Source organism: Manihot esculenta, chromosome 8, assembly GCF_001659605.2.
Source record: "Manihot esculenta cultivar AM560-2 chromosome 8, M.esculenta_v8, whole genome shotgun sequence".
Classification (NCBI taxonomy): Eukaryota; Viridiplantae; Streptophyta; class Magnoliopsida; order Malpighiales; family Euphorbiaceae; genus Manihot; species Manihot esculenta.
This window is the reverse complement of record NC_035168.2, coordinates 39,097,679-39,205,046: the sequence shown is the minus strand read 5'-3', so window position 1 is coordinate 39,205,046 and position 107,368 is coordinate 39,097,679. Positions and strand designations below refer to the sequence as shown.

Sequence of the window (107,368 nt, the reverse complement as noted above, 5' to 3'; positions counted from 1 at the left end):
GTGGCAATGGAAAATGGCTTAGGCAGCGGAACCACATACCCAGAAAGGTGCGAGTGTTGCAAGCGATTCCAAGCCAAATGCGGGGACTCTTCCTGCACCATGAAGACAACAACACGGATTGATTGTGATGGTCTAACACAAATTTACCATTTGAAGGGTGCTACAACTTCCCTTTGAGCCAATTGGCACTGCATCTCTAGCAGCACCAGGGGTTGTAGAGGCACAAAGAGCGGGGAAATGCTGGAACATCAACATTTGGAGAATTATACTAGGATTTCAATCTTTAACGAGGATAGCATTCAACCCAACTTAATGGTATTGATCAATAGATCTTTATGAACCAAGCTCAAGAAAGCATGTAATTTGGAATAGATTCACTCTTTTTATTTATTTTTCAGTCAATTTAATTAATATATTTGATAAATAATTCCTAAGAAATCTATATATTGAAATGGGTATCGCCCACATATTTCCCATACTAATTATTATTGTGTTTTCCTCAATCTTAATTAATTTATTAATTAAGAAAAGGAAGGACAGAATTGGGTGCAACTTAATTACGGTATTTCCTATAATAAGCTGGAAAATGCTTTATTAATTAAGGTAGAAAGGCAAATACATGTGAAAATTAATTATAAAATTTTGTCCTAATGTGGGTGATAATTATTTTATTATTTTAGGAAGAAAATTCATATGCAATTAATTCTATAATAATTCGGTAGGAAAAAGGTTTCATATATATATAGGATATAAAATTTAATTTATTGATCACTTGCAATTTTTTTTTTGAAATTTTAGTTTCAAATGATAAACCGATTTTATTAGGAGGGATAAACGACAAAGCGTATAAAGCGAAACAGAGAGCCGGCCAATAGAAGAAAGGGGCAGATCAAGTTACAGAAGAAAGCATCCTCATCTCTGCAACTCCAAGCCTCCATCCCCAAGTCTCCCAAATGCCTTAAACACCCCAATCCACCCTGAAACACCTGCCATTTGCTCGACGAAGTTCCTCAAGCAAAGCAAACTAACCATGGAGTCGAGCATCTTGGAGTCTATCGGGGTCGAGTTAATTGGGGTGATGTCCCCAGTGTCAATTTGTATGCTTTTGGTGGTTCTCATTGTCTATTCTCTCTCCCCATCAAACCCTTTTTCTGATGCTGCCTCGGGTCCCCCGATCCGCACTGCTGCCAACCTCGTCTACGTCGAGAACCCCTCCGACTCCGCTGCCCAGAAACTGGAAGGTGCGCTCCTTAATGCGCTTGTGTTTGTGATTGTCATTGCCGTCTTCACTTTTATTCTGGTTCTCTTGTACTACTACAAGTTCAACAACTTCTTGAAGAATTACGTGCGTTTCTCGACCTTTTTCGTGCTAGGTACATTTCCTAAATCAGCCTCTTTTGTTTTTTTTTTTTGTAATTTACCATATATTGCTTTTGGAATTTACTGTTCTATATTTTGGGATGCCCATTGAGCAGTTGACTTCATTGCATAGCTTTCTAAATTGATGTAGCACCTCTCTGTGTGTGATTGATTCACCTGCTCTCATTGTACCGTTTTTGTGGTTGCTGGTGCCTTTTGAATTTCCTAATGTGGTTTGTGGTTTTTCGGGTTGGGTACGTGGTCTGATGATTTGCTTTAATGATTCAGGTTTTCTGGAACAAAAATTTATATGGCCATTGAATTTCATTTCTTTGGTTTTGTTATGATGCTGAACTGCATCCCATCATTTTAAGTCCGGTGTAGTAGTAATTTTCCTGAAAGAAATTAGCTCCTAGTCCAACTTTCCGACACTTTATGACTTGCGTTACTAGGCTGTAGCTGTTCTTGGACTAGTGACGGGCATTTTGATCTTATTAAATTTATGGAGCAGAGTTCTTATGATAATTGAATGATATGTTTTCTGCTTTTTTCTCCAATTTATGTTTGTGAGATACATTTTTCATGTTAGCATGATACTCCTGTTTGATTGTTTTATGATAATTCTATCTTTCAATGCTCATTGACTGGATTGCATGTCATTTTTTAATATATTGCAATTGTGCATGTGTGCTTGCGCAAATTTCACCGTGCATGGACTTCATTACAATTTTCTGTTACTTTTGGATGCATTTTTGTAGCTTTTTTCTTTTAGTTAACTATTGGTGGTTACTTTTTAAGTATGCTCTTTTAACTTAAGCGTCTTTGTTATTTCCTAGGTTCAATGGGGGGCTCAATTTTTTTGTCACTGATTCAGCATTTCTCAGTTCCTGTTGATTCCATTACTTGTTTCATTATGTTATTTAATTTTACAATTGTGGGTGTATTATCGGTGTTTTCTGGTGGGATACCGATTTTTCTGAGGCAAGGATATATGGTAGCTCTGGGGATATTTGTGGCAGCTTGGTTTACCAAGTTACCAGAGTGGACTACATGGGTTCTACTGGTGGCATTGGCATTATATGATTTGGTGGCAGTTTTGGCACCTGGTGGGCCACTTAAGCTGCTAGTGGAATTGGCCCAGACTCGAGATGAAGAACTTCCAGCACTGGTTTATGAGGCTCGGCCTGCAGTTTCACAAAACATGAATAACCATGGTCGGAGTTTGGACCTTTTGATTGGAGGAGTTTCAAATTCAGGGTTGGTGGAGATGCAAACAATGTCAAATCACAGTATGAATCTGAATGAGAATGATGATCGTGTTAACGCTGAATATGCTGTCACTCCAGTTCAGAATTTTGGGAATATGGAAGGTGTAGGAAATAGAGAGAATTCAGAGAGGTCGCTGTTGGTCAGGAGCTCATCCACCAGCGAATCATCAGAGTATTCAACTGTGGTTGGTAACCAGGAGTCTGAAATTGTTGTGGATGAGGAAAGGTCTCCTCTGGTTGATATCCTGGGATTTGGGAATGAGGGGGAGCAGGCAGGGAGGGATGCTTCTGAAAACCCTGTGGTTGCCAGTAGAGGTATAAAACTCGGTCTTGGAGATTTTATTTTCTACAGTGTTCTTGTGGGTAGGGCTGCAATGTATGATCTCATGACAGTATATGCATGCTACCTTGCAATTATGTCAGGACTTGGGTGCACACTTATTTTGTTGTCAGTGTGCCGCCAGGCTTTACCGGCTCTCCCTATTTCTATAGCATTGGGTGTCTTCTTTTACTTCTTGACTCGATTATTGATGGAACCTTTTGTTGTTGGGACAGCGACAAATCTGATAATGTTTTGATCCTCTCTTATAAGGGAGAGAAGTGCCTTTTTTTGCACTGTACAAAGAAATACTGATGTCAGTTGTAAATTTTGTATACAGCATGGATAGTATTAGTTTCTCAAAGTTATCTTTTTCATGTGCTCATGTAGTTTCTCACAATTGAAGTCCGTAATTGGCTGATGCAACAACCTGAAGATTTAGTGTAACTTGACTGCCCTTTTGGGTTTTAGCTTCATAGAATTTGGAATATATCATGCTGAAGCTTGTTTACAATGTTTTGTTCATATACCTTCAGTCTTAGTTGAGATGTTCATTATGGAATTACAAACACATATGCAGTTGTGTTAGCTTATATTAGTGCTTTAAATTGCAGTCATTCTTATATATTTGATTTTGAGATATGTTTGGATAGATGGGAGTTTGAAACGAAGGGGAGTTTGGATTTGATTTTAGCTTTGGTGCTCATGATTTATGCATAGTATTTAAGATTCATATGATGACAATTAGGTTCATGAACATGGCTGCAGATTTATTTGATGATGATTTGAACTGATTACCAACAGGGTATCTCAGACACTAAAATACGCATCCAATTTTTTCAAATGCAATTCCTAGTTGAATTAGAATGATACGCCAATGCCAGAATTTTTTTTAATACAAACATTATGACTATCAAATTAAATTAATTATTTTAAACTAATATTCTTTTTTATTTAAAATTACTGTAAAAGTAAACGCGGTCACGTGCGAGTAGTTTAGACCGGGGGGCCGGGGGGTGGGGGTGGGAACGCTAGAAAACGCACCCAAGCATGTCCTACAACTTACTAGAAAAGAAAAGGTTTTCTAAACGACTTGTCGTGTGCCTTACAAAAAATCAAGTCCGAAAATTTGCACACGCAAAGAAGCAGGGCAGAGGAAATGTCGGGCTTACCAGACGAGCTATGGAGGCAAATCCTGGAAATCGGAATCCGAAACTCCAAATTCAGCTATAAAGATCTCTGTTGCATCTCTATCTCCTGCAGACGTCTCCACCGGTTATCCAGTGAGGACTCTCTCTGGTCTCAGTTCCTCTTCTCAGATTTCCCTTCAACATCCCAGCAACAAAACCCTAGCAGCAACTACTGTCGTTCCACTTCAACATCGGCCAAATCTACCTACAGAATCAAGTATCAAAAATTCACTATCACAATCGAAAAAGTTCTGCTTTTGTTGTATTCGATTTGATGTTTATTGTTGAAGATGAGTTTGGTGGTGATTGTGGTTATTTGTTTAGGTTTGAAAAGGAAAAGGAGAGGAAGTTAGCGGCGCATAGGAGGGCGGTGCTTAGAAAAGAAAGTGAAATTGTGGAGCGCGAGAGGAAGATAAAGGAAATAGAGACCCAATGGCGTCTAGAGACAGAGAAAATGAGAGCCACCTCTACCGAATTGTCCAATTTACACAAGGTCAGGTAATCTGTTCTAAGTGATTTCTGCATATATATTTTATAGTTATATACGCTCTGAGTATGTATATATATGTGGATTGTAGCTGATATTAAGTAAATGCTATGGTTATGGATGAACGTAGAGTTGCTTTTGTCTTGTCTTTTGACTGTATGGTAGCCTAAATTATCAATTAGGATTGGTTTAATCAGATTCCTTGTTTTCTGGAGAGTTATATCTTAAGATCCTTTATTGAATTGAATATGGTGTAATAATTCATTGAACGCTTTATTGTAAGAATTCAATTCAAATGATTCATTTTGAATTGATATGATATAAGAGTCCCACTTGAATTCTTTTCTTGCAAATGATTTATTCTAAAAGAAGCCTTAGAGAAGATAAAGGGTTCACTGAATTCAAAAGTTCTTTTTTTGCATTTATAAATAAATAAAAGTTTGTAGTACAGGAAAAATCTAAATTATACATTATAGAAGTAGTTATAATGAGGTGATATGTTTGTGTTGTTTCTTGCCATATTAAATTCTGTTTCTTGTGGAAAGAAATTTCCTTGTTTTAGATGCCCTTTTGGATTTTGCATTCTCATGAATGGGATCTTGTGATTGTTTTTCAGGCAAGCTTCTGTGGCTTTGAATGTGTGGCAACCAGAGGTAGTTAGGGGTAGGCAAAAGCAAATAGTGGAGCAATGTGTAGTTTCTGTTGTATCTCGAGTTCATTCACTTGAGATGGAGCTTAGGCTTTGTAAGCAACAAATAGCAGGTTTCAACAAGGCCCATGTATGTGTTGACAGTTCTCTTGTCAAACAAATTACTTGTGTACACAACATCTATAATTCCTTGTATAACTTCATGGCAGAAAGATGAGATGCAAAGGCTTGAGACTGCAAAGGAAGAGTTAGCATACATGAAGTATCATCCTTTACAAGACTATAGGTTGACCCGTAAGGGGGATAATGAAGGTGACAAAAAGAGGAAGAAGTTGAAAAGAAGTGTTAAACTGTAAGGTTCTAATTCTGTTCTTTTCATATTTAGTGAAATATTTGCCACATATTAATTATTAAAGATAATAAATCTTGGGCATATGACTTTTTTCCTTCTCTTGTTAACTCTTCCTAGTGAAGTCCATATATTGCCTTCACTCTGTACTGATCTTCCCACCTGTGTCAATGAATTTAACTTTTTTGCAACACTGAATGCACCATCTACCCCAATTCACGTTGTCGAGCTTTGTTGTGTATGTGTGTATAATTACTTGGAAATTTGAATTGACAAATATTTGTATACAGGACAATATTATGGTTGGATCCGTATTGTGTGAGCCAGCTATAATGAGAAGATATTGAGTGACTCTGCAATTTACAATAGTATTCTTGCAAATATTATATATTTCTGACCATTGGAAATGCTAACATTTTATGCATATTCAATATTTTGAAACTTCTTGTGGTAAGCTTGTTTGTGAAACATGTATGAATGACACTTTAATCATCGATGCAGTTCCTGAAGATCATGAGCAGGCATCAAAGTAGTAGAATAGCAGCATTGCTATTGCTCATTTCTAGTTACATCCAACTAGACTTGGTCTCTGGAAAGTTGCTGGACTTGTCTCTACATGCCATTCACATGCTTTGCAACAGCTACTTCTCAATAGGAAGGTTAGTCCAGAATTCATGTGTGAGAAATTATGGATGGTCAAGTAGTCGAAACCCAATTTGGGCTGCCGATGTTAAGATTGCCTATTGTTATCATCAGCATGTATGGAAATGGTAATATTGTAGACTTTATTTATAATCAATAAGAAGAAACCGCTGGGGTTCCCTGAACTCCAAGAATTTCAGGGATTTAAATTCTTAATGAATGTTGATTTTTGTGGATTAAAGAAGTTGATGTTGATTTATACATTGATTTTTGTATAGATCTCTATTCATTTTTAACCCTCTGGATTGAAGAAGTTAATGACTAGAATTGATAAGTTGATGAATGATCACAAGTGGTTGATTTTTGTGGCCCTCTCGTTGTCCCGTGTCTCGTGTGAACGTGGTTGGGTGGGCCACTGTTGTCTGAGTGGTGACTCTATCTTTTGACAAGTCTGCTTCAGTTCGGCATTAAAATTTTGAAAGAAGTGTGTTTAATGCTTTAGCATTAGGTTTATAGTAAAAAAAATGTTAAAACAAATAATAATAATACAATTTAACTGCTGCTAAAAAAATTGTTTTAAATTTAATTTTGAATCGATTTTTAATTTCTTCCAACTTATTGAAGAAAGTTTCTTTGCCCCTTGATGAGTAGCTTAAGTTCTCTGTTATGCGGCCCTTTTACCACTTAATAGATCTCCATTCCATTCTACTTCCCCTTAGATGTTGCTGATCAGGAATTATAGTAAATGAACATATTTGTCAACTTAGGAATTTGAGACTTGTTTAAAAAAAAAAAAAAGAAAATCAAAAGAAAGACATGGGAGTTTTACATGAACCTGCAAGTCAAGTTTGGATGCATCAAACAAAGAATTCTTTTTTTTTTTTTTTTCTTTTTACACCAATGTAAATATTGCCGTTGAAATGCCAACCAGGCTACATAAGAGGCAAATCAAAAACCAAGCCCAAACCTCAACACAAAGGATTAATCCATAAGCCCAGCCCAAGGAAAAACAAACCAACTCGAAGGTACCCAGAAAGGCAAACAAAAAGTCGACCATCGACCCATGAACCGCCTAGCCATTGTTCGGCGACAGCAAAGCAAACAGACCAGCCGATCCTTCTGCCACCCTATCACCCACAATGAAGCCACCAGGTCAAAAACGACACAACATCCAATCACATATGCAAACTAGAAAACAACTCTCATGGCTACCGTGTTCATCACCATCAATCTTCGATCAAACGGCCAGCATATGGCGTTTCCAATCTAACATACCTAGGACCCACCTTATGGAGTTAGACACCAAGTTTTGATGCCGGTCGTCACTGGTTCACATTATCGCTCGAGAAAAAACCGCAGAGTCGAGGGAGAAAACAAACCACCAGAATACAGTACCAAATAAGCACACCACATACAAACACACAAAACTAAAACAAAACCAAAACATAGCGAAAACCATTTACAGATCTAGGCACCCTCTGCTAGAAGGCAGAGAAAAGGGCAACTTCCTGTTCACGCTTTCTTGCGTTTTCAATTACAAGTTGAAGGTGGGTAGCTTCAACAATTGGCTATAATTTACGAGCAATATTTTCGGTTTCTCATTACACTCTTCTCCGCCTGAGTGGCCATGATTGCAAATCCTTTTAGTGAATCAGTTTCTTTATTTTTAAAATTAAATATTTAAACTCTTATATTTTTTATTAATTTGAAAGTTTAAAAAAAAAAAAAAAATTAAATTTCATAAACACCTTTCCTGAACTCTCCTTCTCTTCCTCTTGTCTTCTCAAAATTCACAAACCCTCTTTTGATAACTTATTCAGCAGGATCCAAACTAAAACCTCAACTTCACTGCTATTTCACATTTCCTCTCAAAAGCAAAACGCGCAGCCCTTGGCCTCCCCAACCTCACCTTTACATGCCGCTGCAATTTCTCCTCCGTCACTCGGTAGGCCAATTTCTCTGCAGCTCTTCCACCGCAGCTGCTTCTTTCTCGGTCACGCCGCTGGCCTGCTTTTCCTCCATTGCCGGTGGTCAAAGTTTGCTTTGAATAGTTTGTGGATGGGTTTAATTTATATAGCTATTGTGAATGGATTTGTTGAAATTTTATTTTAGAAATGTTAAAATTTATTAAAGGTTATATGCGTATGGATTTGTTGAAATATTATTTCAATAACGGATTATTGAAAATTTTATAAATTATGTGTATAGATTTATTGAAATTTATGTAGTTTCTTTCTTTTATAGTTTTTGAAAATGAAAGGTTTGTAAGATGATGTTTTGATTAAATAGAAATAGATTTAGAATTATGGGATTTGAGAAGATAAAATAAGTTAAAAAAAAAAGAATTTAATAAAGAGTGTTTATAAAATTCATTGAATAAAAGTAAACATTTAAATATTTGATTTTAAAAATAAAAAGATGGTAGTAAAATTTAAAAATAAAAATATAATTTACAGTAAACTTCCCGTCATTAATTCTTGGAGCATACAAACAAATACCATTAACATTTTGGAAGAATCCCTTGAATCTTAGAAGGTGAGCCTAATGTTTTTATTTATTTATTTGCTGTAGAAAATATTTTTTAAATAATATGTAAACAGATATAAATTTATGTCGACAACTCTCAACAATGATGTCAAAGGGCAATCAATGTGGTCACTATACTATAAATAAAGCCTTTTGGAGAGTTGGTCCCACTTTTTATTTTTAGATTTCTTAAAATCACACATTGAAACCAATTTATTTCTTTTTTATTTTAAAAGATTATATCTTAATTTTTGTCTTTTAGTTTTAGTTTTGGTCATTATATAAAGGATGTGTTTACTTAAAAAAATTACCAATCTTCATATATAATTAATGAAAAATATTTATCTAAATATAATTTAATTTAATATATTTTGATTTACGATGAATCAGAATATCTAAAAATTTTCTAGGAAAATCTAATTTTTGGATAGATACATACTTTTTCTTAATTTCAGCTGTTGAGTCAGCATGTAAAAAGGATTAATTTTGGTTTGTACAAAGAAAGAAAAAAGTTGCTTTCCCTCTTTAAAAGTACCATACTTATACATGTAGTATATACAGTCACATGGTCATGCCACTATGTGAAAGGTCCATTATCCATATATAGCTATATCAAGAAGTCTGTTCAAGAAGAAAGAGAGAGAAACCATCCATGGGAAGGCCTCCTTGCTGTGATAAAATTGGCATCAAGAAGGGTCCATGGACTCCTGAGGAAGACATCATTCTTGTTTCTTACATCCAAGAAAATGGCCCTGGAAACTGGAGATCAGTTCCTACCAATACTGGTAAGAAAAAAAAAATCATCTGCTTCACATCCAACTTTTTCATAATATTATTATAATCTATCTTCTTTCTTTTCTGCTATCATCTCTTTTCACAATTTTCCTTTTTGGGTAATTGAATTATGGGAATTTGGCAAAAGGGTTGTTAAGATGCAGCAAAAGTTGCAGACTTAGATGGACAAATTATCTCAGACCAGGAATTAAAAGAGGAAATTTCACACCTCATGAGGAAGGGATGATAATTCACTTGCAAGCTCTATTGGGTAACAAGTAATACTCAATTCTCTCGCTGAACTTTTTTTTTTTTTTTTTAAAAAAAATTGTGATGAAATCTGAATTGGGAAGTTCATTCCTTTGGATTTTGTACAGATGGGCAGCAATAGCTTCATATCTTCCACAAAGAACAGATAATGATATAAAGAACTATTGGAATACTCACCTGAAGAAGAAGCTAAAGAAGTCTCAATCTGCTTTGGATCATAATCCAATGGCTTCGCAGGATTCAACAACATCAACTACCCATCGGTTTGTGTCAAAGGGCTTGTTCAGTGAGAGATCAAGAAGCTTAAATTTGAGCCCAAATTCATCATCTGATCTCAGGCTCAACCAACTAACCTCCTCCACCTATGCATCAAGCACTGAGAACATTTCAAGGCTTCTTGAAGGTTGGATGAGATCATCTCCAAGGCCTGATAATCATGGCATTAATGATCCATGGAACAAAGCAGAAGGAAGCATTGAAAATTCAGTGGCTGCCACTTCTCTTCAGTGTTACAGGCCAAAAGATGAGCTAGAAACTGGTGGCGGTGGTGGGCTGATTTCTCATGAAGAGTTTGAATCTATTTTATCTTTTGATCAGAACTTGAACAATGTTGCATGGGACAAATCCACCTGTGATTCTAACACCGTTTCTACAGTAAAAGTTTGTCGTAAAAATTCTGAAAATGAAGAGAAAGAGCATGAGATTATTACAGTAGCAGAGAAGAAACAGAAATCTGAGAGTAATCCACCATTTTCATTTCTTGAGAACTGGCTCTGGGATGAAACTGCAACTGCTCAAGTTGAAGAACTATCTCCAATATTCTGATCAACATCTGCTCCTTCCTTCTATTATTATTATCATTATTACTTTTTTTTGGGAAGTTTTAGGATCTAAAGATTAATCTATTTCTGAGAAGTTGGAATCTTTTAGCAAATGTAATTAACTTTGGCTTATTTAAACCAATTCTAATTGAAATAACTAAACTAATTAAGCATTTCTTCTCTTTATTCTTTTTTTATAATTTTTATTTATCATTATCTTTATGATCTTCTCACCTCTCTCTCTCAAATGAAAATTACCCATAAAAAATATTATTAAAAATAATATGTCAGCATTATTATAATTATCTCACTTGTCCTTTATTCATATCCACACAATCTAGTTACTGACTATATATATAAATTTGTATTCAATTAATAAATATAAAAATAGAAGTTAGCATTCAATATGTTATAATAAAAACTTGGAAGACATTAAACTTCTTATGATTTAACCCATTATATTATTAGCACTCAACTCATTGCTTCTATGCATAGACAAAAAAGTGGGAAAAAAAAAGGCAAAAATCTTTTTTTTTTTTTTATTTATAAAAAAGATGGTGATTACATTAAGAAAGAGATCAAGAAAGGAAGAAGAGTGGAGAAATTAAGTCACGAAAGTCTTGCATAGAAATGAAGGAAAAGAAATAAGAGAGAGAGAGACATGTGATCTTAAATGAGCTTTCGGTGAGTTGAATGCTCAAACTCATGTGTAGCTAACCATGCAATAACTTTCACAGGATATGCCCAAAACAATATGCCATTCTTTTTCTTTTGATCAGATATATATACAACTTTATCGTTTTTACGATCACAGAATACTAATTTATTGGTGTTTCATAACTACAATTTTTAGTAATTTTCTGTATAAAAATAAAATAAAGTTATTTTATTAAGAATAGGATGAGTCTTTATCACTATACTCAATATTTATCGGTATAATTATTTATTTATTGATTTAATTAATATATATATATCTTTTTTAAATTAATGCGTACAAGTAGTGGCGGAGCCGGGAGCTTTTCTTTGGTAGGTCACCGGCTGCGCCGCTGCGGCACCTTCATTCCCCTTCAAAGCATTTTTCGGTCGTCGGTACGGCACGTGCCCCTTACCGTATCTTCCCTCCGCCCCTGCGTACAAGTGAGCCACACTATCAAATTTTTATCATTATTTTAGCTAATAAGTAGCAGAAGTCATGATCCAATTGGGACAATTTTGAGAGTTTTTAATGAAAGTGAAAAATTTATGAAATAGTACAAGTTTTAGTTGCATATAGATCTACCCATAACTCGGTTATAAAAAAAAAAAAATGAATTCGTGCATTAGTTGATTGTGATGAGTTACAAAATGTAAGATTTTGAGTTTGAATTTTAATCAAAATTAATAATTATATTAAAAATAAATATTTAATAAAAATATTAGTTTTTTTTTTTGTGTATAAGATTGAAATTATAGTACAACCTCAACAAAATTGGGGAAAAAAATGTAAATTTTATTATGTGGTTTCATTATTATTGCTAATAGTTTGGTGATAAGTGATAAATTTAAATTTAAGGCTAAATAAGTACAAATGATTTTGTATCCAACAGGTAGTTAAAACAATGTTTACAAGGTTTTATATGTAATGTTATATTTAGCATAACCTATAGTGGTAAAAATATGAATTTTGAAAATATTTAAAAATTCTGTTTTTAATACATCAAATCAATGAATTTGAGAAAAACTTATTAGTATATAGTATTATCTTGTATTAAAGAATATTCCAGTAGGTTATAGTACATTTGATTAGTAGTCTATAGATGCTAGACATTCTATAAATAGGTATCTTGTATATATTTTTCATTAAACCAAGATGGTATCAAAGCCATTTACCCAGCTTCTTCTCTTCTCCCTTCCGAAATATTTCCTTACAACGAGAAATGGTAAAGAGCAGCTCTGTTAGGTTACAAAGCCGTTCGATTCCTACGATCTCCAAAATGATCGTCGACGATATCTTGGCGTTGCAAAATTCAGATAATCCGGCGATGGTTCTCGTCTCTGTTCAATTAAACGGATGAGGCTGGAATCGAGTGATGAAAATCGCTCTCGGTGTGAGGAACAAACCCGCGTTTGTAAAAGGGAAACTCGCCGTACCTGAGAACGGCTCTGAAGATTACAACAGATGGAGCCGATGCGACTATACAGTGACATCGTGGATCCCCAATTCTATTGCGAAGGACATCGTCGAAAGTTTCCTCTATGCCACCACCGCTTAAGAGCTCTGGGTTGAATTAGGAGAACGATACGATGAAAGCAACGAGCCGATGATCTATCAAATCAAACGAAGAATAAGATTGATATCCTAAGATAATCTCTCTGGGACGACGTTTTACGGAAAATTGAAGCAGCTGTGAGACGAATTTGCCAACATTGTGCCGATACCTCCATGTAATTGCGGATCAGAGAAGCTAGCAACAGAAATCCACAATGCGGATCATCTAATGCAATTTTTTATGGGGCTCAACGATAGTTTTGATCAAGTTCTCAGTCAAGTACTGCTATTGGATCCATTATCGACGTTGAACAAAGCTTTCTCGATGATTTTACGGGTAGAGTCTTAAAAGGAAGTCCAAACTAACCTCACAGAACACACTGAGATAACCACTTTAGCCATCCGATCTCAAGGCAACAAGATAAATTATAGGAAGTATGATGTGAAGAAGGGCCATTGTGAATACTGTAATTTAGATGGACACACACGAGCTAGATGCTTTAAATTGTTCGGCTATCCAAAATGGTTTAAGAACAAGAACATGTAATTGATCAATCTAGGGGCATTCAAATTGAGGTACACAATTCACATCTCACATGCTGAAGGTCACAGTATAGAATCAGTCCTAAAAACATCATCACTGGTAGGTGCTGAATCGGTTGCCACCATCGAATTAAGAAAAATAGATGAAGTTGATACAAAGTTTGAACTACTGCAGTAGGAAATGAGCAGGCTAGTCAAAAGGTAAAGCGGTTGCTACAATAAATACAGTTAACTCGCATTCGGCCTACTCTTACAATCCAACCGATTATTCTGATAATAACTTCAGCTCCTTCAATCATAAAATTTCTTCAGTTTTTGCTTGTTGTGCTATAGTAATTGGAATAGAGATATAGATCATTGATATTGGTGCATCAAATCATGTCACACCATATAAGCATCATATGATATATATATGTTCTGCACCAATAACAGTACATTTGCCAAATGGCTCTTCACACAGGTCTCACACACCGAAAATGTTTCTTTGCACATACATGAAATTAATTTATACTCCTTGTTCTTGATTTTAATATTAACCTTTAGTTGAGTCTAAATTTCTTAAACATACCAACTTGACAGTATAGTTTTATTCATCTTTCATGACCAGAAGAATAGGTCTATTATAAATATTGGCCGAATAATCAGTGGATTATACATTTTAGACTATAATAGTTTTTTTGTTTTCAATATTCAGTCTGTTTGTAATAAAGCTGCTTCAAATCTCACTATAAAAGTTGCTTAGTTTCAAAAATGCAATAAAAAAACTATATCTCTTGTAAATTTTATAATAAAATTTTCTTTCTTTATTCTTCATGCTAGATTAGGACACTCTTCTTGTCATAAAATATCCCATATACCTATGCTTAAGCAATTTATTGACACTAATCACACATGTGCCTTATGTCCTCTAACTAAAATGTCTAGATTGCCCTTTCACAACAGTAATACTATTACTGTCAATCCTTTCAACCTTGTACATATGGATATATAGGGACCATTTTCTATTCAATCTGTCACTGGTGCTAGATTTTTTTTAACCATTGATTTACTTCTTGAGCCTGATAAATATAGGCGGCTAGTTGGCAGACTGCTATACATTAATATTATTAGGCCTGACATTAGGTTTGGAGTTCATTATCTCAGTTAGTTTATGTCAAGTCCTAGAAAGCCCCATTGGGATGCCGCCGGTCATGTCTTAAGATATCTTAAGACTTATCTAGCTAAGGGATTGTATTTTTCTACCATATTCAACTTGTCTAATCTTTCAGCTTATTGTGATGTAGATTGGGTCATTTGTTTCTTCTCTAGGCATTCTGTTACTAGATTTTGTATTTTCTTAGGAAATTCTCTTATTAACTAGAAGACCAATAAACAAAAGACAATTTTTAAATTCTCTGTCGAAGCTGAATATCGAAGCATAGGGACCGTCGTGTGTGAGTTTTTATGGGTTTCATATATATTAAAAGACTTACGAGTTAATGTGCAGTTTCCTATTTTTTTGTAGTGTGATAACCAAATAGCTATTCATATAGCTAATAACCCCTTTTTATGTGGGAACCAAACATCTTGACATTGATTATTATCTAATCATAGAACAACTCCAAAAAAGTTTTATTGCTCTTGTTCACATGTTATCAGCTTCTCAACTCGTAGATATCTTCACTAAGCCATTGATCACTTCACAACACCAAATTTTTATGGGAAAATTACTTTGTAATCCCTGAGATTTAACGTAATTAACACTTCTGTCCCTCTATTTTGGCGACCCAACACTTAAGTCCCACACTTTCTTTTCTGTCCAAATTCGTAGTCCTTCCGTCCAAAATAGCTGTTTGGGACACGTGAATTGACAAAATTAACCCTCTTCTTCTTCTTCTTCTTCTTCTTCTTCTTACCCTTTCTGCAACTTCTTCTTCTTCTTCTTTCTTTTTCTTCTTCTTTCTTCTTCTTCTTCCTCCCCTTTCTGCAACTTCTTCTTCTTCTTCTTCTTTCTTCTTCTTCTTCCTACCCTTTCTGCAACTTCTTCTTCTTCTTCTTTCTTCTTCTTCGTTCTTCTTCTTCTTCTTCTTCGTTCTTCTTCTTCTTCTTCTTTCTTCTTCTTCTTTCTTCTTCTTCTGGGATTTCACATTGAGAGAAGGGTATTTTTGGAAAAAATTATCACATCTCACCTTTGACTCTTTGACCAAACGGTTTAAATGGACGGAAGGACTACGAATTTGGACGGAAGAAAAAGTGAGGGACTTAAGTGTTGGGTCGCCAAAATAGAGGGACAGAAGTGTTAATTACGTTAAATCTCAGGGACTACAAAGTAATTTTTCCAATTTTTATTTTCAAGCTACATCTTGTTGTTTTGCCCCGATCCAACTTAAGAGGATGTTAATATATAATATTCTAGTGTATTAAAGAATATTCTAGTATATTTAATTAGTAGTCTATAGGTCTTTGACACTATAAATAGATATCTTGTATACTGTAGCTTACTTCAATATAGAGTACAAAATACAAATAAGATATTTTTCACTAAACTAAGAAAACTTGCACTCCAAATATGTAAAAATATTTAAAATAAATTCATTTAAAATTTAACTTACGTTTGATTATATTTTTAACTTATTTTGTTGAATATTTTTAATGTTCAAATTTTTATTACTAAAGTTTGTGATTAACTTATAAAATATTATACTCAAAATATTTTATAATACTAATAAAAAATAACATATAAAATCAATAAAATTTAGTCACACCGATTAACATGAATTTTAGTAAATTAATTGAATCCAATGAAAAATTAAAATTTAAAAAAATTAATATATGAACCAAAATGATTTAGAAAATATAATCTAACTATTAAATTAATTTAAAATTTATTTTTTTATTGAATTTAATTTCTATTCAACTCTAAGAATATTTAATTTTTATATATGTCTAATTACCAAATGCTCAATCTCCTTGGTAAGAAGTAGAAATAAAAAAATAAAAAAAAAACAAAAAAACAAAAGAAAAAATGAAAACAAAAATAAATTGTTATGGGGTCACGTGGCAAAAGGCCCACAAAGTTTAATTAGATACCAACTTATTAAATCCAAAAGACAACGATGAGGACACGTTTCAATTTGCTATTGGACCTTTGCTCTTGGGATGTCACTGCTCCACCTTGTAATTGGCTAAGCAATTAATCAATCCAAAAAATGAACTTGATGAATAAATATTTAACCCTTCTTCTCATAATTTTTTTTACTTTACTTATACTCAATTAAATTTTATAAATATTAAAAAATATTTTAAATATTTATTTAGAAAAATAATAATTAATAAAAATTCATATTAAAAATAAAATAAAACTATAATATTCAATTTATATATCAATCATAATATTAAAAAAATAATTATTTTATTTTATAAAATATCAAAATAATAGTAACTAAATAATTTGATGTAATACAAACGGGTAATAGCAATTTATCTTTTATTTTTTTTGAAATAGAAATTTGAGAAATAAAATTTAAAAACTCATTTATTCAGATGAGTGCAATTTATCTTTTATTTTAAAATAATTTTTTTTAAAAAATATAATTACTATAATTATATTTTATATTAAAGGAAAGTGAATAAAAATAAAAAAATTGATCATATAAAATTAACATATGAACTTTTATATAGAGAGAGAGAGACATTAATTCATCTCATACGAATTTTACAGTAAATATTAAAAAATTTTAAATTTGTTTTTACATATTGTAGATGCAACCAGCTTTTTAAAAATATTTTCTGATTATATGAAAAATTAAAATTTACCCCATAGGTTTAGGTGGATAATTAACCGTTCAAAATGAAGAATATATATACGGAAATACTCATTTTAGTGTTACAATTTCCAAACTTCTCATTTTTCTTGTATTGACAAGTTCAAAATTTTTTTTTTTTCCAAAAAAGCAAAGAATCAAAAGGAATTTAACACTAAATCTCATGTGAGAAGTCATTAGTGTAATTCAAATGATCAATAAATTTTAGTTTAATAATATTAAAATTATTTGCATAACTATGAGATTTCATATCACAATTATAGTCCAAGCAAAATGATAAAAAATAAAAAAAAAATAAAAAAAAAGAGTTAAAATCAAAGTCTATCTTGCAATTGAATAAGGATGCAAAAAGTCTAATACCTTTTTTAATGGCCTTCAAATTAGGACAGTAACATGGGCCCCCAATTACCATGACATCATTACCCTGTTACACTAACCTCGATCCACACAAAAACATCATTTTCACTAATAAATCCCACCATAATTATAATAACAGCAACGCAATTCCTAATATCATAGGGAGATCTTTCCCTTCACCCCATTTGTAATTGATATTCAGGGTTTTCTTTAAATATATATATATATACTTTATAAATCTTAAAGAGGGAAGAAACTGTCAACAACTAAAATCATTACGTGAAATCACCCTATGATTTCAAGAAGTCATGAAAAACTTATTAGCTAAACAAATAAAATCTTAACACTTTCTGAAAAATTTTAGTTCTTAATTAAGTTATCCCAACCAAACAACACCATATATACATTTACGAGAGAGAAAAGGACCAAGTGATTGGTTCACACTAATAATTTTCTGAGTATTAATGAGTGGCCCATTGTTATTGAAGAGACTCATCAATCCATCACAATCATCATTGACCATTCACTTTAAATCAGTCATAGACATGAAGTAGTAGATAAGACAATACTATCATATGGTACATAATCATTTCATCTTCCAGAGGAATGATCTTGTATAACAAGAACACAAAGGAACACGCAAAGAAACTTGATATCTTAAATTTTCTTGCAAAAGAAAAATGGTTCATCTTTCCTTATTGTAATGGGATCAGAAACACTTACATGCCATGAAAGGGAGTGAGTTCTTCAAGAATTGAACAGCAGATTCTGATACATGTTAGAACATGAAATCTTTACAAGCTACAACAACTTCATTTCTGACATTGACTGTTTAATCTAGATCTTCCACATGATATTTTATAGCATGTAGTGGCATGATAAGGATCGCTACATCTTGGTTAGCTTATCCAAACTCTTGTCTCAGAAGATGAAAGAAAATAAACATCCATTTTGGACTTTTTCCTTTACACTCAAATAATTTGCTTCTCTGTATTTCTAATGAAATTTAACCAAGAATCTGACTTGAGAAGAAAGCTACACCTGCAGAGAGAGGGTGCAAGTTGAGTGATCCAGGAACATTCACAGGGAGGAAACAGAGTGAGAAAAACCAGCTAAACTATTTTACCTGCTAATGCAATACAATGGTCTGTGCTCCCAAATGTAAGAAATGCTCCAATTTCAGAGATATCTCGACTATCTCGGTTGCATATTTCGAGCCTCTTCATATAAAGATTGAAAAAGAACAGTAGGTATATACCTCTCGCCGAAGCTTGGAAATATAACCTATGCCATTGAAAACATTGAAAGCCAAGTTAGCTGTTGTATCAGCTTGAGAATAACATCCTCCTAATATTACTGTGTATTTATACTGTAAATGCCAATACATATGCTTGTCTAGAGCTTGATTTCTAGTGGAAGTGTGCACCTCAGTAGGCAGATTAGATGGAGCTTCCAAGAATAGAACATCTGGATATCCTAAACCTGAAAAGAATAACTTGTCCCGGAAATAATTTTTCTACAGTCGATTGTATTTGGCTTCTTTTTTCTGGGAGCTTAAATATGATTATATTGTTAGCTCCAGATTTGTTCCACATGGGATATCTATTGTTACCTTTAGGAATTGAGTTTAAAACATGCTCCCCGAAAAAACCATAAACTCAATCCGTGAAGACGAAGGTAAGGCTGTGACCGAGTTCAATTCAAATCAAGAAAAGACCCAACTTAACACTCAAAGTCTGTTGGTTGGGTCCTTACTGATCCTCACATAGGTTTTACTTCCAAAATCCCATTCAGGTAGTTTTGGAATTGACTACCCGGTAAACCAACCATTCATGGGTTGGTTATGGTTAAAACCAAAGTCCTTGCACTTCATGAAGTTGCAAAGGAATGAAGTAAACCAGCTTAAAATCAATTAGTGAGTGAGCATTAACTGAAACTTTCACTAATAACTTGCATTGCAGATAAACAGTCACAAATTGATAATAACCATGCATTAATCTCAAAAAAAAAAAGAAGCTAATTTTGATTTAAACTAGATTTACTTACTGTAATGAGCTTTCCAGCATTCTCAGGCCTTTTTCCTAAACTGATTGCAGCAACTGCAGCAGCTCCAGATGAAATACCAACCTAGAGAAAAAAGGAAAATTATGTTATAAAATCAAGCTTGTATTTTTCATCGTTATAAAGAAGAGGTTCTTAGCTCAGGTTGTCACATTGGGATAGCAGCGCTGGTTAAAAAAGTTTTTTTTTTGGCAAAATGAAGTTGCAAGTTCTAAGATTATTTTCATGTCAGCATCATGCTAAGCAAATTCCAGAAATGCTAAATAATTGACCAAACACTCTGAAACTTCTTAGCAAAACCTCGAAATTGAAACCATTAAAAAGGAAAAGCAGAACAAGAAATAAGGAACACTGATAAGGAGCTTTGTGCCCAAAGATCTTTGCATATTACCAGCAAACCTTCCTCCAAGGCCAGTTTCCTTGCCATTTCAACAGCTTCATCATTTGTGACCTACATTTTTGTGTCGACAAATTTACGTTAAATAACGTAGTGATAGTTTAAGTGACCTTCTCCAACCAAGAACTAATAACCAATCAAGTGCAACATGCAAAAGCTTGGATCATGTGCAATGACTTCTGAGCAGATTCCAAAAGAAAGAAAATTCATAAACAAAGTCCATGGAAGACCAAGAAATTTATAGTGGTGGCCATTTAGTGGAGAACTGATAAGAAGACACAGAAAACTATAAAATCCATTCTTTTGGATAATAACTTAAACAGATCATTGCTAGAAAATTTTTGGGCACCAGATTTGGACATCCATTGAAATAGAAAACCATTTTGAATTTCTTCTCCTTCTATGCCTCTTCTTCCTCTGATTCCTCTTTAAAATCAATATTCACAATCTCTGTTTGCTGTTTCGTTGGATTTTCTCTTTTCAAGAGTCGAAGTAAAGCCGAATTGGACAACCCTAAGCGTAATCCAGAGGCTGTTCGGTCGAGCTACCGCCGACCGTCTCCGTCAAAACGACAACGCTTTTGGAATCCGGAGCGCTAAGCTACGTTCGAGTACTTTATGAAGCCTGAAGGAGTTATAAGTTAACGTAAAGCTTAATCACCTTACCACCGTCTCACGAAGCGCTACACTACACAATAGCGGAGACAGTAAGATGGCCGCTAACAACCCCGATGCGTCCGCTGACCTCTCTCAGGAGACCCCGAAGAACACTCGCGTCCCCTCCCGAGGATCTGCAGCTGCAATTGCTCCTCAGACACCGTCTATCGGTGCTAGGAAGACAGAAGCAACAACCCCTCCTCATCTCTTTACGGCATTTGAAGTCGCCTCTGAAGAGGAAGTTGTCGTTGGGAACCCAAAACTAGTTTTCTCTTGTAAGCAAGAGGGAGTTCTTGGAGTGTTCTTTGATCGCGACGACTCCGTAGTTGACCCCACCCCGATCATCATCAATGGGAACAACATGCGCAATGCTGTCATTGCCACTCTTACTACAGTGCTGACCAGAGCTCTGAAAGACTTTGGAGTCACTTCAGTCCACACTATGGCACTGGAGACCGCTGCTACACTCGCCAATGGCGTTATGATTGCAACATTTCTGAAGCTTCGTTCTGTCGGCTACCTTAACTCATCTCTGATGAGTCGATTCTACGTAGTGCCGAGGACCCCGCAGCCTTTTGAGCTGCCTCTTCCTTATGCACTGGCTATTTCTCAGCTTGGCGCTGTCAAAACCCATGGCTCTCCTCAAGAAGGATATTACTGTCCTACCATTCCTGCTACGACAAGCAATTTCCTACTACCAGCAGGTATATCTTGGAATCCGCCCGCCTACAGCCGCGCTGTTGAATATGCTAAATCTATAGGGCTGAAGTTTACACAACCAGACCTAGACGTACAGATGGCCTCTACCTGGTGGCTTTACCGCCCCGTTTTGACCGGACTGCACTTCTGCTTGGAGTGTCCTTTACCAGAAGAGAACTTTACGCTCAATACTGCCGTATTGCGTACCTTGTTTTGCAACGACGCCTCTGGTGGATTTATGGTGAACCTCTTTGACCTGACACCTGTTGGTACTGACACGTATGGTTCCATGCTTCGCAATCCACAATACGAAGTTGATGTGACGACGTACTACGCCATCGAGGATGCTGGAGTCAATTTGTATTCCCTGGGCTAGTTAGGACCTCTGTTTTAGTAATGTTTAACAAGTTTGACTCTAGTTCACGATAATGCGTCTTTCCAGCAAAAGTTTGTAGACTCTTTTGTTATGAATGAAATTTATTTAATGTTTTGACTTGGAAACTAAAAGTGTAAAAAAAAAAAAAACTGGTTTTGGAATGAATAAGGCTGACCCAAATTTGGATGAGTTTAGTCCTAACCCAAATTTAATATGGCATCAGACAATCCCAATTGAACCTCCCATAAATATGTCACTAGCAATGAGAGGTGTGTTAAATCTCATATCGGTTGTAAAAAGAGCTAATATGCCCCTTATATGGATCATAAGCACTCCTCTCTCTTGAGCTAGTTTTTTGGTGAATCATCTGATCCAAATTTAATATTGGCTGAGTCGGATCTGATCCAAATTTAACACACAGCATCTATAATATGGGGAAAACAGGGGAAACACACAGATTAAACAGTTGGAAATGATGAGCTACTTTCACTTTATCCATATTCATTTTATTCGACAAAGAGTTTCCTCTATATTGCACCTTGTGTACCATTTTTTCATAATAGTTCCCTATTATATAGATCTTGATTTTTCTAACAAAACAGAAAAGGAAAAAAATAAAGACATTTTGAAGCCACCACCCACTTCTCACCTTGATAACCTCATCAAGCAATTTAACATCCAAGATACCGGGTATATAGCCTACACCAACACGTTGTTAGTCATGAACAGAGAAGAACACCAATCCTTAAGCAGAAAATAAATTAAAAAATTGAATGAAATTGAAGACAGATACAATGATTTCCACCTGGGTTTTCTCCTGAGATAACACTCATTTCAGCAGGCTCCACGCCAATTACCTAAGTAAACAAGTATTAACATTGTACATGATGCCATACAGAAGAAATAAACTAGGAAAAAGATGCTGCAGTAGCACAAGTTTGCCACTCTACAAGGTCATGTACAAATCACATTAGTGTGTCCTTCAAAGGAACAAGCCATATATAAATAATCACATAACTATCACAACATGATATCTTCTTTTGACTTTGAAAAACCAAAATACTTTTGTAGAAATACCAAACTTGATAATCTAACTAATTATAGGTAAAGCTATCAAGTCACCAGGGCATCAGACATGTAACAACAATATGATTATTGAAATAAGAAGCAAGAATACTTCTTATACCAATTGATGGATCTGTATCCTTTATCATATATTGCTCAGCTAGATGTAATACCAGGCGTGAATACTATACTCAAACCCGGAGTTATTCTGTTTCATTAATGCTTGTATTATTGAGTGAACAATTCCCAAAATGAAACGAATTTTGGTTTTTGGTAACTACATACATACTCTTAATGTTATGAATTTCTCTCTTTTCTTTCTTTCTTAATTGCTTTTTGTTTTTCAACCCTCTCTCCTTCTTCCTTTATTTTCCACTCTTATACAGAATTAAACTTTAAGAGGCAAAGCATTAAAAGCAAAAGAAAAAGCACACACAAAAGAAAATCCAAGTGAATGAGTGAAAAAGTCAGCAAACACACAAAAGAAAACTATCCAAATGTGATCAGAACATGTATTTACTACAAGTTAGCTGTTTTTAAGGAATGAATTATATCAACATGCTACTTGCCTTAGATGCATACATACTATGTTAAACTTATCCACAAGCTGAAGTGATAGACTTTGGAGTCGCTCATCAAAGCATGATGCGCACCTTAATTTCTTTATTCATCATTTTCAAGAAACGTCCAGTGCCTGTTACAGTACCACCAGTCCCCATTCCAGCAACAAGAACGTCAACATTTCCAAGAGTATCCTCCCATATTTCAGGCCCTGTAGTTTCAAAGTGGACCTGTAATTTATGCAAGGAAACTTTTAATGAAAGGTGTATAAGAGAAAACACTAAGGTACAAACAAGAGACTTGTAAATGGGATGAAAAGCAGCCTGAATAACCTTTGTATTCGCGACATTCTCAAACTGTTGAAACAAGTATGCATTTGGTGTCCTGAGAACGATTTCTTCAGCCTTATCAACAGCCCCTTTTAGGCCTTTCTCTGGGTCAGTCAAAACAACGTCTGCTCCAAATGCACGTAAAAGTACTCTTCTTTCAAGACCTATGGACGCAGGCATGGTGACAATAAGTTTATATCCTTTAGCTGCTGCAACAAAAGCAATACCAAGTCCAGTATTTCCACTCGTCGGTTCAACTAATATGCTCTGCACAAAGACAAGATTATATATGTGCTATATACAATCAAACAAAGCATAGATTTCACCATCTCATAGAATACATTTGGACAAAAAGCACACAACTAACCTTCCCAGGAGAAATTTCTCCACTTTCTTCAGCTTCAGATATCATACTGTAACCAATTCTGGAATACCAACCATTGACAAATTGATAACATCAGGTAGTCATAACATCTCTTATAAGGCTCAAGAAAACTACTGAAAACTTGACCAATATTTTATGCGTTTAGGTCCGTCATTCATCAATTGTAAGGCAAAAGCCTACATTATGATAACCAAAATTATCACTCACATTATATTTACTAAAAATTGGAGACCTAAAGACTGTCAATGAAGCAAAATAGATGCATAATGTCACTTTATCCAATAAAGAAGAGAAAAATTACCTATCTTTGACACTCCGGCAAGGTTCCATGGATTCAAGTTTTGCAGCAATATTAGCCACACAGCCCTCTGTAACTTTGTTGAGATATATCATCGGTGTTCTCCCAATCAACTATACCAATTTGCCACAACTGTTCAAATCAGTAAAGGTTTTGAAACATAAGCATTTAAAGGAAGCACTAAGCTACACATAATGCGCTCTCTGTCTCTCTGTCTCTCCCTCCCTCTTTTTTTTTTTCAATAAAATAAGAAAAAAAAATTAAAAACTGCTATTTCCAATGGCTACAAATGACGAGAATCCCAGTAGTTTAGAGACACGCCAAAATCAACTAGATGTCAGCTCTAGAGCAGGGACAAACAAGCAAAAGCCAATGGCAAAAACAGTAATTTCGCTGATAACCAGAGGCAAATGGAACAAAAGGTTGAGGATAGACCTGGGTAACGTCCTCTGCTATGTTGACGGTGTCAAGTTCTTCTTCCTCCTCCTCCTCTGCGGTGGTTGTGCTGTAGAGGGAAGGAGCCTTGGCCTTAGCATAGATTACAATGGAAGCATGTCGTCTTGCAGACAAAGAACCGTTAGCAGAAGCAAAGGTGGAGGGTTTGAAAGGCCCAAAACGAGACCGTTTAGGGAGTGAGACAATGGAGGGAGAAGGAGGGAGGAGGAGAAACGAAGAAGAGAGCGCCATGGAGGCCGAACAAGAGGTTTAGGAGTGGTTTATAACTTGCAAGATGAGTAGGAATGAAGCTATCCAATCCAAGCGTATATTTCTCAGTATTTGCACAATAGCCCTTCATTTTTCGCTTATTACAAAAATTCAACATTTCTTCTTCATAGGCCTTTTTAGAGCTTCCAACTTATGAGCCCACATTCTTCACCTATTTGTATTTCATTTTTGGGACCAATTTTTCAAAATTAAATTTCATTTCTACATGGAGTAATTTTCAATACTCTCTAAACTGCAGCTCCAAAGATAATGCCCAGCAAGCCCTTTGAGATATTTTTCATTACCCTCTAAAGCTGAAATAGATAATGTTTCATAATTCATGCAAATGGCAGATTGAAATACAAAAGGTGGATAAATAGATACGATGGACAATTAAATATATTAGAAGCCAAATGCGTCGAGCTCTCCTTTAAGAATTGTATGTTTCTCTTTTTACACAAAAAAAAAAAAAAAAAAAAAAAAATCCAAAATCTGCAGTGATTACAGGTTGCAATTCTTATCTAAGAGAATGCATTCAAACTCTATTTAACTTTCTAAGCAGCAAAACCCATTGTTATATCTCATGAAAAGATCTGAGGTCATTGCCAAGATACAAATGTTTAAATTCCCTTTTCACCAAAAATTGTTGGGTGTTGGTATTTTTTTTAACTCTCTATTGTTGACCATAAGAGATTGTGAGTATCTCTTGGACTTGTGTATCTTCATTCTCATGGAAGGGACCTTTCTGGCCACAGCCTGCCATATCATTTGAACAGCATCACCTTCCTTTGATGGGTATTGGAACTCAAAGAAATGTTCTACCTCTTTTAATTTCTGCCACATTTGAGTCCATTCATCTTTCCCAATGCCTCTGATCAAATTTATGAGGAACTTTTCTTTGACAGCATCCGACGTACGAACAAATATGCAGAATTGAGAGTAGTCAAGAACATCCTCGTAAGGGAGCTCAATGTCATCGCTGATGATGACTGGAACGCAGTGGCTGGCGATGGCATCAAAGAGACGGTTCGATGAGGGAGTGTCACCTGCAATATTGAGGCAAAATTTCGAGGAGTGCATTCCCTTGGAAGCTTTGGTGACTCCATCCTTTTGAATACTCCCAAATTGGAAATGCACGTCTTTTTCATCTTTTAGAAGGTAAAACAATTCTTGCCGAGCAAGGCCACCCTAATTATGAGAAACCCAGAAATAATGAATCAGGCATAAAATAAAGTGCTACCTAAGAGGCAAAGAATATTAAAAGAATGAAGGAAAAGTTTGATCCACTCCAGTGGATGGAAACTGACAGTCCAAAGTAATAAAAGTTTATCAGAGATGAAAACATTAATTGAAAATTATCTTGGGGAAATTCTTATAAGCTGATTCCCATGAGCTGTAGCTTGTAGCTTCTCTTCATCCTCAAAAGATGCCCCCAGAATACTTAACACTAACACAACAGATTCAGCATTGCTAGTAATTGCATACAAACACAGTAGAAGAGTCCCTGCAGGCTTCAGCTCTCCTTTACCATAAAAGGTTAATTACCAGCAGAGCCTTGCTCAAGGGCTAAATAAATGTTAGGTTGACATTATCATTTTGACCAATTGATCCAAAAGGCTTAACATTTATGCATATTTACATTTTAATCCAATTCTTTTAATTTTAGTTTAATTAGCTCAACCTTTGCGTTTGGTGCAATTTTAGCCAATCTGCAGATTTCTAAATTTGATAATCTACGTGGCAATTTGATAGTTTAGTTGGCATACCACATATATTATTATTATTATTACTATTATTATTTTTTAAATAAACTAATGACCAATTGACTGAAAAAGGCTCCAAGTTTATATTATTTTGCATTTTAATCCAAACATTTAAATTTTGAATGAATTGGCCCAACATTTGCATTTGGATGTAATTTTAGTCAATTTTCAAAAATCAAAATATAAGAATTCATATAGAATGCCAAATGTAATATTTTATTATTTAAATATAACCTAATTCTATATATAAAAATAATATTAACTCATACTTAACTATAGAGAAATGATATATTTAGTTCAACAATAGATCGATTTTGTTTTGTATTAATAATTATGAATATTTTATAATAGATATATTATTTTTTATTATTTTGTATATGCTGCTATTTTGGATTAAATAACATGCATGCTATAAAACATTCATAATTATTACTATAAAATACAATTCATAATTGTAGAAGATGTAAACTACATATTTAACAATTAAATTGCTCATCTTTAATTTTGATTTTGAAAATTGGCTAAAATTACACCCAAGCACAACAGTTGAGCCAATTTATTTAAAATTTAAACGTTTTAATTAAAATGCAAAATGACACAAATATTAGCTCTTCTCAGTCAATCGGCAAAAAAAATAATAATAATAATGCACATGGTATGTCAGCTAGACTACCAAATTTAGAAATTTGCAGATAAACTAAAATTGCACCAAAATACAAAAGTTGTGCTAATTAAACCAAAATTAAAAGAATTGGATTAAAATACAAATACGCGTAAACATTGAGTTTTGTGGGTCGAATGGCCCACCATTTTTTGCCTTGGTCACCAAAATAAATATCATCTAATTTAAATTTAGCCAGTAACACCTTAAAACATTTTCTTAATATAAATTATCTTCTGATTCCAAATGCAACATTCGGACAAATGTCCCACAGGTAATGATGGATCTATGATAAGACTCATTCTTCTTTCCTGTCAAGGAAGGATGATGTATTCTTAGAACACACCCATCCCCCACCTCCCACCCCCTAAAAAAAGGCACATTCCCCCACCAGGGCCTCCATTGTTTGAGATCAAGACAAAGGGGTGCATAGTGTGAATGTGCATTTTGTGAATCAACACAATAAATTCTTTAAAATCTTCTCTCATCTAACTCGTGCAATTCCAGAACTCTAAAACCCAAAATGTTATCCTCTCTAAGTTGCACAAATATATGCATAACTCAAACCTTACTGCACATGCATGTCCAATATCACACTTTACCCTTTTCCCACATCACTAAATAACCCTTGACAGAGTCCTGATCATCACATAATTTCTTTAAAATCCCATAGATTTTGGATAACCAATCTTTTAGAAGTAATCTTGGGTGTAATCTACGAGTTGTTTTGATGTTATGTGTTTCTTACTTGTGTGCTCTATCTAATGTGATTAAACATCAATTCCAGTAAATTAAAGCCTCTTTTAACTCACTTCCCAGAAAACGTGAGGTACAAGTGAAACACATGACATCAAGCAAAAACAAGACATGTAATGCAAAAGAAACAAACTAACAGAATATGTAATAAAGAGGAAGAGCACTTACATCTTTCCTGTATATGGCACCTTGAAAGTACAGTAATATTGGCCGGCTGTCAAAGGTAGACAAGTCATCAACATAACTTCTGACTACATGCTTGTAAGGTGCAATTACATCTTTGTCAACATTTGCTACATTGGGTGGGTACCTCCCAAAGTCTGCAAGTATAAACATTGCTGGCCATAGTTTCATCCTTGCATCTAACATACTATTTGGATGGTGAGCCAAGATGATATGATCTCGCCCCCCTGACCTCTTCCATTCCCTTTGTGAAGTGACAAACTTTACCAACTTCTCTTGCAACAACTTGTTCTTGCTCTTCTTTTGATGTGGATTTACCTTGGAATATCGGTTATAACTTAATGATGAAAAAAATGGTACAAATATGACATCAGCTTCGCTAGAATTTCTGACTCTTACAGCACTACCAGCTCTAGGAATACCAGGAATTTCAGAAGCAAGAATATCCAATGTAAGCCAATATTCTATACTATGTTGCAAGTTTAACCCACCAGGATATGAAGGTATTTTGGTTTTAACATCAGGCCAAACACTATCCCCTTGGGGAGTCCAGTCTAAGAGCTCAAAATGAAACTCTGCAGGCAAATCATACATGAAAACTTTAAGGGGTTCTTTGTTATTCTCGTTGTGGGTATTGCATTTCACATCTTCCCCAGCAACTTTCTCTTTAGGTGATTCTTCTCCTTCTGCCCCTCCTCCACTCACCTCTCCTCTATTTTCAAGTTGGGGTTCATCAATTTTTTGAGTCCAGGACAGGGAACTACCATCATCGATTACAGAATGAAGTGGATTAGTCAACAAACTATGATCAGTAAAGTTAGGGCGGTGCGTGGAACGCAGCACAAAGAACCAAGATAATATGAACAAGGCCAAAATGAATGAGAACAAGCAAAGCAAATATTTCCTGGAAACAAAACCGTGGGATGAGACATGCTTCTCAGCCATTGGTAATCAAAAAATAAATCAGCAATATCTCATAACAAACACCAAATCCATATGGAATGCCAAAAACATCTCCTAAGAGGCTAATAGAAAAACAAGTTGGAGAAACTAAGAGTATCAATCTCCAGAGCAGCCACCAATAAAAACACAAATGTGAATAAAATCACACATGGGTAAAGCTAGTATTCATTAATGTTACTTGCATTGGATAAAATTCCATAAATGCAATATCTCCATGACCAATGAATCGAACCCCATAAATTCTTTCATAATTTCTACAGCATTTCCCCTCTCCACATTGTCTAAAACGACAAAAATCAACTCGATGAGAAAGCAGCAATGCAATAACAAAAGTAAACCCAGCTCAAAACCAAATCCAACCCACCAGGGGAAAAACACCCCAGAAAAAAGAAAATGGGAAAGGACCCAGAAAAGACGAATGAGAGAAAATCTAAAAGGGGAAAATGGCTGTTGTTGTTCTTTGGTGAGCCAAAAAAAATGGGTATTTGTGGAATCGTACCGTTGAGGAAAAACAAAAGAAGAAGACAGCAAAATTGTCGCGGTTGGAGGATGTTGAAATTGAAACACTGCTGGTTAGTATTTGCGTTACTTAGAGGTATGTTTTCTTCCCTTCCCTCTGAAACTTCTCTTTCTCTTGAGTGCATAACACAAATAGAGTTAGCGTTGGAATAGGGTCCATCTGTGGAAGCGGGCCTTCCATAGCCATCAGCTTCCTCTCTATTTTTCTCTTCTTGTAAATTATTTTTTCAAAAAAATCCAAATTAATATCTAAATTTAAAAAATAAAATAAAATTTTAATAATACGATCATATTCGGTAATACTAAATTTTATAATAATTTTTAAATTATTTTAATAATTTATAGCTATTTAAATAATAAAAATTATAATTTTTTATAATTCACCCTTTTAATCATTAAATATTAATATTTTAACTTAATTAAAATATTAAATATTATTTTTAAAAAGTCTATATTTAAAATAATAAAAAATATATATTTGGAAAAAATAGTACAATAACGTTTCCTTCTCATATTTGTGATTTTAAACATTTTTCTTCCCCTTATCTGAAATTGGATAAAATAAAATAAAAAATAAGTTTAAAATATATTTTCTTATTAATTTTTTTATTATTTTCAATAAAATAAAATTATTTTTCTTTCTTTTCTTATCTTTTCATCTAAACATGATATAAAATGATAAACTTAAATTAGGTTTTTATTATGAATGAAGGAAACTCAATTCTTGTAATACCAATTTGATTAGAATTTGAACTCTAATTAAAAAAAAAAACTATAATATTATTAGAAATTATTAGGATTCTCCTTAAAAATAAAATAATTTATTAAGAATTCATGCAATCCTTACAAAAAAATATTACTAATGCTAAATAAATTTATTATAATATTAAATTATGATAAAATACATAGAGAAGCTAAGTTATTGGCTAAAATATTTAACTTCTATCTAATTATAAAAAAATAAAATATATTTAAAAAATATATTTTATATTTTTCATACCATTACTTAGTTTTAATAATATAATAAATTTATATATAAAAATATTAATAAAAATTTTAAATTATAATAAATAATTTTGTTTATATTTTTTATTAATTATTTTTTTAAGTTGGTCAAATATAAAAAATATAGAAAATATTATATGACAAAACTATTAAGGCTTAGTTTGTAGATCTTTAAACTCATGAGTTTATAAAAAATTAATTTAATAATTTTATTGTATAAAGACTTTAATTTTGATACTCAATTTAATTGAATTTTAGTACGAAAATTTGAATAATTATAATCGAGTTTAGAATTATTAATAAATTTTTTATATATTTTTATTTAAAATTTAAATATTTTTTAAAAATATTAAAATTTTTGAATAAATTTATTAATAAAAAATATTTTTTATATAAATTATTAATTAAAATATATAAATTTAAATAAATTTAAATTTTATTCAAATAATAATGGAAGTTAGAATATAATTATGTAGTTTACATTAAATTTAAATATTATTAAAATAAATTGAATTTAAATTGAGGTAATTTAATTTTCGTTTGTATTCTAAGAGTTGACATCCCTAATTGTTAGGGCTACAAGACTAAAATCCTCTTCCCCATGGAATAAGCTGAGCAGGATTTCAGGCGGACTATGCGTTTATGTGTAAACTGATTTCACCCAATATTTTATTTAAATTAATGCTTCTTCTTAAATATTTAACAATCGACAAACCTAATCTGATTGTATCATACTAATTTTTGGCTGGATCCCAATTTATTTAAAATCACTCATTTGATCTAATTCACCAAACCTTGAAAAATTACCTCGGGCAGGTAGGACTGACTGTATCATACCAATTTTTGGCTGGATTCCAATCTAAATCACCAACATTAAAAATTACATTGGGCTGGCATGATTTGAGTTTGGATTATTTTTGTAATGGAATGTCATTAAATTTTAATAAAAATATATTTAAATAGTTATAATTGAATTTAAAATTATTTAAATTTAAAAAATAATATTTTAACGTGAATTTTATAGAAAATCAAAGCATTGAGCTTGATAATGTTTTCCAAGATTAAGACACAACAAATAAATCAAAACGCAGCTGGATACCAGCGGGACAATACTTTTCAATCATTTCCTTTGATATGAAGCCCACACCAATTTGAATAATAAGCATGTCTAACTTTCAACGTGAAAATGTGTTTGCGTGAAACTTGATTTCCCCCATTTGAGTCAAAACTCTTAACAACTATGGTCAATATTAATAATCCAACTTGGTTTGACAAGTTCAAACTTCAATTGAGTAAGCTACATGATAAGAAAACAGAGGTACTAGTTCAAATTTCAATTGAGAGAGCTACATCAAAAGAAAACAGAAGTACAGCTCTACCTTACCTTACCTTTAGTGTTGCACTGTTAAGAGTCCCAAATGTATTCATGTACAGGTAATATTCAACATCAAGAAGGCCATATATAACAGTAACGATAAGAAGAAAAAAAACCCATAAATCAGAAAATTTCCAGCAAAAGAATCCTTCTACGAAACAATATGGAAGTTTAATCAATACCCTGAAACAAGTAACAACAGTATTAAAAAAAGGGAATAAGGAGAGTCTAGTAGTAGGTGAAGCCTTTGGGGTTTTTGGAGGAAAAGAGAGACAGAGCTCCAATACCAATAGCCAAAACAGCAACAGCTACACCCACAGGAGTTTGGAAAAATTTGAAATCTATGATAGCCAATTACCAAAAGAATTCCCCTACAATATAATAAGATTTAGAAGGGAAATTTGAATAGAAGAAACTGAATCAGTAAACTGGTAGGGGAAACACTTGGTGTTTTATGGACCCCTCCCCTATCTTTTTGTTTCGCTGGTGCTGTAGCTATGCACTTGACAACAGCAGAGAAGAAATCCAATGCTTGGAAAGTGAAGAAAATTAGAGGTAAAGAAGAAGGGGACCAATGTGGGGATCAGGTAACCTAATAAAAATGAGCAAATGGGAGTAGCTAAATTGTTTTCAAGTTTTCTGATCTCATCTCTGTTCTTCATCTTCTTTTTCTACATGAGTAGGTGCTAAATTCTTATGGGAGTAGCTGAAATTAATTGATAAAAAATCCCCATATGAGTTTGCTTTCAAATAAAACTATAAAGTGGAAGGATCTTGGAAAAATTTATATTAAATCTTTGTATTTTATTAAAATTAATTATTTAATTTTTATTTTTAAATCATTCAACAAAAGCACTTCTGTTAAACCTCTTTAATCTTTGATCTTTTATTCAATAAAACATCAAATTAAATATTTTTTAGAAATATTAAAATTTTAAATTAAAATTATTAATAAAAATATATTTTATATAAATTATTAATTAAAATACTATAAAATTAAGGGATTTAAATTTTATTCGGATAATAATAATTGAATTTGAAATGAATTCAAATAATTTATATTAATTTTTAACTAAATTTAAAATAAATTTAAATATTATTAATATAAATAAATTTAAGTTTAAATAATTTAATTTTGCTGGATACCCTTCTCCCATATGATCCATTAGTGACAGCTACAAGACTGAAATACATTCCATTAGTGATAGCTACAAGACTGAAATCCTCTGCCCCATGAAATAAGCTGCCCAGGGTTCCAGGCAGACTATGCGTGTATATGTAAACTGATTTCACCCAACATTCTATTTAAATTATTGCATCCTCATTTGAATAGTTTAAAATTGACAAACCTAATCTGACTGTATTTGACCAATTTTGGGTTGGATCCCAATTTATTTAAAATCACGTAGCGGATTTAATTGAGAAAAATTATCATATATTTTTAAATATTCAATCCAACAGAATTTTAGTAGAATAAATTTAAATAATTATATTTAAATTTAAAATTAATTCAAATTTAAAAAATAATACTAATAACGGATTTAAATTAAAATTAAATTATATTTATAAAATAGTACCGTATCCAAATTTGATTATATAAAAATATATATTTTATAGTAATATTTATAAAAAAAAATTATATGTTTTTATTTAAAAATTAAAATTCAAATATTTTTTAAAATTATTAAATTTTTTTAATAAAAATTATTAATGAAAAATAATTTATATATATTATTAATTAAAATATATTAAATTAAATGGATTTAAATTTTATTCGAATAATAATAATAAATTTTAAAAAAATTTAAATAATTTATATTAATTTTTAATTAAATTTAAAATAAATTCAAATATTATTAATATAAATAAATTGAAATGGGAGAATTTTTGCAGATATTTTATTCATTTACATTTACTTAGTTGGATATGCTCAATTCAATGTCCATTTTTTATTTACACAGAGCGCCTGATGGGATTTTTTTTTAGGTGCAACCGAAGCAGAAGCATGTGGGTGTCTGAATCCCAAAGCCTCCTTGAACGTGCTTGAACCTCGGAAATAGTTGCATCAAAATCATCACTCGTGGGATAATGTTGTGCCTTCCAAAATTTCTACAATACCAAAGCATTATTCATGCTCATAACTCATTTAGAGCAAGTTGTATCGGGTCCAAAAGAGCCGAGAGGACTATCTAAATTTTCTATCCAATCAAAACTCATATAACTTATAAAAAGCGGTGTTTCAAACAGAGTTCAGAGCTTGTCAAGGATTGGAGCTGCATCTCATCTCAGGTGAGTAGCCAAGAGATTCAAGATGAGCAGCCATGGCTTTTTTCATACTTGGTGGCCCACATTCCAGAATCGGCCAGTTGTATGAAAATAAGTATTACCACACCCATAGATATAGAAAATCAAAGCACTGACTGATAATGTTTTCCAAGATTAAGACACCACAAATAAATCAAAACGCTGATGGTACTAGCAGGACAATGCTTTTCAACCAACACCAATTTGAATAATAAGAATGTCCAACTTTCAAGATGAAAATGTGTTTGCTTGAAACTTATTTAAACAAAACCTAAATCAAATATTCAAATTGGTGTGGGTTGAAAGTTTCAAGCAAACACATTTTCAACAGAATAATAATACTAGTGTTTAGAAAACACATAAATAAATTTATTTAAGAAAAAAAAAAACAATGCTCAAAAAGAAGAAATTTAGTGTTGAACTGTTAAGGGTCCCAAACGTATTAACATGTAGAGGTAATATTCAACATCAAGAAGGCCATCTTTTTCATAGAGACAGTGACGAATATAATAGTGACAATCAGAAAATTTCCAGCAAATGAATCCTTCTACGAAACAACATGGAAGTTCAATCAAACAAATGTTTTCTAAAAATTTAAAAATTTAAATTTAAATGTTTTCTAAAAATATTAAATTTTTTAATGAAATTTCAATAGATTATTTTAATTTTGATGAATATTTCATCCCTATAAATATGTTAAATTTCTTTTTTCAACATCCATTTAATTTTGAAGAATATTCTATTCCGCTACATCCCTACACATATGTTAAATTTCTTTTTTTAATGTTTATTTAATTTTGATGAATATTCTATTATGCTATATCCTTACGAATATGTTCAATTTCTTTTGTCAACGTTTATTTTTTATTTACACCGAGCGTGATGTCACTTTTTTTTTTCAGGTGGAACAGAAGCAGAAGCAAAAGTATGTGGGTGTCTGAATTCCAAAGCCTCCTCGAACTTGCTTGAACCTTGGATATGGTTGGATCAAAATCGAGATATGCTTGTGGGTTCCAAAGTTTCTACAATACCAAAGCATTTTTCATGCTGATAACTCATTTAGAGGTCCTAAAGAGAGGAGGGGATAATCCGAGTGATGGGACTCATCACTTGTAAACAGTGATGGTTCAGATAGAGTCCAGAGCTTGTCATCTCAGGTGTGTAGCCAAGAGATTCAAGAGGAGCAGCCATGAGGTGGTGGCCCACATCTCAGAATATGCCAATTGTATGAACATAAGTATTATCACACCCATAAGATATAGAAAATCCAAGCATTGACTGATAATGTTTTCCAAGACTAAGACAACAAATAAATCAAAAGCGCATCTGGATATCAGCTGCCGGTACCAGCGGGATAATGCTTTTCAACCATTTCCCTTGATATGAAGCCCACACCAATTTGAATGATAAGAATGTCCCAACTTTTAAGGTGAAAATGTGTTTGTCAAAACTCTATGAAAAAGGATAATGGTGCATCATTTAACAATGATGGTCAATATTAATAATCCAACTTGGTTTCACAAGTTCAAACTTCAATCAGAGTAAGCATACATGATAAGAAAATAGAGGTACAAGTTCAAATTTCAATTGAGAGAGCTAAATCAAAAGAAAACAGAAGTACAGCTCTACCTTACCTTTAGAAGAATGTTTTCATATGTAACATTGGCATAGATGAGTGTACCTTTGTCTTGTCTTTTGGGTCTCCTAATATTGCTCTGGTAACTTGGCGAAAGGAAATTAAGAGGTTGATATTCAATCGCTATCATTTCTCAAAATTTTAAATTATTCACAAATAAGATAAAAATAAACTTGAAGAGATAAAATAATTTTTTTTTAGAAAAAAGGAAAATTATGTATTTAACCCCTTATAATTAAGATGTTGAATATTTGATTTAAGTGCTATTTGGTCAATAAAAAAGCTGGAAGCGTGTGTTATTTTTGTTATTCTGTTGCTATGTCTCTAAACACTAAAGAAGGCAAGTACATAAACAAGAATTTCACCTATAAATCTGGAAATGGCAGGAATTATCCACCATGTCCGAATTGCAAAAAAACAAATCATTCAAAGGGAAAGTGTTGGTGGAGGCCAGATATTAAATGCAACAAATGTTGTCAGCTGGGACATATTGAAAGGGTATGCAAAGCACAACAAGAAAAAAGAAGTTGAAGCCAAAGCTGTTGTTGATCTTATTCGTGGCATCACGCTTTGCTACAAATAACTCTGATGTTTGGCTTATAGACAACAGATGCACAAACCATGTGACATATGATTGTGAGCTGTTTAAGGAGCTTGATACAACCATCATTACCAAAGTTAGAATTGAAAATAGTGAACGTATTACAGTTAAAGGCAAAGGAACTGTGTCTATTAAAAGCTTATCAGGTAAGAAACTTATTTTTGATGTTTTGTTTGTTCCTAAATCTATTAAGTGTTGGACAGTTGCTTGAAAATGATTATGAAGTGCTCTTTAAAAATAGATGTTGCATAATTAATGATCCCGAAGGAAGAGAGGTGTTCAAGATCAAAATGATACACAAAAGCTTTATTCTTGATATGCAGGAAGAGGAACAAGTTTTTGTTGCACAAAAGGACAATAATGCTATGCTTTGGCATAAACGATTGGTGCACTTTCATCATAATGCATTGCTTTCCATGAAGAAAAATCAGGCTGTGAAAGGTTCACCCGATGTGGAGGAAGATTTGCCGGCAGCATATCAATATGGAAAGCAAACCAAATTGCCTTTTCCTATAAACACAACATGGAGAGCAACTCAAAAGCTGGAACTTATTCATACAGATGTTGGAGGACCATTGAAAACAACATCTTTGAATTACTCTATTAACAAACATAAAGTGCAATTGGTTGTCAAAAGCTATGCGCAAATGTTTGGAGTTGCTTTTGCTCCAGTAACTAGCTTGGATACAATCATAATGTTGTTAGCTATAGTAGCACAAATGGGATGGAAAGTCTATCAACTTGATGTGAAGTCGGCTTCTTAAATGGCTATTTGAAAGATGAAATTTTTATTGAATAGCTAGATGGTTTTCTGGTTGAAGGAAAAGAAGATAAAGTGTATGGTCTCAAGAAGGTCTTGTATGGCTTAAAACAAGCTCTTCGGACTTGGTACAGCAGAATTGATTCACATCTTCTAAACTTGGGGTTTGAGGAAAGTTTAAGTGAATTCTCTTTATGTGAAGAAAACAAAGACTGATATACTTATAATATCTTTTTATGTTGATGATTTGTTAATAATAAGTAGCAATGCAAGGTTGATAGATGTTGATAGATGAATTCAAGGTTGAGATGGTGGAGGTGTTTGAAATGACATACCTTAGAGAAATGTCATACGTCCTTAGGATTGAAGTGCATCAAGAGTAAAATGAAGTTTTCATCTTGCCAACAAAAATATGTCAAGGAGATTCTAAAATAGTTCAAAATGGAGGAATGTAAGCCAACAACCACTCTTGTGAATCTCAAAAGAAGATGTTGCTAAAAAGGTGGATGAAGTATTGTACCGAAATTTAATAGGCTGCCTAATTTATCTAACTACAACGCGACCTAATATTATGCATGTTATAAGTTTGTTGTGAAGATACATGCATTGTAAGTGAAATTTATTTTCAAGCAGCTAAACGTGTAGTTAGATATATTAAAGATACTATAAACTATGGCATTAAGTACATGTAGGTTTAAAATCTCAATTTTTATAGATTTTCTTATAATGATTGGATTGGTTGCTTAGATGATATGAAAAACACTTCAGATTATTGTTTTAGTTTTGGTTTTAATACATTCTCTTGATGTTCAAAGAAGCAATAAGTAAAATTAAAATTAATTACACAATCTGAATATTAAATTATAAATATAATACCTAAAATTTATGAGAAATAAAATTACAACAAATTGACTACATTGTTTTAATAAAATTAATAAAAAGTTTAATTTCACAAAACATTTAAAAGTTATTATGGAATAGTTTAAAAATAAAGATTAAATAAATAATTTTAATAAAATATGTAGATATAATAATAATTCACCTAACAATTGAAATAAGTTTAAAAAAGTTTCTTAACATGTTAACAGTGGATTTAATACTCACTACAACATGCTAATTTATAATGTACCCCATAAAAAAAAAAGTGTGAAACCTAAAACCTGAAGCTCAGTGGCCAACAAGTCAGTACAATGAATCATACAAACATCCCATAAATCATAATTCAAATACAATTCCAATAAAATAGGTGAAACACGTTATTATGACTACACTTATAACAATTATATTTGATGACCCCTGAGTTCACCTCATCCCCGTCTAGGGCTAGGCCCATGAAAATAGCCCACTGCTCAGAGATTCTCAAGCCATTCACGCCAATTGGGTCCAGTCCACTAAGCCTCACGACCAGGTTCATCCGGCCCCCTCATCAGGCCGGCCACGCCACCTCTACTCCTTAGGCCGATTCCATTTAGGCCTCACTCTTCGGCCCAGCCCAGAACCCGAAAGAGGATTCGTCCACCCATCTTGTAGACCCGCCTACCCGAGCCTGGAGAGGATCAGAAGCCGTTATGCATGGGGCAGAGATTTAATTCCTTCTTATGTCCGTATCAGCGTGGCAGGGACAGGTGGTCTACTAATATTCGTTCTATCGGCACGTCACTAGCGGACAAAATGAAACCTATAAAAGGAGAAATGTTCTCTTCTAGGTTTAAGCTTTTTCTAACTTTTACAGAACCCATTGTAAAAACCCTATTTCTCTGAATCTCAGATCATCAATATTTATACTCAACTTCTTGATACCTAAATCTATTTCCTATTTCATTATTCATATCCAACCATTTGGAGAAGCTAGTACAACATCAATTTGTTTATATGTATATAAACAAGTCAAATTCAAGCTAAATTTTTAATTTTGTTTAGTAAGCATATATTACACAAAATCAAACTTCCATTTTTTTTTTTTTTTTTTGTATAAACAATGCTTCAGAAAAGAAAAGAGTTATTCAGTATCAGCAAATGAGGCCCATATAAGCTCTAAATCCCTAGTAAAATCCTTCTCTCTACCCATTATTACATTAAGATGACCAGCATTTGAGATGATACTGATTTCTACATTAGGAACCTTACTCTTGATGTTTTTGCCACACTCCAAAGGGATAACCTTGTCGTTATCGCCTTGTATAACACAAATTTTCACTCCATCTTTCATCAAATTCTCCAACATTTTCTCCTGAAATTTTGCCCCTCCACATAGCACATTATGCATTGAATGCCAAGCTGAGTGATGGGTGTGCTTGGTCATGTCCATGATCATGAAATGCAGATCCCTGAAAGAATATCAATAAGTTTTATCAAAGCATGGTTTTCTTGTTAAACAATGAACTTTTAATTCAATGGTGTTGATAATAACTCGTGTTTGCGTGGTAATAAGTTAAAATTTGTTGTCGTGATGAAGGCATAAAGTAAAGCTGGTGTTACCTTCCCCAGGTGAGTAGCTTCAAAATCCTCTCCCATATCCTATGGTTTCGGCAGACAAATAAGCAGACACATCGGCCTAAGTGTTCATACCACGACATGAATGATGAACAAAACAACAATGGTGGCCACAATCTCTTCCCAGCAAGTTTATGAAGTGCTGTAAAGCTTGCTTCTTCCTTTGAACTTGAGATGTAAGGCTACAGTTAGAGAGCAAGAAAAAGGTCAGGACAAGCATATGCACATAAGTAAACTCTAAATAGATATCACAGCAAAAGATCAAAACATGGTAAAATTTGCAGAAAAGGGTTAAAATATTTCAATCAAGCATAGCATCCAAGTCTCTTATACTCACCGGTGCTACGAGAGTGACTGATTTCACACAGTGCCAGTATTTAGCAGCAAGAGCTATTGAAATATTGCAACCCATGGAATGTGCAACAATATGGAAAGACTTCAACTGAAATGGATTAATGACGGACTTTTCAATCATCTCCAAGTGATCTCTTAGAGTGTAATAACAATCCCTTGGCTTAGGGCTTCTTCCAAATCCCAAAAGGTCAACAGCAAATAGTCTGTAGTTACGCTTTACAGGCTCAGACAGATTTGGAAACACTGTTTCCGTCCAAAATGAAGAAGAGGAGATGAATCCATGCAAGAATATCACATTCTCTGTCACATCTCCATGGCAATTCTCAGAAGCAGCTGCAGAACAAGAAATTATAACAACATTAGCGACTGTTCTATATTTGAAGGCAACAACAGCTGTTTGCTACCTGAAAACCAGAAGAACAAGAGGAAGAGAGGGGAAAAAATTGCAAATGAATCATTGATCACCCATCAAAAGTTCAGAATTTTTTTCCAGAAATTTCATAATTCTTGATTTCAATAGTCTGATTTAGTTAAGATGAAGGAAGAGAGATTGCTGGTGCCTAGATTAACATAATTCAGCATTAGACAGTTGAATTATGAAGCCGCCCCAAAAACAAACCAAGAATAAGCAAAATATGTCCTAGCTCTCACCTTTCATTTCTCAGAAAACAAACAGAAACTAAAACGATAACTGGAAGCTTTCCAACCGCTGAATGAAATCCTTCATAGTTATAAACATAATGCTCACTTTTTGTTAAGTTTTAAATCTCAATTTATTTTGTGCATAAAGCTTTAATTCAACATTTGATTTGAGTGATATAAACAAACAAAGCCTATAAATGAAGTAGCAAATCATAGAAAATGAAAAAAGAAGAGCGAGAACAGTAAAAGAAAAATATTAATGGTTTAGAGGACCACCAGTCGAAGGCTCCTTGACAACTACATGCAGATTCTGTCCACCATCTTTCATCCAAGAAACACAAGACTCACATCCACAATCAGACCAAATCCTTATTCCACTGCCACCACCAAATGATTTCTTGCGATTCTCCGAATTTCTTCCAAAACCCAGAAATCTAATTTGCCTAAACACGTTGGTCCTTCCATATAAAGTCTCAGAAAGCTCACTGTCTTCATCATCCCCCATACTCCTCTGTATCTCTCTCCTGTCTCCACAATAACAAGGGGAGGGCTTCCCCTCAAACAACTTATCAAGATACCTATAAATAATGCAAAAGACTATGTCAAGAAAGTCAAAAATGAGGAAAACAATGAAGCTAGTTGCAGAGATGGCTGTGGAAACGGATTTTCTCGCCCATTTTCCTACAAAAGGAGCAAGAAACATGGAGAAGAAGTAATAGAAAGCGAGAGAAAAACTGAGGAAGGTGATAGGGTTTAGGGAAGCAAAGTTAAAGCGGTAAAGAAAGAAACAAGGGGTTGAGACTTGAAGCAAAGAAAGGTAAGTATGGAGCCACGTCTCATGCTTTTGTGATCGGAAAGTTTGGAATTTTATGGAAGATTGATGGGTGATTTTCTGTCTGCATGCAAGCTTCTTTGTTGGGCAGGGTAGTGACTAGTGGACTTGTATTTATGCGAAATGGATGGGTCGCCTAGCCATAGTATCGGTCTAACAGTTTTTCCATTTACCTACGATATATCGGCGTTAATATAACTGCATTGACCGCCTTCAAACTATCTCTGGTGATTGGATTGAACGTGAGGTTGATCTTGGTTCCTATATTAGAGGTTTTTATTGTCATCTTTATTCTGCAGGCTCTTTACAAGGCTGTGATCATGTCTTGAATCTTATTTCTTCCCTGGTCTCTCCAGCACTTAATGCTTCATCATTAGCTCCTAATCACGGGTAAGGAAGTGTGTAGTGCTATATCTCAGTTGGGAGGTAATAAGACATCTGGTTTGGATAGTTTCTCTCGTCTTTTCTATCAGTATCATTGGCATATCATTGACCCATCCCTTTGTCGTGCTGTGCATCGTTTTTGTGACACGGAGTTTTTACTTTTCAAGTTTAATAGAATTAATATTGTTCTTCTTTCAAAATGTCGTCATTCCATAGGTGTTCATCAATTCTTTCAAAATGTCGTCATTCTTTGGTGTTCATCAATTTAGATCTATTAGATTGTGCAATTTTGTTTATAAGATTATTTTAAGGACTATTGTTAATAGGTTGAAACCATGGATACGTTCTCTTATCCCGGAGAATCAGAATGCTTTTGTTAAAGTCATTCAGAATAATTTTGCGATGCCCATGAAGTCTTCCATTTCCTCAAGTCATTTCGGCGTCACATGCATTCTATGGTTTTAAGCTTGATGTACAATGAGTTGTTCTACATAGTGGGTGCACATGATTATGCAGCGTATATCAATCATTAGTTTTTTGGTTATGAGTAATGGTGTTCCATCTGCTTCTTTTCAACTCTCTCATGGCATCTGGTGTGGAGATCTTTTATCTCTTTTTCTTCGTTTCTCAAGCTCTATCCTAATTGTTGTCTTCAGCCCGTGATCGATCAAACCATCTCGGACTGCTCCTGCACTTACTAGTATTTTATTTGCTGATAATACTTTGTTATTTGTCCAAACTTCACGGGCAGAAGCTATGAACCTGCTTGGCTTGCCATAATCATACATTGTGGCTCAGTTAGTTAATTATTAACAGTTGTGAATTTTATTTATCAAGCAAACACCGTTGAAGTTAAGGTGAGATATATGTCCATATTTTCTATGCAAGAGGTGTCTTTTTCTGATAAATATTAGGTTTGTCAATGTTGTTGGGCCACTCGCGCCAACAAGTTTTGGGCTATGTAGAAGGTCGTGTAAGGGTCAAGATACAGTCGTAGAAGCAATGATTACTATCACATGTTGGTCGAACAATTATGATTCAATCGGTCTTGGCTATCATTCTCAATTATTCTATGTTCTTTTGTTTTTTATATCAAAATTAATTTTCTGCTGAGCTTAACAGGATGCTATCTCAATTTTGATGGGTGGTAAATTATTTAATATTTTTTAAATTAGTATTTATATATTACTTAGACCTCTCAGACAGTCTTATAATGTAATTATCTTTATAATTTAAAAAAAATTAAGAAAATGATTTTTATTTTTAATATTTTAGATTTTAATAAATAAATTTTATTATAAACGTTTTTATAATATTTATGAATAATTATTATTTATTAAATAGATTGAATTTCATTTGCTTTAATACAAACCACATTTCTACATTGATTTATTTTTTTTATAACGAAGGTATAGATTTCATTAACTCATCAAGGTGATAGAAAATGAAAGAATCAAATTTATGTATAAGAATGGATTACATTTGAAGGAAATACTCTTAAGAAACTTTTGAATTAAATTATGAGCAGTAGTATTAGACTGTCTTCAAACAACATTGTAAGATACAAAATTGAGGCTTTGAGCTAAGAAAAGAGAATCCTGTACAATGTTGTATGTGTTTATGAGAGTTGAAGAGTCCCCTTCAATGATCACATCTGAGAAGCTTCCATTTATTGCAAGAATTAAGAATTTCCGACAAGCTAAACCTTCTAAAATTAAAGAATCCTGTGTTTTAGGCCATAACATGCAACTCCAATTGAGAACCTGCCTATGTTAACATTAATTTAAGGATATCATAGTGAGGACTTTTTAATAAATATATAAGAATAAGTTTTCTATTTAAATTTCACGATTAATTAATTAGTGTTATTTCAAAATGGGCTATTGAAAAAGAAAATTAAATGTTTTACTCAATAAAATTAATCCTTTCACAATTATCTCAATTCTAGTCATATGCTTCGATTAATTTTGGTAAAAAAATGTGTAATTCACGTATCATTGTCACCTATGTTAGGCTAGCAATTTTTTACTATTCAACTTAAATATGAAAATTTTTATTTTTATTCTCACTCTACTTTAAATATATTTATTTATTTATATTATATATTATGTTGTTATTTTATTAATATTTAATTTTTCATGTCGTTTTATTTTATAGTAGTATCTTTTAATTTTATACTAGTATGCCCTTTTTTTCATTTTCTTAACTTTTAAATCTTTGAATTTATATAATTTTGATGGAATACTTTGGTGCCTATATCTATTAAATAATAAAATTTTACATTATAAAAATATATAATTATTAAAATTATCAATTCCTAATACTTGCTTTAGAAAATGTGATACTTATATTTATTATAGTTATCTTATTATAATTTTTTAATCAGTTTGATATTTTTTATTTATTTATTTTATATTTATATGGTCTAAAGAAAATTTACTGGTTCTGCCCTTCCCTGTTCCTCTTGTTAAAATCAGGAAAAAAAGACTGGACTAAGATTATTCCTGCCAATTTTTATTTTACTTAAAACATACAAATGAGTATACATAGGCTCATGAAGTTTTTTTTTTTTTTTTTTTAAGTTATCATCTCTGCGTAATACAAGGTATATCTTGTCAGTTTGCTGAGAATATAACAGAGAAAAAGAAGGAAAGAAAGAAACCTTGAGAGAATCAAGCTAAGCTAGTTTTGCTGCTTCACCCAAGAAAAAGAATTATTCAGTATCAGTAGATGAGGCCCATATATGCTCTAAATTCCTAGTAAAATCCTTCTCTCTACCTATTATTACACCAATATGATCAGCATTTGGGATGATACTAATTTCTGCATTAGGAACCTTACTCTTTATGTTTTTGCCACACTCCAAAGGGATGACCTTGTCCTCATCACCTTGGATAACACAAATTTTCGCTCCAGATTTCATCAAATTCTCCAACATTTCCTCCAGAAATTTTGCCCCTCCACATATCACATTATGCATTGAATGCCATGCTGAATGATGGGTGTGCTTGGTCATGTCCATGATCATGAAATGCAGATCCCTGGAGAAAAGATCAATAACATGGTTTTCCTTGTTAAATAATGAAGTTCTAATTCAATGGTATTGATAATATCTAGTGTCCAAATCGTGATAAGCTAAAATTTATTATCCACATGAAGGCATGGATTAAAGCTGGTGTTACCTTCTCCAGGTGAGTAGCTTCAAAATCCTCTCCCATATCCTGTGGTTTCGGCACACAAGTAAGCAGACGCATCGGCCTAAGTGTTCATACCATGACATAAATGATGAACAAAACAGCAATGGCGGCCATAATCTCTTCCCAGCAAGTTGTTGAAGTGCCGTAAGACTTGCTTCTTCCTTTGAACTTGAGATGTAAGGCTACAGTTAGAGAGCAAGAATAAGGTCAGGACAAGCATATGCATAGAAGTTAACTCTAAGCAAATACCACCTGAGCATAAGCAAAAGATCAGGACATGGCTGTTAAGAGCTGTTGGCTATAAGATTGATGGTGAAATCTGCAGAAAAGGGTTAAAATATTTCAATCAACCATAGCATCTAAGTCTTGTACACTCACCGGTGCTACGAGGGTGATTGATTTCACACAGTTTGAGTATTTTGCAGCAAGAGCTAATGAAATAGTGCAGCCCATGGAGTGTGCAACAATATGGAAAGACTTCAATACAAATGGATTAATAACGGATTTTTCAATCATTTCCAAGTGATCTCTTAGAGTGTAATAACAATCTTTTGGCTTAGGGCTTCTTCCAAATCCCAAAAGGTCAACAGCAAATAGTCTGTAGTTACGCTTTACAGGCTCAGACAGATTTGGAAACACTGTTTCTGTCCAAAATGAAGAAGAGGAGAGGAATCCATGCAAGAATATCACATTCTCTGTCAAATCTCCAGCAGCTGTAAAACAATAAATTATAACAACATTAGCGACTTCTTTATATTTGAAGGCAACAACAGCTGTTTGCTACCTGAGAACCAGAAGAACAAGTGGAGGAGAGGGGGGGAAATTGCCAATGAATCATTGATCACCCATCAAAAGTTCATAAATTTTTTCCAAAAGTTTCATAATTCTTTATCAATATTCTGATTTAGTTAAGATGAAGGAAGAGAAATTGCTGGTGCCTGGATTAAGCATAATTCAGTATTAGCAAGTTGAATTTTGAAGCTGCCCAAAAACAAACCAAGAATAAGCAGAATATGTCCTAGCTCTTATATTTCATTTCTAAGCAAACAAACAGAAACTAAAACGATCGATAACTGGAAGCTTTCCAACCACAGAATGAAATCCTCCATAGTTATAAACATAATGCTCATTTTTTGTTAAGTTTTAAGTCTCATTTTATTTTGTGCATCCAAGTTTCTCTCTGATAAAGCTTTGATTTTATTGATATACCTATAAATTAAGTAGCAAATCATAGTAAGTGAAAAAAGAAGAGGAATAACAGTAAAAGAAAACTATTAATGGTTTAGAGGATCACCAGTCGAAGGCTCCTTGACAACTACATGCAGACTGTGTCCACCATCCTTCTTCATCCAAGAAACACAAGACTCACATCCACAATCAGACCAAATCCTTCTTCCACAGCCACCACCGAATGATTTCTTGCTATTTTCCCAATTTCTTCCCAAACCCAGAAATCTCATTCCCCTAAACACGTTGTTCCTCCTATACAAAGTCTCTGAAAGCTCACTGTCTCCATCATCCCCCACACTCCCCTGTATCTCTCCCCTGTCTCCACAAAAACAACGGGAGGGCTTCCCTTCAAAAAACCCATCAAGGTACCTATAAATAATGCAAAAGATTATGTCAAGAAAATCAAAAATGAGGAAAACAATGAAGCTAGTTGCAGAGATGATTGTGGAAACGGATTTTCTCGCCCATTTTCCTACACAAGGAGAAGGAAACATGGAGAAGAAAGTAATAAGAAGCAAGAGAAAAATTGAGGAAGTTGATATGCGGTAGAGAAAGAAACATTGGGTTGAGAGTTGAAGCAAAGAAAGATGAGTATGGAGCCACGTCTCATGATTGCGATCGAAAAGTTTGGAATTTTATGGGTGATTTTTCCGTCTACATGGAAGCTTCTTTGTTGGGCAGGGTAGCAGTAGCGGGGAAAAATTTATACGAAGCGGTTTAGAATATAGAATTGTTTATATAGTAGAAGATAGTAATTATATAAAAGTAATTATTTTTTTACAAGAAATTATTAATTTTCATAATTTTTTTTTTTGAAATAGGATTGGGCATGCCTTCGAGCAAATAAAAGTTATAAATTTTAACTGAAAATTACATGCACACATAAAGATACATTACTCTCTATTTAACATTGCATTTTATAAAAAGAAAATAAATTGTTATAAAATCATAAATGATTTTATTTTATTTAAAAATTAAATTTTATAAATAAAAAAATAATTTTTTATTATAAATAAGAAATTTGATAGAAAATAAATAAATTAAATTAAATTTTTTGAAATATTTTACTATTCATTTGGAATGATTTATTTTGTAATAAAAAAATTAAATATTTTTTTGTAAAATAATATAAAATTTCAAATTTTGTTAAAATAAAATTTTTTTAAGTTGAAAAAAATTAATTTTTTTTATGTTAAACAAGGTAATTGTAAAAAAAATAATTAAATTAAATTTTTGTAAAATTTTTAGTTGAGGATTAATGAAAAGGCTAAAAGAAATGGGAAAACTAAAAATTAAAATCTGAGAAAAGAAGGAATGTATTCTGTTGTTTAATTTATAAGAATCATATTTAATATTTATAATTATATTTAAGTAGGATTTCAGTATGGTTAGAACTAATATCAGTCGATTCTGATTTTTTTACTTTAATTTTAATTTTATTTTTGCAAATAAAATTATAATATTTTTACATTTATTTTAAAATAATAAATAATTAATATCAAAATAATAATAATAATAATAATAATAATATTTGAACAATATTAATGTATATTATATACAATTATGATAAAAATATTATAATATTTTATATTTAGTTATTAATTATATAATTTTAATTAAAATATATTTATATAATTAATATAAAAATATATATTATATTTGATGCTGGCTAAAAGTTATAAGTTATTATTACGAACTAAGTTCATGTGTAATGGCCTAGTGAGTTGAAAACACAATAAGTAGAAGATTCGGAGATTTTAGCATTCGAGTTATCACTAAAAGGTTCGTTCCTCTTTTAATAAAGCGAGTCTCGATAAAAAATTATTATTTATCACTAAAAGGTTCGTTCCTCTTTCAATAAAGCGAGTCTCGATACAAAATTATTATTATCAAACACGGCTTGACATATCTCGATTATATTTATGATCACAGAATTTCCACCTAAATATGTGGAGGTGTCCTATATTAAGCGAACGGCCGTATTACCACCAAATTATCAGTGATATACCATACTCCTCCTAATCTCCTAAAGTATAAAAGGAGAAGAACTGCAGGGACAAAGTACGCTATTCTAAAACACTAAAACTCTAAGCATTTCATTACATTTTCTCTTATCCAGTTACTAACTTGAGCGTTTGAGTGGTTCTCGCAGGCACTCACCACTACCTCACATTGTCTCCCATCAGGTTCAAACCAATCGCAGTCCAAGACCCTTTCTAGCCACATCACCAGTTCAAATCTCAACTACATCATTTAGTTCTGTTGCCGGAAAATCCATTGAACTCTATCTGTTCATTGGATTGAAACCGGTCTTTTGTTCCTTTCTCTTCTTTTTTTTTTTTTAAAAAAAAAAGAGAAAGAGAAAATGATGATCTTTCTCTTCTTTGATCTCTCGAAATGGCTGGAGTGGTACATGTCTGTAATACCCGGCAGATTCAGACATCGGCATTTCTACCGTCCGGTGGAATTCAAGGATGTCAGAGGTTTCTAGAAGGGTAAGAGAAAGTATTTTAAAGGTTTAGAGTGAAAATGATTGAGTTTGGAAGAGAAAAGGCCAAGGAGGCAGAATGCAGGTTCGGCCCCCGAAAGTTAAAGTTCGGCCGCCGAAAGTCCCCTAGTTTCGGCCCCCGAAGGCAATGTTTGGCCGCCGAACGTTGCATGGTTTCGCATGCAGGTTTGGCCGCCGAACCTGAGGCGGTTGCTCAGCTATAAGGGCACCGAGTGGCAGAAAAAGGGGGAGACTTCTTCTCTCCTTCTGGCCTAGGTAAGTTCTTGATCTCCTTGAAGTGTTTTCATGGTTTTTTCTTCAACTCTTTCAAGGTTTTAATGAGTTTGCCCCTTGTTTTGAAAAGGTAGGAGCTTTAAACAAGGTTTTAGAGTTTGATGCGTTTGAAGCTTGGTTTCTCCATATCTTTGCGTTTGAATCATACTAGCCTTTGTTCTTCAAGAGGTAAGTGTTGATCCATGGTTTTTATGATGTTTTATATGAGTTTTGTAAAGGGAAAAGGGAGCTAGGCATGAGTTTGCATGAGATGGGCATATAGGGTTGATGAATCCTTTATGTTTGATGTGTGCCTTGTGAGCTTGTTTTGTTGGAGTTTAAGTTGTTTTAAGCTCCTTTATGCTTGTTAAAGTGTTTATGCATGTTTTAGAGGGGCTAAATGCATGTATTGAGGGTTGAGCAGGTGATGGAAGGACTGGCAGGCATCCTTGTGCACGAAACTGAGTTCTGGATGAACTCAGGTTCGGCCGCCAAAAGTCCAAGTTAGGCCGCCGAACATGCCTGACTTTCGTCTCTGGAGGAGACATTCGGCCGCCGAAGGTGCTGCCGAAGGTGCCCTGTCCAGCCTTCCTTTGCTTGTTTTGCATGCATGTTTTGAGGTGTTTTAGAGGGGTTTTGGGAAGGTGTATAAGAGATGTTTATCAGTTGTATAGAGTATGTTTGGTACCTCATTTAAGTCCTCCATTGTAGGATTGGACCCGAGAAAACGAGGTATTTAGCAGTAGTAGCTGCTTCAGAGTTAGAGTTGGTCCAGAGCTAGTTAGCCCAGAGTTAGCCAAGCAGAGGCTACAGGTGAGTGGAACTAAACTTGCGATTTTTAAATAGAGAAAGGTCATGATTCTAGCATGAGCCATGCATCATAAAATGTCATGTTATGTATTAGGTTGTGCTGCATTAGCATTCACGAATATGACGCATTGCATAAGATGATATTTGTGCGGATGAATGTTGGATGATCCTTAGCCCTTGATAGAGCACAGAGTACAGATATAGAGTTATGGCATGAGGTAGCCATACCAGGTCGCCCCTGGATAGTCCAGGTCGCTCCTGGTACTATGAGTTAGACAGTTTGACCTGACTCAGATAGAGAAGTCCAGGTGAGGCCTAATCGCCCCTGGCACAGTTGGCCTTGTGATAGAGCCAGGGAAGAGAAGTCCAGGTGAGGCCTAATCGCCCCTGGCAAGTTGGACATATTGTTATATGTATACACTGAAGGGCTATTGGTGACAAGTTCATCCTTTTGATGATATGTTGTGATGTGATGCATTTCATGAGAACATGTAATTAATGAACTGTTTTGCCTGTTCCTTCTCACTGGGCTGTAGTAGCTCATCCCACTCCCTTAACCCCAGTTTTGCAGGTTCTGAGATAGCTATGGGAAGTCAAAGTCAGCAAGAGTGCAGAGAACAGTGATGCATGAATGTATGTTTGTAATAGCATAGTGGACATGATGTAATTAAAAGATTAGTTGTCATGTAATGTATCGATATGTACTATCAGTTACTGGATAGACTTGTGCTTTCTCTAGTGTCGTTGCCATAGTGTGATGTATGATTAATCCCTTTGTACATGCATCCTGTTTTACGTTTCTTGATGAGAAATGTGTGAGTTGGGCTTAACGTATGGCTTTGATGAGATACCAATGGGATGTGTTATAGATTAAAAGGGTTTCAATCCCTTGACCCACAGCAGATAGTAGTCCCTGGTATAGGCCCTGAGGGCCATTTCAGATTGACATATCTGAGTAGCAGCAGTTAAGCCTACAGAGTTTTACAGGATTGTTGAGTCAGTTTGTATCATGTATGGGATTATCAGGTACACAGAGAGTATAGTTGGCTGACTACGGGTCCCGGCGGCCTTAAGCCGATCTGGATCCTAGTGCCAGTGATGGTTCGGACCGTTACTAAGGGGTACCGGTTTCCGGGTCGTTACAATGTCATTATGGGAGGACCTAATAAGAGCAATGGAAAAAATTAGCGTGAGGCAGATGACGTCTTATCTATCCATCATCCATAGGCCAAACAGGAGGTAAAATTCAGTCTTGCTGATAAGGCAGTAGGGTTCTTTCAAAACAATCCACTGGTCGTTAAGATCCTGCTGAATAGATACGAGGTAAGGCGGGTGCTTGTGGATACAGATAATTCTATTAATCTTCTCATCTTAAATGTTTTCAACAAGCTGGGCTTAGATAAAAACAATCTTGCTAAAGTTTCCTATCCTTTAGTAGGATTAGGAGACAAGACCATGATAGTATTGGACACTATCAACCTTTTCCTGGTGTTGGGTGATGAGAGATATAGGCGAGAATTAAACGCAAAGTTTGCAATGGTAGATATCCCATTTTCGTACAACGTGATACTCGGCTGTCCAGTACTAATCTGTAACAGCCCGGAAACCGAACTGCCACCGGCACTAGGATCCAGATCGACTTAAGGTCGCCGGGACCCGTAGTAAGCCTGCTATCCTGTCTGTCTACCTGTAAAATCCCATACATGATCATACATTTGCTGTAAAAACATAAAACTTTTCTTCATTCCAAGGCTTAACCTGTGCATGCACTCTCTCTGTGCTCTACCAATCCCTACTAGAGCTCCTCATGGCTCTAGGCGGATCAATCTCATAATGTTAAGCCTGGTTTGCTCATAAACATACAACAATAAAAAAACATACATAAACTGATCATGTGACTCCACAAAGGGATTACAAGTCTTATAAATCAAGCACCATTCTCTACACTATACATATACATTATCTCTATACATTTACATGTCCACACTAGCTCTTACAAGACTCTGTACTCTTCCTGTACCCTGCTGAGCTCTCTCTGACCTCTGAACCTGCACAACTGAAATTAGGGGAGAGGGATGAGCTACGATAGCCCAGTGAGTAGCTCCTTGTTTCTCAGCTTTCTGATCTGGGTGTCAAGGATCCGCACTGGCTGCTCTATATAGGTGAGATCACTTAAGATTTCCACCTCAGGTTCACTCAGAACCTTCTCTGGATCTGACACAAACTTTCTCAACATAGAAACATGGAATACCGGGTGAATTCGTTCCATAGAAGCCGGTAAATCTAGCTTATACGATACAGGCCCGATCTTCTGCAAGATCTCAAAGGGACCAATGTACCGTGGGGCCAGTTTACCCTTCTTTCCAAACCGAACCACTCCCTTCATCGGAGACACCTTAAGCAATACCATATCCCCCTCCTGGAACTCTATCTGCTTCCTACGGATGTCTGCATAGCTTTTCTGTCTGCTTACAGTTGTTCTGATCCTCTCTCTGATGATAGGCACTAACTTGCTGGTTATCTCAACTATCTCTGGCCCTGCAAGAGTTTTCTCTCCTACTTCTTCCCAGCAAACAGGTGTTCGGCACTTCCTCCCATACAAAGCTTCATAAGGGGCCATCCCTATGCTAGCATGATGGCTGTTGTTGTAGGCAAACTCCACCAGAGGTAGATGCTGCCTCCAAGAACCGCCAAAGTCTAACACACACATTCTCAGCATATCTTCAATGGTCTGGATGGTCCTCTCTGACTGACCGTCTGTCTGTGGATGGAAAGCAGTGCTGAAATCCAACCTTGTGCCCATTTCATTTTGCAGACTCCGCCAAAACCTGGAGGTGAACTGAGGTCCTCGATCTGATACTATTGACACTGGAACTCCATGCAACCTTACTATCTCGTCTACATACACCTGCACCAACTTGTCCACAGAGTAGTTACTCCTGACTGGAATGAAGTGAGCAGATTTAGTGAGTCTATCCACAATCACCCATATGGAGTCTAGTCTGTTAGACGTCGCCGGTAACCCCACTACAAAATCCATAGCTATGTTCTCCCATTTCCATTCTGGAATCGGCAGTGGGTTAAGCAGTCCAGCCGGCTTCTGGTGCTCTAGCTTCACCCTTTGACATGTCTCGCAGGCTGACACGAACTGTGCCACTTCTCTCTTCATTGCTGGCCACCAATACACCCTTCTTAGATCTTGATACATCTTGGTGGCTCCCGGGTGAATGCTATACCGCGTATTATGAGCTTCCCTCATAATGTCTGCCTTCAAACTGCTATCATCTGGTACACATAACCTCTTACCGTGCCGAAGAAGCCCCTCACTATCAAATCTGAACTCTACACTGTTGCCCGACTGAACAGTCCTGGCAATCTTCACTAACTCGGGGTCTTCGTGCTGTTTCAGAGCCACTTGCTCTAGAAACACTGGTGTCACTCTCATCTGTGCGATCAAAGCACCTGTACCAGATAACTGCAACTGTAACCCTTCTTCCACGAGCTTATAGAAATCCTTCACCACCGGTCTTCTCTCTACTGCTATGTGGGATAAACTGCCAAGTGACTTTCGGCTTAAGGCATCAGCTACAACATTAGCCTTGCCCGGATGATATTGGATCTTGCAATCGTAATCACTGAGCAATTCTACCCACCGTCTCTGCCTCAAGTTTAACTCTCTCTGACTTAAGATGTGCTGCAGGCTCTTATGATCCGTATAGATCTCACATTTTACCCCATAGAGGTAATGCCTCCACATCTTAAGTGCAAAGATAACAGCTGCCATCTCCAGATCGTGTGTCGGGTAATTTAGCTCGTGCTTCTTCAGCTGTCTAGAAGCATAAGCTATCACTTTGTCATTCTGCATCAACACACAACCTAATCCCACTCGGGATGCATCACAGAACACTGTGAAATCTTCATCACTGATCGGCAGAGCTAACACCGGTGCTGAAGTTAATCGTCTCTTCAACTCTGCAAAACTCTCCTCACATTCCTCTGACCACACAAACTTCTGATTCTTTCTGGTCAGTCTGGTCATAGGAGCAGCTATCTTCGAAAAGTCCTGAACAAACCTCCGATAGTAGCCTGCCAAACCCAGAAAACTCTTGATCTCGGTCACCGTAGTGGGTGTAGGCCAGTTGGCTACTGCCTCTACCTTTTTGGGATCTACTGCTATACCGTCCTCTGATATAACATGTCCCAAAAAGGAAATGCTCCTTAACCAGAACTCACACTTGGAGAACTTGGCATACAAGCCATGCTCTCTCAAGGTTTGCAACACTATCCGAAGATGCTGGGCATGGTCCTCTGCATTCCGGGAGTACACCAAGATATCATCAATAAAGACGATCACAAAACGATCCAAGTACTCCCTGAAAACCCTGTTTATGAGATCCATGAATGCTGCAGGGGCGTTAGTCAACCCGAACGGCATCACAAGGAACTCATAATGCCCATATCTGGTTCTAAAAGCAGTCTTGGATACATCTCCTTCCCTGATCTTCAACTGGTGGTATCCGGATCTCAGATCTATTTTAGAAAAACAACCTGCTCCTGCCAGCTGGTCGAATAGATCATCGATCCTGGGTAAAGGATACTTGTTTTTGATAGTGACTTTGTTCAACTGTCTGTAGTCGACACAAAGTCTAAGAGGTCCATCCTTCTTTCTGACAAACAATACTGGAGCACCCCAGGGTGAGGTACTCGGGCGGATGAAACCCTTAGCTACCAAATCCTGTAACTGCTCTTTCAACTCTCGCAACTCTGCTGGTGCCATCCTGTAGGGAGGAATAGAGATCGGTCTGGCATTGGGCATCAACTCAATCTCGAACTCTATTTCCCTATCTGGTGGTAATCCTGGAAGCTCTTCAGGAAACAAATCTAGGAAGTCTCTGACAACTGGTACTGAGACTGGTTCCCTAACCTGACTGTCTAGCTCTCTCACATAAGCTAGGAACCCCTGACACCCCTTCCTTAACATTCTACGAGCCTGGAGGGCTGATATCAAACCCCTAGGTGTCCCTCTCCTGTCTCCTCTGAAGACACACTCTGACCCATCCTGGTCTCTGACACTGACTACCTTGTCTCTACAGTTCAGGGTAGCATCATACGTAGAGAACCAGTCCATCCCTAGAATGACATCAAAATCTGTCAACTCTAGAACCACCAGGTCAGCTGGAAGGTATCTACTCTCTATGCACACTGGACTGAACCGACAGACTGACTCTGCCAAAGATGGATCACATTTGGGTCCACTGACCCATAGAGGACACTCTAACTCAGACACCATCAGACCCAACCTCTCTGCAGCTCTAGAAGAAATGAAAGAGTGAGAAGCACCGGGGTCCATTAAAGCATACACCTCTGAACACCCAATGATGAGATTACCTGACACCACCGTGTTCGACGTGTCTGCCTCCTGCTGAGTCAGGGTGAAAATCCGTGCTGGGGCTGACGGACCTGCACCTCGGGAACCCATCCCTGATGAAGAGGCTACCCCTCTTCCTCTTCCTCTGCCACTGCTTGGTGGTACGACTGAAGCTACGGGCTGTACTACACTGCCCGCACTCATCTGCTGGGATGGTGCAACTAAAGTCGCCTGAGGACATTCCCGTGCATAATGTCCCTCCTGCCCACATCTATAGCAGGCTGTGGATCCCAACTGACAAGCTCCTCTATGCTGTTTGCCACACCTCTTGCACACTGGAAACTCTACGCCAGAACTGGAGCCACTACTCATTCCTAGACCTGACTTAAGCCTGTTCCAGACCTTGCCTCTCTTTCCTCTGAATTTCTCCCATCTCCTCTTACTTGCACTTGCTGTACCCTGTGAGGAGGAACCTGGTTTAACACCAGAAGACTGTGCCTTAACTACACCTTGACTTATAGCACTGGCCTCCATCTTTCTAGCAGCATCCACAATAGAGTGGAAACTTTCCTTCTCCGCATGAAGAATCAAAGAGAAATACCTGGGATGAAGCCTTGTGGCATATCTCTTTGCCTTCTTCTGATCTGTATCATATGCTTGACCGACATATGGCAACAATTCCAGGAACTTATCTGTATAGTCATCAACGCTCATCTCCTCCGTCTGTCTCAACTGCTCAAACTCCACAACCTTTAGTTCCCTAGAACTGTCAGGAAAAGCCCATCCAGCAAATTCGTTGGCGAACTCTTCCCATGTCATACTCTCAAGTCTCGGGTCCACATAGTTCTTGAACCATTCTCTAGCTTTCTTACACTTTAACGTGAACCCTGCCATCTCAATGGCTCTACCATCATCTGCTCCCAACTCACTTGTTATCATTCTGACTGCACTGAGATACTCAAAGGGATCATCTCCTGTATTGAATTTAGGAGCATCCAACTTTAAGTACTCGGTCATCTTCACCTTACTTCCCCCTGACGAACTGGGTTGCTGTGCTTTTACAACAGGGGCTACTGGTTCAGGAGGTGGTGGTGGAGGAACTGGTTCCCTCACTTCAGGCTGTACTGGACTTGGATGAACAGGTGGGGGTGGATACATGTGATATGGTGGATAAAAGGAAGGATAGGGCATATATGGCATGTAGGGTGGATATGGGGCAAAACTGGAGTAATCCGACGTGCCTCCCATCGGATACTCTGGGCCCTGTGGAAAGGGTGAATAGCCAAACCCCGAGGCCTGAACGCCTCCCTGGGACTCCCCCATACCTTCTTCTGACCTTCCTACATCCATGCTTGCATCTCTACTCTGATCCTCTTCCCTCACACCTCTTTCTTCTACTGACCTTCCCCCTCTGCTTACTCCTCTCCTGCTCTCGTCAGAAGACCTTCTAGGGTCTCGTGACGTTCCTTCCCTGCTTGACCTGTGAGATCTTGCCCTTGGCAAGGCAGGTGGACGAGCAGCTGTACCCTCACTTACGGGTGGGACTCCAGTCAATCTCGCGGATCGACGAGTTCCTCGCATCTTCACTCTCTGGGAAACAACAAACACATAAAACATAAGCAACACATCAAAAAAAAATGCACATGCATAACTCATGGCATTGCACATCAGCATATAGACAGGACTGACATCCTATCCTCGTGGACATGTTTTCCTATGGTGCTTGACCTGCTAAACCTCTCTATGAGCCCAACTCTCGCTCTATAGGTCCGACCATGTGAACCTAGGGCTCTGATACCAATCTGTAACAGCCCGGAAACCGAACTGCCACCGGCACTAGGATCCAGATCGACTTAAGGTCGCCGGGACCCGTAGTAAGCCTGCTATCCTGTCTGTCTACCTGTAAAATCCCATACATGATCATACATTTGCTGTAAAAACATAAAACTTTTCTTCATTCCAAGGCTTAACCTGTGCATGCACTCTCTCTGTGCTCTACCAATCCCTACTAGAGCTCCTCATGGCTCTAGGCGGATCAATCTCATAATGTTAAGCCTGGTTTGCTCATAAACATACAACAATAAAAAAACATACATAAACTGATCATGTGACTCCACAAAGGGATTACAAGTCTTATAAATCAAGCACCATTCTCTACACTATACATATACATTATCTCTATACATTTACATGTCCACACTAGCTCTTACAAGACTCTGTACTCTTCCTGTACCCTGCTGAGCTCTCTCTGACCTCTGAACCTGCACAACTGAAATTAGGGGAGAGGGATGAGCTACGATAGCCCAGTGAGTAGAATAAGCAAATACAGGTGACAAAACATGCTCTCATGGAATGCAACACAGAATCACATCACCTCGGCCGGACGGATCAAAACTCCCTCTATCTTATCTGGGGTACCTAAGTACCATGTGCCTGGTCCCCGTAGGGCTATTCCAGGTCTTTCTGTGTGTGCCTGGTCCCCGTAGGGCTGTTCCAGGTCTTTCCTCTGAGGGCTAATGAATCCTCACGAAGTCCGTGCCGTCTCACATAAGCAATGTACAAGGAGCAGTGCCAAGTACAAGGATAAATGCAATGCATCATCTTTGTGTACACTAATGCACTCACCCTATAGCATATTCATGATGCATGAAGCATGATAAAATATTCAGTTCTCATATTAAAACATTAAGTTAAATTCCACTCACCTGTAGTTCTCTCTGAACTGACTCTGCAGGTTCTGACTCTGGACTCACTGCTGATGTCCCTGATTCCTCTGGTCCGTACCTACACAGGTGGACTCAAATGAGGGACTAAACTCACTCAAGAACATCTCTAAGAAACTCCCCAAAACCCCTCTAAACAATCCTCAAACCATCACATAAAACATGCAAAAGGAAGCTGGACAGGGCACTTTCGGCGGCAGGTTCGGCGGCCGAAACCCCACTCCAGAGACGAAACTCATGCATGTTCGGCGGCACCTTCGGCGGCCGAAGGTCTCGTCCAGAGACGAAACTCACACACTTTCGGCGGCCGAACTCCCTCTTTCGGCGGCCGAAAGTCCCTTTCTAAACCGAAAGCCTAGCTTTCGGGGGCAACCTTTGGCAGCCGAACTGCCTCCACAAAGGGTTCGGCGGCCGAACCTTCCTTCGGCGGCCGAACCTGGTTTTGCCTGAAGGGCAGAACCCTGCTCTGTTTCATGCAAACTTTGCCCAAAAACCTACCAACATGCACATCAACTACTCCCAACTAGCATATACACATATATATGCACAAAGGGGTCTAAAACTATCCTAAAACCCCAAACAAACATAACACACAACACTTAATCATGCTGGAACACCACAAATCACCAAAAACCTCACCTAAACCTAAACATGCATACTACCCATACAAACTTCATAAAACCTTTCAAAACCATCAAAGAAGCTCAGGATCTTCACTTACCTCTTAAAAACTTGAGGATGAAGGATCCCAACGTAGAGATATGAAGAAAAGCTCTTCCAAAGCTCCAAGCTTCAAAACTTGGTTCTTTTGCTCAAAACCTTCATAAATCACCAAAACTCTTAAAACTCTTGAAAGATTTGATGAAAATCATGGAAAACATGAAAGTCAACGTAGGAGAGGCTGAAACTCACCTCTGGCTGCAAGTGGAGGAGAAATAACCTCCTTCCACCGACCCTTGGCCCTTTTATAGGTGGCTGGCCAGACCACCTTCGGCAGCCGAACGTGAAGCCGCAACCATGCAATGTTCGGCGGCCGAAAGTGACCTTCGGCGGCCGAACCTTTGCATTTCTCCCTTGTTGCTTTTCTTTCAAAACTCAAGTCTTTTAACCCTTCAAAACATGAAAACCAGTGAAAATACCTTAAAAAACATATGTATTACCCTTCTCGAGGGTTCCGACACCCGAGATTCCACCGGACTATAGGAATTCCGATGCCGGACTCGAGCCGGGTATTACAAAACTGCTACAGTATTATTATTAACATGGATGTTATGTGTCTTACGCTTCCAGCTCCAAGTGGTATAGCAGTGGTCCAAAGCCATACGAGGTTAGCCAAAGAAGGTTACAAACCCCTAACAGAAAGTCTCATGAAAGCAACTATGCCAATTGGCTTGTTAAAAAAATCAAAATCTCATATAAAATCAGAAGCAGCCAATCTGGTAGAGGAGGTCCAGATAAGAAAGGAGCAGAAGGTACAATTCGACACATCATTAATTGGTAAGGCAAGTTCACGTTTAGTAGGATTATTGAAAAATTGAGTGTCGACTTTCACTTGGTCTCCAAAAGTTGTAACAGGTGTAGACCTGACCCTTATCACTCACAAGCTATCTGTCGACAAGAACGTCAAACAAGTCCAACAAAAGAAAATAAAGTTTGCACCAGAGAGGCAGCAGGTGATCAAAAAGGATGTTGATAAACTTTTGAGCGCAGGATTAATAAAGGAAGTATAGTATCCCATATGGTTGGCCAATGCAGTTATGGTAAAGAAAGCTAGCGGAAAGTGGAGAATGTGTGTGGACTTCACCGACCTAAATAAAAGATGTCCGAAAGATCATTACCCTTTATCGTCCATTGATAGATTGATAGACTCAAACTCAGGCCATCTGATGGTCTCTTTCCTCGATATCATCTTAGGATATCACCAAATCATGATAAATATCAGGAATGCAGAAAAGACCGCGTTCATAACAGACACGGGAGTTTTCTGCTACAAGATAATGCCTTTTGGATTGAAAACCGCAGGAGCTATATACCAAAGGTTGGTATTGAGAATCTTTAAAAACATACTGGGGTCTACTGTCGAAGTGCACGTCGACGATATGGTGGTTAAAAATTGATTATTAAAAGAATTTCCGGAGGATATCCAAAGAATCTTTGATGTCCTGGCAATGCGGGAATGAAGTTGAATCCGAAAAAGTATACCTTCAGGGTAAAGGCTGGAAAATTCCTAGGATATATCATCTCAGAAAGAGGCATAGAGGCGAACCCGAAAAAGACCAGCGTTATTCAAAACATAGAAGCACTCAAGACCATCAACGAGATACAAAAGCTAAATTAGCGAATCACCGCCTTGGGCCGATTCATATCCTGTTCAGTAAGAAGGTGCCTCCCGTTCTTCACGAGTAAAGGTAAGTTTGAGTAAGGAAAAGAGCGCGCAAAGGCTTTTGAAAGTTTAAAAACCTTTTTATTCTCTCCTCCATTACTAAGCTCGCCTGTTGAAGGTGAAGTTTTATTCTTATATTTGTCTGTAATATAGAAAACAGCTTGCTCAGTACTCATTCGAGAGAGTAATAGAGAACAAAGTCAGGTACTTTATGTTAGCCAAGTTCTAAAAGGGGTGGAGTTAAATTATCCTCCTTTTAAAAAATTAGCATTTGCAGTACTCATGTCAGTCACAAAATTACGGACATACTTCGAGTCATACACCATAGAAGTCAGAACCGATTATTCCTTGCGAAAGATTTTGCACAAACCAAAGCTGTCAGGATGGTTGTTCATCTAGGCAGTAATATTATCAGTCTACAATATCAAGTATGTCCCCAGAAAAGCCATAAAAGTCCAAGTCCTAGCCGATTTTGTGGCAGAGATGACCCAACCGCTTGAACCCCCAGTGTCCTCTAGAGCTACCATAAAAGAATGAAAAGTTTGGGCAGATGGAGCTTGCATAGCCGGGAGCGTAGGAATCAGGATCTTTCTGTAGTCCTAAACTGGCATAAAACTTCAGTATGCGTCGAAGCTCGCCTTCAAAGCCACCAATAACGTAGCGGAGTACGAGGCTGTAATAAAGGCCTTAAGAATCATCAAAGAGCTAAGTATCAAAAAATCTTTTATTTTTAGTGACTCACAATTGGTTATCAATCAATGTCAGTGACAATTCAAAGTCTGAGAACCAAACCTCGTCAAATATGAGAAAAAGTTTTGGATCATAATGAAGGAAATTCAGGGAGGGCAAGGCAGCTGCAAACTTCACCAAGTGGACAGAGGTAACAATGAAGAGGTGGATCTATTAGCTAAGATGGCAGTGGCAAGTGAACAACATTTAATCCAGCCCTTCTAGTTCGAGGAGTTGCACGCTCCGACTAAAGAAATACAAGAATCTTTTCCTATAGAAGAAATATAGTCATGGATGATGCTTGTGTATAAATTCTTGAAACAATATGACTGTAATACCCGGCTAGACTCCGGTATTGGAATTCCTACCGTCCGGTAGAATCTCGGGTGTCGGAGACCTCTAGAAGGGTAAAACCATGTTTTTATAAAATATTTTAATGTATTTTATGTTTTTAAGCTAGAAGGAAAATGAGTTTTTGCATGAAAATAGCCTTGGAGGAAAACTCAGGTTCGGCCGCCGAACCTCAGGTTCGGCCGCCAAACCTGCATGCACTTCGGGAGCGCTTTAGACCCCTGAAAGCATAAGTGAGGGAAGTCCAGGTTCGGCCACCGAACCTTATGTTCGGCCGCCGAACATGGCATGCATGCGGAGGCACGTTCGGCTCCCGAATGTGGCCTGGCCAGCCACCTATAAAGGGGCTCCTTAGCCGAAATGGGCGAGCTTTTCTCCCCATTGTCGGCCAAGGTGAGCTCTCCGCCATCCCTCGCCGATTTTGAGTTCCTTCCTTCAAATCTTTCACGATTTTCACAAGTTTTCACTTTGTTTTGAAGATTTTCGAGTATAAAGCAATTTTTGGAGCTTTGAGGTTCAAGAAACTCAATCTCTCCCATCTCCGAGCTAGGGTCATTTTTCCTCTCGATCTTCAAGAGGTAAGGGCCGATCTTGAGCTCACTATATGTTTTAAACAAGTTTTAAGTTGTTTCATGGGGTAGAAATGTATGTTTATGTTAGTTGAGCATTGTTAGGTTTTATGTGTTTTATGGACAATGTATGTTGGATATGCATGTTTGATGTGTTGTAGATGGGGTTTAGGATAGTTTGAAGCCCCTAGGAGCTGATGTATGTATCTATGCATGTTTTGGATGAGTTGTATGCTTGATTGAAGGTTTTGGGAGGCAATGTGCATGAGGAGCCGAGTTTCTGCCCTTTTGGCAGAAACCAGGTTCGGCAGCCGAAGGACTTTCGACCGCCGAACCTGCCTGGGAGGCAGGCCTTTCGGCTGCCGAAGCTTGCCCCCGAAAAGAGACTTTCGTCTCTGGAGGGCACTTTCGGCCGCCGAAGGTGCCGCCGAACCTGCCTGACTTTCAGCTCTGGAGGGACTTTCGGCCGCCAAGCCTGCCGCCGAAAGTGCCCTGTTCAGCCTTCCTTTGCATGTTTTGCATGATTGTTTTGAGGTGTTTTAGGGGGTTTTTGGGGGATGTTTTTAGAGTCATGTTCTAGTTGTTTGGTCCCTCATTTGAGTCCATCTGTGTAGGTTCAGACCCGCGGAACCGAAGACCCCAGCAGTGAGTCAGCTGCTTCAGTCTTTGTCAGAGCTAGCTGAGGTGAGTAGAATAAACCTTTATATATTAAAGCAAATAAATTATAAAGTTTGAGCATGTTCATGCATCATGAATGCCATGTGATATAATAGGTTGTTTGCATTAGAATTCACGAATATGCTGCATTGCATAATTCTACGATGGATGTGGATGGATGTTGGATGATCCTTAGTCCTCGATATGATGCGATGTGATATGATATGGTATGGTACGGTATGGAAGTCTGGTTGACCCATTCTACGTCCCGACACTATGTAAGAGAAAGACCGGTTGACCCATTTTACGTCCCGGCACCTTGGAAATGTTATGTTATGATATGTTTAAGAGAAAGACCGGTTGACCCATTCTACGTCCCGGCACTTTGGAATGTAGAGGACTACTGGTGACAATACCATCCGTGATGTGATTTGTCTGTGATGTGTTGCATTCCATTATGGCATATGATTTAAATGTTTTTTTTATTATTCCGCTCACTGGGCTCTAGTAGCTCACCCCTCTCCCTAATCTCCCAGGTTTGCAGGTACGGGCTAGGCAGAGAAGTCAAGATGAATGAAGTCATGTGTATGTAATAGATAGAGTGTGGACATGATAAATTGTAAAATGATGTATAGTTATAAATAGTTATGTCATGTAAATGTTAATTCTGAGATTGAGGCTTAGAAATTGTGCTTGACCGAGTTTGTATGGTAATCCCTTTGGTAAATGTAACGACCCGGAAATCCGACCCGTTACCGGCGCTAGGATCCAGATCGGCTTAAGGCCGCCGGGACCCGTAGCAAGCCTACAAACATCCTGTTTACCTGTTTAATCCCATACATGATCAACAAACATACATAAGAATTAAAACTTTTCTTTTTCTTCATACACCAAACTCAACCTGTGCATGCACTGTATTCATCATATACATAAACATTAATCCCTCTGTGGGATTTCATCAAAGCCTCAAAGGCAAGATATAATCTGTGTTGAGTTGGTTCACATATACATCATAAAATAAGATCATGTACATATCAAGGGATTAACATATACTATGGTCAAGCACAACTCTATCCTCAAATACATAGTTACATAACATAACTGTTCAAACTTTACATTACATTCTTATCATATGTCATGTCCACATACTCTAGCTATTACATACATATGACTTGACTTCACTCTAGCTGACTTCTTGATCTCTCCTGTACCTGCAACTCTGGGGATAATGGGAGTGGGGTGAGCTAAAAGCCCAGTGAGCGGAAACTAAAAATATTTGTTTTAATTCCTCCATTTTTAGGTACATTATTATTCATTTTTATTTTTATTATCAAATAACTTTTATTTTCATTCTTTTTCTTATTCATGCTTTCATGTATGCGTCATAACACAAACATTTCACAACAAGGATGAACTTGTCACCATTTAGCCCCTATCCTTCTTACTTATACATGCCGGGGGCGTAGAGCCGTAGCAGGCACACCCGGACTTTCATAATCAGTCATAGTGCCAGGGGCGTAGAGCCGTAGCAGGCACACCTGGACTCACATAGGCTATCATGACATACAAGGGCTAATGGATCATTCAACATTCATCCACATCAACAACAAAGTATGCAATGCATCATATTCGTGAATTCTAATGCAAACAACCTACTATTGCATGGCATAATGATGCATGGGCAATGCTTTATGATTCATTCATTTATTCATTTACTTTAAAGCTTAAGGGGGTTGTTCCACTCACCTGGTAACTGAAGCTTTGACAACGAACTCTGAACAACTATCTCACAACCGGGGGTCTCGGTTCCTCGGGTCCGAACCTACACAGGTGGACTCAAATGAGGCACCAAACATACATGAACGTGACTCTGAAAAGCTCCCCAAAAACCCCCTAAAACATCCTGAAAACATCACATGAAAACATGCAAGACATGGCTGAACAGGGCACTTTCGGCGGCAGGTTCGGCGGCCGAAAGTCCCTTTGCAGCCGAAAGTCATGCAGGTTCGGCGGCACTTTCGGCGGCCGAACCTCCCAGACAGAGACGAACCTTGAGTTTCGGGGGCAGGCTTCGGCAGTCGAAACTGCCTCCACAAGGGGGTTCGGCGGCCGAAAGTCACTTCGGCGGCCGAACCTGAGTTTCTGCCAAAGGGCAGAAACTTGGCTCCCTTGTGTCCACAGCCTCCAAAACGCCTCAAAACCTGCATAAACTTGTTTCTACTCATGCATACACATCATACAAGTTCCTAGGGGCCTCAAACAACATATACCCCATCTACAACACTTCAAACATGTCACATTGTTCAAAAAAATCACATAAACCTAACATATGCTCAACTAACTCAAACATGCATCTTTACCCCATAAAACTTCATAAAACTCATTTAAAACATACATTGAGCTTAAGATCGGCTCTTACCTCTTGAAGATCGAGAAAGAGACGACTCAACTCGGAGATCCAAGCACGAGAGCTCCAGAGTTTCCAAAGCTCCAAAACTTGCCTTTAAAGTTTAAAACTTGCAATGTGGGTTTAAAACTCAAGAAAGATGGAGGAGATCTAGTGAAAGAACACAAGATTTGAGGAGAGGGAGATCGGAAGCTTGTTGTGGCCGAAAATGGGAGAAAACCTCGCCCATTTCGGCTAAGGGTCCCTTTTATAGTGGCTGGCCAGGCCACGTTCGGGGGCCGAAGGTGCCTCCGCATGCATGCAAGGTTCGGCGGCCGAACTTGGAGTTCGGCGGCCGAACCTGCATTTCCCTCACTCAAAACTTTCGGGCGCCTAAAGTCCCTCCGAAAGCATGCATGTTCGGCGGCCGAACCTCAAAGTTCGGCGGCCGAACCTGGGTTTTCCTCCAAAGATTTTTCATGCAAAAACTCATTTAATTCTTACTTAAAAACATGAAATACGTGAAAACATTTCATAAAATCATGGTTTTACCCTTCTAGAGGTTTCCGACATCCGAGGTCCCACCGGACGGTAGGGATTCCGATACCGGAGTCTAGCCGGGTATTACATTCTCCCCCCCTTAAGAACATTCGTCCCCGAATGTTCCTCAACTAACATATAAAGCATGGCATCAATCATAACATATGACATATCATACATGCAACACATAGAACAACTAACACTCACCTCAAAACAGATGGGGGTACTGCTGGAGCATGGACTCCCGTGTCTCCCAGGTGCATTCCTCTAAGTTGTGGTGGTTCCAAAGGACCTTCACCATCGGGATTTCCTTGTTCCTCAGCTTTCTGATCTGAGTGTCTAGGATCCGCACTGGCTGTTCTACATAGGTGAGATCCTCATGGATCTCCATATCTGGCTCACTAAGAACCTTTCCAGGATCCGACACGTACTTCCGTAACAGAGAAACATGGAAAACCGGATGGATTCTCTCCATCGAAGCAGGCAAGTCCAGCTTGTACGACACATTACCGACCCTCTGAAGCACCTCGAAAGGACCGATGTACCGTGGAGCTAACTTACCCTTCTTCCCGAACCGAACCACTCCTTTCATAGGAGACACCTTGAGCAAAACCAAATCCCCCTCCTGAAACTCTAGCTGTCTTCTGCGAATATCTGCATAACTCTTCTGCCGACTGGCAGCAGTCTTGATCCTCTCTCTGATTATGGGTACTACCCTGCTGGTAAGCTCTACTAACTCCGGACCCGCAAGAGTCCTCTCTCCTACTTCCTCCCAGCAGATAGGTGATCTGCACTTCCTCCCATACAAAGCTTCATATGGAGCCATCCCTATGCTAGCATGATAGCTGTTGTTGTAGGCAAACTCCACCAAAGGTAGATGCTGCCTCCAAGAACCGCCAAAATCTAGCACACACATTCTGAGCATATCCTCTATTGTCTGGATGGTCCTCTCTGACTGTCCGTCCGTCTGTGGGTGGAAGGCAGTACTGAAGTCTAATCTGGTACCCATAGCGTTCTGCAGACTCCGCCAAAACCTGGAGGTGAACTGGGGCCCTCTATCTGACACTATAGATACCGGGACCCCGTGCAGTTTGACAATCTCATCCACGTACACCTGCGCCAATTTGTCCACAGAGTAACCACTCCTGACGGGGATGAAGTGAGCAGATTTGGTGAGTCTGTCCACAATCACCCATATGGAGTCCAATCTGTTGGACGTCGCCGGTAGCCCTACTACGAAGTCCATAGCTATGTTCTCCCATTTCCATTCTGGAATAGGTAGCGGGTTAAGCATTCCAGCCGGCTTCTGATGCTCTAGTTTCACCCTCTGACACACATCGCAGGCTGACACGAACAGTGCCACGTCCTTCTTCATAGCTGGCCACCAATACACTCTCTTCAGATCCTGATACATCTTGGTGGCTCCAGGGTGAACACTATACCTGGTATTATGGGCTTCCCCCATAATACCTCCCTTCAGACCAATGTCATCTGGCACACATAATCTGTTCCCGTAGCGGAGGATCCCCTTATCATCAAATCTGAACTCACTATCTTTGCCTGACTGAACCGTCCTGGCAATCTTCACTAACTCTGGGTCCTCATGCTGTTTCTGAGCCACCTGCTCCAGAAACACTGGTGTTACCTTCATCTGTGCAATCAAAGCACCTGTGCCAGACAACTCCAACTGTAATCCCTCACTCATAAGTCTGTGGAACTCCTTCACCACCGGCCTCCTCTCTGCTGAAATGTGGGATAGACTGCCGAGTGATTTCCGGCTTAGGGCGTCTGCCACAACATTCGCCTTACCCGGATGGTACTGAATCTTGCAATCATAGTCACTCAACAGCTCTACCCATCTCCTCTGCCTCATGTTCAGTTCTCTCTGACTCAAGATGTACTGCAGGCTCTTATGATCTGTGAAGATCTCACACTTTACCCCATAAAGGTAATGCCTCCACATCTTGAGTGCAAAGATCACTGCTGCCATCTCTAGGTCATGTGTGGGGTAATTCAGCTCATGCTTCTTCAGCTGCCTAGAAGCATAAGCGATCACCCTCTCATTTTGCATTAGCACACAACCCAGTCCCACACGGGACGCATCACAATATACTGAGAAGTCATCATCACTTTTTGGCAGAGCTAACACCGGTGCTGAAGTCAACCTCCTCTTAAGCTCCTCAAAGCTTTCCTCACACTGATCGGTCCATATGAACTTCTGATTCTTCTTTGTCAATTTGGTCATAGGAGCAGCAATCTTTGAGAAGTCCTGAACAAACCTTCTGTAGTAACCGGCTAAACCCAGAAAACTCTTGATCTCGGTCACTGTGGTGGGTCTAGGCCAGTTAGCTACAGCCTCTACCTTCTTGGGGTCTACTTCAATACCCTGTTCTGACACAATGTGCCCCAAGAATGAAATGCTCCTAAGCCAAAACTCACACTTGGAGAACTTGGCATACAAGCCATGCTCTCTCAAGGTCTGCAAAACTGTCCTCAGGTGATGGGCATGCTCCTCTGCATTTCTGGAATACACTAAGATATCATCTATGAAGACAATAACGAAGTGATCCAGATACTGACTGAATACTCTGTTCATGAGGTCCATGAATGCTGCAGGGGCGTTGGTCAACCCAAACGGCATCACAAGGAACTCATAGTGCCCATACCTGGTCCTGAAAGCTGTCTTCGGTACATCTTCATTCCTTATCCTCAACTGATGGTACCCTGATCTCAGATCTATTTTGGAGAAACAACCCGCTCCTGCTAGCTGGTCGAATAGATCGTCGATCCTCGGCAAAGGGTACTTGTTCTTGGTAGTGACCTTGTTCAACTGTCTGTAGTCGATACAAAGTCTAAGGGATCCATCCTTCTTCCTCACAAACAAAACCGGAGCACCCCAAGGTGAAGTGCTCGGTCGGATGAAACCCTTATCTACCAGCTCTTGCAACTGTTCCTTCAGTTCTTTCAATTCAGCTGGTGCCATCCTGTAGGGAGGGATAGAGATAGGCCTAGTTCCAGGCATCAGCTCTATTTCAAACTCTATCTCCCTTGCAGGTGGTAGTCCTGGAAGCTCGTCTGGGAAAACATCTAAGAACTCACTCACCACAGGCACTGAGGCGGGCTCTCTGACATGACTATCTAACTCCCTCACATGAGCTAGAAACCCCTGACATCCCCTCCTAAGCAACCTACGAGCCTGAAGAGCTGAGATCAGACCTCTAGGTGTACCCCTCTTGTCTCCTCTGAAGACGACCTCTGACCCATCCTGATCTCTGAATCTGACTACCTTGTCTCTACAGTCCAAGGTAGCACCATGGGTCGATAACCAATCCATCCCTAGAATGACGTCAAAATCTGTCAAATCTAGAACCACAAGGTCGGCGGAAAGGCATCTTCCCTCTATGAAAACTGGACTACATTGGCAGACTGCCTCTGCCACTGACGGGTCACATTTGGGTCCACTGACCCATAGGGGACACTCTAACCCAGAGACCATCAATCCTACCCTCTCCACGACTCTCGGAGCAACAAAAGAATGAGATGCACCCGGGTCCATTAAGGCATACACATCAGAACAACCAATGATGAGATTACCTGCCACCACGGTGTTGGATGTGCTGGCCTCCTGCTGAGTCATAGTGAAGATCCGTGCCGGAGCTGATGGACCTTCACCTCTGTATCCTGCTGATGAAGAGGCTGACCCTCTCCCTCTGCCTCTGCCACTGGCCTGTGTTGCGGGTGGAGCTACTGGTTGCACCACACTGCCGGAGGTTGTCTGCTGAGACGGTGCTGTAAAGGCTCCTCTAGGACAGTCTCGAGCCAAATGACCCGCCTGTCCGCATCTGAAACATGTATTTGTCCCTGCCAGACATACTCCCTTATGTGGTCTCCCACATCTCATACATGCTGTAACCTCTGCGCCAGAGCTTGAGCCACTGCCTAAACCCAGACCTGACTTGATCTTGTTCCAGAACTTATTCTTCTTAGATTTTCTGTGGCCTCTGTCCCACTTCTTACTGCCTGCAACTGCTGCACTTAGAGAAGAAGAGTCTACCCTTTCCCCACCTGGGGTCTTGGAACCAGAAGACTGTGCCACTGACTGTTTTACCTTCCCCTCAACGATAGCACTAGCCTCCATTCTCCTAGCCATATCCACTATGGCATGGAAACTCTCTCTCTCTGCTGACTGTACCAAAGAGGAATACCTGGAGTGCAGCCTCATAATATACCTCCTTGACTTCTTTTGATCTGTGTCCAAATTCAACCCAGCATATGGCAACAACTCCAGGAACCTGTCTGTGTACTCGTCTACACTCATGTCATCAGTTTGCCTCAACTGCTCGAATTCTATCATCTTCAATTCCCTTGAACTATCAGGGAAAGCCCATCCTGCAAACTCATTGGAAAACTCTTCCCAATTCATGCTGTCCACTCTCGGGTTCACATAATTCTTGAACCACTCCCGTGCCTTCTTGCACTTAAGCGTGAACCCGGCCATCTGAATGGCTCTACTGTCGTCAGCCCCTATCTCATCTGTAATTGCCTTGACCCGCTCCAAGTACACGAACGGATCATCACCGGTCTCAAACTGGGGAGCACCCAGCTTCATGTAATCGGTCATCTTGACCTTGCTCCCTCCAGATGAGGTAGGTTTGGGTACTTGTGTTTCCGGGACAGTAGATACTGGTGGTGGTGGAGGTACAACATCCCCTGGGGTAGGGTTTGCTGTACTAGTATAGGGAGGTGGAGGTGGGTACATAGGGTACTGAGAGTATGGTGGATAGTAAGGTGGGTATGGCATATGTGGAGGATAAGGGCTAAAACTGGGGTAATCCGATGTACCTCCCATCGAATACCCTGGATGGTGTGAATAGGGTGGGTAGTGATGTGGCTGGACATAACTCGAGGCCTGAGTGCCTCCTTCTGATTCTCCCATGCCCTCTTCCGGCATGCTCACACCGAGACTGCCATCCCTCCTCTGGTCTACTTCCATATCCTCAGACATTCCTCCCTGCACTGTTCCCCTTACTGATCTGCTTCTTCCCAGATCTAAAGACCTTCTAGGGTCTCTAGCTACTCTATCTCTGTTGGACCTACTGGACATTGCCCTTGGCAATGCTGGAGGACGGGCATCAGTGCCCTCGTCCTGAGGTGGCACTCCAGTCAATCGTGCAGATCGACGAGTTCCTCTCATTCTATCTTCTGAAAAACAGCACATAGCACAAGCAATCATTAGCATCATATGGTTCATGTGGAAACACATGAACCCTCATCACATACATAGCATCACATCATAGCATTTATGCACATGCATATCATCATGGCATATCATATCATCATATAGACAGGACTCTACATCCTATCCTAGTGGACATGATTTTCCCTAGTGTGCTTGACCTTCTAGAACATCTATGAGCCCGACACTCTAGGTCCGATCATATGAACCTAGGGCTCTGATACCACTCTGTAACGACCCGGAAATCCGACCCGTTACCGGCGCTAGGATCCAGATCGGCTTAAGGCCGCCGGGACCCGTAGCAAGCCTACAAACATCCTGTTTACCTGTTTAATCCCATACATGATCAACAAACATACATAAGAATTAAAACTTTTCTTTTTCTTCATACACCAAACTCAACCTGTGCATGCACTGTATTCATCATATACATAAACATTAATCCCTCTGTGGGATTTCATCAAAGCCTCAAAGGCAAGATATAATCTGTGTTGAGTTGGTTCACATATACATCATAAAATAAGATCATGTACATATCAAGGGATTAACATATACTATGGTCAAGCACAACTCTATCCTCAAATACATAGTTACATAACATAACTGTTCAAACTTTACATTACATTCTTATCATATGTCATGTCCACATACTCTAGCTATTACATACATATGACTTGACTTCACTCTAGCTGACTTCTTGATCTCTCCTGTACCTGCAACTCTGGGGATAATGGGAGTGGGGTGAGCTAAAAGCCCAGTGAGCGGAAACTAAAAATATTTGTTTTAATTCCTCCATTTTTAGGTACATTATTATTCATTTTTATTTTTATTATCAAATAACTTTTATTTTCATTCTTTTTCTTATTCATGCTTTCATGTATGCGTCATAACACAAACATTTCACAACAAGGATGAACTTGTCACCATTTAGCCCCTATCCTTCTTACTTATACATGCCGGGGGCGTAGAGCCGTAGCAGGCACACCCGGACTTTCATAATCAGTCATAGTGCCAGGGGCGTAGAGCCGTAGCAGGCACACCTGGACTCACATAGGCTATCATGACATACAAGGGCTAATGGATCATTCAACATTCATCCACATCAACAACAAAGTATGCAATGCATCATATTCGTGAATTCTAATGCAAACAACCTACTATTGCATGGCATAATGATGCATGGGCAATGCTTTATGATTCATTCATTTATTCATTTACTTTAAAGCTTAAGGGGGTTGTTCCACTCACCTGGTAACTGAAGCTTTGACAACGAACTCTGAACAACTATCTCACAACCGGGGGTCTCGGTTCCTCGGGTCCGAACCTACACAGGTGGACTCAAATGAGGCACCAAACATACATGAACGTGACTCTGAAAAGCTCCCCAAAAACCCCCTAAAACATCCTGAAAACATCACATGAAAACATGCAAGACATGGCTGAACAGGGCACTTTCGGCGGCAGGTTCGGCGGCCGAAAGTCCCTTTGCAGCCGAAAGTCATGCAGGTTCGGCGGCACTTTCGGCGGCCGAACCTCCCAGACAGAGACGAACCTTGAGTTTCGGGGGCAGGCTTCGGCAGCCGAAACTGCCTCCACAAGGGGGTTCGGCGGCCGAAAGTCACTTCGGCGGCCGAACCTGAGTTTCTGCCAAAGGGCAGAAACTTGGCTCCCTTGTGTCCACAGCCTCCAAAACGCCTCAAAACCTGCATAAACTTGTTTCTACTCATGCATACACATCATACAAGTTCCTAGGGGCCTCAAACAACATATACCCCATCTACAACACTTCAAACATGTCACATTGTTCAAAAAAATCACATAAACCTAACATATGCTCAACTAACTCAAACATGCATCTTTACCCCATAAAACTTCATAAAACTCATTTAAAACATACATTGAGCTTAAGATCGGCTCTTACCTCTTGAAGATCGAGAAAGAGACGACTCAACTCGGAGATCCAAGCACGAGAGCTCCAGAGTTTCCAAAGCTCCAAAACTTGCCTTTAAAGTTTAAAACTTGCAATGTGGGTTTAAAACTCAAGAAAGATGGAGGAGATCTAGTGAAAGAACACAAGATTTGAGGAGAGGGAGATCGGAAGCTTGTTGTGGCCGAAAATGGGAGAAAACCTCGCCCATTTCGGCTAAGGGTCCCTTTTATAGTGGCTGGCCAGGCCACGTTCGGGGGCCGAAGGTGCCTCCGCATGCATGCAAGGTTCGGCGGCCGAACTTGGAGTTCGGCGGCCGAACCTGCATTTCCCTCACTCAAAACTTTCGGGCGCCTAAAGTCCCTCCGAAAGCATGCATGTTCGGCGGCCGAACCTCAAAGTTCGGCGGCCGAACCTGGGTTTTCCTCCAAAGATTTTTCATGCAAAAACTCATTTAATTCTTACTTAAAAACATGAAATACGTGAAAACATTTCATAAAATCATGGTTTTACCCTTCTAGAGGTTTCCGACATCCGAGGTCCCACCGGACGGTAGGGATTCCGATACCGGAGTCTAGCCGGGTATTACAGTAAACATGATCTATGTTTTATGATGTTTATGTTCCACCAAGCTTGTGTATGATGAGCTACCCCATTGGAGCATTTGATTAGAGCTCCAGTGTGAGGTTTATGTTTATGTTTATGTATATGCTTATGTGCATGCACAGGTTGAGATTGGTAAAAGAAAAGAAAAGTTCAGATTTTTATGTATGCTATTGATCATGTATCGAATTAAACAGGTTTACAGGATGTATGTCAGGCTTGCTACGGGTCCCGGCGGCCTTATGCCGATCTGGATCCTAGCGCCGGTAGCGGTCTGATTTTCGGGTCGTTACAATGACCTTCTGGATGATGAATTAATAGTCAAACAGGTAATAAGAAAGTTTTCTAAGTACACACTAATTGATGATGGGTTATACAGGAGATCATCCACAGCCATGGTTGTGATGTGTGACAAAGGAGGAAGGCCAAAAATCCTAAAAGACATCCATGACAGTGATTGTAGGAGTCACAAAGGATCTCGAACAATCACTTAGAAAGCATTCAAACAATGATACTACTGGCAATGATAATGCAGGATATGAAGCAACTTATCCAAAAGTGTCAAAGGTGCCAGGTGAACGCAAATATCTCGAGGACACTAGGAACAATGCAAGCGGCCATTGGAAATCCTTGGCCTTTCTTTCAGTGGGGGGATAGACATCATTGACCCTTTTCGTAAGGCGTCTGGGTCAAGAAAGTTTATTATCGTGGCAGTAGACCACTTCAATAAATGGGTGGAAGCTGAGACGGTATAGTCCATCACCACCCAACAAGAAATCTCTTTTATCAACAAAAATATATTTATCCAATTCGGAATACACAAAATAATAAGCACTGATAATGAAACTCAGTTTGCAAGTATCAGGTTTAAAGACTTTTACAAAAAATAGGAGATTGATTTGAGATTCAACTCAGCCTACTACCCCTAATCCAATGGTATGGCGAAAGTCACAAACAGGACTATATTCCAGGGGCTGAAGAAAAGGCTGAATCAAGTCAAGGGTAATTGGTCCGAGGAACTGCCTCACATGATGTGCGCATATAGGACTACTCCCAAAATAGCTACTGGAGAAATACCCTTTTCCCTTATATATGGGGCGGAAGCAATCATCCCTCTGGAAATACAAGTAAGCAGCTTCAAAATACAATATCCTAAAATCTCGGGACACCCCAAGGAAATGTAATTCAATTCAGACCAAGCTGAGTTCTTACAGAAAAATGCCACAATAAAAATGGCAACTTACAGGAATAAAATGTCTAAGATATTCAACAGCAAAGTCAAGCTGAGAGCCTTCAATGTGAGAGAATTGGTCCTCAAAAGAACAAACATAACAGGCGGCAATATCGCACCCAGTAAGTTAGGAGAAAACTGAAAATGACCGTTTAAGGTCTCAAAAATTATTCACCTCGGATCCTATAAGCTGACCAAGCTAAATGATTAAGGTATTCCCCATGCATGAAATATTTGTAACTTGAGAAAATTTTATCAATAATGAGTTGATGAGGTTATTTCCATATGATGAGAACTTTGGTAATAAAGAACGATGGTTGCCTTCCCTAAAAGGGACACTAATAAACAAGACCACTTAGGCGTTGGTTTTGCCAGGCTAGATCACAAGGTGACTCCCGCTAGACCGCTCAGGCATTGGTCCTACTAATCAAGGCTATAAGGCAGTTTTCACCAAGTCAGGTCATAAGGCGGCTCCCATCAAACCACTCGGACATTGGTCCCACTAATTAAAGCCATAAGGCAGTTTTTACAGTGGCAAGTCACAAGGTGATTTTTTGCCAGACCGCTCGGGCATGGGTTCCATTAATTAAGGCCAGAAAGCAGTTTTCACCAGGCCAAATCACAAGGCGATTTTTGCCAAACCACTCAAGCGTTGGTTTCATTAATCAAGGTCACAAGACAATTTTCGTCAAGGTAGGTCACAAGGTAGTTTTTGCTAGACCACTCGGGCGTTGGTCCTATTAATTAAGGCTACAAGACAGTTTTCGTCAAACCACTCGGATGTGGGTTCCATTAATTAAGGCCATAAGACAGTTTTTGCCAGACTAGGTCCCAAGGCAATGTTCACCAGACCGCTTGGGCTTTGCTCCAAAAAAGAGGTCACCCACACTAAAGCGAGCTAAGAAAGGGGTATATTGATTCCCAAAGAACATGGAGAAAGGCATTAAAGAATAAGGTGGACCTTCGAAACAATAATAAACAAGAATTAAAGGTCATATATTATAAGCATGGTGTCATACGAGGTAGAGGCAAGTATCCACCGGCTCATATTTTTAGGTATTTATAAAAAAAAATTATTTTTTAGTTAAAATTCATAGGTAAATGTATCTTTGCTCCCAAAAAAAGGGCAAAATAAGCATTTTCATTACAAAAGATTATAAGGAAACAGAAGGGACTCGGACTCGATTCAAGTCTCTATCACCTCAGAACCCTCAAAATTTGATCCTATAGGAAGACACCAACTGCCTTTTTGGCCTTTCCTTTAGAATCAATATTGCATAATCCAACCTTTCTCATGAGGGTACCTTGCATAAGCCAACCTTTCTTATGAGGATCGTGGCATGGAAAAATATTATAGTTGGGCTTGTAGCAGTCCTCGGCGCCAAGAAGTATAATTGCATTTTACGAAAGCCTTGAGGATCACAACACCAAAGAGGCATCATAGTGGGCTGGATGCAACCCACAGCAGTATGCCTATGCCTTCGCAAAAATTCATCTTCGGTTGCTCTTCATAGACCACGATGACATCCTCCGCACAAACCTGTTTATCCTTAAAAAGAAGGGGTAAGAAGACACTCCATTCCACTTTTCCTAGAACTGGCGGTTACCAAACACAAAAGATAAAATTGGTTCTTATAAAGAGGCGTAACCAGCAAAATCTTTAAAATGGACAAAAAAATGAGGACACCATTATGATCAAGGGAAAGCAAAACAATGCAAACAGTCAAGTTACACCACAAGATCAATAAGACGAAAGGTCATTTTCGAATCTAAAAAATCAAAGACCAACGGAGGGATCTCTTATGGTACATAACAACTGCCAAAAGTGAGCCATGAGCTGTCATTACAAGATAGGTCCACGTGACAATAGTTCGAAAAATTAAAGACGCGATCCATTCTGAAATAAGGAAGATACAGACATCTTAGCACCCGAGTTATCACTAAAAGGCTTGCTCCTCCCTCAACAAGACGAGTCTCGACATGAAGTTACCATTATCAAACATAGCCTGACGTATCTTTATTCTACCTATAATTGCGGAATTTCCATCTAATAGCTGGCAATGTCCTGTATCAAGCGAACAACTGTATTATTGCCAAATATCAGAGAAATACCACTCTTAATCTCCTACAATATAAAGGGAGTAAAATTGCAGAGACAAAAGTACACTATTCTAAAACACTAAAACTCTAAGTGTTTCATTACACTTTCTCTCATCCAGTTACTGACTTGAGTATCGGAATAGTTACCATGGGCACACACCACTACCTCGTGTTATCTCCCTTGCAGATTCAGATAATTGCTGTCTAAGTCCCCTTCCGGTCATGTTATCAATTCAAATGTCAGTTACATCAATATTATTAATATAAGATTCACTTATACTAAAATTATAAAATAATTAATACATTATAGCTGAAATAATAAATATATACACACAAATACACACCTATAATCTATTTAGGTGGAATAAATGACAATTAATAAATTAGATTGTTTAAATCATTTTGTTAAATTAATAACTAATTAGAATATAAAATTAATAACTATTTAATAGTTAAGAAAGAGAGTTATATTTAAATTATATGAATAATTTCATTTATAAAAATATTTAAATATACTAAATATAAAAATAATAAAAGAAGTGCATATATACATGCACGCAATGAAGTAAATTTTTATTAAATTAAATCTCAAATAATTAAAAATAATTCTTTTATTTATATTTTAATATATTTATTGTTTTTATTATATAATATTTAACTATTTATAAAATTAAGATTTGAAATTTTTAAATAGAAGCATATATTTTTAATAATATAATTTATAAGATTATTTTGAAATTATATGAGATATAAAATTGAAATTATATAATAAAATTATAATTAGTAAAATTATTAAAAAACACACTGATATGATTCTAATTCGGTTGCATTATAGTTTTGACAAAAAAATCAAAATCAAATAATTAAATAAGTTTAATTTTTATAATATCAATTTTTTTTAATTTAATTATAATTTTTCAAATCAATTTGAAACTTTCAAAAATCATAGACAACTCTGCTGCTTGCCTACTAATTCTAACTAACTCTTCTAAAGAAAAAAATTTTGCTCAAATACAGTCCAATATAGATCCCAGATATAAATAAATGGATCTCATAGAAAATTAAATGAAATCCATCTTCCATGGATTTAGACGGCCTAGAAAGGAAAGCTAAGAAAAACTTATATCTTTTCTTCTTCCTTTCAGCCTAAAAGAATTCTAGAGGGGGTTAGCTGTAGAGTAGATTCCTTGGCTGCAATACTAATGTCGTTTTTTTCCTGCTCCAAAGAAACACCGTCAACGTGATGTGTAAATAAACCTCCCATGAAACTGAGAGGATAAATACAATAAGACTTTTTTTAATAATTATTATTTAATAAATATGACATTCAAAGTTTCAAATTTCTGCACATCTTTAAATCACGAAGAAACTGGAAGAGAAAATCAAACTTTCATTATTACTGCTTGATTAAGCATAATTTAGTCACATTTTTATTATATTTATTATTGCTTATTTACATATTTTCTAGCTTAATTTATGATTTTTATCTCGTTTTTGAAGAAAATGAAGAAAATGAAAAATTGGAGAAAAAGTGCAGAAAAAGCTGGAAAATGATTGGGGCAACGATCCGGGCAAATCACTGCCCAAATCAAACTGGAGCAGAAAACTGGGATTAACTCACAGACAGTGATTGGGGCAACGATCTGGGCAAATCACTGCCCAGATCAAGCTGAAGCAGAAACCTGGAGGCAACAGGCAGAAGTGATATGGGCAAGTGATCTGCCCAAATCACTCGCAGAGACTGGCCAAATCACTCGCAGAGACAGAAAGCTAAAAACTAGACTGACTCATAGAAAGCGATTGGGGCAGATCGAGCAAGTGATCTGCCCAAATCACCCGCCCCAATCACATTGACAGCAGAAATTGACAGCAAAGCGGAAAATTGTGCAGAAAACAGAAACTCGAATTTTGAGAAGTCCAAATCCACTTCAAACACTGCCATCATAGTTCCAAGAGCCACGAAAGAGTTTCTCACCTAAGGAATTCCAATTGCAATTAAATTCAACATCAAGAGAGGAATTAAAGACTACAAAGACCAAATCAAAATAAGGACTCCAAACCCTAATTGAACTTGGACTCTTCATCTATAAAAGGAGGTAACCCAAACCAGCATCTCATCTTCAGCAATTCTGCAAAAAATACAGCAGTTTCTTCTTCTTTTCTTTCTTCTTCCTTTTGTGATTTTGTCCACCATGAGTGGCTAAATCCATTCTTTTCTAGTTGAAGTTGGTGAATTTCAGATTTGTGATGAATTGGGAGATTTAAATCTCCATTATTAAACTCTTATTTACCTTCAATATTTATGCAACTTGATCTTTCTATAATTATTACTTTGTTTTTAGAATCAATTAAGGCCTGTTGCTTTTAAATTGCTTGAGTAATATATTGTTTGAATAATTTAGGTCCGTAATTGCTTAGATTATTTAAACACAAATATAATCGGTTGCATAATCTAAACTTGACCACGCGGTTGGCAAGGTTAGAGTTGGGTTTCTCTAAGTCCTAATGCAGTTAACAGTTGTTCGATGCTAAAAGCCCCAAGGACGTTCCTTGGCAACTTGTTAACTAGAGTTTGAGTAGCGAACGTTTCCTAATCAAACTAAAACTAAGGAGGAATTTGGATTGTGAGAAGCGTCTTCCACGTCCTAAACTAACTTATTGAAATAGATAAGAGTATTAAAAAGATCAATAATCAATTCTAAACAAACTGAAACAGATCCATGCTTCAACTAGAATCCTTCTCCCATTGAAATTCTCATCTTTTTAGATTATTGCTTTCTCTTGCTATTTAATATTAACTCATCAAATCAAACCCCCCTCTTTTAATTACTTGTTATTTACTTGTCCAAGTCATTAATAGGAAAATTCGTAGTGTCAAATCCCTGTGGTTCGACCCTATTGCCACTATCTGCAAATTTATTTTGTTGGTTGATAATAGGTTTATTTTTGACGGCTTCGACAACCCGCTATCAAAAATTGGCGCCGTTGCCGGAGATTTGATCTAACTAACGTATTTTCCTTTTATGACCAGGGTTGATCGTAAAGAAGCTATTCTTTACGATCCAGAAATTGAACGCACTGCCAAGACCTTACAAGCATGGCTACGGTAAGTATGTCTTTTCTCTCTTTTCAAATTTCTAAACTAACCTCTATTGTGAGAAATTATGGTATAGGTCAAGCCCAACAACTTCAACAAGTACATGCATTTGAAGGATTCTATGGACAGCCAAGATATAATCTCTACCTTGACACATACAATACAGGTTGGGGAGACAATCTGAGCTATGGCTATGCTAGGATAGACCACTACCATGACTACCAAAGAGATCTGCAATACAATCCATGTTGGGGGGACAATCCAAATTATGACTATGCAAGGGCTAACTACTACCAAAATTATCAAGCCCAAGCAACACCTCAAAACTCCAATATGGAACTTGAAGAGATGGTCAGGAGGTTGGAAATTTCTGGGAAAATTCTCCAACAACAAGTGGATCAAGCGGTCAACTCAGTGAACGCACACATATTAAGAAGAGAGGAAGAGCTTCAAGATCTATGGGACGATGATGAAAGTTCCCAAGAAACAGAACAAGCTGCTGAGTCTGCTGCACAAATCACCACTACTCTTGAAACTGAACCAGCTGCTAAATTTGCTTCATCTACTACTTTATTTGGTGCACAAAACACTGCAGTACTTGCTGCTATACCTACTGAAAATTCCACAATTACACCAGCAATTGCTGAACATGCTGTCCAAAAATCAGCAAGTGTTGAATCTGCCACCATTGCATCCGTTGCTGTCCAAACACCAGCAACTTTAGAAATTGACACAACTGAACCAGAAGTTGTTGCACTTGCTGAACTAGCAACATACACCACTGAAACAGCTCCTGAACAGCCAGCAAAGAAGCAACAAGTGGGACAAATGGCTTCATCCTTGAGTAAGCTTGAATCACAAGGAAAGCTACCTTCCCAAACTGAGATAAATCCAAGGCAAAATGCTAGTGCCATCAAATTGAGGAGTGAAAAAGAGCTGCAAGACAGCAAGGCTGAGAAATTGAAGAAACAGGCCATGGAGGAGAATCTGCCAGAAAGTGATCAGGGCAGTCGATCTGCCCAAATCACTGACCCAATCACTAGGCAGACTGAGCTGCCCAGCAGTGATCTGTCCAAATCAACAGATCAGGCAGAGTCCAGTCAAAGGCAGAAACAGCAACCAGCAGAAAAATTCAAGGTACCTCCCCCCTTTCCCAAAAGATTTGCAAGATCTCAAAAAGAAAAAGAGGAGAAAGAGATACTTGAGACACTCCGCAAGGTGGAAATCAATATACCTCTACTTGATGCTATCAAACAAATACCAAGGTATGCTAAATTTCTCAAAGAGCTATGCACCAATAGGAGGAAACTTGCTGAACATGAAAAGGTAAGTGTGGGGGAGTGTGTCTCAGCTGTCATTCAAAGGAAACTTCCCACCAAATGCAAGGATGGAGGAATGTTCGTTGTTTCATGCAAAATAGGCAACGTTGGGATAAAGAATGCCATGTGCGACCTTGGGGCATCAATCAATGTTATGCCACTTTTCATCTTTAACTTATTGAATGCAGGTACACTCAAAGGCACCAGCATAGTAATCCAATTGGCCGACCGATCGGTTATTTACCCCAAGGGAGTCCTAGAAGATGTGTTGGTACAAGTTGACCAACTAGTCTTCCCAGCAGATTTTTATGTGATTGACATGGAGGAGGATAAGGGCAACATCACCTCTGACATCCTACTTGGAAGACCATTCTTGAGCATGGCTAGAACAAAAATTGATGTGCATGATGACACATTAACCATGGAGTTTGAACGGGAGATTATCAAATTTAATGTTTATGATACCATGAAATTCCCCAATGATGTTTCTCCTATTTATGGCCTTGATGTTATTGATGATTTATGTCACACCCAAACCCCAAACTATAGAGACTGATATGACCCGAAAAACTGACAGAACTTCCTCTGATATTTATACTTATAAAAACATTTAACCTGCTATAATACCAAAACATTAAGCATAAAAGAGAAAAACTGATAGTTGGACCTGTCAATTCATAAAATATTTACAACAACCCAAAACCTTCTTCATTGGGGCTGTACATTCAATACATGATCTAACAAAATTACAAACAGAAATAACAAAAGACCTAGGATTGGTCCGACCTCCTCTAGACTCTGAGTGGACGATGTGGAAGGAAAGATACACTAGGAGATGAGGACTGCTGAACGGATCACCAAAAAGGAACTGAAAGATAAAAAGAAATATAAGGGGTGAGTACAACTACTCAGTGAGCGGATAAATAAATAACAAAGGGGAAAAAATAAGTTTAGGTACTTAATAGTACCAAATATTTAGCTAGAATAAGTCAGCTGAATAAATACAATTTAATTCCATCAACATAAAATAAACTGAGAAAAATAGAATCCGCATACACTCATAATATGTTCCCTGCAGATAATGCTGGCATCTCAGGTATAATAAAATAATAACAGCCTGAGAGCAATGCTGGCATCTTAGGCTCTCTAAATTTGGCCCAAGAGCAAATAAAATACTGGTCATACACATGTGCAGAGCTACCCCCAAAGGGTGACCACCTGACATACGCCCCAAAGGCTATCTGTATATCAAGCGCTGTCCCAAAGACAGTATAAACATATATTATGCTGAAAATAAATCACCTGTCATCAAGGTGTTATCTGTTCGGTGCATATACAGAGTGTAATCGGCTATTTATTCAGCTGTGCTTTAAATTAAATTTCCATTTATTTACGAAATATAAAATAACTTTATCCTTTCCCATTTTAAATAAACAAAATAACATATACACATATAAATATATTTAAGAAAAATATCAATGTTATGTATTTATCCACTCACCAGAATATGTGGGACAAAAGACCTAGGTCGCAGGAGGACCCCTATTATCTATCCGGGAAGCTGGATCCTCTCCTAGAATTTAAAGAAAATAAAATAATATATCAAATAATAAAAATGCTCTAAAACAATAATATAAAACGTAAAGTACGAAATTGTAAAATATTTTTATATATAGTTTTAAGAAAATTTGGGCAGTATCTCGACATAGCAAGACCTCCCAAAAATACCCAAACTCAACAAAAATACTCAATAAGTTGTAAATATTATTTAAATCAACCTAAGAAAATCATTAATCCAAAAATAAATATAAAATCCCATTAATTAAATCTAACTAAAACATATACCTTTTTATTCTCAAATCACAAAAATCACTATTAAAAGGTAAAGAAAATAAATTATATCGTAAAAATTGAATAAAAGGAATAAAAACTCACCTATCCAATTTTAGAGCCTCTGGAAGAAATTATTGAAGTTTTAAGCAGAATATAGGTTTAATCAGGATCTAGCTGAAGGATCTTAGAAGTTTATGGGTTGAGGGGAGGAGATTTGGATTAAAGAAAAAGGATTTTTTTTTTTTTTTTAAACCAGAGCAGAAGCTCTGTTTCGCGAGAGGGGAGGGAGAAGGAAACTGTGGTTTCGGGAATGTTTCGGGACATTCCCGAAACCACAGATTAAAAGCTCTCTCTCTCTCTCTCTCTTTTTTTTTTTTTTTTTTTTTTTTTTATGGGCTGGGCCCGATAATTCTCTCCTCCTAAAAGAAATTTCGTCCTCGAAATTTACATACCTGATGAAGGGAATAAATGTGGAAATTGAATTCGCATATTCTCTTCTTTTTCCCAGGTAGCTTCTTTTGCAGAGTGGTTACTCCATCGAACTTTAACCAGGGGTATTATTTTGCTCCTTAAAACCTTCTCTTCTCTGGCAATGATCTCTACTGGCTCTTCGTCATATGTTAAATCTTCCCTCAACTCGATAGGCTGGTTCTGGAGGATGTGGGAAGGATCACTTCTGTATCTTCTTAACATAGAGACATGAAAGACATCATGAATCTGAGATAGCTCTGGAGGTAGTGCTAAACGATAAGCAACTGGTCCAATTCGCTCTAAAATCTCATATGGTCCTATGAATCGCGGACTCAACTTTCCACGTTTGCCAAAACGTACAACCCCTTTCCAAGGAGAGATCTTTAAAAATACCTTGTCGCCAACATTATATTCAATATCCCTTCTCTTCAGATCTGCATAACTCTTCTGTCTGTCTTGTGCTGCTTTTAATCTACTTCTGATCATCTGAATTTTATCTGTAGTGTGTTGTACTAGTTCTGGACCTTCTAATTGTCTTTGCCCTACCTCATTCCAACACAATGGTGTTCTACATCTTCTCCCATACAAAGCTTCGTAAGGAGCCATGCCGATACTCGAATGATAACTATTGTTATAAGAGAACTCCATTAAATGCACATACCTATCCCAACTTCCTTTAAACTCCATCACACAAGCTCTCAGCATATCCTCCACGGTCTGAATAGTTCTTTCTGATTGACCATCAATTTGAGGGTGGAAGGAAGTGCTAAACTTCAACTTGGTGCCTAAAGCATTTTGCAAACTAGGCCAAAAACGAGAAGTGAATCTTGGATCTCTACTGCATTATGTCCACGCGAAGTACGAGGTAACCCAGAAACAAAATCCATAGTAATGTGTTCCCACTTCCATTCCGGAATAGGGAGCGGTTGCAGCTTTCCTGTTGGATGTTGATGTTCTGCTTTAATCTGTTGACAAACTAAACATGTAGACACAAAGTCAGCTATTTCTTTCTTCATACCTGGCCACCAATAGTTTTCTCTAAGATCCCTGTACATCTTTGTACTGCCTGGATGCATAGAGTAAGCAGAACAATGGGCTTCCTCCATAATCTCTCTCTTCAAGCTTTCCACTCTGGGCACACATAGTCTATCACCAAACATTAAAGTTCCATCCTCCCTTAGAGAAAAGTCGGTACGGGTGCCATCTCTTGCTTCATTACTAATCTTACTCAACTGCTCATCTTGATTTTGGGCTTCTTTGACTCTTTCTATCAAAACTGGTCTAACTTTGAGAGTTGCTAACAATGCTCCTGCATCATCCACTGCTAGTTCTACCCTTAAGGATCTGATCTCTAGTAACAAAGGAAGCCGAACTGTTTTGAGGTAAGCCAAATTACTAAAGGACTTGCGACTAAGGGCATCAGCTACCACATTAGCTTTACCTGGATGATATTCAATAGTACAGTCGTAGTCCTTAAGTAACTCAATCCACCGTCTCTGCCTTAAATTCAACTCCTTCTGTGTGAGAAGATACTTCACACTCTTGTGATCTGTAAAAATCTGGCAAGTCACGCCATAAAGATAATGCCTCCATGTCTTTAATGCAAACACAACTGCAGCTAATTCCAGATCATGGGTGGGATAATTTAATTCATGTGGTCTAAGCTGTCTAGAAGTTTACTTCAGGGTAAGGCTGATGCTTGATTTGATGGCATTCGTCGCAGACATGGAGTCAGACTGACTTGGGATCAATTTATACATGAATTTCGCCAGGAATATTTATCAGAAAGTTACCGGAAAGGAAAGCAGGATGCCTTTTTCAGGTTGTTTCAGGGAAGCCTCTCAATAAGAGAGTATGTTGACAAGTTTGAAGATCTTTATTGCTTTGTTTCAGATATATTACCTTCTGAGGAAGCAAAATGTGACAGATTTAGGCAGGGTCTACATGTTAATATCAGATCATCTATGACCTGGTTCAGAGGCAATAACTTCAGAGAGTTGGTGGAAGCAGCTTTGAATGTTGAAAAAGTTAAGCAAGAAGAGAAAGAGTATGAACAGAAGATGAGTAGAAAGCATTTGCAGGGCTCACAGGGGTTCAGAGAAAGACCAGCTAAGAGAGGGAGCAGTTCATTTCAGCCCCAAGCTGGATACAATGGTAGTGGTAGAGGTTCTTTTATTAACACAGAGCAGCAGGTTGCTCGACCACAATCCAGTCAGAGCTCAGTAGCACAACCAGCGGGTAGTTCCTTTGGGGCACAAAAACGTGGACAAGGTCAAGGATATGATTCTGGGTTTGAACAAAGGAAGAGACAATTTCCTCAATGTGCCACCTGTGGTAAACATCATACTGGGGAGTGCAGAAAGTTCGATAGGGGTTGTTTTGAATGTGGTTCTTCGGGCCATTTCAAGAGAGATTGTCCATTGCTGATAGCCAGAGACAGTGGTTCTCAGCAAGGATCAGTGGCGCCTCAAAATCTAAGGTATGGTATGACACCATCACAGGGTGTACCTACAGCACAAGTTGGGCCTGGCACAAGCAGAACCAGTGGAGCTACTTCATCTTCTCAGTCTAGACCAACGATGCAACCTGGCAGACCTCGCACTCAGGCCAGAGTTTTTGCTATGACACAGCAGGAGGCACGAGCATCTCCAGAGGTGGTGACTGGTATGTTAACTATTTTCGATAAAGATGCACACATTCTTATAGATCCTGGTTCCACCTACTCTTTCGTATCTCAATCCTTCTCTAAGCATGCTGATAGAGAATTAAAACCTTTAGACTGTGGTTTAGCTGTGAGTACTCCAGTTGGGGATTCTGTAGTATGTGAATATGTGTATAGGGATTGTGTTGTTAAGTTGGGCAAACATGAGCTGTTAGTGGATCTAATTCCTTTGTGTCTACAAGATCTGGATGTCATCCTAGGTATGGACTGGTTATCTCGTCATCATGCCACAATAGATTGCTTTGAGAAATCAGTGGTATTTAATAGTCCAGAAGGGTGTAAGTTCACTTTCTTTGGAGAGAGGCGTTTACTTCCTTCTTATGTGATTTCTGCCATGACTACTAGGAAGTTGCTTCGGAAGGGTTGTCAAGCATACTTAGCCTATGTGATGGATAGTAGTCGGGAAGGACCTAAATTGGAAGATATACCAGTAGTAAGCGAGTTCCCTGATGTATTTCCTGAAGAGCTTCCTGGGTTGCCTCCGGATAGAGAGATTGAATTCTCTATTGATTTAACTCCAGGTACAGCTCCTATTTCTATGGCACCATACAGAATGGCTCCAGCAGAATTGAAGGAGTTAAAAGCACAATTGCAGGAGCTACTTGATAAAGGTTTCATAAGACCCAGTGTTTCACCTTGGGGAGCCCCTGTGCTATTTGTGAAGAAGAAGGATGGTTCCTTAAGGTTGTGTATTGACTACAGACAATTGAATCGAGTCACAGTGCGAAATAAGTATCCTTTACCCCGCATTGATGATCTTTTTGATCAGCTTCAAGGTGCTAAAGTATTCTCTAAGATTGATTTGCGGTCTGGTTATCATCAATTGAAGATCAAGGAGTCTGATATACCCAAGACAGCCTTTAGAACTCGTTATGGGCATTATGAGTTTCTTGTTATGCCTTTCGGGTTAACTAATGCACCCGCTGCTTTTATGGATCTCATGAATAGGGTGTTCAAGCCCTACTTGGATAGCTTTGTTATTGTGTTTATTGATGACATTTTAGTATATTCCCGTAGCAAGGAAGAGCATGAGAAGTATTTACGAATAGTATTGCAGATTTTGAGAGATAAACAGCTATATGCTAAATTGAGCAAATGTGAGTTCTGGCTTGATCGGGTGGTTTTCTTCGGACATGTTATCTCAGCAGATGGAGTTTTGGTTGATCCTAAGAAGATTGAAGCAGTAGTCAATTGGGATCCTCCAACTAATGTTACAGAGGTTAGAAGTTTTCTGGGCTTAGCAGGGTATTATCGTCGCTTTGTTCAGGATTTCTCTATCATTGCAGCACCATTGACTAAACTCCTCCGAAAGAATGCAAAGTTTGAATGGACAGATGAATGTCAAGAGAGTTTTGAGAAGCTGAAAATGTGTCTTACATCAGCTCCAGTTCTTACCTTACCCTCAGGTACAGATGGATTTGTAGTGTATAGTGATGCTTCTCACAAGGGTTTAGGCTGTGTACTCATGCACCTGGATCAGTCAACTTCATTAATTCAAACACTTTTAGCACTTTCTTTAACCATTTATCTGCAATGTCAGCATCAAAGGAACCCTCAAAATCATAAGCTCCCAAACGTCTAGCTCGATCCTCTATCTCCCACGGATCTCTAGGTTTGGCTGTAACAGCAGCTGTAACTACTTGTGCCACAAAAGCACCCAAGTCTGCATTTATCTGGAAAGGATGGGCTGGTGCTACAGGGGGAACAAAAGGTGGAGCTGCAGGTGCAACAGGAGGTGCAACTGCAGGTGCCGAGGAAGGCGATGGTGTAGTCGGATATGCCCCTGATTCAACACCATGAGAAACAGAAGCTCCATGTCCTTCTCGGCTCTCAGATAACTCATGATCTGCCACCCCTTCAAGAGGCGGAGGTGCAACTGTAGAATCCCTAGGAGGTCGACCAATATCAGCTAATCTAGCTGTACGAACACCACGGCCCCGACTTCTATTACCTACTCTGGGCGGCATTGTCCTACAAACGAAAATATGAAAAGAATTATCAGAATATAATTAAGAATACTAACTCAAGGAAAGTCTACAGAATCTATAACCTAGGCTCTGATACCAAAAATTGTCACACCCAAACCCCAAACTATAGAGACTGATATGACCCGAAAAACTGACAGAACTTCCTCTGATATTTATACTTATAAAAACATTTAACCTGCTATAATACCAAAACATTAAGCATAAAAGAGAAAAACTGATAGTTGGACCTGTCAATTCATAAAATATTTTCAACAACCCAAAACCTTCTTCATTGGGGCTGTACATTCAATACATGATCTAACAAAATTACAAACAGAAATAACAAAAGACCTAGGATTGGTCCGACCTCCTCTAGACTCTGAGTGGACGATGTGGAAGGAAAGATACACTAGGAGATGAGGACTGCTGAACGGATCACCAAAAAGGAACTGAAAGATAAAAAGAAATATAAGGGGTGAGTACAACTACTCAGTGAGCGGATAAATAAATAACAAAGGGGAAAATATAAGTTTAGGTACTTAATAGTACCAAATATTTAGCTAGAATAAGTCAGCTGAATAAATACAATTTAATTCCATCAACATAAAATAAACTGAGAAAAATAGAATCCGCATACACTCATAATATGTTCCCTGCAGATAATGCTGGCATCTCAGGTATAATAAAATAATAACAGCCTGAGAGCAATGCTGCATCTTAGGCTCTATAATGACAAATTTGGCCCAAGAGCAAATAAAATACTGGTCATACACATGTGCAGAGCTACCCCCAAAGGGTGACCACCTGACATACGCCCCAAAGGCTATCTGTATATCAAGCGCTGTCCCAAAGACAGTATAAACATATATTATGCTGAAAATAAATCACCTGTCATCAAGGTGTTATCTGTTCGGTGCATATACAGAGTGTAATCGGCTATTTATTCAGCTGTGCTTTAAATTAAATTTCCATTTATTTACGAAATATAAAATAACTTTATCCTTTCCCATTTTAAATAAACAAAATAACATATACACATATAAATATATTTAAGAAAAATATCAATGTTATGTATTTATCCACTCACCAGAATATGTGGGACAAAAGACCTAGGTCGCAGGAGGACCCCTATTATCTATCCGGGAAGCTGGATCCTCTCCTAGAATTTAAAGAAAATAAAATAATATATCAAATAATAAAAATGCTCTAAAACAATAATATAAAACGTAAAATACGAAATTGTAAAATATTTTTATATATAGTTTTAAGAAAATTTGGGCAGTATCTCGACATAGCAAGACCTCCCAAAAATACCCAAACTCAACAAAAATACTCAATAAGCTGTAAATATTATTTAAATCAACCTAAGAAAATCATTAATCCAAAAATAAATATAAAATCCCATTAATTAAATCTAACTAAAACATATACCTTTTTATTCTCAAATCACAAAAATCACTATTAAAAGGTAAAGAAAATAAATTATATCGTAAAAATTGAATAAAAGGAATAAAAACTCACCTATCCAATTTTAGAGCCTCTGGAAGAAATTATTGAAGTTTTAAGCAGAATATAGGTTTAATCAGGATCTAGCTGAAGGATCTTAGAAGTTTATGGGTTGAGGGGAGGAGATTTGGATTAAAGAAAAAGGATTTTTTTTTTTTTTTTTAAACCAGAGCAGAAGCTCTGTTTCGCGAGAGGGGAGGGAGAAGGAAACTGTGGTTTCGGGAATGTTTCGGGACATTCCCGAAACCACAGCTTAAAAGCTCTCTCTCTCTCTCTCTCTTTTTTTTTTTTTTTTTTTTTTTTATGGGCTGGGCCCGATAATTTAAGTCAAGAAATCTTTGATTTTGATCTAGATAATTCACTTAATGCTAATTTATGCAGATCTGAAAAAATGGACAGCACCAGCACCGAAAAAGACACAGACCAGACAGTGATTTGGGCAGTTTCTGCGAGTGATTTGCCCAAATCACCTAAGCAAACAGACCCCGTCTCGCCCAAGTCACTGGAGTAGACAGACTTAACAGATAGTGATTTGCCCAGATCACCAGATGATTTGCCCAAATCAACACCAAATCTGCCCCCATCAGCAAGCAAACCAGCAGACAGAAAATGCACCAGATCTGAAGCCCTTACCAGAACACCTCAAATATGCCTACTTGGGAGCTGAAAATACACTTCCAGTAATTATTTCTAACCAGCTCAGCCAAGGAGAAGAGGAAAAACTCCTAAAGGTGTTGAGGAAGCACAAAGAAGCAATTGGGTGGACCTTGGAGGACATAAAAGGCACCTCAAGACCATTTGGTGGAGGCTCATCTCACCAGAATCAAGGACAGAATGCAGCATATAGAGCACTTGCTGCAGCTGCTGGTGGACCATTTTCTGCCCCACCACCATGACAGACAGTGATTTGGCGAGTGATTTGCCCAAATCACTGGCCAAATCACCCCTAGGCCAGGAAGTCCCTTTCCCTTTCCTTCTTAAATTTTTTTATATAAATGTTTAACCATTGAGGACAATGTTTGGGATAGGTGTAGGGGTATTTACTGTTAGGTTATATTTTTTTTTTTCGTTTACATTATCTTTTTGCTCTCTTTTTGTTTCTTTTTGCATTTTTTTCTTTTTGCCCCATAAACACACACCAAAATTTTTTCACACATTTTTCACTTTTTGCACACACACACACAGAATTTTGACTTAGCTTTTGCTCTACTCAGCATAGATAACAAGGTTAAAAAAGCTTCCTATCTCATGACCCCATTGATTTTTCACCCCTTTAGGCCTAAATTGAATCAATTATAGTGTGCTACCTTCACTTTGGAAGTTCTTTTCTTGAATTGAATCTCTAAATTTACATTGGTCAAGGGAAATAAAAAGTTAGTGTAACTCCTTATGAGGTGAATTGCCCAAACTATCATGAAAAGAAAAGAAAAAGAAAAACCAGCACAAAAGCACAAATCATAAAACCTGTTCCTATGGCCAAATAAGCTATGAACAGAGCTAGTAGCCACTTGAACAAGTGACTAACTGAGTAACCGGGGTGGGTATCACCAATATGCACCTTCGCGTAAAAAGGTTAGTGACTTTTTCAGGCAAGAATAAAAAAGTACTGCTGAATAAAATAAAATAAAATGCTCAAAGAAGGACAAGTCACTCTTAGAGGTTGCATTGAGCTTATACAAAGAGAATAAGCATGATTGAATCAAAAACCTTTCCTTTGACCATGATAAGTAAGGGAAAACAAGGAAAAGAGAAGAACAACCTTGGTGTATGTACTCTATACTGTGATACTTCAATTTAGGAGTCTAAGGGGGCTGATTAAGTGGTACTTAGACTCAAAAGAAAAAGGAGCTTGATTGACTAAGTTATTTGTTGCTTGAGGACAAGCAAAAAGCTAAGTGTGGGGGTATTTGATCAAGCATAATTTAGCCACATTTTTATTATATTTATTATTGCTTATTTACACATTTTCTAGCTTAATTTATTATTTTTATCTCGTTTTTGAAGAAAAGGAAGAAAATAGAAAATTAGAGAAAAAGTGCAGAAAAAGCTGGAAAATGATTGAGGCAACGATCCGGGCAAATCACTGCCCAAATCAAACTGAAGCAGAAAACTGGGATTAACTCACAGACAGTGATTGGGGCAACGATCTGGGCAAATCACTGCCCAGATCAAGCTGAAGCAGAAACCTGGAGGCAACAGGCAGAAGTGATATGGGCAAGTGATCTGCCCAAATCACTCGCAGAGACTGGCCAAATCACTCGCAGAGACAGAAAGCTAAAAATTGGACTGACTCACAGAAAGCGATTGGGGCAGATCGAGCAAGTGATCTGCCCAAATCACCCGCCCCAATCACATTGACAGCAGAAATTGACAGCAGAGCGGGAAATTGTACAGAAAACAGAAACTCGAATTTTGAGAAGTCTAAATCCACTTCAAACACTGCCATCATAGTTCCAAGAGCCACGAAAGAGTTTCTCACCTAAGGAATTCCAATTGCAATTAAATTCAACATCAAGAGAGGAATTAAAGACTACAAAGACCACATCAAAATAGGGACTCCAAACCCTAATTGAACTTGGACTCTTCACCTATAAAAGTAGGCAACCCAAACCAGCATCTCATCTTCAGCAATTCTGCAAAAAATACAGCAGTTTCTTCTTCTTTTCTTTCTTCTTCCTTTTGTGATTTTGTCCACCATGAGTGGCTAAATCCATTCTTTTCTAGTTGAAGTTGGTGAATTTCAGATTTGTGATGAATTGGGAGATTTAAATCTCCATTATTAAACTCTTATTTACCTTCAATATTTATGCAACTTGATTTTTCTATAATTATTACTTTGTTTTTAGAATCAATTAAGGCCTATTGCTTTTAAATTGCTTGAGTAATATATTGTTTGAATAATTTATGTCCGTAATTGCTTAGATTATTTAAACACAAATATAATCGGTTGCATAATCTAAACCTGACCATGCAGTTGGCAATGTTGAGTAGCGAACGTTTCCTAATCAAACTTAAACTAAGGAGGAATTTGGATTGTGAGAAGCGTCTTCCACGTCCTAAACTAACTTATTGAAATAGATAAGAGTATTAAAAAGATCAATAATCAATTCTAAACAAACTGAAACAGATCCATGCTTCAACTAGAATCCTTCTCCCATTGAAATTCTCATCTTTTTAGATTATTGCTTTCTCTTGCTATTTAATATTAACTCATCAAATCAAACCCCCCTCTTTTAATTACTTGTTATTTACTTGTCCAAGTCATTAATAGGAAAATTCGTAGTGTCAAATCCCTGTGGTTCGACCCTATTGCCACTATCTGCAAATTTATTTTGTTGGTTGATAATAGGTTTATTTTTGACGGCTTCGACAACCCGCTATCACTGCTTCAACTAAGAAAAAGAATTATTCACTATCAGCAGATGAGGCCCATATATGGGCTAAATTCCTGGTAAAATCCTTCTCTCTACCAATTATTACAGAAATATGATCAGCATTTGGGATGATACTGATTTCTGTATTAGAAACCTTACTCTTGATGTTTTTGCTACACTCCAAGGGGACGACCTCGTCGCCATCACCTTGGATAACACATATTTTCACTTCAGATTTCATCAAATTCTCCAACATTTCCTCCAGAAATTTTGCCCCTCCACATATCACATTATGCATTGAATGCCAAGCTGAATGATGAGTATGCCTGGTCATGTCAATAATGATGAAATGCAGATCCCCGAAAAATATCAATAAGCTTATCGGAACATGGTTTTATTGATAAACAATGAACTTTTAATTCAATGGTTTTGATAATATCTCATGTTCAAATTGTAATAAGCTAAAGTTTGTTGTCCTGATGATGGCGTAAATTAAAGCTGGTGTTACCTTCTCCAGGTGAGCAGCTTCAAAATCCTCTCCCATATCCTGTGGTTTTGGCTGACAAGAAAACAGACGAATCGCCCTAAGTGTTCATACCATGACATGAATGATGAACAAAACAGCAATGGTGACCACAATCTCTTCCCAGCAAGTTTCTGAAGTGCCGTAAAACTTGCTTCTTCCTTTAAACTTGAGAAGTAAGGCTACAGTGTATTTAGAGAGGAAGAAAAATGTCAGAGCAAGGATATGCACATAACCAAACTCTAAACAACACCACCTGAGCAAAAGATCAAGACATGGCTGTTAAGAGTTGTTGGCTATAAGTTTAATGCTAAAATTTGCAGAAAAGGGTCAAAATATTTCAATCAAGCATGGCATCTAAGTCTTGTATACTCACTGGTGCAACGAGGGTGATTGATTTCACACAGTTTGAGTATTTAGCAGCAAGAGCTAATGAAATAATGCAGCCCATGGAATGTGCAACAATATGGAAAGACTTCAATTCAAATGGATTAATCACGGATTTTTCAATCATCTCCAGGTGATCTCTTACTATGTGATTGGGTTAGTTCAAGAGGAATAAGCTTCCATATTTTTAGCTGAAACTGAATGATTTATTTGTCTTGTATTAGGTGATAGTTAAGTAGTTGTTAACTTCGTAAGACTTTTCTTTTGCCTATAAAAAGAAAAAATTTGCTGCAGTAAAAGAGAGGGGAAAGAGTGTATTTTCTGTAAATAAATGCTGAAAAAATAAGAAGAAAAAAAAAAAGAAAAAGGTTTTTCATATTGCTCTGTTTTTATCTTTTGTTGGTATTTTGATGTTTTTGTTATGTGTTTGTTGAAGTAAAGGTCTTGTTGCTGCAAAGTTAGTATTTTGTTAGTGTTTGTTGAAGTAAAGGTCTTGTTGCTGCAAAGTTAGTTATAAATGTTGCAGAAATCATGTGCTCTATGCTCTATTTTTCTGAGTTTGATGTTTGTTATTTTTAGTTAGCTATTTTCTGTTTTACCTGGCTATTTCCAGTCCTAAATTCTAACAGTGCTAGCAGTGCTTGTTTTGATTAGTGCCTGGATTAAGCATAATTCAGCATTAGCTAATTGAGCAATGAAGCTGCCCAAAAACAAACCATGAAGAAGCAGAATACGTCCTAGCTCTTATCTTCCATTTCTCAGCAAACAAATAGAAACTAAAACGATAACTGGAAGCTTTCCAACCGCAGAATCAAATCCTCCATAGTTATAAACACAATGCTCACTTTTTGTCAAGTTTTAAATCTCATGTGCATCTAAGTTTTCTATCTGATAAAGCTTTTTAATGATTTAAGTGATATAAACAAACAAAGCCCATAGATTTAAGTAGCAAATCACAGTAAGGGAAAAAGGAATAGGAAGAACAGTAAATGAAAAGTATTAAAGGTTTAGTGGATCACTGGCCGAAGGCTCCTTGACAACTACATGCAGATTCTGTCCACCATCTTTCATCCAAGAAACACAAGACTCACACCCACAATCAGACCAAATCCTTTTTCCACTGCCACCACCAAATGATTTCTTGCGATTCTCCCAATTTCTTCCAAAACCCAGAAATCTCATTTGCCTAAACACGTTGTTCCTTCCATATAAAGTCTCTGAAAGCTCATTGTCCCCATCATCCCACACCCTCCCCTGTATCTCTCCCCTGTCTCCGCAATAACAATGGGAGGGCTTCCCTTCAAACAACTCATCAAGACACCCATAAATAATGCAAAAGATCATGTCAAGGAAGTCAAAAATGAGGAAAACAATGTAGGTGGTGGCAGAGATGATTGTGGAAGCGGATTTTCTCGCCCATTTTCCTACAAAAAGAGCAGGAAACATGGAGAAGTAATAGAAAACGAGAGAAAAATTGACGAAGTTGATAGGATTTAGCGAAGCAATGGTCATGGTTTGTTTGGATGGAGAGAAATGGAGAGGGAAAAGTTCAATAGATGAGAATTATGAAATTTTTGTTGGTGGCACAGAAAACGAAGGGGAGAAATGAAGAGAAACGGGAGTGGGAGTAAGAATTTGTATTTTTCAATCAAATTCCCCCCAAAACCTTAGGAACTGAAGAGGAATAAGGAGAAAATACTTAAATGCTTTCTTATAAATAGGTTATTGAGTTTTATGTTGGGGGCGAGGACTGTCCTGCTCAAATTGAAATAATTAATTAATTGAATTAATTTAAACTATTTTAATTTAATTAAAAAGAATTCAATAAAATTAAATTAAATCAATTAGTTAATAATATATTATTTTAATCATATAAAAAATTAATTTTAATTAAAATGAAAATATTTTAACTAAATTTTAAAAAATAAAACATTCAATCAACCAAATTAAATTGAACCGGATTCAATTAAATTTCTTCTCAATTTTATTTTAATTTAATTTTTATAAATATTTAAATTTTTTTAATTTATTCAATTTAATTTGTTTTAATAAAACTGACTGAATATTTATCATTAATTCTATGGAAGAACCGTGGAATATAAATATAATAATTATTTTTCTTCCTTTCTTTTAAAGATTTAATTTTTTTTTCTTATGTTCTTTTAAATTTCTTTTCAATTTTCTTTTGGTGTAGATCCTAATAAAGGGTAAAAGTGGTAAATAAGAAAACATGGGTTGAGACGATAATAATGTGTAAAAAATATCTTATGTTTTTTGATAAATAATAATGTGTAAAAAATTTCATAATGTAATTTTATTTAAATTATATGTTTTGATGACCGCTGGATTTCTTCACCCCGGTCCAGGGCCTCGGCACAACCTAAAACCCACAAAGTAAAGGCCCACCTACTTGGTACTCAAAGTAGGCCCGGCTCACCCAACTTTCAAGGACGGGCTCGACCAGTCTTCCCCGCTTAAATCAACCCAGTCCGCGACCACAGGCCCTTCCCTCTCTAGCCCAACTCTCGGCCCAACCCAGGATCCAGAATGATACTCCCCAGACAGCCTGGCAGATCCGCACGAACGTACGCACAAGGAGAATCAGAGGCCGTTACGCATGGGGCAGGCGCCTGATACCCTCGTACGCCTGAATCTGTATGGCAGAGACGCGTGGCCCAATCCTGGAGAGACCTTTACACGTCACCAGCAAGCAAGACGAAATAGATAAAAGGGGAGTTCCCTCCTCAGAATGTTTAAGTTTTATTCTCTAATACAAAACCCTTGTAAAACCCTATTTTATTGGATCTCAGATCATCAATTGGCACCGTCTGTGGGAAACGACGGAGATCTTTTCATCACCGGAGTTTTCACTCTTAAAGAAACCCACTGAGATCCACGATGGCTAATCACCAAGAAAGTAACCTTAACGTCCCGAATGACCTAAGCTCTGCCCAAGAGGGGCAACAATTTTCCTTTTCTAGTCCTACGGCATTAAACAACCAAACACCTGTTCCTCTTAATCCTTCGCCAAGTTTGGCAGGGAATACTCCCGTTGTCACCTTGTCTAACCAAGATCTTCAGAACATGGCTTTCCAGTTACAGAACACAGCCCACTGGTTGGGGCAGATAATGCAACAGAGAGGCCTCAACACCCCAGCAAATACACTCCCGGTTGTAGAGGAACCTCAGACCAATGACCCCCGACCTGCACCTGACCGTCTTCAAACCAGCAGCCGCGATACTAAAGAAAGAGGGAGAAGAGCCGGCGAAGAGGAAGGACCGGAGGCCCGAATCCATGGGAGGAGGGTGAGAGAGATGATAGAAAATGAGGAGGTGGATAACTATTCCGCCGAAATAACCAGGTGGACGGGAACTGAAGCAGAGGAGGAAGAGTACCCCCTGGAGAAAAAACTCAGCCCAGAAGACGAGAAGGTGGACCAAAAGTTGAAGAAACTGAGAGAACAGCTCCTTGCCGAGTTAGGTAAGAAAGACCAAAGCCAAACCTCTCTGCCTACTTCTTCCCCTTTCTCCAAGTGGGTGCAGCAAGAGACTGTCCCTAAGAAGTTTATGATGCCATCAATGGCGGCTTATGATGGAACTGGTAACCCGAGGGAGCACGTCATCAACTATAAAACCTTCATGGAGTTGCAAACTCTATCCGATGCCTTAATGTGTAAAGTATTCCCAACGACGCTCTCGGGACCAGCGCGGGCGTGGTTCAACAGCCTTGAGGCCGGAAGTATTAGGAGTTTCGGAGACCTAGCCATTCGCTTCATCAGTCGATTCATAGCCGGAGTGCCAGCGGAGAGGAAGACGAGCTACTTGGAGACAGTAAGGCAGAGAGAGGGTGAATCACTCAGAGAGTATGTTGCTCGTTTCAATACGGAGGCCTTGCAGATTCCCGATCTTGATGAAGGAAGGGCGGTAGAGGCAATGCAAAAGGGAACGACCTCTGCCGAATTCTTCGGTTCCTTGAGCAGGAAGCCGCCGACCTCCCTGGCCGAGCTGATGCAGAGAGCGGAGAAGTATATAAGGCAGGATGACGCCTTAGTGACGAGCCGATTTGCCAGAAGGATGGCAGGAAAAGAAAAAGCCTCAGAAGAAAGGAGGCCGGAGAAACATGACAAGAAACACGGCAAAAGGCTCGAGCCGTACAAACAGGCCTGGGAGCAAAGGGATCAAAGGCCTCCCCCTCCACGGGTCCCTGAGTCAAGGTTGCCTCCCCCTTGGGTCCCTGAAAAGCCGACTCCATTAAATGCATCCAGAGCCGAGGTGCTCATGGCTGTCCAGGATAAGGATTTTCTCCAGTGGCCCAAACCTATGAAGTCGGAAGCTAACCACCGGAACCCTGACAAGTATTGTCAATATCATCGGACGCATGGCCACGATACTAACAACTGCTTCCAGTTGATAGCAGAGATCGAGAGGTTGATAAAGAGGGGGCACCTAAAGAATTTTGTAAAGAAATCAGAGGGACAAAGGCCTCAATCCAGCCCGGCGGTTCAGGCGCCGAGGAGAACAGGGGCGGGACCAGTGAACGATGGATCCAGTGGGACCATCAACATGATTGTTGGAGGAACGGGAGGACGGATGGGCCACCGAGGGAAGAAGAGAAATCGGGAGGGAGAGACCAGCAGCACCGAGGTCATGCAGATCGTTGACCACTCTCCCATGACAATCACCTTCTCTTCAGCAGATGCTCAGGGTATTCAGATGCCCCATGATGACGCGCTGGTCATTGAAGCCGTCATTCACAATTATCGGGTAAAGAAGGTCTTAGTGGATGATGGGAGTAAAGTCAACTTGCTACCGTACCGGGTTTTTCAGCAGATGGGAATTCCGGAAGAACAGTTGGTCCGAGACCAAGCACCAATCAAAGGGATCGGAGGAGTACCGGTGGTCGTGGAAGGGAAGGTGAAACTGGCTCTCACCTTAGGTGAAGCACCCAAGACTCATACTCACCACGAGGTATTTTTAGTGGTCAAACTTCCGTTAAGCTATAATGTGATATTGGGGAGGCCTGCGCTGTTCAATTTCGAAGCCGTCACCAGTATCAGGTATTTGGCGCTTAAGTTTCCAACAGAAGAAGGAGTGGGAATAGTCTGGGGCAGCCAGGAAGAGGCAAGAGCAGTATACTTAGCCACAGTAGCAGAACCAGGCTCCATTGGAGAGGCTCTTGACTCGGAAGTCCTAGAGGTTCGAGATGAGAAAACAGAGGCCAGGACAGAACCGGTGGGGGAGCTGGAGACCTTCCCTTTATCAGAAGCAGAGATAGAAAAGGTCTTTAATCTCAACGCCGGCCTCACTAAAGAACAGAAAGCTGAAGTCATGGCCCTGATCCGAGGTCATGCGTCTAGTTTCGCCTGGAAGCCCTCCGACATGCCTGGAATTGACCCCACGGTAATGACACACAAGCTGAATGTACTCCCCGAAGCCAAGCCAGTAAAACAGAAGAAGAGAGTAGTAGGAAGAGAGAAGCAGCAGGCCACCAGGGAAGAGGTGCAGAAACTTGAGGAGGCAGGCTTTATTAGGGAGGTTATGTACCCATAATGGTTAGCAAATCATGTATTAGTCAAAAAAGCCAATGGCAAATATAGGATGTGCATAGATTTTACTGACCTAAATAAGGTGTTAGACCTAAATGGCTTCAAGGGACAACATAAGGCCTGCCCTAAAGATTGTTATCCACTTCCTGACATTAATAAAATGGTCGACTCTACGGCCGGTTTTGATTATATGTCTTCTTTGGATGCTATGTCTGGTTATCATCAAATCCCAATGGAAAGGTCGGATGAGGAAAAGACTTCGTTTATAACTGAAGATGGGACTTATTGCTACAGAGCTATGCCATTCGGATTGAGGAATGCCGGGGCAACATACCAAAGATTGATGAATAAAATCTTCAAAAATCAGATTGGCAGGAATGTAGAAGTTTATGTAGATGATATGGTGGTCAAAAGCCCAAACTTCCAATAGCACATGGCAGACTTGAGGGAAGTATTCGGGGTATTAAACCAGTACAGAATGAAGTTGAACCCAGCAAAGTGTGCTTTCTTTATTCGAGGAGGAAAATTCCTGGGATTCATGGTAAGCGGAAAAGGCATCGAGCCTAATCCGGAGAAGGTGGAAGCCATATTGAATATGCCAGAGCCGACCTGTGTAAGGGACGTCCAAAGACTAACCGGGAGAGTAGTGGCGCTCAACCGATTCATGTCAAGATCGGCAGAAAAGTGCTTGCCGTTCTTCCAAAAGTTGAGGAAAGTACCGAACTTCGAGTGGACGGAAGATTGCAAAAAAGCCTTCACAGAGCTTAAGAAATATCTTAGTTCGCCCCATGTACTCAGCAGCCCTATAAAAGGAGAGGAACTTTTGATATACTTGGCGGCCTCAGAACAAGCAGTCATCGCAGTGTTAGTGAGGGTGGAAGAGGGGGAGCAGAAACCCGTCTTTTACGTCAGCAAGGTACTCAGAGATACCGAAGTCAGATACTCAAACATTGAAAAAATGGCTTACGCCCTATTGCTAGCAGTTCGGAAATTCAAGGTTTACTTGGAGGGCCACCAAGGAGTTGTGATGACAGACCAACCCTTAAAGAAGATTCTACGCAGGCCGGAAACTTCAGGACGAATGTTGGCTGGGTCCGTAGAAATCAGCCCTTACTGTCTAGAATATCGACCCAGGACAGCTATAAAATCTCAAGCTTTGGCTGACTTCATAGCAGAGTGCTCATTCAACAAGGAGCGGGGAGGATCATCCTCAGGGATAGCAAAACAGCAGTGTGAAGGGGAGCCTCATGCAGAATTTAACTGGAAGCTGTATGTAGACGGAGCATCAAGCACTGAAGGCAATGGTGCCGGAATAATGCTTAAGGGGCCAGAGGAGTTTAAAGTGTGTTACGCCCTACGTTTAGAGTTCAAAGCCTCGAATAATGTAGCAGAATATGAAGCCTTGGTGAATGGAATGTTGGTAGCTTTGGAGGTAGGGGTAACCGACCTCGAGGTAAATAGCGACTCTCAGCTAGTGATCAACCAGGTGACGGGAGTATATCAGGCTAGAGACCCCGTCATGCAGAACTACCTTGATAAAGTAAAAACTTTGGAAGCCGAGCTCGTGGGTCGAGGAGTAACCATCAGATTTCAAAGAATACCTCGAGAGGAAAATGAGGAAGCAGATCTGCTCAGCCGATTATCCAAAGAAGAACTGGAACAGCTTCCCGATGAAGTATACATACAACAGGTCCATACACCTGCTTTTAATAAAACTAACACGATATTGCAGGTAGAACAAAGCCCAACTTGGATGACCCCGTACCTGAGATACTTAGAAAAGGGCGAGCTCCCCGAAGATAAAGATGAAGCCAGAAAGATAGCAGCTCGTGCCGCCAACTACCAAGCAATAAGAGGGACCTTATACAGAAAAGGAAAATCCAGTCCATGGCTCCGATGTGTGAGCCCGGAAGAGGCTACAAAGATAATGGAAGAGATACATAGAGGCCTATGTGGAGCCCACGAGGGAGCAGGAACATTGGCCAACAAAATATTCAGGCAAGGATACTATTGGCCCACTGTCAAAAAAGAAGCAGAGGAGTTTGTCCGGAGGTGCGATGTATGTCAGAGATTTGCTAATGCCATCAGGACCCCTGCCACTCCTCAAGCAAGCATATCCAGTCCATGGCCTTTCTCACAATGGGGAATCGATATCCTGGGACCGTTCCCCAAGACTACAGGGCAAAGGAAATTCGTAGTGGTGGTTGTAGAATACTTCTCAAAATGGCCAAAGGCAGAAGCAATAGCCACAATCACAGCTCGCAAGATGATAGATTTTGTGTGGGGGCATATCATCTGTAGATTCGGCATGCCTAGAGTGCTTATCTCAAACAATGGCAGATAATTTGACTGCAGTACCTTCAAAGCCTTCACGACGAACATGGGCATATGGCACAAATTCTCCTCGGTGGCCCATCCTCAAACTAATGGCCAAACAGAGGTCACTAACAGAGCTATCCTCTAAGGGTTAAAGAAACGGCTAGATGGAGCAAAGGAGAATTGGGCTGAAGAACTTAACAGTATCCTGTGGGCACTCCGAACCACTCCCAGAGCACCCACTAAAGAAACACCCTTTGCGCTTGCTTATGGCACAGAGGCCGTAGTCCCAGTTGAGTTGCAGATTCCCACTCACCGAGTCCAATTTGTTAGTGAGAACACTAATGGGGACAAGTTAAGAAGCAACCTAGATGCTCTTGAAGAAGTTAGGGAAGAAGCCCAAAATCCGAACTGCTGCTTATCAACAACGAGCAGCACGATATTTCAACCAAAAGATTAGAGAGAGAAGCTTGAAAGTGGGAGATCTGGCCTTAAGAAACCTAGAAGCTACAGGGAAAAGAGCGGTCGCGGGCAAGTTAGCACCGACCTGGGAGGGTCCATTCAAGGTGACAAAAGTGGTCAAGCTAGGGGTATACCGGATCAAGGATATGCAAGGAAACTCTGAGCCCCACGCTTGGAATATCCAGCACTTAAAGAGGTATTTCCCTTAATATATTTGTAAAGAAATAAAAAATAAAAAAAAAACAAAAAAAAAACATTGAATTTTGACACATGAGTGAATAAAATTGTTTACAATGTGATTATCTTTGTGAATAATACTCCTCCGTGAAAAAGAACGAATAGGGCTCAGAGAGACCCCTTGAAAAACAAAGACCTCAGTTAGACACCAAACCAGCTGAGATGACGAAGCGACAGTAAGGCCAATGTGCCTGAATATTGTGCAAAACCTCAAGGATATACAAAAAAGATCAGGATCCCGTAAGATCTCCTGGCGCAAAAAGCAACCGGCGGGGCCCCGATGTCACCCCGGAACAAAAATAACCAGGATCCCGTAAGATCTCCTGGCGCAAAAGCAACCGGCGGGGCCCCGAGGTCACCCCGGAACAAAAATAACCAGGATCCCGTAAGATCTCCTGGCGCAAAAGCAACCGGCGGGGCCCCGAGGTCACCCCGGAGCAAAAATAACCAGGATCCCGTAAGATCTCCTGGCACAAAAGCAACCGGCGGGGCCCCGAGGTCACCCCGGAACAAAAATAACCAGGATCCCGTAAGATCTCCTGGCGCAAAAGCAACCGGCGGGGCCCCGAGGTCACCCCGGAACAAAAATGGCAGGTGAGGACCTTAAAGGACCTCCCAGAGCATGAAAACTGGGATCCCCTAAGAACTCCCGGAAAAACAAAACAAGAACGGTCGGTGAAGGTCCCAAAAACCTCCCGAAGTACAAACTTCTCATATCATATGCAGGGACAACTTATAAAAATATTGTTCCAACTTCACAAAAAAGGGGGGGCTCAAGGCTATCAAAGACAAATCAGATTCCGACCTCCCGAAGAGGTTCCGACCTCTTGAAAAGGTTCGGGGTATAACGGCTAATAAGCACCGACCTTGAAATGACTGCTAATACTTAAAGCCTGGGTAAGAAGAAAAGGCCGAGCTCCCAGCTCGGATAGTCCTGTACCCCAACACTCGAAGTATAAAGGCCGAGCGAAAAGCCGAGCTCCCTCAAAACCCAAATCAGTTTGTCTGGAACAGACAACCAAGAAGAAAGGGTTAAAAATAAGAAAAACAGACATTCTAGTCGTCATTAAAAGATGAGACTTGATCTCTCAGACAATTAACTAAAAAACTGAGCTCGCAACTTAAGACTGATTCAGTGGAGAAAAAGCTTATGAATGAGAATACGTCGTGTAAATATTACAAGTATGAAAAGCAGAGATAAATATGAAGAACAAGAATAGTTCAAGGAAAAAGGAATCAAAATTTCATTAACAAAGCTATTACAATCTATTTTTCGGACGAGGTGGAAGGAAAAATAGTCCTTAAAGGACTCACATCTGTGAGAACATCCTCGCCTACACTATCTTTATGTATAACTACATCTGGAGGAAACACAGCCTCCTTAGGATCAGGCCTCTCAACATTCATAACAGGGGCAATCTCTGACCCTAGGTGGGGGTCCTCCTTCTCAGAATTAGGGTCATCTCCCTCTGAACCAAGAACTTCCTCATCGTCCCCCTCCAGCTCGGATTCTTCCGAAGAAGACACAGATGGCCGGCCTGCAACGCAACAATCCCCTCTGGGCATAGGAAAATCATCCTCCCCATATAACACCAGCTCGCCATCCGAGTCCACTTCGGGCTTACGAAGCTTTTCCAAAGGAATATCGGGAGCATGTCTAGCTTCCCTTAAACCACGATTGTAACCGGTTACGTACATACGGAAGGCTTTGTTAAAAATAGCCGACCCCATCTCATCGGAAGCTTTATATTCATCAAGATGCGCTTCACAAGCCTCAGACACCGAACGCCCAGCCGAAAAAGCATCGAAAACTGCGTGCATATTATCCCGAGACAGGACAAAGTTCTTGGGGAGCTTGATTTCATCCATTTTAACCTCAGAAGCTGCAAAAAACACAAAATTATAAAGAGTCAGCATACATTCTGATATCGTAAGCAAAGAAGAAACAGAATCGTTGGACGAAGTAATGTACCCGTGTCCCGGATATCCCTAAGATTGGACACGAACATACACTTCTCGACGTCATACTTCCTTTCAACGGAAGTCAATCGAAGCAACCCCACCTGCTCAATAAGGCTCAATTGGGGCAGCTCGTTGCAACCCGGATGGACCTCCTCCCAACTTAGATCCACATCCCACAATCGGGCGGACTCTAATTTCAGCTCCGCCACAAGAAAATTCTCTACCCATCCCTTTATGGAATCCTTGTAGCCCGTGAAAAGAGACAACCCACTACGGGGGGAAAAGTAATAAAAATTCTGAACTGCCCTAACCAGACGGAAAAAAGTGACAAACAGACACGTTGTGGGGGTAAAACCCCAACTCAGGCAGATAGACTCAAAACAGGACAGAAACAAAATAGAATTTGGGGATAACATCCGAGGGGTTACCCCGAAGTACTCGAAAACCTCAATAAAGAAAGGGGTAAAAGGAAACGGTAGACCGAAATCCCTCTGTTTGAGAAAGAACACTATACAGCGACCCCTTTAGGGATCAATCAAACCAGGAGGAGGAGGGTTAGGAAGGACTATCCTTTCGTTTTGCAAAGGCGCTCGAATGAGATACAAAGGAGTATCTAAGAGCCTCTAGGAAATGTGCTTAGTTATGTTGGAAGAAGTAATATGCGACCTAATATTAACGACATCGGGGAGTTTTGGACCCTCCATACAAGAGCAAAGAAGCGTACCTGAAAGCACAATAAGATAGAAGAAACAGAAGAAGTTGCAGGAAAACAGAGAGCAGAAGAGAGCGAGTTTCTTCAGAAGACAGGGAGAATTCGAAGGGAAAGGCAATAATGAGATGAAACGTTGTTCTGAGCAGTTTTGTCATGGAGCGGCGCGATCATTAATTGCTCTCGAAGTTTACCCTCTCAACGGTTCGATAGTAACCGGCGAGAAGGTAAAGGGGCAAAGAGATGACCGCTGGGCTTCTCCACCTCTACAAAGGGCCAGGCCCACGACAATGGCCCATCAGCTGAAGACCCGCACGCTACTCGCATAAGACAAACAAGTTGTCAAAACCTTAAAACCGAGCTCCAGTCGAATCTCTCCCTCAGGACGACCTGACGCGCAAAATGCACATCATCACCGCTCAGGCAGTAAAAACCAAGGAAAAAGAATAAGTCATAAAAAAGCCCAAGGAGACAAACAGGAGGAAACATAATAAAGGTCAGACCAGCCCACCACCTAAGAAGGATCATCATTAAGCAAAGGCCAGGAGCCCAGAACGACGCGATGAAGACGCCTCAGAATCTTACAAAGTTATGGGTCGGAAGCTCAACCTTTTTGATTAAAAGCAAAGCTCATAGGTCAGTCAGGTCAGCTCGGAAAAAGAAAAATCGAAAGTTAAGGAAACTTAGAGCTCGGAGGTCGGATTAGTCTCGCTGAGACAAAGTAAACCGAAAGTAAGCTCGTAGGTCGGTCGGTACAGCTCGGAAAGAGCAAACTAAAAACTCAGACTGGCTAAATAGATTCCAGGTCGGATCAGAGAAAACCACGAAGAAAAAAGTCATCTCATGCATAATAAAGAATAGTTCGGATATGAACGAAAAAATGAAAGTTTCATTACAGCGCGTTACAAAGACCCACATTACAGAACAAAAAGCTATCCTTAGAGGATTTACATGACCAAATACATCGTCTACGTTTACATCACTATCACCTATCATTATCCTAGTTTTCGACACAAAGGAACTCTTGAATAAGGGAAACGAGCTCAGTAGGTCGGCCGAACCCTGCTTCGTTATTATAGGAGAACTGAACAAGTTGATTCCCATAAGCATTTCTCACTGTTCCCCTACGGACAAACATTCGGTTGCCCAAGTGTGATGCACGATACATTCGAACAAGCTCAGATATTATATGCTGTTCAGATGTCGAGCATGAAAAACATAAGTCTTCGAGTTACGGCCTCAAGAAGATCACAGAGTATATATTCGAAGGCATCGCCGGAAGCTTGACTAAGTGCAGCAGATCTCAGCCTTTCATAATACAGGTACTTCACACCAAAAGGGGTAATAAATTGATCATTTTCGCCACTTCCATTTATATCAAAAGAAGACAAAATGGACATCGGGGAAATTTCCTTCTCAAAGGAAGATAGAGTCAAAACAGACCTCCCAGCAGCCCATAGCCTCTTTGAAGCCCGAACAACAACCAAAGGAGGAGGCCAGCCGGACGATCTGGGTAAAACAGTTTCAACGACCTGCCAAATGACTCCACCCATCAACCGCCCTGCTAGAAGGACCTCAGAAGCAATACTCAGACTCCCTCGAGGTAATATCAGATTTTCAAGAGTTTTGGACTGATCCATCTTTCTCTCAGGTACTGCAAAAAGTTCCAAACAGAGAAGTGAGGATAGTTTTTTGTTAAAGTAATGAAAGCAAAGTTAAAGCAAATCCCTGGGGCAGCAAAGCTATGAAGCCTCCAACTCACCTTAAT

At 38.2% G+C, this 107,368-nt stretch overlaps 9 protein-coding genes across 13 annotated transcripts; 4 read left to right on the top strand and 5 right to left on the bottom strand.

Moving 5' to 3' along the window:
• Positions 1 to 821: 821 nt before the first annotated feature.
• LOC110619927 (presenilin-like protein At1g08700) lies at positions 822 to 3,475 on the top strand. The gene is made up of 2 exons (XM_021763447.2): positions 822 to 1,373; positions 2,196 to 3,475. The coding sequence occupies exons 1-2, from the start codon at positions 1,031 to 1,033 to the stop codon at positions 3,203 to 3,205; spliced, it is 1,353 nt and encodes a 450-aa protein (XP_021619139.1). The 5' UTR covers positions 822 to 1,030; the 3' UTR covers positions 3,206 to 3,475.
• A 539-nt stretch (positions 3,476 to 4,014) lies between these two features.
• On the top strand, positions 4,015 to 6,472 carry LOC110620110 (F-box protein SKIP24). The gene is made up of 5 exons (XM_021763694.2): positions 4,015 to 4,353; positions 4,461 to 4,634; positions 5,240 to 5,402; positions 5,482 to 5,624; positions 6,123 to 6,472. The coding sequence occupies exons 1-5, from the start codon at positions 4,106 to 4,108 to the stop codon at positions 6,127 to 6,129; spliced, it is 735 nt and encodes a 244-aa protein (XP_021619386.1). The 5' UTR covers positions 4,015 to 4,105; the 3' UTR covers positions 6,130 to 6,472.
• Positions 6,473 to 9,180: 2,708 nt separating this feature from the next.
• Positions 9,181 to 10,827, top strand: LOC110620506 (transcription factor MYB60). 2 transcript variants are annotated; one of them, XM_021764274.2, is made up of 3 exons: positions 9,181 to 9,574; positions 9,712 to 9,841; positions 9,917 to 10,827. In XM_021764274.2, the coding sequence occupies exons 1-3, from the start codon at positions 9,442 to 9,444 to the stop codon at positions 10,656 to 10,658; spliced, it is 1,005 nt and encodes a 334-aa protein (XP_021619966.1). In that variant the 5' UTR covers positions 9,181 to 9,441; the 3' UTR covers positions 10,659 to 10,827. The 2 variants fall into 2 exon arrangements, with proteins under 2 accessions (XP_021619966.1, XP_021619967.1); XM_021764275.2 differs by having other exon boundaries at positions 9,221 to 9,574; positions 9,941 to 10,827.
• A 7,416-nt stretch (positions 10,828 to 18,243) lies between these two features.
• On the bottom strand, positions 18,244 to 25,161 carry LOC110620804 (S-sulfo-L-cysteine synthase (O-acetyl-L-serine-dependent), chloroplastic). 4 transcript variants are annotated; one of them, XM_021764682.2, is made up of 11 exons: positions 24,868 to 25,160; positions 24,436 to 24,545; positions 24,117 to 24,174; positions 23,753 to 24,016; positions 23,513 to 23,650; positions 22,600 to 22,651; positions 22,444 to 22,493; positions 20,058 to 20,117; positions 19,652 to 19,732; positions 18,732 to 18,889; positions 18,244 to 18,646 (listed from the first exon to the last, which is right to left on the bottom strand). In XM_021764682.2, exons 1-10 carry the CDS (start codon positions 25,117 to 25,119, stop codon positions 18,800 to 18,802), a joined length of 1,155 nt encoding a protein of 384 aa, XP_021620374.1. In that variant the 5' UTR covers positions 25,120 to 25,160; the 3' UTR covers positions 18,244 to 18,646; positions 18,732 to 18,799. The 4 variants fall into 4 exon arrangements, with proteins under 4 accessions (XP_021620374.1, XP_021620376.1, XP_021620375.1 ...); XM_021764684.2 differs by having other exon boundaries at positions 24,436 to 24,564; positions 24,868 to 25,008; XM_021764683.2 differs by lacking the exon at positions 20,058 to 20,117.
• LOC110620805 lies at positions 20,197 to 21,925 on the top strand. The gene has a single exon (XM_021764685.2). It carries the CDS (start codon positions 20,775 to 20,777, stop codon positions 21,792 to 21,794), a length of 1,020 nt encoding a protein of 339 aa, XP_021620377.1. The 5' UTR covers positions 20,197 to 20,774; the 3' UTR covers positions 21,795 to 21,925.
• Positions 25,162 to 25,598: 437 nt separating the features above from the next.
• Positions 25,599 to 30,168, bottom strand: LOC110620803 (probable arabinosyltransferase ARAD1). The gene is made up of 2 exons (XM_043958925.1): positions 28,486 to 30,168; positions 25,599 to 26,325 (listed from the first exon to the last, which is right to left on the bottom strand). Exons 1-2 carry the CDS (start codon positions 29,443 to 29,445, stop codon positions 25,771 to 25,773), a joined length of 1,515 nt encoding a protein of 504 aa, XP_043814860.1. The 5' UTR covers positions 29,446 to 30,168; the 3' UTR covers positions 25,599 to 25,770.
• An 8,596-nt stretch (positions 30,169 to 38,764) lies between these two features.
• LOC110620410 (probable lysophospholipase BODYGUARD 4) lies at positions 38,765 to 42,082 on the bottom strand. The gene is made up of 4 exons (XM_021764131.2): positions 41,429 to 42,082; positions 40,494 to 40,843; positions 40,142 to 40,338; positions 38,765 to 39,990 (listed from the first exon to the last, which is right to left on the bottom strand). The coding sequence occupies exons 1-4, from the start codon at positions 41,853 to 41,855 to the stop codon at positions 39,663 to 39,665; spliced, it is 1,302 nt and encodes a 433-aa protein (XP_021619823.1). The 5' UTR covers positions 41,856 to 42,082; the 3' UTR covers positions 38,765 to 39,662.
• Positions 42,083 to 44,856: 2,774 nt separating this feature from the next.
• LOC110620180 (probable lysophospholipase BODYGUARD 4) lies at positions 44,857 to 47,410 on the bottom strand. The gene is made up of 4 exons (XM_021763806.2): positions 46,860 to 47,410; positions 45,944 to 46,278; positions 45,551 to 45,747; positions 44,857 to 45,409 (listed from the first exon to the last, which is right to left on the bottom strand). The coding sequence occupies exons 1-4, from the start codon at positions 47,287 to 47,289 to the stop codon at positions 45,082 to 45,084; spliced, it is 1,290 nt and encodes a 429-aa protein (XP_021619498.1). The 5' UTR covers positions 47,290 to 47,410; the 3' UTR covers positions 44,857 to 45,081.
• Positions 47,411 to 93,295: 45,885 nt separating this feature from the next.
• LOC110621788 (probable lysophospholipase BODYGUARD 4) lies at positions 93,296 to 96,042 on the bottom strand. Its single transcript, XM_021766090.2, has 2 exons — positions 95,388 to 96,042; positions 93,296 to 94,163 (listed from the first exon to the last, which is right to left on the bottom strand). The coding sequence occupies exons 1-2, from the start codon at positions 95,878 to 95,880 to the stop codon at positions 94,051 to 94,053; spliced, it is 606 nt and encodes a 201-aa protein (XP_021621782.1). The 5' UTR covers positions 95,881 to 96,042; the 3' UTR covers positions 93,296 to 94,050.
• Between the last annotated feature and the right edge of the window lie 11,326 nt (positions 96,043 to 107,368).

Bases quoted from the DNA above. Each gene is read 5' to 3' on its own strand.
- LOC110619927 (XM_021763447.2), top strand. From the start codon at position 1,031: ATGGAGTCGAGCATCTTGGAGTCTATCGGGGTCGAGTTAATTGGGGTG. The intron at 1,374-2,195 runs GTACATTTCCTA...GTTATTTCCTAG, and splicing joins CTCGACCTTTTTCGTGCTAG to GTTCAATGGGGGGCTCAATT.
- LOC110620110 (XM_021763694.2), top strand. From the start codon at position 4,106: ATGTCGGGCTTACCAGACGAGCTATGGAGGCAAATCCTGGAAATCGGA. The intron at 4,354-4,460 runs GTATCAAAAATT...TTATTTGTTTAG, and splicing joins AAATCTACCTACAGAATCAA to GTTTGAAAAGGAAAAGGAGA. The intron at 4,635-5,239 runs GTAATCTGTTCT...ATTGTTTTTCAG, and splicing joins TCCAATTTACACAAGGTCAG to GCAAGCTTCTGTGGCTTTGA.
- LOC110620506 (XM_021764274.2), top strand. From the start codon at position 9,442: ATGGGAAGGCCTCCTTGCTGTGATAAAATTGGCATCAAGAAGGGTCCA. The intron at 9,575-9,711 runs GTAAGAAAAAAA...ATTTGGCAAAAG, and splicing joins ATCAGTTCCTACCAATACTG to GGTTGTTAAGATGCAGCAAA. The intron at 9,842-9,916 runs GTAATACTCAAT...TGAATTGGGAAG, and splicing joins CAAGCTCTATTGGGTAACAA to TTCATTCCTTTGGATTTTGT.
- LOC110620805 (XM_021764685.2), top strand. From the start codon at position 20,775: ATGGCCGCTAACAACCCCGATGCGTCCGCTGACCTCTCTCAGGAGACC.
- LOC110620804 (XM_021764682.2), bottom strand. From the start codon at position 25,119: ATGGCGCTCTCTTCTTCGTTTCTCCTCCTCCCTCCTTCTCCCTCCATT. The intron at 24,546-24,867 runs GTCTATCCTCAA...AAATTGGTATAG, and splicing joins TAGCAGAGGACGTTACCCAG to TTGATTGGGAGAACACCGAT. The intron at 19,733-20,057 runs GTAATATGCAAA...TTTTTTCTCTAG, and splicing joins CCTTGGAGGAAGGTTTGCTG to GTTGGTATTTCATCTGGAGC.
- LOC110620803 (XM_043958925.1), bottom strand. From the start codon at position 29,445: ATGGCTGAGAAGCATGTCTCATCCCACGGTTTTGTTTCCAGGAAATAT. The intron at 26,326-28,485 runs GTAAGTGCTCTT...TCTCATAATTAG, and splicing joins GTGCCATATACAGGAAAGAT to GGTGGCCTTGCTCGGCAAGA.
- LOC110620410 (XM_021764131.2), bottom strand. From the start codon at position 41,855: ATGTTTCTTGCTCCTTTTGTAGGAAAATGGGCGAGAAAATCCGTTTCC. The intron at 40,844-41,428 runs GTGGTCCTCTAA...CTTGTTCTGCAG, and splicing joins TGTCAAGGAGCCTTCGACTG to CTGCTTCTGAGAATTGCCAT. The intron at 40,339-40,493 runs GTGAGTATAAGA...CTCTAACTGTAG, and splicing joins CAGTCACTCTCGTAGCACCG to CCTTACATCTCAAGTTCAAA.
- LOC110620180 (XM_021763806.2), bottom strand. From the start codon at position 47,289: ATGTTTCCTTCTCCTTGTGTAGGAAAATGGGCGAGAAAATCCGTTTCC. The intron at 46,279-46,859 runs GTGATCCTCTAA...ATTGTTTTACAG, and splicing joins TGTCAAGGAGCCTTCGACTG to CTGCTGGAGATTTGACAGAG. The intron at 45,748-45,943 runs GTGAGTGTACAA...CTCTAACTGTAG, and splicing joins CAATCACCCTCGTAGCACCG to CCTTACATCTCAAGTTCAAA.
- LOC110621788 (XM_021766090.2), bottom strand. From the start codon at position 95,880: ATGACCATTGCTTCGCTAAATCCTATCAACTTCGTCAATTTTTCTCTC. The intron at 94,164-95,387 runs GTGATCCACTAA...AATACACTGTAG, and splicing joins TGTCAAGGAGCCTTCGGCCA to CCTTACTTCTCAAGTTTAAA.